Consider the following 144,179-nt stretch of genomic DNA (forward strand, 5'->3'; position numbering starts at 1 on the left):
GTTCCTGCCCTGATCCCCTGACTTCACAGTCTCTTCTTGAGCTCTTCTCTAGTGTCTCCCTGACAAGTCTGGAAATCCATAGAGCCTTTGAGGTATGCCCATCAGTGCCCATGACCTGTTGCCTCCTGTTATACTCCATAAAGCTAGAATCCCAGAATTCTGTGCAGCAACAGCCTCAAGTCACTTTGAAAGACTCTACAGGAAAGTTCAAGGTGTACTCTTGCCCTGGGCTATAAAACTATTAAGAATGGGGATATAAAAGATATTTTTCAGAGTCTATCAAAAACAGAACTTTACTAAATAATTCTAAAGGCAGTGATTTATTTAGAAGAAAAACTAAAAGTGAAATTTTAAAAGTACTCAAATATTTAAAAAAGGAAAAGATACAAAAATAAAAGTAAAACAAGGCCAACCAATTGAAAGCAGAAATTAAAGCTATGAATAAAGAAATACAATTATTAGTAATCAGTTTCAATCTAAATAGTCTAAATGCTCCAGCTATATATGGTTTTCAAGAAACACATGTAAATATAAGACATCAAAATGTTGAACTCCAAAGGAAAAACAATAGGCATAGTATGTGTATTCTACTCAGTAGAAATAGTTGTGGTTCTGTTTATATAAGACAAAAGAGACTTTAGGGAAAAAAGTCATACTGAATCTCTATTTAAAAATTACATTATGATTAAAACTTCAATTTACTAGGAATACGTAACAATTTTTAATTAGCATACCCCTGTGACTATAGCTTTATAATTTGTCTTTGAGTCAGGATTCTCCAATTAAAAGTGACAGAATGAATCTCTAACTTAAGTATATCAGAAAATTTTTGATAATATATGTATTGATTAGCTCGATGTTGAGAGAGAAACAGAACTACTAGAGAATAAATGAGAATTCTAGATGATAAGATCTGAAACTAGGATGCAATCAGGTTATGGTGCCACAGTGGACATAGCTGGTGACCACATTGCTGCTGGACACAGGTGCTGCAGCCGTCAAATGCCCTCAAGACTTTCACTGAATTTGTCTTGTTGAACAAATTATATACTCCAGTTTTTACCTGTGAGTTACTTGTTTAATATAAGAGGTTCAGAGTGGAGCACCTGGTGTCCCAGCTTTTAACCAGTTCGGTGAAGGAGTGTCTACTACCTTGGGCTTCCTTATTGGTAATAATGTAATATTGTGCCTTCCATTTGTGCTTTGTTTTGATTAGGAGTAGCGTGGGAGCTTCAAACCTTTCTGTAAATGCCTCAATTTTCTTAGTAACTATATAATTTTTCAAGTAAGACATGACCACATAGAATAGGGTTTATTATTATTTTTTATCTCTCTCTTTTTTTTCAGACAGAGTCTTGCTCTGTCACTTAGGTTAGGCTGGAGTGCAGTGGTGCAATCTGGGCTCACTGCAACCTCCATCTCCCGGGTTCTTATATGATTCTCCTGCTTCAGCCACCTGAGTAGCTGGGATTACAGTGGTGTGCCACAACACCCAGATAATTTTTGTATTTTTAATAGAGACAGGGTTTGCCATGTTGCCCAGACTGGTCTCAAACTCCTGGCATCAAGTGACCCACCCGCCTCCCAGAGTGCCAAGATTATAGGCATGAGCAACTGCATCCTGCCTTTTATCTTTTTATAGCACTGAAGATAGAGCCAAAGTGTTCTGTCAATTCCTTTCTGTGTCTAGCTACACACACCCACATATGTATCTAGCTGGTTATTTAGTGAAACATAAATTAAATTAGGAACAAGAAATACTAAGATAAAATATTATCCTAGCAAATAATAGAATAATAACTTCCCTTTAAGCTATAGCTGAAGGTTCAAAGACACATTTGTTTTGATGGATATTGTTACTCAGAGAAATTTTTTTTAACATGCCTTTCATGCTTAATTCTCAATGTAATTTCTGGATTATTGATTCAAGTTTCTAAAGACAAACCTAATAATTAAGCATAAAAAATTCAATTTTCCAACAGTGCATGACTTATCTCATCTTTTCTACCCCACTTCTCTCACAAATCATGTAATATTAAGATCTTTGTGTATTGAGCTCTGACTACCAGTAATCTTTTAGCCTAAACCAGTCATGAAGAAGCATCTGGCAATTTGACAGGGAGAGGCAAGTTGGCAGCTTCTCATCAGATAGCAAGCATTATTGTGTTTCTAGTGTCAATCTGGATTTGACAGTTTTTGAAGTATCTTAACACAGACCTACACAAAATAAAACAGGTAGCAGCTACAAAACCGATTTTGTCTTATATAGTGATGAAAAATTCTGTTACCCAGAAGGCAGAATTATTGTTATTATGATTATTAATTATTTCTTTATTTTAAGATGGAGTCTTGCTCTGTCACCAGGCTAGAGTGCAGTAGTGTGATCTTGGCTTACTGCAACCTCCACCTCCTGGGTTAAAGCATTTCTCCTGCCTCAGCCCCCTGAGTAGCTGGGACTACAGGCGCACACCACCACACCGAGCTAATTTTTGTATTTTTAGTAGAGACGGGGTTTCACCATGTTGACCAGGATGGTCTTGATCTCTTGACCTCATGATTTGCCCATCTCAGTGTCCCTAAGTGCTGGGATTATAGGTGTGAGCCACTGCATCCAGCTCAGAATTATTTTAAGAAAGCAACACTGCTTCACCCCTGGGAATATTGTCAGTACTAAAAATAAGACATTTTTACTAGTTAAAAACATTGTATTTGACTCAGGAGGAGAAAATAATGGTATTTCACAAGAAAATTGGATTGCTGTGAATACAGAATTTCTATCCACATGATTAGTTACCAACTTGAATAAAGTATATTTCACGTGTGTGTGTGCACGTGCACACACACACAAACACGTGGTCACTCAGGCATATGCACATACATACCTAAACAATAAATATATCATAAAAGCATTGTTGAATTGTGTGTTATAGATTTTCACGTGTGTGTGTGCACGTGCACACACACACAAACACGTGGTCACTCAGGCGTATGCACATACATACCTAAACAATAAATATATCATAAAAGCATTGTTGAATTGTGTGTTATAGATTATTTCTTTTATTCAAAAGTAAAACTTTATATATATATATAGATACACTTTTTTTTGGATTGCAGAAATTTATTAAAATTGGAGACATTGTTTAATCTTCTTGTGCCATGAGACTCCATCAGGCTGTCTACAAAGTCCACTGGGAGGCTGAGGATTACTTGAGCCCGGGAGTCTGAGGCTGTAGTGAGCCTCAAAGGGCCATTGCACTCCAGCCTGGGTGAGGCAAGACCTTTCAAGGGGTAAACTGCATGCTTGCTTGCTGTGGTCATTAAAAAGCCTAGTTTTTAGGGTTTTTTTTTTTTTTAAGTTTTTTCTTAATCCTTTACCTCTTTAAAACTTGCTCCACACAGTCTAGTCAAGCCAAATCTCCATACCCAAGCAAGCCATTCACAGCTAAAAATGTTACCAGTAGCAGAACCATAAAGCTGGTCCAGACAAGTTGGACTCCACCATTTCAACTTCTAGCTTTCTGTCTAATGCCTCTGCGCCAATGACTTGAGTCAGGCTTGTTTTTTAGGACCTGGGAAGAAACAGCTTCGTGTGAACTTCAGTGCACTCTATTTTCCCCAAATCAACTTGTAAACATAAGTTTGTTTTACCAACTGTGTTGCTTGCAATAATTTTATAAAGAGCTAGCCACTACTCTCATAGGCAAATGCAAGCTACTCATGTATCATTTCCTCTAAGAAATTTTTGTTTCCATTTCAATTGAATTACTCACTCTCCTTCTTGTGACCCCATTTTATATTACAGCAAATTTTATCACAGCCATTTTAACATTGTATTGTACTTACTATTTTTACTGAGCTGTTGTACTCCTGAACTGTATGTGTCTGGAGACATAAAGTAAGAAAATTAAAAATATCAACTAGTTGATATCAACTAGTTTAGTCACTAGGAAATTATTTGTTGAATGAATGAATGAATGAATATTTTCCTAATGAATGGAGAAACTATTTTCCCCCTACTGATAAATATACATATATATATACACACACACATATGTATATACATATATGTACGTATATATACATATATTTGTATATACATACACAAATATGTATATATGTATATGTTTGTATATGTATATACAAATATATGTATATATACATACATATATATATGTATATATATATCAAAAAAGAATAAGAAGCCTTGGATAAAATGTTCATTATTCACATATCAGTCAAGAAGTATAGAAAAGGAGCGACCACAGACGAGGGTAACAAAGAATATTTGGTTTGCTATTTTAGAAGTGCAATAGTAAACTTGTTCCACCTCTGTACAAGCACATGTCAGCTTGTCCACAATATTCTGTTTTATAATGAGTAGTAGAGAAGCCATTTTTGTTTAAGGAAGAGCTGAAGGGAAAAGAGAAATGATAGGAATGATGGTGATGTGTCTATTTCTTTTGTGGTACCAGAGAAGAAATTTGAGCACCTATGACTAAGGGATGAGAACCACACATTCTCAGGATTCCATAAGAAAACTTTGCAAGTCTCTGGCCATCAGCCCAGCTACTTTGGTGTCCAGAAGACCATATATGATAATAAGTTGAAAGGGAACCTTTTTTTTTTTTTTCTGCCTAGTGAACTCTACATAATTGTGACACTATAAGGAAGTGAAGTACCCAGAGCTCTAGGTGACAGCATCCCTGGGAGTGATGCTGGCATTTCAGGTTTGCAATTGGCAGTAGTGAGGCTTCCACAGGCAACTGTGCAAAGCACATAGGGGCAAGTCGTAGCTGAAGTAGGAATAAGAGTAAATAGCTGAAGTAACTGGGAGGACTGCAGTTCATGAACTCACAAGAGGGTTTGTACAAAGGGCTCCTCTGAAATGCCCACAAGTAAGCACAAGATACTGTAGAAGGGAAAGTTGTGCTCACACCATTATGTAGGTCAGGGTTATCAAACCAAAAGTCATTGAGTAAGAGGACTGACAAGCAATTTTGAGAGCCCAGCTAAAATTGAAAACTATAAATCTGTCCCACCTGGCAGAGTTATGTGATTTTTCTCCAGGGAAGCCCAGCAGCCCAGAAGGCGGAAAATGTCTGTGATTAGATAGATCCAGGTTGGAGTTGTGTTTGATGAAAGTAGAAGAAAAGCAGAAGAACGGGGTCCTTGAAAATAAGAATGACAAGAAATGGCCAAACATGATGATGGATTTCATCAGGAAAGTAAAGCCAAGAAGCATGATATGAAAAATGTACCTATGAGGGATTGAAAGACCGAAGTGTTTGTTATTAGAGAGAAGGACTTAGGATGTAGTTCAGTTCACAGGATTATATATCCTGCTAGTGACCTCAGGAGTGATTTACTGAAGAAAAGTGATAAAAAATAAGTCACAGAAAAAATTAAGAAATTTTGAGTGCAATAAAGTCACTCAAAATAGTACAAATAAAGAGAAAAAAATGAGCCATTTGTCACATTCTCCTTGAAATGTAAGACTACACCTGATATTTGGATGATGTATTAATCTAAGCAGATAACAATTGCTATTCTTAAAATACCCAAATCCCATTCATTACAACAAAGAAAGCTCTTTTTCTCTTTTTCATTTACCTCACAGTCCAAAAGAGTATGTAGCAGGTGGTCTTCAAAGTGATTCAGGTATCCTGGATCCTTTCAAGTTTTTGGCTTTTTGCAGGATTTGTTGCATCTGCCTGGAAGATGAGGCAAGAGTGAGAAGAGTCAAGTGAGATGTCCTAGAGGCTAGCCCTGGGAGTAGTACTATTTAGGTTTATATATTTTCCATTGACTGGAACTCGGAAGACCCCACACAATTATCAAAAGGCTATGAAATATAGGTTAGTTATGTGTGTTCAAAGGAGAAGGATGGATATTGGTAAACGCCATCACTCTTTGCCACAGTAGGTGATAGTGAAAATATTTCTGCATGGTATGAACCTTCAAGAAAATGATTTTACAATGAAGTACAAAAATGACTATAATCTGGAAGGATAGTATAGATCTAGAAAAATCGTTGGCCAGACAAGTATTTAGGGCGAAAATAAGTTGCTTTCTGAGAATGTTGTTCCAGGAGCAAGTATTATTCTAACTGAGAGGTCTAAGCCAGTCTTCAAAAACAATAAGAAAACATTACACTTTATGGGTCACAGTATAAAAAATGAGGTTTAGTGTTATGTGATTGAGGACAGTCAGAAGGAGAAAGGCTAGATTAAGACTTGAGATTGAATGAGAGGATGAGTTTTCCTCACAGGTATTATTGGGTGGCATTGAAACAAGAAAGGGCAGGCTGACAGTGAAAGAATAGAGATGCATATACAAAGGATTCCAAATACAACTTCAGTGAAGTAAATTGTGAACATTACTGTTACCAGGTGGTCGCTGATGAATTCATCAACTCTTATGAAAACAGGGAGGTAAATAAATTCCAAAAGGTATCATTGATATTTGTGTGAAGGGATGTATTTCTATGACAGGAGAGTAAAACCATACCTTATATACTTTTATGCAGCAAATATCTAGATATCACATGTATTTTTCTGTTACCATGCTGCTGATAAAGATATACCCAAGACTGTGCAATTTCCAAAAGAAGAGGTTTAATTGGACTTACAGTTCCACATGGTTAAACTGTGGATGGCAGTTCACATGGCAGATGGCAAGAAGAAGCAAGTCTCCTCTTACGTGGATGGCAGCAGGCAAAAAAAAAAAAAAAAAAAAAAGAGCTTGTGCAGAGAAACTCCTGTTTGCTTAAACCATCATATCTCAAGAGACCCATTCACTCTCATGAGAACAGCAGGGGAAATATCCACCCCTATGGGTCAATCATCTCTCACTGGGTCCCACCCACAGCAGGTGGGAATTAAGGGAGCTACAAGATGACATTTTGGATGCTTGGAGAAGTGCAGATAAGTTTCTCAGGAAAGGTAATTTTTAACTTTAGTTTTAAAGAAGAAGAAATTTCTCTAGGAAACTTAGGAAAATAATTCTAGGTGGAGAGAATACTGTACTAAATAACCACTGAAGCAGGTAACATTTTTCTTACAAATAATACATGTGAACTATGTAGAAGACATGAAAATTGATCTAGTTTTAACTATCACAGCAGTTCTGTGTTACCTAAAATATTTAGCTAAACATGGTATTTGGAAATTATTGCGTGAATTGGTGAGACCATTTTATACTTTGGGAGAGGGAACATAGGTTTTAGGTATGTGTCTAAGGAAAGAAAAGAAAAGAAAGAGATCATAACATTAAATTTATAGAAAGAATATGATGAAAATATTTTCCAGAGTTAGTCCTCAGAACATATTCTCCTTATATGACCTATAATAAAGAGAATGTGGACATTATTATTTTATTTAATGTACATTTTCTTGGTTAAAATCTATTTCTTGTAAAAATACATTGGGTTTAATGAACTGCTTAATTAACTGCCAAATGCTCTTGTATAGTTGTATTTCTTTTTATTTCAACTCTTTATATATAAAAAACCTGTACATTTGGAAACTTTTTATCAAATAATCATTTCTATTTGGAGATTAAGAGAATGTTCAAATTAGAGTCTTGGAGAATATGATACACCTCTACACCTATGTCTCTTGTTTTAAATTTGGAAACTCATGACCCAGCAAATAACAACTATAAGAAACATCTATTCCAAACCTATATTTAATTGTAAATCAGCAATTTAAAAATTTAAACTAATTTTTAATAAAATTTATAAAAATTGCTTAGCTTTATAAAATTGAAGCAAGAATTATATCACTTTATCTACATGATTTTAAAATCATGGAATGATTGATGGAATGATTTCTAGCTAAATAAATTAATTTGACCAATAATTCTGCATTGCAGTCATTTTAGAAGGTGCATGCATCTAAGTATCGAATTATTCTGGATTAAAATAGGTTCAATCTCTAAATAATGGTATCTGCCAACATGCTAAAAGCACAATACAGAGTATCACCATGTTGATATGTTAATAAAAAATTAAGTTATCTACCATAGTATGTATTATTTTATAAAATTTACCAATTTTCTCCATTAAATTATTATATATATTTCACCACCCAAAGAAAGTAAATATTTGTTTTTTGAACACCCTTTAGTTTCATACTTTATTATTCCCAATCTAAAAGCTAATTTTCAGTTCTTACTTTGTAAATCTCTGATAGTTATAAATGCCTAATTTGTCCAATGTAATATATGTCAAGCAAAAGATACAACCAAATTGTGTTACATAAATGAAATAAATTCTGTATAGAATTACTCTACTGATAAATATTCTTCTTTATTTTTTGTGGCTCTCTTCAAATAAAAATATTTCCTAATTATGCCCTAATATATTCTACTTTAATTTTTCCATGTTGTTAACATTTGCCTAAAAATGAGAGAGGTTCTTGCAAATCTCTTTACTTTTTATATCATTGAAATTCAATTTCAGAAGATAACTTTTGTGTTTCAGACTGCATCCTTAATTTTATTTCCTTAGCTTATTTTAAATATATAATCACTCATTTGGGGGAATAAATGCTCACAGTTGGAATCTAGCTGATCTTCAACTTTTGGCGTATTTTCACAGTCTGTGGGAAATAGAGTAGAGTAAGGGTCATGTGGGTTTCTTAGAAGATTAATTGAAATATTTAGTGAAGAAGACATTTTACATTAATATTTTGGCAGAGGCAATAAAGCAATATAGTTCTGTGAGTTATAAGCTCTAGTTTAACGTGAATTATTCAGTGTCTATGCATGACAGACAATGTTGTTTTAATCAAGTTGAAAATTGATCATATTAATCAATTGTTAACTTTATGTAGTCACAACTAAGGAGACAGAAACCTTATTTTTCACATCGCTCTCATAAACATTAAAAAAAAAAAAGGGTTCGTCAGTAATTTATTATGTGCCAGGCAATGTGGAAACATTGGGAAATGCTACAGAGATAAATTATTCAGAATGCCTTTACCTTGAGAAAATCACTGAATTATTGCATCTTGGTAATTTTTTCCCATGGGCATTTTTCTATACAGTAAAAGTGCAAGGTGCTATCAAAATAAGGCAATGACTAATTCATGATGGAAGAAAACATACTTCTTATAGAAGCCAACTTTTTATAGCACAGATAATTTAAAATATGTATGTTAAAAATCTCTACTTCATGTATCCACCTATTGGTTTTTATGTTACTGTCAACAAAGCCTGTGGCAATTGAGTGTTCACTTGGACAACAATGGAGAAAAATTAAATTAACAGTAACAACAAAAATATATGGAGTTTCCACAGTGGAACAGATCAATAGTTCATCTAGTTGGGTATATATATGATTGGTACTTATCTCCAAATAAAACTGAGACCAGATATTTTAGAGAAAACCATACCACTAACAACGTAACCTAATCTTTAATACTTTCCTATGGGTAAAATCTTTTCTTTCCTCCTAAAGATTATATAACGTAGAACAACATACTCAATCCATGGGAAAGTGATAATTATTCAATCTGAACAATGAATAAAAATAAATTGTTGTTTAAATATATTTGTTTCTTTCAATTAACTTGTAAAGAATACATTATTAACTGTTTATTTTTGTCATTAAATATGTGAATATACCTAATAAACTTTAAAACGTTGAGAAATAGGAAAATTATTTAATAGCAGATATATATTTTTACTAAAGAATGAAACTAAAGCCTCTAGCCATATGCTCTACAGCCATGTGATAGAATTATTCTGAACATCATTTTGTTCCTTTTTAACTTATTTATGTCTTCTTAATATTTTCTTAGCTAAGCACTTTTAAACCTCATAGTAAAATTTAAGTATAATCTATATACTATATAAAACAGAATGACAATGTGTTATTTTTGTTTTCTCTCTAATAAATTAATAATGTCTAGAAGCTAGCAGAAGTTGTATTCTAAAAAATAAAAATTAAAATTAAAAAACTTTTCAATTATCATACAGTTTTTGAGAGTGGAAATGACATTAGATTTCTAAAGCAAGAGGCATTGCGTATAAATATAATCTACTATGTATGTCTGAACTCCAATATTTTAAGTATGGCCTACCATGTAACAGTGTAAGTTTTGACTTATTAATAATAGCAGACATGTCACCCATGTATCAGGATATATGTTGGGGGATATGTGATAAATCCTAGTGAATTTCATAAGCTTGCGCTCATTGTCTAAATATTGTTGTAAAATGACTTTCTTAATCAGATGTATTTCTTTTTTTTTTTTTAGGAAGTCTTTCTCTGTCACCCAGACCCAGGCTGGAATGCAGTGGCACAATCTCAGCTCACTGCAACCTCTGTCTCCCAGGTTCAAGTGATTCTCCTGCCTCAGCCTTCTAAGTAGCTGGTAAGCCACTGTGCTCTTCACAGTTGTATGTATTTCTTAATCAGAATCAGTGTTGGCTAATATACTGATTTTTTAAAATTTAAGTTTATGGATAGAGATTAGGGAAAGCATTTATTGCAGTAAGGAAAACATGTATTTAAGTGATGTGTCAGCAGCCATATGTAATAGATGTACTCTCTAGCCTTCCTACCTACCTAGGCCTTTGGATTCTTTCTTCTATAGTATAAAAAAGTTTTGTCATATTAATTTTATATGTAGGCCACTTTTGGATTCAGGAATCATTCAATCAAACAATCAAAATAAACAAAAACAAAAATGTATGTGCTAGTTCAAGCCTATTCCCCCTTGTTCATTTGGTTTCATTGATCTGTTCCCTGTGCCAGGTTCACCAGTATAAATAAGCAAAATCTTGTAATCCTTTTGTTATATAATTTATTCCTCAGTTTGAGTTTGAAATGAATTCTCTGATTCTAGTAATTGGATACGTGCCATAAGGAAAGTTGTATTACCTTGCAAAAAGTCTTCCTCATGTGATGTCACAAGAGGATTTCCATGAAAAAGAGGGCCAAACTCACATGACAGGAATACACTGATTCTGCCACCAAGGAGTTTCATACTCTGCCAATTAATGCTCTTACCTTCCCATAATTTCATCATGGCTACGAATTTGAATTTGACCCCCTTCGTAGCATAGCAGCCCAGGACATTAAATCCTATATCTAATTTGGTACGCCAGCTATGTGACTTTAAATGACCTGTTTTAAAGGCAGATATAGTCTCCATGCTCTGAGATAGGCCTTTTAGGTCTTAAGCATATGTTTTATTTTTTCACAGCTCTATGGCAGTTAAAGAAGCCATTTAACCCTACAGTACTTTTACTTTGTGATGGTTGCTACCATTTAGTGTACTTTAGCATGTCATATAAGAGATTTTATTTATAACAAACACAGATAATGATATAAATAACCCTTGCACTATGTGTTATGTACAACCTAATCTCACATTTTAACACTCACTACAGAGCTTCTTCACTTTCAAACACTATATGATTGCATAAACTCTAATTTCTGACAAATGGGCCTAGAAGTTCCGCAGGCTCAAATTGTTTCTAATAGCAGATAGTATAGCAAATAATAATTGGCAGCAGGTAACAAAAAGTTCTAACTATTTTAAAGAGAAATAATTTGTAGAAGATAACTGTTTATTTGGAAAAATCAGGAAGGCACTGGCTTAAGGGCTAACACCAGAAATGCAATAGCTGTGATACAGAGACCAGGGAGTTTCCTTGGAAAACACTGACTCCAATTTTATGAAAGACTCTGATGTTTACAGTTTTGAATAATAGTCTCTGAAAGTCAAAATCATAAATTTATTTTTTTCACCAGCACTTTACAACAGATTTGTAGCTCGTGGAATAAGATTAGAGGAGGTGTACGTATGTGTGTATGTGTATGCATATCCATCTAAAAAGTAATAGAATTTCAAATTTGTAGAAACTCAGACAGAAGTTGTAAAATAAACGCTTGATTATAAATCCATTAATAGCTATGAGGTAAAAATTGAGTAAAAATATATTATTTTATATGTCAGGAAAAATACATCATTGCCCTAACCTAAGGAAAAACACATCTAAACAAAATGACCAGTTCTATAAATATCTAAATTCAAATGAAAAGATATTGTGTCAAAGATACATAGGATGGACATTGATCAAAATATTATAGCAAAAATCATGAAAAACATTTAAATATTGAGACAAGTTTAAATCTCTAATATTATTTTAAAAGTTCTAACTTCTTTTGATGCCAGTAAGATATTATGTAGCAATAATTTGTTCAAAAGGAATCTAATCTCAGAATATTCTAAGGGGAAAGAGAGGAACAAAACCAACTATTAGAATCAGATACTGCTCTTAATTATTATATATAATTAATTATATAATGCTAATCTCAGATTATTTATTGCATTTTGAAAATTAATAAAAGAGAGGCAAATGAGGAAGAGGTGAAAAAGGAGGATGAGAAGCAGGAAGAGAGGGGCAGAAAATTTAGTTTGGGTCCTAAATTAAATGACATGTGTACTGATAAAACAGATTTCAGATATAGAGACACTAAGAGGAGAATCTGATGTGAAGATAAAGATAAAGATTATAGGGATACATCTACAAGCCAAACATTCTTGGGAAGCCACCAGAATCTGAAAGAAAATCAAATCATGGAACAGATTTTGTTTTTTCTCAGAACTTAACAGAAGAAACAAACTGTCAACACCTTGATTTTGGATTTCTGGTCTCCAAAACCATACGAGAATAGGTATCTGTTGTTGTAAGCTGCTAATTTGTGGTACTGTTGTATGACAGTCCTAGGAAACTCATGTAACAGTATTATTTACAATGCTAAATATATATATAAAACAAGATTAAAGCCCAGACATTTCCTCGGTGGCTCCTCCTTTATCCACATGTAAATGAGAAACTGGGGGAGGGACTTGCATGCTGGGAGATAAATTACCTATTGTTAACTGTCCCAGGTGTGCCGGCCTACCAGACAAACGATCATGGAGGACTGCTATTAAAACTCTCACTTTTGCTGTTCTTGGTGCTTCTAAGTCCATTCTTTGGGTTTGGATGGCTGAGCATTTTCTCAAACGTGGGTGAATAAATAAAGAAAATGTGATATGTACATACAATGGAATAGTATTCAGTCTTAAACAACAAATGAAATTCTGCCAGAAGCTACAACATGGAGGCACCTTGAGACTCGTTAAATTTTTAAAAATCCAGTAACAACAAAGACAAATATTGTATGATTCCACTTATAAGAGGTGTGTAAAGTAGTCAAACTCATAGACACAGTAAGTAGAATGGTGGTTGACAGGTGGGGGATGGAAATGAGGCTTGTTGTTCAATAGATGTAGAGTTTCAGTTTTACAAGTTGAGAAAATTCTGGAAATCTGTTGTAAATGTATGTGAATGTAGCTAACATAACTATATGGTACACTTAAAAATGGTTAAGATGGTAAATATTACATATATGTTTTTACCACAATTAATAATCAGTCTCGAAGTCCTATCTAATACAATGCAAGAAAAATAAATTCTGGATACTTTGAATAATATATTAGTTAGTAAATTCCACCTCAAATATGTAATTGGCACATGTCACTAGATATTCTAAATAAAGAAGTGTATAAGGAGTATATAAAAAATGAAATAATATGAAGTAGGTTTATTTGAATATCTTGTATTTCTTTTCTTTATTATTATACTTTAAGTTCTGGGGTACATGTGCAGCTCATGCAGGATTGTTGCACAGATATACATATGCCATGGTGGTTTGCTGCATCCATCCCCACATCATCTACATTAGATATTTCTCCTAATGTTATCCCTTCCCAATCCCCCCACCCCCTGCTATCCCTCCCCTAACACCCCCACCCCCCAACAGATCCCGGTGTGTGATGTTCCCCTCCTTGTGTTTATGTGCTCTCATTGTTCAACACCCATTTATATTTCTTATGTTAGTACCTGGCTCTTCACTGGGTGTAGAGGCAGAAGCCACTTACTCTGCAGCATCTGATGCAATGTTTTATATTACACAGTCTTCCTCTGCTGAATTCAGCCTTCCTCCTTGATGTGTGCCAACATCACCACACCTAGCAAGCTAGCTAGAATTGTGCTTAACCAGCATGCCCCTAAGCCACAGTACTTTGCAGCACAACCAAGCTTATCTTTTATGCACAGTGGTCATTTGTGTTGGGCAGTATGCCTAAAGTATGTCATAGTTTTGTTTCATTTCAAATGTAACACAGAAACCTAGCATATGCTTTTCATTGTAAATATCACTGTTGATACTCTGTCTTTCTTCTCCTTCTACCTTGTAACACTTATCTCCTATAATAATAATAAGCCTCTGATAATATCTCCCTTAGTTCTAATGGTCATGTGTTGTGCCATCTCTGATGCCAGCTTGTATGAGTACTGAGATACTGACTAGAATTCATGCTGTTTTTTAAAATTAAAAATAGAAAGAGTTCAAGGGGGCATTTTACTTGTCAGAGTCTATTGGTATAGATTCTGAACCTATGAACCAGGGAAGCTCTTATCTTTTTCAGGTCAAGGAGAACAGGGATGACCTGATCTTTGAAAGTTCTGGAATGCGAATTTCTTGTGTTTTTCTGGCTTTGCTGGCAAAGTGTCCTGCTAGCATGTGATGCATAGCGTTTATGTTAGAAACCATTTCTTAAATTTCTGTGACAACTAGTGCTTTAGAAGTGATTTTATGGATTGGTATAAAGGTCAGGAAAGTTTTGAGTAAAATACTTTATTATTATCTCAAAAAAGTAACACTACAGCCTATTACTTAGGACATCTCAAATAATACTGTTTTGATAAACAAGCAACATTACAATATAAATATCAACATTGTCATTATCAAGATACGTCTGTTTTTGACATTTATTTATGGTACTGCTGAGAACTTCATAAACCATATGTCCAGTATTTTATTGTCAATGAGAAATCATACTGTATGTGCTTGAGTTCTGTACATGGGCCAGCACATAGCATGTTTATTTTTGCCTACTTTCTATTTTGCCTACTTCAGGCCAGATTGAATGTATGAATCTCAGGAAGAAGGACAACTTACATCAAACTGTTCAATATGCCTCAAGGGAGCCATTTTAAACAACCTTGGTTTCAAAGTTGAGGACATGTTTAATTATTAAACAATAGCTTTTGAGAACTGATTTCTATTTACTAATGCCCAAGTTGGCTTTGATCAGAATCCTAAACTCAACAGCAAAATGTAATACTGGTAGCAGGAAAAAAAGGCCAAGAACCAGCAGAATTGCAACAAAGAATGCTGTCATGGTCACCAGCATGACTTGTGGGGTTCAATGTGAAATTAAAACTTGGAAAATCTAGTTCAAAATGCACAAAACGGCAGCTGTTAAAGGAACTAACATATACAAGTTTTTCCTTTCTTTTTGATTTCTTAGTGTTTTTCGTTTGCTATTTTATGTCAGGCTAAGCAAAGATACATTAATATTTTAAGTTATTAATATGAATGTCGAGGCCAGGTGCAGTGGCACATTACTGTAATCCCAGTACTTTGGAAGGCTGAGGTGTGTAGATCACCTGAGGTCAGGAGTTTGAGACCAGGCTGACCAACATGGTGAAACCTTGTCTCTATTAAAAATACAAAATTAGCCAGGTGTGGTGACACATGCCTGTAATCCTAGCTACTTGGGAGACTGAGGCAGGAGAATCACTTGAACCCAGGAGGTACAGGTTGCAGTGAGCTGAGATCGCGCCATTGTACTCTAGCCTGGCCAACGAGAGTGAAACTCTATCTCAAAAAAAAAAAAAAAATATATATATATATATACACACATATATATCTATGTATATGAATGTCATCGTTTATCATTATATTGTATAATACCAGTTTTAAACACAAATATAAGAACATTTAATTCATACACAGAAATTACACAATTTGTATTTTATAGCTTATAGCAATTTGTATTTTATATATGCATATGTATTTCCTTCTTACCAGAACAGTGGAAATACTATACAAAACTGTGTTTATTTTACTTCTTTATACATGCACAGTCAACCAGCATCCTCTACCTTTGGTTTGCTGTTGGTCGACTGTGCAAGTAAAAGAAGTAAAAGTAAGGAAAAAATGAAAGAAAAAGGAATTATGGGTTGCTCTAGTTTTCTCTTTCCTTTTATGCCATCATTTTTCAGGGTAAGTGCTTGATTAATAAAGGGAAATAATATGAGTAAGATAAGATACCATATGGTTCCTTGGTTGCTGGGGCTTCTTAGAACCTCACTGACTTCTTTATGGATTCAAACAAGTATGTTTCAGATAGAAAGCAGGGCCTCTCATTATTGTCAGTGCTCATGCTTACCTCTTCATAGACCTCACACAGTTACTTTGTACTCTTTTTAAAGTCTTGCTTAATTCTTCTGGATCTCAGTTCCACCAGAATTCTGTGCTCATGAGGCCTCCTAGGAATGCGTATTAGATGACAAGAAATGCCAGACACACATATTGAGTGTATCTCCCTTTTCCACACTTTCTTCATTGTTTCATCAGACATCGGTTACAAGACAGAAGTTCTGAGACAAAATTATTTAGAATTTTAAGAGAGTAAAAGCAAAGCATTAAACCAGGTATGACACCCTTCTCTGTGCAGAGTCCTCTGTCCTTGTATTGGCCATATGCCCATAAATACAGCCCTGCATGCTGTACTTATCCAGAGTGATTCAGGAGTAATTCTATGTTGAAACTGGTGCAGCATATGATTTTGGCAATAAAAATCACTGATTCTCATTGTTAATAATAGCTCATGTATGCAAGTCAGGGAAACTTGAGCAGATCATAAGCAGTTGTTATGAGATAATGTAAATTCAGCCCCTGTTCCTGTTTCTGGAAGCAATGGGCATCAAAAGTTATTTCTTTTAGTACCTGTATTGTTTAATCAAATCATTTCTCGTCATGGATAATTTTCATTCCTTTTAGCTTTATATTACTTTACGTTTTAGAAAATGTCTCCTGTTAAGTAACAAAATGCTAAAGAAATGATACATGGCACAAACATTAACAATCACTCAAAATTTTGTTATAGAAAAAGTTTATAGTATTTCTGACACAATGATAGTTTTTTTTTTTTTCCTTTTGGGTACAGAACACTACTTACTCTCTATTTTTTGAAATGCCAACTTATTTTGTTTTCTTTACTTTTTTCTTCTTTCTGGATGATTCCTGGCTTCAGGGGAAGGTTACAAGGTGTCACTGGAAGAAACCTCTAGAATTATACCATATTCCACATCCTTGTTGGCATCCACGAGGGAGGTAGCAAGTACAAACAAGCCTTTGGGGATGTGTCGATCTCAACTCCTGATGTATATGCTATGAGTCAATGCCCCTTATTCATGAGATCTCAATGTTCTGTGTTCTTCTTGTTCAAAGCCCAGGACTCCTGGGTCCATTGGTGTGTGTAGTTTGTCCAAGTCTTTTTCTCCTGCCGACACATACAAAAACATCTACATTTCCTGCATACCATAACCAGTTAATGAGAAACAAGTGTATTATCCTGGTATTTATCTTTGTCTAACTAAGCCATTCTATCTTTTTACTGTTCTACAAGCACTACACTTTGGCACCGAGTTTTATTTTAAGGTTCCACATAGAAAGCAAGTGCTTTCTGATTGGGAATCTCCTTAAGGCTATCATGTTTCCCTAATCTGGGCCAACACTGTGAGAAGTGGTTGTAAGGAACTCACTTAAGTAGAAGGATCTTACTTGATTTAGAAATCCAACTAGTGGGTAAATATCCAAAGAAAATTAAATCAGAATGTCAAAGGGATATCTACACTCCCATGTTCATGGCAGCATTATTCACAATAACTAAGATAGAGATTAAAGCTAAACATCCATCAATCTTTGAACGACTAAAGAACATTTGTATGCATACAGTGAAATACTATTCAGCCATAAAAAGAACAAAATCCTGTCATTTGTAGCAGCATGGATGAATCTGGATGATATTATGTTAAGTAAAATAAGCCAGGCACAGAAAGACAAAGACCACATGATCTCATGCATATGGAGAATCTAAAACAAGCTGATCTTACAAAAGTAGTCAGGAGAATGGTGGTCACCAGAGACTGGGAAGTAGAGATGAAGAAGGGGAGACGTTAATCATGGGTGCAAAGTTGTAGTAAGGTGGAGTAAATTCTGGTGCTGCATTGCATAGCATAGTTAACAGTACATTGTATATTTCAAAATATCTATAAGACAAGATTTTTAATATTCTCACCAAAAATAAATGATAAGTGTTTCAGGTGATGTATATACTAATTACCCTAATTTGATCATTGCACGTTGTATATGTGTATTGAAACACCACATTGTACCCCAAAGACATAATTCCTATGTGTAAATTAAAAATAAAATAAAACAAACAAAAAAAAAGGAAAATATCTTTTCTCTAGTTTTATTCTAGCTAAATTTCTGAAATTTCACTAATCAAAGATAAATAACTTTATTTCCTTATATAAAAAAACTTCAAGGAATATCAATTATTTACCCAATTGTATGGCATTTAGAAATAAAACTTGGAGTTTAAGAAAAAAACCTTTTTTCACTCAAATGGTTTCAGGTGAATGACTCTTGCAAAGTAAAACCATGCCTTTGTGCCAATTTGTCAAACCATGCTTTGTAAAAGAATCTAATTTGAAAGGCAAATATAAACATCTCTTTTTTTCTGAGTTCTTTCAGTCCTATGAATAATTTAATGTATTTAGTGGAATATTCTAAGAAAAGAAATGTAACTAACTCCACTTTCATATGTAAATTAATTACACCTTTTGAGCCTTTACAAAGATGGCCTTAATATTCCTTCAACTTGACTAAACTTTAGACCGTTTATTTCTAACTATAGTCCCTTGACTGCCCTTTTGTTAGACCATTTGTTTTTTAAAACCTTGAAATTATAAATTCTATCCCTGCCCCTTTAAGGTGTGCACAAATCTTTTTTACTTTTTTTCCTAGTTTTATGACCCGTAAATGTCTTTATCTAAATGAAACATAACATTTGAGAAAATTGCACTTCTATCTACTAATCCTTAGGGGAGGATAGGAAGCTAACTTTAATGGGCATTAATTAATGAATGTGAATGGCTTTGATATGGTTTGGCTTTGCATCCCTATCCAAATCTCATCTGTAATTGTAATTCCCAGGTGTTGAGGGAGGGACCTGGTGGGAAGTGATTGGATCATGGAGGCAGTTTACCCCATACTTTCCTTGTGACAGTGAGTGAATTGTCATGAGATCTGATAGTTTTATAAATGGAAGTTTCCCCTGCTCTTTTTATTCCCCACCACCATGCTTCCCATTCTCCTTCCACCATGGTTGCAAATTTCCTAAATCCTCTCCAGCCATGACGAACTGTGAGTCAATTAAACCTTTTTTGTTTGTAATTACCCAGGCTCAGGCAGTATTCTTTATAGCAGTGTGAGAACAGACTAACACAGGCTTCATCACAGAGAAAACAATTTGCAAATTCAGGGGTAAATCAGTGTCCTCATATTTCATTGATCAACCTCTCCCCTAATGGCCTCCATTACTTTTCTACTAGCCCACTTCACCTTTTTTTGTAGTGGAGTATAGTCTAATCTCTCTTGTATAAAAAAATAGTTTTGAATAAAGTCTTCCTTATTCATTTATTTGGCACAAGTGTTCCAGAAAAGCCTACAGGTCTCTCAAATGAAGAGCATAAGTTCTCAGTTCTCTTTTATGTTCAAAAGCATCAACTATCACCGAATTTCAAAGCTGAAAATAGAAAAGCCCCTGAAGTATTGAAAAGTGCCTACTGTGGAAATACATGATCTTGTTTTCATGCAGCTCTTCTTCCCTACCTCTTTAGATAAAATCAAATTGTTCACCAATGGCTGTTAACCAGAAAAAACAATTCCTCCCTCCTTTGAAAATCATTTAACAATTATTTTAGACACCAGATGTTAATGTGATAAATTACTCTAAGAATTCCCCTTTCCTCTCCCTAGGTAAAACATTCATTTGGAATTACCTCAGTATTCATAATAAAGGTTTCTGCTTAATGATGTTCTGGGTAATTTACTGACAGCTCTGCTATAAGTAGTCTGATAACTTTTCCACCAAAGAAACTGTTGGTAGAGACATAATTCTTATGATTTCCATTTCTTAAAGAAAACAAGAATGCCAGTTGAAATTTGACAACATAAACTTTAAAAATATGTTTTTAGAGGCCATACTTTTTTCATGCTTATTTTAAAACATGATTTGACCTTAAATTATTATTCTAATTCTCTCATATTGTATTACAAATTTACATATGTCTTATAGATAGATTCTCATCTAGGGATGCTTTAGGCCCATCCCCACAGTAGGCATTTGACAATATTTAGAAATATTTGTGATTGTCATGACTAGAAATGGTGGGGCTACTGATACCTATGGACAGAGGCCGAGTATGCTGTTCATTATTCCGCAGTGCACATAAAAATCTCTCAAAACGAAGTATTAGCTAGTGCAAAATGTGAATAGTGCCAAGGTTGAGAAGCCCTGGCCTAGGAAATAGATGGGATTTGATTTTCACCAGTCTGCATACATCTGAATGAAGCCATGGAAATTAGTTCTTTAAAAAAAACAAATTAACTCTTTGAAACCATTGGAAGATTAATGGCTTTCTTTAAAAGACTAACGCATTAATAGGAAAGTTTGAGTCTAACCAGAAGTAGATCAAAATATATATGTTGGACTAGTTCAGGATAATGGAGTTTCTGAGAGCTGTCAAGTGGATTTGACACATGTAAGTGGTAAGGCTAACATAAGCTCTGTGCAAATTATACTCAAATGTTTATATGTTGTCTCCTGTAACAAAATTATTTTACAAGCAGTGGAACTCAGAATCACATAATAAGTATTAAATATATATAATATTCAATTGAAACCTAAACTAATTTCTCTTCTTTTTTATTGATCGATTTTTAGATTGATATAAATCTAAAGTAGACATAAATCTCTCAGGAAAATGTTTTTAAGGTTGAACCTACCCTACACCCCTGAGATTTACCCTGTGATACTGTCATATTTTACATCCTTTCATAATTTGTTTCCTTTTTGTAAAAGAGGCCTTTCTCTGTTTGATATAATAAGAAAGTCGCAGTACTGAATTGTCTCTTAAAAGATATTTTTTTTTACAACAGATTGAGGATTTACAAACAGGTAAGGGTTATAATGGTCCAATGAATAGGGGAACAAGCTAGAATTTAAGAGATAAACAAACATGCTTTGTTAATAACATGGGAACACTTGTCCAAGATTGACCTGCAAAGGAAATTTAAATTCCCTTAAGCTTCCCTTAGTCTGGCTGTAGATTGTTTCAGGATGTCAGTTTGGCTTACTTGAGTAAACGGGCCATTAAAAGGAAGCTCGGCTTTCTATATATTATCTACCTTGAGCAGACAAGCTTCAATGGTTTGGATGATTTAGTCAAAAGTGAAGAAGAATATGTGTGACCTTTATATTTTATAATATGGTGTATTCAGAGTAATATATATTTGAATAAATGATATTTATTTTTGATTAATTCCTAATATTACCATTTCATTTAATGAGTCAAAAATATTAATCGGAATATTATTATTCAAAATGATATTCATATTAATATTTAAAGTAAGACAATTTTCCTAAACCTCTCTAACAATTTAAAGAAAAATTTAACCTTCCCTAAAATTGAATGATTTCTAACATCTGTAATGGAACATTCTAGGAATTGTAGTGTGTCTCTTAATGACAATACTGTTAAGTTGTCTTGTGTATGTCCTGCAATGTACTTTCAGCAATTAGAAGTTGAAAGAATAAAAGGCACATGATATCTAATGGGATCTCTTGCTTTGGCAGCCAGATCTCAACAATAGTGATAATGGATACATGAGTCATAAGTCTGCTTATTGGGATATGAATATGATATATGAATATAATATATAAATATATGTAATATATATTTATAATGTTTAAAGTTTAAATTAAATTATATTCGATGAATAAGATGTCTTTAAATATGCCATTAGTCAAGATTTATTTTTGGGTTTGCTTTATGGTCATATATCAAAAGTTGGCAAGTTTATCTGGAGGAACCATGAACTGTCATTTGGTGTATATTGTGAGTCCTCAAATATTACCAGAATATAAGCAAAACCAATTAAAGTATAAGTATTTAATTACTCTAGGATGAAGAAACATTTTGTTGAAAATACCAATGTATCATGTTAAGCATTGCATTGGAAGTTCTGGCCAAGGAAATCAGGCAAGAGAAAGAAATAATGAATATTCAAATAGGAAAAGAGGGAATCAAATTGCCTCTGTTTGGAGATGCCAATGTTGTATATTTAGAAAACCCCATCGTCTCAGCCCAAAAACTCATTAAGCTAATAGGCAACTTCAGCAAAGTCTCAGGATACAAAATTCATGTGCAAAAATGGCAGGCATTCCTTTACACCATACACAAGCAGAAAGCCAAATCATGAATGAACTCTCATTCTCAATGGCTACAAAGAGAATAAAATACCTAGGGATACAGCTAACCAGTGAATGTGAAACACCTCTTTAAGGAGAACTACAAACCACTGGGTAAGGAAATAAGAGACAAACACATTATAATTATATAATTTATATAATTTATCTAATATTATACATTATCATTAGTGAAAGTTCAATTTCCTCTGGTCAGGGATAAAGAGAATGACCCAAGTGTTCCTTCCTTATATCAGCAGAAGAAATAATTAAACATACATTTATTGAAACATTCCTTGATTTCAAAACATCACTTTTGATCTTAATATTGGATTTTTAAAAAGCAACCCCAAAAACATGTATTAATTTTATGTGAATTACTTCTACACTGCATCATGTAAAGCATATTGTATGGTGACACTTATAAGATATTATATTGGATAGTAAATTAAAATGGACAGATTATGAAGAAATACTAATTTCTCTTGCTAACATATCACTTTGACATAAAGACTTTAAGCTAAGGGAGATTTGCATTTAGATAATCCACATAAAATAACACATTTTCTTCTCCTGTATTGTATTTTCTTACCTTCTTCTTCCCTCCTTCTCTTCTCCTATCACTCCTCTCCTATTTTTTTCTACATTTTCTCCCTCCTCCTCCTCCTCATTCTCCTTTCTGCATTTAAATACATTATATGTTCTAAGAGCATATCTACATAGACAAAGCAAAATATTAGCTATAAGACTGATCTTAATTTCTAAGAATTCACAATTTGTTCTTTCAATATTAACCTTAAAATAACCTTCTTCACTGTCAGTGAACAGTTTCGTGACATCATTTTGATGTTGAAGAAAATAGCATATTTCATTATTTCCTAGTAGAATACATTACCAGGCAATAATATACTCCCTGTTTAGAAAGGAAATGTTCTCCTATTTGAAGAAAAGGTAATATATCTATATATTAGAAAATAAGAACATTAATAAAACCCTGATCTCAAAAAGTTGAGTGTAGTTTCAGATAAGTTTGGTTTTACTCTACAATCTCTTACTAAATTGTTACTTCAAGTATCTCATAATTCAAGTATATAAAATAAAGATGTTGGCAAAAATAACGTAAAAATACAAGAACAGAAGAATAAGGTTTGGTACCATATTTTCTTTTCTTTTGTTTTTATTGTTACACTCATTAAACAGCTTCTTCTGCATTTTTTAAAGAATCATTTTTAAAGTATTCAAAATGATCAAGTCATGGAGATGACCTAGTAAGATTTCAGGATTTTTGTCTTCGACCTTTTTACTTATTTAAGAGAGGCTTTACAGACCAATATCTGACAGAAAGGGTAAGTTCACAGAACGTGTTTGTTTCACAAAGTGTAGGATATTAGCAAGGTAATCCTAAAATTGAGCAAGTAATATCCTAAGATCTGAAAGGACTTAAAGTGTCAAAAGAGTTTCCCAAACAGAATAGGTCCTCTGATGTGAGGTAACAGAAAACACAATGTAAGAAAAGCAAAGTCTCAGGATACAAAATCAATGTGCAAAAATCACAAGCATTCCTATACACCAATAACAGACTTAAAGAGAGCCAAATCAAGAACGAACTGCCATTCACAATTGCTACAAAGAGAATAAAATACCTAGGAATACAACTAACAAGGAACGTAAAGGACCTCTTCAAGGAGAACTACAAATCACTGCTCAACGAAATAAGAGAGGATACAAACAGATGGAGAAACATTCCATGTTCATGGTTAGGAAGAATTAATATCGTGAAAATGGCCATACTGCCCAAAGTAATTTACAGATTCAACGCTATCCCCATCAAGCTACCAATGACCTTCCTCACAGAACTGGAAAAAACCACCTTAAACTTCATATGGAACCAAAAGAGAGCCCGCATAGCCAAGTCAATTCTAAGCAAAAAGAACAAAGCGGGAGGCATCACACTACCGGACATCAAACTCTACTACAAGGCTACGGTAATCAAAACAGCATGGTACTGGTACCAAAACAGAGATATAGACCAATGGAACAGAACAGAGGCATCGGAGGCGACACAACATATCTACAACCACCTGATCTTTGACAAACCTGACAAAAACAAGCAATGGGGAAAGGATTCCCTGTTCAATAAGTGGTGTTGGGAAAACTGGCTAGCCATATGCAGAAAGCAGAAACTGGACCCCTTCCTGACACCTTACACTAAAATTGACTCCAGATGGATTAAAGACTTAAACATAAGACGTAACACCATAAAAACACTAGAAGGAAACCTAGGCAAAACCATTCAGGACATAGGCGTAGGCAAGGACTTTATGACCAAAACACCAAAAGCATTGGCAACAAAAGCCAAAATAGACAAATGGGACCTAATCAAACTCCACAGCTTTTGCACGGCAAAAGAAACAGTCAATAGAGTGAATCGGCAACCAACACAATGGGAAAAAATCTTTGCAGCCTACCCGTCTGACAAAGGGCTGATATCCAGAATTTACAATGAACTAAAAGGATTTACAAGAAAAAAACAAACAAGCCCATTCAAAAATGGGCGAAAGATATGAACAGATACTTTACAAAAGAAGACATACATGAGGCCAACAAACATATGAAAAAATGCTCATCATCACTGGTCATTAGAGAAATGCAAATCAAAACTACATTGAGATACCATCTCACGCCAGTTAGAATGGCGATCATTAAAAAATCTGGAGAAAACAGATGCTGGAGAGGATGTGGAGAAATAGGAACACTTTTACACTGTTGGTGGGAGTGTAAATTAGTTCCACCACTGTGGAAAACAGTGTGGCGATTCCTCAAGGACCTAGAAATAGAAATTCCATTTGACCCAGCAATCCCATTACTGGGCATATATCCAAAGGATTATAAATCGTTCTACTGTAAGGACACATGCACACGAATGTTCATTGCAGCACAGTTTATGACAGCAAAGACCTGGAACCAGCCCAAATGCTCATCGATGATAGACTGGACAGGAAAAATGTGGCACATATACACCATGGAATATTATGCAGCCATTAAAATCGAGGAGTTCACATCCTTCGTAGGGACATGGATGAACCTGGAAAACATCATTCTCAGCAAACTGACACAAGAACACAAAATCAAACACCACATGTTCTCACTCATAGGCGGGTGTTGAACAAGGAGAACACATGGACACAGGGAGGGGAGCACTATACACGGGGGTCTGTTCGGGGGAGGGGGGATAGCAGGGGGGTGGGGAGCTGGGAAGGGATAGCATGGGGAGAAATGCCAGATATAGGTGAAGGGGAGGGAGGCAGCAAATCATACTGCCACGTATGCACCTATGCAACAACCTTGCATGTTTTTCACATGTACCCCAAAACCTAAAATGCAATAAAAAAATAAAAAAATAAAATTAAAAAAAAAAAAAAAGTAATTCTTGAGCTTAGCATCTCAGGGAAAGAGCAAGGCTAAAGCTCAGGCATACTGACTGCTGTTGTCAAATTGGTTACTTTAAAAAGAAAAATTAAATATATATTTTCTTGAAATCTTACTCCTTTTTTATATGCCCAAATTATAACTAGTGTTTAGTAATTAGTGTATTGTTAGATATTATATGACATCCTGTTTCATCTTTCCCATAGCACTTTAAAATTATTAATATTATGCTTTAAACCTATGAACTGATATAGCCTGATTATGCAGTTTTCTTGAAATATATATTTTTCAAATCTAAATTACATTTAAATTTTGAATTTCTCTGAAAAGTTGAAATATATATATTTTATTATTCTTAACATCAGAAATTGATTAAAAATACTAAGGTATAATGTGTTTTGCAACTTGAAAAGACATTAAAAATTTCCTAAGCAACAGCTGAAAACCATTTTGGTCTCTTTTTAAAAAATTTATGCATTAATAATTTATAATCATATCTTTTTATATTCAAATTTTTAAAATTAGGTTGTCCATATAAACTTTACATATTAAATTGTTAAATATTTGTATTGAACAGAACTTTTTATTTTCTAACCATATGAAAAGTTGAAAATTGCCTTATAAACAGTTTTAGGCTCATCATAAATCAGTAATATTGGTGTAATAACCCAATCCTGAATCCAGCAGAGATTATTTCACATCTTTATACCACAGTCTTAAAATCCTCTTCACAGAGGTAGATTTTATAGTAGTGGGCATCCTATATCAATAAACAACTTTTTAGAAAAATAGATCCTCCTACAGGAACCTTTATTCGAAGTGGAGCCATGATTACTATCAAACAATTAATTGAATATGGAGATTTTTTTTCCCTAAGCACTGTCAAGATGATTCTAAGACTGTGATGGAATGGCCTAGACCTCTGTGAGAAACTGCTACAACTTCACAGTCAGTTTTCCTCAAGTTATAATCAATTGGGATCACTAAATATAAAATGATTTAAGTCAGAATGTTTAATATCTTTTTAATTTTCATTTTGAATTACTTTTTTGGTACAAATGCATTTTTAAATGAATTTTGATTAAAACCTATCTTTATATGGAAAGAAAGAGAGAGAAAGAAACAATAAAAATTGATCCACTGACAAGGATTTTTTTGCTGATTAAACCTTAGTCAGGCTCCTAAACCTTCTTCTGGGCCCATTTGTGCCCTTCATTGTAAAATTCAGTCTTAGCAAAGAACTTTGTTGAGTCGAGTCAATTTACCAAGACCCCTACTCTTGCTATCTGGTCATCAATATCTGATCTATAGCTGAGTTCTTATCCTCTACCATTTCCCAGTATTATCTGGTCACCCTGGCCTGCCCTCAACTCGAATCCTGTTAGGTTGCATTAGCCAGAATACTCTATTACCTGTGATGTTTTCTTCTAGTAATTTTACATCCATTGACCACCCCTGACTTCTTCCTTGGCCAGAAATCCCTGTTTGCCAAGTTGATACCAATTTCTCTCACTGATAAATTCTCACTGCAATGGCCCTATACCTTTCATAATAGTCATGATAAAGCCTTTCTTACTATATTTTAACAAGGAAACTTGAGTAATTTTTTTTAATACAAGTCACTTAATTACCTATCCTCCATCCAGAAGAAAAACATGTATTATAGTCATCGTTATATGATCAATGAGAATGTCAGTATACACTGAGAGTGTAATGCATAAAAACTCAAATATGTGACCTAATTATATACATAACATACTATATAATCTATAATGTACACCTATATCAATAATGCAGATATCTGTATTATAGTCAAAATTCATTATGTTTAATTATTTTTTATTAATACATAAACTAGCAGTTCACATAACATTATAATTGTATCTTATTCCTTCAATATATTTTATTTTCCAGCAATTTATTTTTGGCTCATTATCAAAACATGCTGTTTTCTCAACATATTTATTTTTGCTTAATGACTTAAACCAGGCATCACGATAAGAAGGATAAAAATTATTTCAGGAAAGAAAATGTCTTTGAAGGACAAATGCACAAGCAGGGAGCTCAGACAATTAATTCCTTTATCATTTCCAAAAATCCCATTATTCACAACTTTGATTAGAGGGAAATAATGTATATTAAGGCTTTACTCCATGATCATATCACATTATGGAGTGAGAACCAGTTGTTTTCTATTTTCAACAAGATTTTAATTTACATTTGCTGGAAATAGAACCAGTTGTTTTCTATTTTCAACAAGATTTTAATTTACATTTGATGGAAATAAAGTTCATTTTGTTTCATGTAAAGTTCTTTTAATTGAAGAAGAATCCATGCTTCAGATTCCTAAGGTATTACACTAATGTACATGAAATTATTAAAGCAGAGTAATTTTTAATATTTGAAAATTGTCTTATTATTTCAGTACAGATTTAATAGCTTTTATCTTTAGTCAAGAATGAAAATTTTCTGTCAGCAATCTTAGATGAATTTGAAACTATCCCCAAATCTGTAAAACCTTGACAATTATTTAAAGCATATAATACCCCCAGCCTTGCAAAGCAGAGGTCACAAAACAGTTTTCAAACTAAATTCCACATTGCATCATAAATACTTATTGATAATTAAAGAAAAGTCACATTGTACTAGTGCTAGGTTTTAAACAAAAAGAATACAAAATCCCCTTACTTAAATTCAGCAGAGTCTCAAAACATGTACTTTTTAAAACTGTCCTATATTAGAGTTGCAAGAATTGAAAAAAAAACAAATGAAAACCAAAGTTTGATCTGAAATACTTGTATAAACTACAAACCTTCCTTCTACATTATGTTGGAAAATAAAGTTTCAACAAATGACTTTGTTTATTCTTTAATCACATCAGCAATCTACAGACCCTGTGTCTAAATTCAGAGAATGCCTTGGACTTCTCCAGGCAAATAATGTATTGATTTCTGAATCAGGTTCCAAATAGATGGATGAAGGCTGTAGTTCATTATGCCAGAATCAATGCCATTTGGCTTTGTCATTTTCTAAGCAATAAATATAGATTTCTTTCGCAAGTGATAGTTTATCTAGTATATTTTATTATTTCAGTTATAAGTATATGCCAGCCTATTAAACATTTATTTTGCATCTTGCAAAATAGGGTGTTTGAAAGCTAATTAAGAAAAATTAAACTTCTACCAGCAACAATGAGTTCACTTTGTATTTTATTTCATTTAGAAATTATCAAACCCTTCTTTGCTCAGGTTTCATCTAAGAATTCAACCTACATATTCCTGCAGTAAAGATTTATCAAAGTTTGTATATAATGACAACTGGAAATGGTCCAGACAAAAATCTTTTCCAATACGTAATCCACCTGCTACTTTTCTAGAAGGAAAGCTTCAAAGAGAAACAGAATATAGCCCAAATGTTCTCCTGAGTGACATCCAAAGGGATTTGCAAACTCAATTGCTGTATCTTTGCTTGAATGAATCTTTTATTCAAGTTGGGATCTGTTGGCATGAAATTTATTTTCCTTTCTTTTATCAGAGATGTTCTATTTATATATTTTAGCCTATAATACCATTTATTAGTCTGGTAAGTTTTAGTTTCTATTCTTTATGGGACGATCAACACACAAGAGAGAAATCTTTAAGCAAAGAGGAGTTTTTGGAAAAATATTTCAGAGTGTATTTATTTAGAAATAATGAAGTTAACATTTCAGAGCTTCTCTTGCCTCTCCTTTCCTGTCTCCTATTCACCTAAGTGTAAAGTATTACAAGAATGGGATAAAATGATACTGGACAACTTTGTTTCTTTTTTCTGTCCCTTAAAACCATGAAAATATTTCACATGCTTAGAAAAAAATGCAATCAATTTTTCCCCTTACATTCTCCATGTATAATTGTCAACTATATGAAACTTGTATAATTTGGTAGCATAGCCCTAACAATCTAACATCTTAAAAACAACTCAATATCAAAGTGATGAGTCATACCATATGAGCTGCTGACAATCATAGATTGTAAATTCTGAATTTATGTCAGTGGTTGACACCATGTTACCATGTTTATATTTATAAGCATGGGTAAGATATTTCACTTAACAATAATAATAACTCACTTATTGGACACTTATAAGGCAGACATTTTCTAAATTACTTTAATAGATTTTAAAAATTATATTAAAACAATTAGAGGCTAATACTTTTATTCTCAACCTACATATAATGAAATGGAAGCACTAGGGTTTTATAATCAACCAAAATCCATATCCATTTAATCATTAAGTTATTGAATTGTGATCTAATATGTAAAGTGAATAGTCATAAAAACAAACCCAAAGATTAAAAATTTTATCTAAAAATTATTCACATTTATGTAAATTTGTCAATCTGATCATCTGCGAGATGGAAAGGGATTTCATAAAGCATAAGTTTTGTATGCTTAGATGTGAGAATCTCCTCAATAATTATTTTGCATTTGAAAACTATTTCGAGAGTTCATCTTTATATATTCCTCTTCAATCTAAAACTAGTTATCTTTTAAATATTTACACGCGAACAACATTTCAGTTTGAAACTTCTTGATCTTTCCTTTTCTCAGTGAGATCAGGGACAAAGCACTTCAGTCTCTGCTTTACAGCAGCTACGGTTGAAATTATAAATTTTTGTGATCTCAGAGAGCACTTATATATGCAGGAAGAAAATGTCAAGATACTTTTTTATTGTCAAAAGTGTCTGAGATTGTTAAAGGTGAATCTAGAATCTTGACTTATTTAAAAAATGTTAAAGTTAGCCTCATTGTATTTTTATCTTAAAATATAATTATTTTTATATTACATTAAATTTGTATCTTAAACAAAACCCCACAGTGTGAGCTTGTTGCACTGTCCCTTTGACCTGGGACCCCCCTCTATTAACTACTAACTGGGGGGCCCATCTCCCATAGATGCTGTATCTGAGACAAACACAACGAGGAAGTAAGAAGGAAGTTGGGTCATTTCCTGCATAAGGCAGAGAATAGCTGGAGCACCAAGAAATAATCCTTCAGAAATTAACATTGCCTGTAAGAATTATATTTGATGGGCAGTATTAAGAAAGAAAGTAAAAGAAAATTGTGTCCACATTAAAAAGTTTTTCTTTGTTGCCAGGTGTGATGATAAGCACCTATAGTTCCAAGTACTCAGGAAAGTGAAGCAGGAGGATCTCTTGAGCCCAGGAGTTCAAGTCCAGCTTGGGAATCTTAGGGAGACCCTTTATCTAACAATACAAATAAGCAATGCTTACATTAAAAGTTTTCTTTTGTCAATAAGTCAAGTCTCACCTTGGATTAAAGAGATAACTTATTTGACCTAAGAATATGTAAACTCATATGCATCCACACAGGTATTGCTTGTTATACAGGGTATAATTACACTTTATTGTAGGAGTATAGTAAGGGAATTATGCAGGAATAAAATACAACAGACTTCTGGATATATTATCCAATTATCCCTGAGTGAGATACTATCATTGCTAAAATCTAGTTGTATCTAGAGTCTGAAATCTCTGTTCAAAAGAAAAAATAAATAAATTAAATTCCTCTTGGTGGTTTCAGCCTAGTATATAAGTGTTTTTAATAGAAAATTCCTTTTTTGATTTTATCATTTTGTAACTTAGGGCAATTCACCATCAGGTAACTATCTTGAAAGAGATACTGACCTCAACTCTTTTAAGGGCTAGCATATATCTTTGTAACATTAAATAAGTAATAAAATGGATTTGAATGTTTAGTATCTACTGCTTAAGATGATATTTTCAAAGATATTATTTTAACTAGTTTACAACACAATATAGAGTTAGTTTTAATAGGATGATTGTTTTCTTTGAATATTCTTCATTCATTCATTGTTTCCCAGGATGATTTCAAATGAGCATTTACGTTATTTTATTTCTATCCATGTTCTTAAATAGCTGCTTGGAAGACAGTAGAAATTTCTGATACAAACACTTAGTTTTGAAAAGGGAAAAATAAAGCTGGATTAGAAGTAATGATTTTAATAGCTGACACAAAGAATATCTCAGTTTACTCATATTGCTACTCATAGTAGTGAGTCCAAATTTAACAAAGTGCTACGTGGGCATGTTCACACACATACACACACACACTCAAATACACACACATAGAGAAACAAACACGTGCTGACAAAAATTTGGGAATTTTGACATCACATTTAGTGAACACATTCAAAATCTATTATTATGTGGATGTAAATTAAAAAGTTAAAAATAGGCTGTAATGGTAAATGCATATTAATTAGAACAATTCAGATGATGGATAGACTTTCCAGAAAATAAAAACTGGAAAATGTCTGCACTGTTGATATTCAAGTTTACTTCTGGAGATCTCTTTCAGATTGAAGCTTATCAACAGGAATATGTAAGTTTGGGACAAAAAAGTTTTGAAGGATCTGAAACAATGTTCAGACCTAAATTTATCCAGATAAAGATGAAAGATCTGAAAAATGCATGGAAGAATATGAACTCTTAATACCAAAAAGGAAATAATTTAGTTGCTTCATGATATTAGGGAGGCACATTTCTGTTGGGATGAATACTCAAAAAATTATACCTATTCCAATGGGCTTAAAATTGTAATTATAATAATTAAACTTTAATTTTATAGTTACAATGTCTTTTTGCATAAGTTTTCTCATTGTACTCGTACAAGTTCTTGAATGCAATGGAAGACAGGTAATTTTTTGCCATTTCACAGATAAGGAAATTGAGGACAAAAAAATTTTTAAAACGTGATTAGATGGTCAAATCTCAAATACTGATTTTATTATTCTAGTCCATATTTTAATCACAGTGATCTCTAAACTGAGCCAATAACTTATGTAATATGACATGGTTATATAACAGCACACATCCAAGACTACTAGGCAATATCATGGAGTAAATAATAGCACACACTCAGAAGCTGAATCATCTCAATATAAATCCTAGCCTTACTAGTTGTTACCAGTTTTCTCATTTGTAAAATGACGTTAATACATTTGCCTGGTTTAAAAAATTTATTCATGAGAATTAAGCAATTTATGAAAAGAACGTAGCAGAGTGTAAGAACTCTGTGTTCACTAAAATATGAATCATTATCATCTGGCACATAAAAGGTACTCAATGCTTGTTAGTTTCTTTTATAGCTTCTTTATATTTTACAAAACCTTACTTTAGATGACAAATTTATACATTATAGTAGGAATTTTACAAATACAAGGAATAAGGAGATGGTTGGTAAGTGTGAAAATAATAACAACTGGAGTTCCATTTTCACCATGATATTCTGCTATACATTTTTTTATAAAGACAAGTTGAAGTCATGTCCCAAAACAGATAAATTCTTTATTTGTTCTTTGTCCATAAAACTTAATCCCACAGGGTTTTAAATTTTATTGGTATGTAGTAGGTATATATATTTACAGAGATTTATGAAATTTTTTTTTAACTATATGTATGTGTGTGTGTGTGTATATATATATATATATATAAATTGTACTTTAGGTTCTGGGGTACATTTTCAGATCATGCAGGATTGTTGCATAGGTACATACATGGAAATGTGGTTTGCTGCCTCCATTACCCTGTTGCATATATCTGGCATTTCTCCCCATGTTATCCCTCCCCAACATTGCCACTCCCCGCTGTCCCTACCCTAGCCCCCACAAACAGACTCCAGTGTGTAAGGCTCCCCTCCATGTGTCCATGTGTTCTCATTGTTCAACATCTGCCTATTAGTGAGAACCTGTGTCAGTTTGCTGAGAATGATGGTTTCCAGATTCATCCATGTCCCTACAAAGGGCAGGAACTCATCTTTTTTATGGCTGCATAGTATTCCATAGTGTATATGTGACACATTTTCCTTGTCCAATCTACCATCAGTGGGCATTTGGGTTGATTTCAGGTCTTTGCTATTGTAAACAGTGCTATAATGAACATTCGTGTGCATGTGTCTTCATAATAGAATGATTTATAATCCTTTGGGTATATACCCAGTAATTGGATTGCTGGATCAAATGGAATTTCTATTTCTAGGTCCTTAAGGAATCACCACAATGGCTCCCACAATGGTTGGACTAATTTACACTCACACCAACAGTGTAAAACTGTTCCTATTTTCCACATCCTCTCCAGCGTCTGTTGTCTCCAGATTTTTTAATGACCACCATTCTAACTGGTGTGAGATAGTATCTCAATGTGGTTTTGATTTGCATTTCTCTAATGACCAGTGATAATGAGCATTGTTTCATATGTTTGTTGGCCTCACATATATCTTCCTTTGAAAAGTGTCTGTTCATATCCTTTGCCCACTTTTGAATGGGTTTGTTTTTTTCTTGTAAATCTCTTTTAGTTCTTTGTAGATTCTGGATATTAGCCCTTTGTCAGATGAGTAGATTGCAAAAAAATTTCCCATTCTATTGGTTTCTGGTTCACTCTAATGACTGTTTCTTTTGCTGTGCAGAAGCTCTGGAATTTAATTAGATCTCATTTGTCTATTTTGTTTTCTGTTGCCATTGCTTTTGGTGTTTTAGTCATAAAGTCTTTGGTTATGCCTATATCCTGAATGGTATTGCCTATGTTTTCTTCTAGGGGTTTTATGGTGTTAGACCTTATGTTTAAGTATTTAACCCATCTGGAGTTAATTTTAGTATAAGGTGTCAGGAAGGGGTTCAGTTTAAGCTTTCTGCACATAGCTAGCCAGTTTTCCCAACACCAATTATCAACTAGGGAGTCCTTTCCCCATTGCTTGTTTTTGTCAGGTTTGTCAAAGATCAGATAGTTGTAGATGTGTGGTGTTGCCTCCAAGCCCTCTGTTCTGTTCCATCAGTCTATATCTCTGTTTTGGTACCAGTACCATGCTGTTTTGATTACTGTAGCCTTGTAGTATAGTTTGAAGTCAGGTAGTGTGATGCCTCCAGCTTTGTTTTTGTTGTGTTTTTTTGCTTAGGATTGCCTTGGCTATGCAGGCTCTCTTTTTGTTCCATATGAAGTTTGAGGGCTTTTTACAGTTCTGTGTACAGGGTCATTGGTAGCTTGATGGGGATAGCATTGAATCTATAAATTACTTTGGGCAGTATGGCCATTTTCACAATATTGATTCTTCCTACCATGAGCATGGAATGTTTTCCATCTGTTGGTGTCCTCTCTTATTTCCTTGAGCAGTGGTTTGCAGTTCTCCTTGAAGAGGTCTTTCACATCTTTTGTTAGTTGTATTCCTAGGTATTTTTTTCACTTTGTTGCAATTGTGAATCACAGTTTGCTCTTGATTTGGCTCTGTGTTAGTCTGTTATTGGTGTATAGGAAGGCTTGTGATTTCTGCACATAGATTTTGTATCCTGAGACTTTGCTGAAGTTGCTTATCAATTTAAGGAAATTTTGGGCTGAGATGATGAGGTCTTCTAAATATACAATCATGTCATCTATAAATAGAGACAATTTGACTTCCTCCTTTCCTAATTGAATGCCCTTTATTTCTTTTTCTTACTTGATTGTTGTGGCTAGATCTTCCAATACTATGTTGAATAAGAGTGGTGAGAGAGGGCATCTTTGTCTAGTGCCAGGTTTCAAAGGGAATGCTTCCAGTTTTTTTCCCATTCAGTATGATATTGGCTGTAGGTTTGTGGTAAAGAGCTTTTACTATTCCATTGACACCTAGTTTATTGAGAGTTTTAAGCATAAAGGGCTGTTGAATTTTATGGAAGACCTTCTCTGCATCTATTGAGATAATTATGTGGTTTTTGTCTTTGATTCTGTTTATGTGATGGATTACATTTATAGACTTGCGTATGATGAAACAGCCTTGCATCCCCAGGATGAAGCCTACTTGATCAAGATGGATAAGCTTTTTGATATGCTGTTGCAATCGATTTACCAGTATTTTATTGAAGATGTTTGCATCTATGTTTATTACAGATATTGGTCTGAAGTTTTCTTTTTTTGTTGAGTCTCTTCCAGGTTTTGGTATCAAGATGACGTTGGTCTCATGTGCAAAGACATACATGAGATATTTTGATACAGGCATTCAGTGTGTAATAATCACATCAGGATAAATCAACAATCCATCACCTCAAACATTTATTATTTCTTTCTGTTACAGACATTCCACTAACACACTTTTAGTTGTTTGTTTAAAAAGGTACAATAAATTATTGACTGCAATTGTCCCACTGTGCTATCAAATACTAGATCTTATTCATTTTATTGAACTATATTTTGTAGCCATTAACCATTCCCACTCCCCTACAGCACCTCTACCCCAGCCAGTCTCTGGTAACCATAATTCAATTCTCTATCTCTATATGTTTGAGAGTTTTAAATTTTAGCTCCCACAAATAAGAAGTAAAATGGAAAATTTGTCTCTCTTTTCCTGACTGCCTTTACTAAATATAATTTTTTCCAGTTTGATCCATCTTGTTGCAAATGACTGGATCTGGTTCTTTCTTGCGACTTAATTGTTCATATATATATATATATATATATATACACATACATATATATACACACACACATACACACCACATTTTCTTTATCCATTAATCTGTTAATGGACATTTAAGTTGCTTCTTAGCTATTATACAGTGCTGCAACAAACATAGGAGTTGAGATATCTCTTTTATATACTGATTTACTTTCTTTTGGGCATATTCCCAACAGTGGGATTGCTGGATCATGGTTGTTGAAGAATCTCCATACTGTTCTCCATCATGATTTTACTCATTTACATTCCTGCCAATAAGGTTCCTTTTTTCCACATTCTAACCATGAATTTGTTGCCTTCCAGAAAACAGCCATTTTAACTGGGGTGAGATAATATCTCATTGGAGTTTTAATTTACATTTCTCTGATGATCACTTATGCTGAACATCTTTTATATAACCAATTGCCATTTGTGTATATTTTTATGAGCAATGTTTATTCATATCTTTTGTCTATTTTCTATTTTTATTTTTTATTCATTATTTATGTTTGTATTGCTGGGACATTGGGATATGTCTCACTTGTCATGATCTTTTAATGTGTTTTTTAATTTAGTTTGGCAGTATTTTGCTGAGGATTTTTGCTTAAATGTTCCAGGGATATTGGCCTGTAGTTTTATTTATTCATTTATTTTCTTATTTGAGAAATAGCCTTGCTCTGTTGGCCAGGCTGGAGTTCAGTGGCACAAACATGTATGATTACAACCTAGGCTCAGTGAGTTCTGGGCTCAAGCAATTCTGCCTCAGCCTCCTGGGCAGCTGGAACTGCAAATGCACTCCACCCTGCTCAGCTAATTAAAAAAAAAAGTTTGTAGATATGGAGTTTTATCATGTTTCTGGTCTCAAACTCCTGGGCTCAGGTGATTCATCTGACTTAGCCTTCCAAAGGGTTTTCTTTCTTTCTTTCTTTCTTTCTTTCTTTCTTTCTTTCTTTCTTTCTTTCTTTCTTTCTTTCTTTCTTTCTTTCCCTCCCTCCCTCCCTCCCTCCCTCCCTCCCTCCCTCCCTCCCTCCCTTCCTTCTTTCTTTCTTTCTTTCTCTCTCTCTCTTGCTTTCTTTCTCTCTTCTTTTTTTTTTTTAATGTGTCTGTCTGGTTTGGTATCAAGGTAATACTTGCTTCATAGACTGAATTTTGTAGTATTCTATCCTCTATTTTTTTGAACAGTTTCAGTATGTTTGGTATTAGTTTTTCTTTAAACGGGTAAAATTCAGCAATGAATTTATTGAATTCCAGGCTTTTCCTCTCTGGGAGACTTTTTGTTATGGTTTTAATCTCATTACTTGTTATTGGGCTATTCAAGTTTTGGACTTCTTCGTGGTTAAATGTTGAAAGGTTTGTGTGTCTAGGAATTTCTTTATTCTAGGTTTTCCAGTTGATTGTAATATAATTACTCATAGTAGTCTAATGACCCTTTTAGTTTCCACAGTATCAGTTGTAATGTCTGCTTTTTAATCTCTAATTTTATTTATTTGAGTCTTAGTTTTTCTTGGTTAGTCTGACTAAAGATTTTTCAATTTTGGTTTTTCTTTAAAAAATAAATTTTCATTTTATCGATGTTTTTGTTTTTTTGTTTCAATTTTATTTATTTGTGCTTTCATCTTTTTTATTTTTCTTCTACTAATTTTGGGTTGAGTTAGCTCTTGCATTTCTGGTTCTTTAAGAGATATCATTATAGACCAGGCATGGTGGCTTATGTTTATAATCCCAGCACTTTAGGAGTTTGAGGCAAGCAGATGGCTTAAGCCCAGTTGTTTGAGATTAACCTGGGCAACATGGTGAAGTGCTGTCTCTAAAAAATGCAAACATTAGCCAGGCATAGTGGCATGCACCTGCAATTTTAGCTACTCAGGAGGCTGAGATGGGAGTTTGGATTGAGCTTAGGAGGTTAAGGCTACAGAGGCCCATTATCGTGCCACTGCACTCCAGTCTGGGAAACAGAGCAAGACACTGCCTTAGAGAAAAATATTTATCATTAGGTTATGTTAAGTTTCTACTTTTCTGATTTGGGTACTTATTGTTATAAACTGTTCTCTTAGTACTGCTTTTGTTGTATCTTATAGGTTTTGATATGTTGCATTGTCAGTTTCATTTGTTTCAGTAAAACATTTTAATTTTCTTTTTAATGTCTTTATTGACCTGCTGGTCATTCAAGTGTACATTGTTTATATATTTATTAACTCTGTTTGGTTTATAGCACAGATTAAGTCTGATGTTTCTTTATTGATTTTCTGTTTGGATTATCTGTTCAATACTGAAAGTGCGGTGTTGAAATCTCTACCTACCATCGTATTTGAATATTTCTCTCTCTTTAGCTTTATATTTCCTTTATGTATCTGGGTGATCCAGTGTTGGATGCATATATATTTACAATTATTATGTCCTCTTCCTGAATGGAATCCTTTATCATGATATAATTACCTACTTTTTCTCTTCTTACTTCTTTGTCTCTTCTTTTTTTAAAAAAATATATATTTTATTGTGTTTTAGGTTTGGGGGTACATGTGAAGAATATGCAAGATTGTTGCACAGGTATATACATGGCAATGTGGTTTGCTGCCTTCCTCCCCATCACCTATATCTGACATTTCTTCCCATGTTATCCCACCCCAACTCCCCACCCCCTGCTGTCCCTCCCCTAGTTCCCCCCCACAGGCCCCAGTGTGTGATGCTCCCCTCCCTGTGTCCATGTGTTCTCATTGTTCAACACCTGCCTATGAATGAGAACATGCGGTGTTTGATTTTCTGTTCTTGTGACAGTTTGCTGAGAATGATAGTTTCCAGGTTCATCCTGTTCTTTTTAAATAATCTATATGTTTATCCACTATGCCAGGGAAACTGGAAACAGACAGAAGGGAACTGGTTTTTCTTTGTCATGAATGTGGCTTCAGGTTTCAGAATTTCTGTATATGGATGTGCTCCCATTATACACAAAAGAACTACATGCAACTTCAGTGAGAATTCACTTCTATTTAGAGTCAATGATAATATTTAAGATTAACTGCTGTTTTTGCAAGGTGCAAATAGTCTGTGCTCTTAGCATCATATGGAAACAGTAACTTAATAGTAGGAAGAGAATTATGAAACACATTAAAAGTTACACTAGCTCACAACACTTTGACTGTGGGGAAGGTGGGATGTTTGCAAAAACTTCCGTGTATGAAACAATAACCTGTGGTAAGTGGAAACAAACAGGAAATTAATTTTCACAGACCAATAATAGAGAAACTATTAAAAAAGCAATGAATCAGATAGACCCACTGTGGTTTTCTTTATGTAGACCATTATGGCCCTTGTAAAATTAAATGTCATGCTTTCTTTTCTATCTAAAAACTTCAAGAAATTATTATATTTAAGTTTCATTAATAATAAAACATTTATTATTATTATTTAAGTTCTGAGATACATGTGCAGAACAGGCAGGTTTAACATAGGTATACATATGCCATGGTGGTTTGCTGTATCCATTAACATGTCATCTACATTAGGTAGCATTTCTCCTAATTCTATCCTTCCCCTAATCCTCCACCCTTGACAGGCCCCGGTGTCTAATGTTCCCCTCCCTGTGTCCATGTGTACTCATTGTTTAACATCCACTTATGAGTGGGAACATGTGGTATTTGGTTTTCTGTTCCTGTGTTAGTTTCCTGTGTTAGTTTGATGATGGTTTCCAGCTTCATCCATGTCCCTGCAAAGGACATAAACTCATCCTTTTTTATGACTGCATTGTATTCCACAGTGTATATGTGCACATTTTCTTTATCCAGTCTCTCATTGATGGACATTTGGGTTGGTTCCAAGTCTTCGCTATTGTGAACAGTGCCACAATAAATACATATGTGCATGTGTCCTTATATTAGAATGTTTTATAATCCTTTGAGTATACACCCAGTAATGGGATTGCTGAGTCAAATGGTATTTCTATTTCTAGATCCTTGAGGAATTGCCACAGTCTTCCATAATGGCTGAACTAGTTTACACTCCCACCAAGAGTGTAAAAGTGTTCCTATTTCTCTGCATCATTTCCAGCATCTGTAGCTTCCCAACTTTTCAATGATCAATATTCTAACTGGCATGAGATAGTGTCTCATTGTGGTATTGATTTTCATTTCTCTAATGACCAGTGTTGATGAGCTTTTTATCAAGTTTTTCTGGCTGCGTAAATGTCTTCTTTTGAGAAGTGTCTGTTCATATCCTTCATCCATTTTTTGTGGGGTTGTTTGTTTTTTCTTGTAAATTTGTTAAGTTCTTTGTAGATTCTGGATATTAGCCCTTTGTCAGATAGACAGATTGCAAAAATTTTCTCCCATTCTATAGGTTGCCTGTTCACTCTCATGATAGTTTCTTTTGCTGTGCAGAAGCTCTATAGTTTAATTGAATCCCATTTGTCAATTTTGGATGTAAACAGTCTGAAGAATTTTTTAAGCAACCTATTTAAAAGTATTTTATGTAGATATTATTACAAATGTTAAATTGATTATATGATAATCTGCTGTGATGCTTATTATGTCTTTATTCTCTATTGTTTAACTCTTGTTTGCTATTATTTTATTAGTGGTACATTAGGTTTCATTTTATTAAGTTTACTATCATATTTTCTTTACTAAACAACTAGTATCAAAGACCCATCACTAACGTTTTCTCCCAATTTACTATGGGCTGACTTCTTTTTTTTTTAAACTTTTTTTTTTCTTAGTACTTTAAGTTCTGGCATACATGTGCAGCTTGTGCAGGATTGTTACATAGGTATACATATGCCATGGTGGTTTGCTGCATCCATCCCCCTGTCACCTATATTAGGTATTTCTCCTAATGTTATCCCTCCCCAATCCCCCCACCCCCTGCTATCTCTCCCCTACTCTCCCCCACCCCTCAACAGGCCCCAGTGTGTGATGGTCCCCTCCCTGTGTCCATGTGTTCTCATTATTCAACACTACTATGGGCTGAGATTTCTATTTAAAAAAAGTACTTAGGAAAGAGTATTTGACAATATTTCTGAAGTTTTTTTTACATTCATTGAGTTTCTTTTTATGTCAAATCTAAGTTATTGCTGATACAAATTACACCTGTTTTATTGCTGATACAAATTACACCTGTTTCCTGTGAATCACTGGAATTGGGGGGTTGTTATTTTCTTTTACTGACATTAAGGACGAAACTTTTTGCAGTGTCATTTACTTGTGACAAATGGTACAGAATCATAAAGAAAAGATAAAAGTTAATTGGTATTATTCAGCTCAATAACAAATCACTTCAAAGAGATTTACTAAAATTTTCTTGACTGATACTCCCAAACCTCAGTAATTATTACAACTTTTGTTACAAAATAATTGTGGTAAACTTACTCTGTTGACTTCATAGCACTATGTAGTCTCACAGTTTTAATAATTTGCATTTTAGTTTATTCACCTCCCCATTCTTTGATTTATTAATATCATCCCTATATAAATATATCTTGGGAACAAATCACTTAGAATGGAATTTACAATTGTTCTATATTTTTCAACAAATATATTTATTCACAAATATATAAAGCAACTGGGTTAATTGAAACCAATTTTAGTTTATTCACTAAATGTTTATAGAATTTGCCAATTTCTGTGCATAAATTTAATGTTTTAACAAATATTAATCATTGAACTCTCTCCAGAATATTGTGGAGTAGATAGTATCATTGCATCCTTTTATTTTTCAGAAAAATAAAACAGAAGGTCAAGGAATTTGGCTAGGGTTTTCTGCAGATTAGTCCGCTGTATCACTAGGATGCCAACCCAGGTAGATTTTTTTCCAGAGTCAAGTGCTCTTAATCACAACGCAATTCTGTCTACCCATGGTGTGCATATATATATTTATAGTTATATATGTAACCATATTAATGCATATCATATAATACCATCACTTAGACACTAGTAAATCTGTCTCCTAAATATATAATTCTCTCTCTACCTAAATATTTTTCTGTCATATCCCAGATATAACCATTTTTATTCTACCTGTATTCCAAGCCAAAAATCTACAAATGATTCTAAATGTTTTCTTTCTTCACATAACTACTAAGTTCCTAATTCGGCCATTCTGCTGTCTGAAAGGTTCAAACATCTATATATTTCTTGCTCATACATTATCTGTGCCTTTGTTCTGAGCTTTAATACTTCTCTCCAGAATGATAAAGACAGCATCCAGAGGAGTTACGCCAGCTGGGTGCGTTTCTCCTCTAGCACTCCCACAATGATTAGTCTAATTTACACAAAATAATGAGTCAAAGTTTAGTATCCTCAGATCTTTTCAATAAAGGTAAGCCAAGGAAACTAAAAATAGGCACATGTTTTACTTTATCCCTGAAATAAATGGAAATTTATCAATTATTCAATCAGTAATATTTTTCAGGAGTTTATATTTTTGGATTACAAATACAACTGTAAGATTAAGAGAGAAATTAAGGAGAGATTAAAGCAATAGAAATAAATAAAATAACATCTCCTGAGTCAAACAAATTTTCAGCTGTTACAATTACCACACATTTGCCATCTTTGAAGCTGAATATTTATTACTTTGTCCCTGGAATCTTTGAGGTCACATCAAATCTTTATTTGTCAGTTTAGCAGTTAACAAGAAATCCATATAAGTGTAATGGACTTCTTTTCCATTATTCCTCAAGAAGACTTGGAATGTTTTGGAAAAGTGTGTCACTATTATTAAGTCATAGTATGATGTCATTTATCTCAGAAAGGCAATGCAAGGCATTTCTGAGATGGATGACATCAATCTATGACTTAATAAGGTTAAGACTTAATAAGATTAAAATTTAATTATGTTAATCGTACATTAAGATTTCACAGACACAGACGTTTAGGGACAAATTATTTAGGTATTTCCTAAGTTAATTGAGAAATATTAACCAGAGTTAGTGGGGAAATATTAATTGCCTCTTGTCTCTGACCAGAGGACTCACAGGCGAGAGAGAAATAAAGTATTTTGAATGGCAGTCCAGTGTTCTTTCTCCTGTGGTGTAAATTCTCTATAGTCCCAGGGAAATCATTAGCACAAGCATGAGTTTCTGACAGAGACAATAATCACACCATTGTTTTCTGAGAACTTAATGAGAAGATGTGTAAACACAAAGTAGAGGAGATGCCTCACCTAATCCAATTCATAAACCTTAGTGTATGTGGCAAGAGGTTTCTATTACTGAGAAAGAAAATGTTATCAACATGTATATTACTATTATAATAGGAATTGAATTCCACATTTTCTTATAGAATGGATCAATTAATAATTGTCCATAATATGTCTTAAGGAAAAAACAGGGATTTTACAACTTATAATAAAGTATTAATTCTGAACAACCAAGGATAGAAAATAATATAGACAGCAATGACTCTCTAAGGAGACATCTAACTAAAGAAGGATATCCAAGCTAGGTTCTGAACTGTCTCATAGGAAAGAGAAAGGAAGGTAGGATTCCACCTACTTGTTGACATCCAACGTGATATTTGATGGCACAAGAAGTTTATCTTTATGTGGTAAGAATGTGACTGAATTACCAAAATTGTTGCAAATCTAAGTTTACAATTTGAAACTCTGTAAGGTTCTGTTTCTATATTTAGTCTATAAAATCAATATTTATTTTAAACATTTTTCTCTGATTAAGATATTACTATGCAAAGTGAATCAAAAGTATAATTCTTTAGCCTTAGAAAATGTCTGCAGTTTGAATGTTCTAATGTCAATAATTTAATGATTAATAATCATAAATTATTAAATCTTTTTAAACTTAAAATTTATTTTAGATACAAGGGGTACATATGCAGGTTTGTTACAGGGAAATATTGCACCTAGATAGTGAGTGTAGTACCTTATGTAGTTTTTCAACGTATACCTCCCTCCTTCTCTTTCCCGTCTAGCAGTCTGCAGTCTCTTGTTTAGGTTCCGCTTGTAAGTAAAAACATGCAGCATTTGGTTTTCTGTTCCTGTATTATTTTGCTTAGGATTAAGTCCTCCAGTTCCATCCATGTTGCTGCAAAGGACAATGATTTTATTCTTTTAAAATTTCTATATAGTATTCTGTGGTGTACATATACTGCGTTTTCTTCATCTAATCCACCATAAATAGGCACCTAAGTTGATTCCACATCTTTGCTATTGTGAATACCATGGTGATGAATAGATGAGTGCATATGTCTTTTTGGTATAGTGATATACTCAGTAATGGGATTGCTGGGTTGAATGGTAGCTCTGTTTTAAATTTTTGATAAAATTCTAAACTTCTTTCCACAGTAGCTGCACTAATTTGTATTCCCAGAAACAATGTATAAGCATTCCTGTTCTTTTTTTTTTTTTGAACTTTTTAATATGACTGATGTGAGATGGTATCTCATAGTGGTTTTGATTTGCATTTTTCCGATGACTACTGATAATGAGCACTTTTTCACATGTTTGTTGGCCACTTGCGTGTCTTTTTTTTGAGAACCATCTGTTCATGTTCTTTGCTTGTTTTCTAATGGGGTTATTTGTTTTTTGCTTGTTGATTTCATTAAGTTTTTTGTAGATTCTGGATATTAGACCTTTGTTGGATGCATGGTTTGCAAATATTTTCTTTCTTTCTGTGGGTTTTGTGTTTACTCTGTTGATAGTTTCTTTTGAGGTGACACTCTTTAGTTTCATTAGGTCTCACTTGTTAATTTTTATTTCCTTGCAGTTGCTTTTGGGTAGTTAGCCAAAAATTCTTTGACAAGGTCAAAGTTGATAAGGATATTTCCTAGGTTTTCTTTAAAGATTTTTATAGTTTGGGGTCTTATATTTTAATATTTAATCCATCTGGAGTTAATTTTTATATATGCTGAAATGTAAGGGTCCAGTTTTATTTTTCTGCATATGGCAAGCCAGCTATCCCGGCACCATTTATTGAGTAGGGAATACCTTTCCCATTGCTTATTTTTGTTAGACTTGTCAAAGAGCAAATGGTGGTAGTTGTGCAATATTATTTCTGAGTTTTCTGTTCTGTTCCTTTGGTCTATGTGTCTGCTTTTGTGCCAGTACCATGCTGTTTTGGTTGCTGTATCCTTATAGTATAGTTTGAAGTTAGGTAATGTGATGCCTTTGGCTTTTCTGTTTGTGCTTAAAATTGCTTTAAGTATTAAGGCTCTTCTTTGATTCTATATGAATATTGGAATTGGAATAGTGTTTTCCTAATTTTGTGAAAATGACATTGGTAGTTTGGTAGGAATAGCATTGAATCTATAAATTATTTTAGACGGTATTGTAATTTTAATGATATTGATTTTTCCAATCCATGAGTATGAAATTTTTTTCCATTTATTTGTATCATCTCTGATTTCTTTCAGCAGTGTTCTGTATTTCTCCTTTTAGAGGTTTTCACCTCCTTAGTTAACTATATTTCTAGATATTTTGCTTTCTTTGTGGCTATTGTAAATGAGACTGTGTTCTTGATTTGGCTCCTAGCTTGGACATTTGTGACATATAGAAGTGTTATAGATTTTTGTTCATTGATTTTTACATCTTGAAACCTTAGTAGAATTGTTTTTCATTTCTAGGAACCTCTTGACAGAATCGTCAGGATTCTCTAGGTAGAGACAATCATAGCATCAGTGAAGAGAGATAGTTTGACTTCTTCTTTTCCTATTTTGTTGTCTTTTATTTCTTTCCCTTTCCTGATTGATCTGGCTGGGAATTTCAGTACTATGTTAAATAGGAGTGGTGAGAGTGGGCATCCTTGTCTTGTTCTGGTTCTCAAGGGGAATGCTTCCAGCTTTTGCCTATTCAGTATAATGTTGGCTATGGGTTTGTCACAGATGGCTCTTATTATTTTGAGGTGTGTTCCTTCAATGCCTAGTCTGTTGAGGGTTTTTATCATTAAACTATGTTGGATTTTATCAAAAGCTTTTTTGTGTCTACTGAGATAATCACATGGTTTTTGCTTTTACTTCTGTTTATATGGTAATCATATTTATTGAATTGTATATGTTGAACCAGACATGCATCCCAAGAATAAAGCCTACTTGATTGTGGGGTATTAACTTTTTGATGTGCTGCTTGATTTGGTTTGCTAGCATTCCTTGATTTTTCCATCTAGGTTTATCAGATATATTGGCCTGAAATTTTATTTTTTCATTGTGTCTCTGCCAAATTTTTGTATTAACCTATGATGGCTTCATAGAATAAGTTACAGAGAAACCTTGTTCCTGAATTTTTTGAAAACCTGTCAATAGGATTGGTACTAATTTTTCCTTGTATGACTGGTAGAATTTGGCTGTGAATCCATCTGGTCTAGGACTTTTGTTTGGTTGGTAGGTTTTTTTCATTTACTGATTCAATTTCAGAGTTTAATATTGGTTTATTCAAGGTTTCCATCTCTTTCTGATTCAATCTTTGAAGATTGTGTGTTTCCATGAATTTATTCATTTCATCTTTATTTTCTAATTTTAGCGAACAGAGTTGTTCTTTTTATTCTCTGAGGATCTTTTGTATTTCTGTGGGATCAGCTATAATGTCATCTTTGTTATTTGTGAGTGTACTTCTTTGGATTTTTTTTTTCTAACAATTTTATTTTGAATATTAACCCAAGGAGATATTTACCTTTTAACAGAAAATGAATTTAGATTACACACATGGAAAATGTACTCTGTTTTAGAGTTTTTCTTTTCTGAGGAAGATTTTAAGTGTGATGTTAACATACAGTAGAGTGAGGCATCCAGGAATTTTATTTCAGATTTGAAAAAATGAAAGTATTAAGGCAAATATGTATAACTGAAACTGCCTTTGCAAAAATTATATCAGTGAGGGAGATTTGATCTAGTCCACCTTCCTCTTGCTTTTAGCATTCAAGTTGCCAAGCGAGCTTTGAGAGACATTTAGTTTATAGATATTTCAAATGAAAGACAAAAAAAAAAAGAAAAAAAAACCCTAAAATGTTTTTAGTTTTTTAGCATTCAAGCTGCCAAGTGAGCTTTGAGAAACATTTAGTTTATAGAAAGGAAAAACTAAAAACAAAAACAACAACAACAAAAAAACCTAAAAGGAACACATTTAAAAACACACATATACAGCAAGCTGTTGAAAAATGCATTTTAAGATGATGTATTAAATATTATGTCCAACTAGTAGTAGTGCCAACTACTAGCTCAACATGATTTTAACTTGCTTTAAAATAATGAATAAAACTACATTTTCTTCCCTAACATTTATTTTTATCATTTGACATGTAATAGGCTTTAATCTTTATATATTTGGAAAGAAATGTATTGATAACTAACACTTAAATAGCACTTAGTGTCATGAACTATTCTAAACACTTTTAATGTTGTTTATGTGTACCCAAGGAAATTTCATAACACTTCGCAACAATTTCATATATTAAAAAATAATGACTTGAAAAAACCATTGCAATGAGAAGTTAATCTATTCTGATTAGTCTGATGTCAGTAATGTGATTTTCCTGTTGGGACATAATAATTACTGAAGAACAAGGACCAGATTAAAAAAAATGGACATTTTAAATTTTACGAATTAAGATTACTTTATATCACTGACTATGACTGATAGGGTTTGGCTGTGTCCCCACCAAAATCTCACCTTGAATTGTAACTCTCTTAATTCTCACCTGTCATGATAGCGGTCCAGTGGGAAGTAATTGAATTATGAGGGGGGCAGATCTTTCTTGTGCTTTTCTTATGATAGTGAATCAGATCACTTTATAAAGATCCCCTTTATAAAACCATCACAAGATCTGATGGTTTTATAAAGGGGAGTTCCCCTGCACATGTTCTCTTGCCTGCTGCCATGTAACAGGTGACTTTGCTCCTTATTTTCTTTCAGCCATGATTGTGAGGCCTCCCCAGCCATATGGGACTGTTAAGTCAGTTAAACCTCTTCCCTTTATAAATTACTCAGTTGCAGGTATGTCTTTATTAGCAGCCTGAGAATAGACATTCAAAAGAAAATAAATGAGATAAGAATAATCTTGGCCGGGTATGGTGTTGCATGCCTGTAATCCCAGAACTTTGGAGGGCTGAGGTCTGTGGATCACTTCAGGTCAGGAGTTCGAGACCAGTCTGGCCAACATGGTGAAACCCATCTCTACTAAAAATACAAAAATTAGCTGGACATGGTGGTGCATGTCTGCAATCCCAGCTACACAGGAGACTGAGGCAGGAGAATCACTTAAACCCGGGGAGGTAGAGGTTGCAGTGAGCCGAGATCACGCCACTGTACTTCAGCCTGGGTGACAGAGTGAGACTCTGTCTCAAAAAAAACCCAAAAAACAAAAACAAAACAAAACAACAGGAATAATCCTATGACTGTGAAAGACACATATTTTCAAAGATTTTGAATGAAAACATCTTAATAAATTCCTATAAGATCAATGAGAAAAATCTAAAATATAAATATCTCCCTGTAGAAATACCATGCTCAACAAAAATAAATGTTATTAAATTAGTTATGAAAATGGGATGTAGGTGTCTTGGAAAATGCTGCATGGCTAACAAGTGGCATGACTTCTATGAAGGGATGTACAGGATTATGTTATTTTGGCAACTAAGTTTTAGACTTGTAGAGGGATGAGACACAATGTGAGGAATGGTAAATTATTTTAAACAAATAAATTACGAATTTATGTCTTGTACAGATTTTTATCATGTATAATAGTTTTGTCTGTGTGAAAATAATATTAACTCCTGTTATCTAAGCACTGTTATTTATGACTGTGGCAGGTCTCCCAATATGGACAAGTTCAAAGTTTGTTTCTAGAGAAAATCAAGAAACAAACTTGTTCACAATTACTGGTCTTTTTCATAGTAAACACACTTACAAATATAATTAGGATACATTGCATTTCAAATGTAAGGTTTTTGAAAGAAGTGCAAAGTGTTGCTGCCTGCTTCAGACAATTAGCTGTTACCAGAGGTCGAGCTAACCAAGCATTATATGGAAGAAGAGACAGAAGGTCAGCATTTGTGTATGTCTAGTAATGTGTGAAAGACATTTCACTAGTGGAGGCTCCCTGTTCTGTAAAGGTTAAGTGGATTAAATCAAAGTCTTTCACAGACTACATTGAAAGGGAAGATGTTAAAGTGGGGCATGTCTCCGGCAGGCACTGTCAGCCAGGGATCTGAAGAGGGTCTGCCCTGAGGAGCAGACTTGCAGGTGAATGACTCACAAGGAGACCTCCTGTATGATTTACACACATACCCACACAGCACATCTTTATTACCAGAGGACAGGCTCCATTAGGCCAACACGGTGACACATAGAGTCCCTCATAGGGACAAATTATTTCAGAGACCTCACATTCAAAGAAATGTAAAAACTAGCATTTTGATCCTTGCCCTCTTTTCAAAAAACAAAAGTAATATTTCATTTTTTTTCTTTATTTTCTCTGACATGGTTATTAAAATCTCAAAATAGTAATTTTGAGGGACACAAGACACTTTAAATAACATAATTTAAACCCTCTTTCTATTGAGATCTTGAGACAATGTTGAAGCTTTATTATTATTTTTTTATTGAGACGGAGTTTCGCTCTTGTTACCCAGGCTGGAGTGCAATGGCGTGATCTCGGCTCACCGCAACCTCCGCCTCCTGTGTTCAGGCAATTCTCCTGCTTCAGCCTCCTGAGTAGCTGGGATTACAGGCACGCGCCACCTTGCTCAGCTAATTTTTTGTATTTTTAGTAGAGACGGGGTTTCACCATGTTGACCAGGATGGTCTCGATCTCTTGACCTCGTGATCCACCTGCCTAGGCCTCCCAAAGTGCAGGGATTATAGGCGTGAGCCACCACGCCTGGCCCAATGTTGAAGCTTTATATAATAAAGAAGTGGTCATTAAGCCAGGTGTGCTGGCTCATACCTGCAATCTCAATACTTTTAGGGGGCTGACATGGGAAAATTCCTTGAGCTCAGGATTTTGCGACCAGCCTGGACAACAGTGAAATTCTGTCTCTGAAAAATAAAAAGTAAAAATTCAGTGGGATGTGGCTGCGCATACCTGTACTCCCAGCTACTCAGGAGGCTGAAGTAGGAGGATCACTTGAGCCTGAGAGGTTTAGGCTACAGTAAACCAGGATCTTGTGCACTCCAACCTGGGTGACAGAGCGAGACAGTCTCAAAAAAAAAAAAAAATTGTCATCAACATAATTACATCAGTTAATAAAATGCAAGCAAATATATATCATTTGATGCTGTTCCTTTGATTTATATCTCCCATTAAAAGAATTTTATTGATAAGTTCAAATTTTACATGCCTATTTTAATAGAGTAGACACATGACTAGGAACATTATGCTTATTACTTTGGTTGGCACGTTCACCTGGAATATTGCATTAATTCATTTGCTATTCACTAAGTAAAGAAGAAGAAAAAATTATAATGTGAATTATTTCAATTAAAGTTTTAGATTTGGAGCAATGAAGAGATCTAGTTTTCGTCAATCAAATATTGGTCAGGTGAAGTCTATAAATGGCTATGAGAAATTATTTCTTATGCTTAAACACCAACTAGTACTATCGTTAGAATATACTATTATTTTTTGCTTCAAAAAATATTCTAATATATTTTACTTTCCAGAGTAAAATTTGCTAGATAAACTTAAGCAGTTTCATTCAGTATTCTCTACGATTAATAATCCAAAATAATTTGCATAGACCTATAAAAATGATACATGAGAATGATTTATATTTTTTAAGAATAAATGAATCATAAGAAGTATATACTTATTTCTGTTACTCTGCTTTTAATTACCATAATTTTTATTTAATTTCTTGCTATAGTTTTTCATCACTATGCTGAAATATTTATCTTTTTATAACTTCAATTGTATTTTATTTTTATTAAATTTTTCTATAAATTGAGACCAGCATTGGACAACATATTGAGACTCTTCCTGTCTCTACATTTTTTTTTTATTATTATACTTTAAGTTCTGAGGTAAGTGTGCAGATCTTGCAAGATTGTTACATAGGTATACTCATGCCATGGTGGTTTGCTGCCTCTATCCCCCCATCACCTACATTAGATATTTCTCCCAATGTTATCCCTCCTCAATCTACCCATTCCCCAGCTATCCCTCCCCTAGCCCCTACTTCCCCAACAGACCCCAGTATGTGATGTTCCCCTCCCTGTGTCCATGTGTTCTCATTGTTCAACACCCAAATATGAGTGAGAACATGTGGTGTTTGGTTTTCTATTCTTGTGTCAGTTTGCTGAGAATGATGGTTTCCAGATTCATCCACGTTCCCACAAAGGACATGAATGCATTCATTTTTATGGCTGAATAGTATTACATGGTGTATATGTGCCACATTTTCTTTATCCAGTCTATCATTGATAGACATTTGTGTTGGTTCCATGTCTTTGCTCTTGTAAACAGTGCCACAGTGAATATGCATGTGCATGTGTCTTTATAGTAGAAAGATTAATAATCCTTTGGGTACATACCCAATAATGGGATTGCTGGGTCAAATGGTATTTCTATTTCTGGGTCCTTGAGGAATCACCACACTGTCTTCCATAGTGGTTGAAATAATTTACACTCTCATCAATAGTGTAAAACTGTTCCTATTTCTCTACATCCTCTCCAGCATCTGTTGTCTCCAGATCTTTTAATGATCACCATTCTAACTGATGTGAAATGGAATCTCAATGTGGTTTTGATTTGCGTTTCTCTAATGACCAGTGATGATGAATATTTTTTCATGTTTCTTGGCCACATAAATGTCTTCTTTTGAAAAGTATCTGTTCATATCTTTCACTCATTTTTGTATGTGTGGTTTTTTGTTTTTTTTTTCTTTGTGTGTCTGTGTTTTTTTTTTTTTTTTTTTTTTTTTTTTTTTTTTTTTTTTTTTAATCTGCTTTAGTTCTTTGCAGATTCTGGATATTAGCTCTTTGTGAGATGCGTAGATTGCAAAAGTTTTTTCCCATTCTGTTGGTTGCCAGTTCACTCTAATAATTGTTTCTTTTGCTGTGTAGAAGCTCTTAAGTTTAATAAGATCCCATTTGTCTATTTTGGCTTTTGTTGCCATTGCTTTTGGTGCTTTAGTCATGAAGTTCTTGCCTGTGCCTATGTCGTTCATATCCTTTGCCCACCTTTGAATGGGCTTGTTTGTTTTTTTCTTGTAAATCTGTTTTAGTTCTTTGCCTATGTCCTGGATGGTTTTGTCTGTGTTTTCTTCTAGAGTTTTTATGGTGTTAGGTCTTACGTTTAAGTCTTTAATCCACCTGGAGTTAATTTTAGTGTAAGGTGTCAGAGAGGGGTCCAGTTTCTGCTTTCTGCACATGGCTAGCCAGTTTTCCCAACACCATTTATTAAACAGGGAATCCTTTCCCCATTGCTTGTTTTTGTGAGGTTTGTCAAAGATCAAGTGGTTGTAGATGTATGGCATTACTTCTGAGGCCTTTGTTCTGTTCCATTGGTCTATATCTCTGTTTTGGTACCAGTACCGTGCTGTTTTGATTACTGTAGCCTTGTAGTATAGTTTGCAGTAAGGTCGTGTGATGCCTCCAGCTTTGTTCTTTTTGCTTAGGATTGTCTTGGCTATGCAGGCTCTTTTTTGGTTCCATATGATGTTTAAGGTGTTTTTTTCCAGTTCTTTGAAGAAGGTCAATGGTAGCTTGATCAGGATAGCACTGAATCTATAAATTACTTGGGGCAGTATGCCATTTCCATGATATTGATTCTTCCTAGCCATGAGCGAATGTTTCTCCATCTGTTTGTGTCCTCTCTTATTTCCTTGAGCAGTGGTTTGTTTAATTAGCATAGTACTGTAGCAGGAGTTTGAGGCTGCAGTAAACTTATTATTGCCCAACCATACTCCAGCCTGGATAGTAAAGTAAAATCATGCCTCACAAAAAAAAAAAAAAAAAAAAAAGAAGAAGAGGAAAAATTAGTCTTTTCCTAATTTTATTCTATCTTTCTTGTGTCAATTATATTTCAGCCTAAATGAGAAACATCTCTTTTTATAATTTACATTATAAATATAAAATAAATTATGGAAATTAAAAAAATGGGCAATTGTGCTATTCTGGAAAGAATTAACTCAAACAAATTTATCAATGGATAAAATAATCAGATGAAAAAAAATGGCTATTCCATGATAGCAGTATCTGGTGTCATCACTGAACAAACAAAGTATGATTATAAACAAACACAAATCATTCTTTGTTTATAAACAAAGTATGATTATTATAAGGTATATTGCCGAGTCAAAATGAGGAAACTGAGGCCAGTGTGAGAAAATGAGAATCCAATTTATTCAGCTCTTGGGCGAGGTTCTATGGTCTAGGAAGGGGCCAGAGAAGTTGCACTGGGCTTCTCAGGGCGTGGGGTTTTATAGGGAGTGGAGGTAGTTGATTGATCTTTAGGGAAACAAAGAGCAGACAGTTTCATTGGTGAGGAGGGTTGATTGATCATTAGGGAAACAAAGAGCAGACAGTTTCATTGGTGAGTTTCATTGGTGAAGGAGTTTGATTGATCACTATGGAAACAAAGAGCAGACAGTTCCATTGGTGAGGGGAAGTCAAGGTACCGATGGGGTGAACTGCCATTGTTTGCCAGGCGGGACTACTGGTGGGTTGACCGGCTGGGGAGGTCAATGTTAAGCTGCCGTTAGACAAATCTTTGGAGGGCTTTTTAAATTTTGAAGGGGTCCAGTGAGGAATGCAGGAGTGGGTGTGTGGAGCCTGCATAGAGAGGCCAGATAGGAGCGGGTGTGGGGAGCCAGCATGGAGAGGCCTGATAGAAGTGGATGTGGGGGAGCCAGCGTGGAGAGAACTGATAGAAGTGGGTGTGGGGGAGCCAGCATGGAGAGGCCTGATAGAAGTGGGTGTGGGGGCGCCAGCATGGAGAGGCCGTCACGGGGAGAGATAAGTGTGTCCATTTAGCTCCTGGCGAGGCAGCCGGCCTTACAATTATAAAAACTTAAACATTAACTGTTATATAAACTTGCTGAATATTGTATCAAATTTTCATATTTCTGCATCTTTTTACCTTCTTAAACATCTAAACACTAATTTTTTGAGTAAATAAATACAACCTATCTCTGAACTAACAGATTCCATTGACTCAAAATTTAAGGTAGGTTAAACACTGACTATTTAATTGAAGTGAGTAGGAGAAAACACACAACATGTATTTCATTACTCAGGGCCAGCCTTTGTGATCTAATGTACTGTATTTTTTGATATGTTATCCCTTTTATCTTCCTGTCCTAATATATTTCAGTAAAGCACTTTTAATAAAAATAATTGCATCCTCACATACCTATTTATTTCAATTTAATGATTAAAATATGTTCAACCTTAGATAATAAATAAAACAATATAATGTAATATTTTCAGAAATTGCTCCTTTTCATTCCCCATTTATCAAATAAACGTTGTGGAGATTTGAGAACAGGAAGTCCAAATGCCAGCACTGTCAAATATTTTTACCTGTAGTCTCTAAAATGTGGTCAGATTCACTCTGACTTCACAGATAGCCATAGAAAAGACACTTTGAGACACATTTTAATTTTTGCTAAATTCACAAATTTTACATTGATGAGACCTGTCAAGTATTTATGTGCAAATAGTGTCTTCCTTTGAGGTCTCACTTTATGAAGGCAAAAAGAGCATATTTTGCCTTGGAGCACTTCATTTTCATGAAAAACCATATGAACCTAGACACTAATATATTATATTACTTTGAAATAATTCTTTCATTTGGAGTAAGATTATAATTAACCACCTTGCAAGTTTCCTCATGTTTACAGTACTGTGGTGAAAAATATGTGAAAGCATGTATTTAAAAACTTCTTATCAAGAAAACTAATTTGCATTATGTATAGGAGAATTCTTTATAGAAGCAAAATAGTTAAATTTTTGCTTCTATAATTTTTCTTTATAAAAGAATAATAGTTAAAGTTTTGAGAAACATCTGTTTACAAACAAGATATTTAATGTGAAGTGTTTATATCTTTAAAAGTCTACACTAAATGGGTAAGTTTATTTCACACATTAGCAAAAGAAATAGATTTGAAACAATTACCATGATATATTTCTATAAAAATTCACATACATGCATATACACTCATTACCATTTATGGTATGCAAATTGAAATAAAATACTCTTTAATTCTAATTCAATTTCCTCATACAAATTGATTTTTGCTTCCCACAATTTTATATTTATATAAATACACACACACACACACACACACACACACACACACACATACATACACATACACACAGGAAATAAAATGAGTTAATGAAATTAACATGAAAAACTTTATATTCTGGAGGCAGTGTATATAATGATCATATTTATGCGAAATAGTTTATATTAATTCAGTGTCATCACAAATATTTACAGAGTTAGCAAAGAAGAAAACATATTTAAGGAAAATCAAGGATAACAAAGACAATGGAGAAGTCACCTTCAAAAAATGAATAATTTTTGATAAATAACATTTACTATTCATGCTGATGCAGACCAAAAAACAAAAAAACACAGACAGAGGCAAAAGTTGCATGCGTGTATGTGTATAAAAGATAGCAGCTAGAATTAGAGAACCTTTATTATTTTTTCCTTATCATCTCCTTTTCTAATTTGAGTTCATTCTTAAAAGGCTTTTAAATACCTATCTACCTGTATCCCCTAATAATGACCAGGTACATTTCCACAATAGGATGCTGGAAATACTCTACTGTTTCAAAACAAAAGCCACAAATAGTTGAGAGGTGGGAAAAAAATGAGGAATATCATTAGGATAAGAAATTAGTAACAATATTCATTCAAATAGTTAAATGACTGCTGAAACCAACATAAACTTGGGGCCATCCATCTATTCTAGTGTGCTGGATTTAGCATTTATTGGACAATTCATGTGCTTATACATCTTGGCAATAGGAGACAAAAACACAAATGAAAAACACTGTTTAACACTCATGAGTGGGAACATGCAGGGTTTGATTTTCAGCCACCATGGCATGTGTATATCTATGTAACAGTCCTGCAGGCTCTGCACATGTGCCCCAGAACTTAAAGTATAATTAAAAAATAATAATAATAATAATAAAGCATTTATTGGGAGTCTTAAAATGTGCCTCAGAACACTCTAAGCATATCCTCAGACACCTAGCAAAAACTAGTCAAAAACAACAATTCTGGATGAATGTGCTCTAAATATAGCCCTCAAATAATTCTCAGAGATAAATTTCCAAAGATTATTAGCCCACACAAAAAACATAGGAGAACAAATCTACCATGAACAAATATAACAGTTTAAAAAAAAAGGCCCCCTAAAAATTGTAGCAGTTTTAAATTTTTGATTTACAGTAACTATAATATCTATATTTTATTTGTTTGAAATTAAAGGCTTATAAAACACATGATTAAGGAGCATGAGATTCTCAAAATTGACTAATTTTGAAAAGTACTAAATAGGGCTTCTAGAAATTAGATATGTAAACATAAATATTTTAAACATTTAAAAATCTAAGAAATATTAGAAGATATTTACAGCAATTATATTCAGATAAAGAAAGGATTGGATGGGCGAGGTGGCTCACGCCTGTCATCCCAGCACTTTGGGAGGCTGAGGTGGGTGGATCATGAGGTCAGGAGTTCAAGACAAGCCTGACCAACATAATGAAACTCCTTCTCTACTAAAAATACAAAAATTAGCCAGGCGTGGTGGCACATGCCTGTAATCCCAGCTACTCGGGAGGCTTAGGCAGGAGAATCACTTGAACCTGGGAGGTGGAGGTTGCAGGGAGTTATCACACCACTGCACTCCAGCCTGGGCTACAGAGCAACACCCTGTCTTAAAAAAAAGAAGAAAAATCTGCTCTTATTCTCTTAGCATGCCCACATCCACATCAAACTTTCCTCCCCACCTGTAATTATCAGAAAAGAAAATATTGAGCTTTACCATGTTAAAGTGAAACTTTAATAATTAATGTCTCCAATTTTCCTAAACTGAGACCAAGAGGAAAAGCAAATGGCCAAAATCATAGAACAAGTGAGGGGTAGAGTCATATTTAGAATTCAGGTCTCCTATGATGATGTTTTTATAATGTACTCATTCTAACAACAAATTTAACTTTTAAACTCCATCCTTTCTCTCTCTCTCTCTCTCTCTCTTCATGTTGCTCTCCCTGTTGTTCTCTATTTTCCTCTCTCTGAAGTTGTTTTTATCATATATTCTCATTAATATTATCCTCTGCATTTCTGAAGGTTCCTTCAGTCAATAACAGATCTGGTCACCCATACTTGTTGTGCTTTCCCTTTTATTCTGAGTTCCTTGAAGAGTGTTAGCATTTGTCTGTGCAGTTGTATACACATATATATGTACACTTGTGTATATGTCTTTGTTTGATTGTCCCATTTGGATTATAAAACTCTCATTTATGAATTTTCCCTACACGTTTTACATACCTAGTAACTTGTGATTAATGAAGTAACATCTCAATTTATGAGGTGTTACTTCACTTATTCAATTTAATTCAAATATGTATATCAGATGCCTACTGTCTACTGAGAATTGTGCTACATGCCAAGAAAGCAGGTGTGGCTGGAACCTATGAGCAAGAGTAAAGAGGGAAAGAAGACCCTCGAAGCAGCTGCAAGGCTGGGCCAGTGTAAGATACCAAAGGGCTATGAAAAGCCCAGTCAGGCATTTGAATCTTATTACAGGATTAAGTGAAGTGACAGAATGACCTGATCTACATTTCAAAAGATCATTATGACTTCTGTGTCGATGGAGCGTATTTTAGGGTTATAAGTAGAAACCAGAAACCTGTTCAGAAACGTTTCTACTAGTCATGGTACTGGAAATAAGGCAGGGACAGTGAAGTGAAATTACAGAGAGAGAGAAAGACAGAGGTAACGATAGACAGATGAAGAGAGAAAGAAGTGGTGTGTGGTTTGAGATTAATTGTGGGATGAGAGACATGGATGTGAATGAGGACTTTTGCACAGACTGACATGGACACTGACTGAAAATGAAGATTTCTAGGAATCTGGCCTTGACAACCTGTATGATACTTCACTGTGTGTTAAATAATACTTCCGATTTTAGTAGCATTTTAGAGTTTATGTAATACATGTATTCCTTGTATATACAAGTTGTCGTTGATGTGTATGTTAATTTTTCTATGCAGATAAACAAACTAAAGTTCTGAAAAATACTATATTGGCCAATTTCACAAGCATAGTAAACAGCAAAATCAAACCCTAAAGAAAGTTCAATATACTTTCCATAGCCCTACCCCTAGAGAGTTACCCTAATAACTGGTTTTCATCCATAACAACAAAATAGCCCTCAAGCTGATCAAATGAGGAAGTTGAGTAGGGAGTGAAAAAATAAACAGTTGCTTACATAGTTTAATAAATAACAAGGACAGGAAGACAGGACACTAAGTTGGTTGAGTTGCAAAACTTTTTAAGTTATGTACTGACCTTATTTTCTGTAAAAGTACAGTGCCTAAGGCACAAATCGGTCTTATAAACAATTTCAGAATATACCAAGTCTACTAGAAAACAGTTTAGTTGTCAAGACCCATTTTTGTGTCCTCCTTGACTTAATCTTCTGTAAGCAATTTAGGACTCCTTGCTGGCGCAATAATAGAGCTAAATAATGTAGCTAAATATGCATGTTATTGGAACGTTTTACAAGAAGTGAATTTTTTTACATGCCAAAATTTATTCTTTTAACACAAAATGGAATACATTACTAAATACAAAAACATTCAAAATCATGCATTCAATGAAATGATTGAAAGAACTCAGAATAATTAGCAAGAAAATATCCTTGATTTTTAAAATCTTAACAGAGAGAAAAGTAAACTATCTCTTGAACGTGCTAGAACTTATATTTGGCTTTACACTATCAAGATGATGGGATTTAGAGAAAGCAAATATTCTAAATCTTTATTTGGAAGAGATAGATTTCCACAATTTTATCTTAATGCCATAGGACTAATTTTATGCTCATAAAATATTTACTGTCTTTGGAGAAAATAAACAGTATATATAGAAACAGCAATGATGTCATTTTAGACACTTTATTAGAAAAATTATTAAAGAATATGAATACAAACATTAAGATACTTAAATGAAATTATTGGAGTTTAAAAAATTATAATGAATAAGAATGTTTTAAATATGTGTATGCCTAAATACATATATCATACTTTTGCTCATGCAGATTATATAGTATACCCCAGTGCCTCAGAATTGAAAAACAGGGAGAGGATAATGACAAAATATTTATAAAAGATTGGTGAACACTATTATAAATTACCCATTTTTCTGTATTTCAGATTTTTCCTACTTAAAAAATATTTATACACAGCATTTGTTTTTTTCAGTCTCATTTGGTCTATTCCATGTCTAATTCTACAATAATTTATATAATTACCTGTGGTTAAAGACAATGAATAATTTCATCTTTAAGGCACATATAAACTACTTGGAATCACTTACAAATTGAGATTTCTAAATTCTATTTAGAATGAAGAAAGCAAGTGTCAAATTTAGTAAATCTAAAAGTTATTCTGATGATGATTTTTTGGTCCCAAACGTATTTTTAGGATATATCTTGTTAGAAAGACAGCGTGTGAATTTCTGTTTCTACAGATTGTCTCCAAATTTGGTGTTATCCAACTTTGAAACTTTGCCTAACTGTTGAAAAACCACTATCTCACTGTTGTTTTAATTAGTATCTCTAATATAAGTGATGAATACATATTTAAATATATCTTCTCATTCTTCTTAGCCATCAGGGTTTCCTTTGCCAATTGCAAATTACTTATGCTTTGATAATTTTTCTCTTGTGCTTTCATTATTTTTCTCCTTGATTTGCAATATTTCTTTTGTTAGTGTACTTGTTTATTCTTTGTCATATTTAAAAGATACAATTTTAGGGCTTTTTTCAATTTTATAACTTGAAGAAAAAAAAAAAACTATAGAAATTCTACTGCTAAACATAGCTAGAACTTTTGTGGTTTCCCCAAGTGCGTCATAGGATATATCATGATTGTGTTTATCATCTGTCTCCTCTATTAAAGTATATATTCTATGTGGACAGCATTCAAATTTGATTTATTTCTGGAATCAGCAATGTGTCAAAAGGACGTCAGCCCATATTCATCGTAACACATTTAATATTTTGACATGAATAAATTATTTTGGCATATCTATGAAACTATGCTATTGAGTAGGCTGTGACCTATGGGGTACAAAGTGGTTATTGCTCTCTTTCTTAAGTCACTATTTCAGGTATCCTTTGTTGGATATTCCATTCCCATTATTTAGCAGTATTTGTGATATAGCTTATAGTATGTTTTTTTCTTTGAGGTATTGAAATAGGCTAGTTCACAGCTATTAAAGTGTTTTGTGTACAGACTCTAGATCACCAGGCCTTTTCATACCCCTTTCAATGCCTCTCTGATCCCTAAAGCTTAGGCTTCCATGTTGCCTCAGTGGGAATGGGGTGCATTTAAATTTTTGCTCCGAAAGCTTTAGTTTTCCCACCCCATTTTATCTGCATTCTGGCTTCTCAGTAGTCAAGGAATGAATTAAGGCAGGGGGAAAGGTGTTAAAGGAAAATGACAAATTATTTAAAAAATAATGTTGTTGAGTATGACTTCCTGTCGTCTATGGGTTGCAGATGCCTGGAGCTTTATTATGTAGGATTTTAAACTGTCCTGCTGAGTATAGTTTATCTACTTCTGCCAAACTGATTGGGATTTGTCTCCCTTGACAAGGACATTACAAAACAAATCAATATTCTGTTTCTGCTGAGATCAACTTGTCTCATAAGAAAGCATCTCATGAAGGAAACTGAAACATGACTTAAGTTTTGCTTTCCTCTGCAAGATTTCCTTGATTAAGAGGAAAAACAATGCATCCTTGCTCCACCAAATCATGGAAATTCAACTTTCCAACCGTTTCCCTTTCTTCTTGCTCCGTTGTTACAGATATCTCTAGCCCGTTGTTTTTCAAAGTGAAGGATAGATTATCCTGGAGAGTATTGAAGAATTTTTAAGGACTCATGAATTCTAATCATTTTAATGTCTTCATCTTTAACTTCTAAAGATACTAGTTCCAATGCCATGCATGAGAAAAAGTCTCAACAAACTGAAAAACAGAGAAGAACTTCCTTAATGTGATAAAACCTACAGGTGACATCATACTTAACTGTGGGAAACTTGAAGCTTTACTGTTAAGATCAGGGCAAGACAAGGTATCATCAAATTTTACCACTTGTTTTTACATCTCACTAGAAGTCCTAACTGATACAATAAGAAAAGGGACTAAAGTGAAAAGTGCATACATTGGAACGGTAGAAATAGAACTGTCTCTGTTTGCAGAGGGCATGATTTTCTATGCAGAAAATCTCCAAACATTGACAAAAACAAATCTCTTGGTATTAACAAGCAATTATAGCAAGTTTCAGTATATAAGATTAATATGCAAAAGTCAACCAGTTTTCTATGTAACAGCAGCAAAAAAGTAGTATCTGAAATTAGAAATACAACAGCTTTTATAACCCTCAAATGAAACACTTAGGCATAAATCTGAATAAAATATGTACGATATCAGTATAAGGAAAGCTAAAAGTCTAATCAAAGTAATAAAAGAAGAACTAAATAAATAGATATTTCATGTTCATGGATAAAAGACTCAATATTGTCAAGGTGTCAGTTCTTACCAAATTAAAATATAGATCTAATGCATTCTAATCAAGAGCCCAGAAAGTTATTTTGTGGTTATCGCCAAACTGATTCTAAAGTTTATATGAAAAGTGAAAGACCCAGAATAGCCAATTCAAGATGGCAGGGAAAGAACAAATTCAGACTACTGACACTGCCTGACTTCAATACTTACTATAAAGCTACAGTAATCCCGACAATGTTGTATTAAAGAAAAAATAGATAAATAAATCAACACAACAGCCCAGAAATAGACTCACATAACCACACTGCCATTGTATTACCTTTGCTGTTTAGTCAAAGATCAGTTGACTGATCAATGGAGCAAAATAGCCTTTTCAACAATTGATCCAGGAACCGTAGTTACTTCACATGCCCCCATCCACCAAAAGAAAATCCAAACACAAACTTTACACCCTTCACAGAAATTGCCTCAAAATGAGTTATAGACCTAATATAAAGTACAAAATTATAATGTTTCTGCAAGAAAACAGAGACAAAACCTTGGGTTTGGGCTTGGATATGGTAATGGCTTTTTAGATAAAACACCAAAGACATGATCCATGAAAGAATTGGTAAACTGAACTTTATAAAAATTAAAAATTACTTCTCTGAGAGACACTGTCAAAAGAATGAGAAGACAAGAAACAGACTAGAAGAAAATATTTGTAAAAATACAAGTAATAAAGGACTATTGTAAAAAATATACGAAAGAACTTTTACAATGCAGCAATGATCAAATGAGCAACCCAATTTACAATTGGACGAAAGACCTAAAACCACACCTATGAGATGGCCAAAATACAAAGCACTGACAACACCCAATGCTGATAAGGATATGGAACATTAGGAACTCTCATTTATTGCTGGTGAAATTACAATATGGTATCAACTTTGATAGTTTCTTCTAAAATCAAGTATATTCTTCCTTTTTTTTAAAATTCATCTTCCTAACTGAAAAAAAAATCAAGTATATTCTTATCATATGATCCAGCAATTGTATTCTTTGTTATTTACCCAAATGAATTGAAAACTTCTGTCCACACACAAATCTGCACACAGATGTTTTTAATATCTTCATTTATAATTGCCAAAATTTGGAAGTAACCAAGATGTCCTTAAGTAGGTGAATAGATGAGTCAACAGTGGTATATCTAGACAATTGAATGTTATTCAAGACTAAAAAGAAATGAGCCATTGAGCCATTCATTAAAAAAAAATTGGAAAGACAAAGTAAAAGAAACCAGTCTGGAAAGGCTTAATGTGGTAAGATTCTAACTATATGAAAGTGTGGAAAAGATAAAACTGTGGAGACAGTGAAAAGATTAGTGGTTGCCAGGGGTAAAGGGGAAAGGAGAGATGAGTAAGCAGAGCACAGAGGACTTTTAGGGCTTTGAAAATACTCTGTTTGATACTACAATGGTGGATACACATCATTATTCACTTTCCCACATCCGTAGAATATACAAGGACAAGAGTGAACCTAATGCAAACTGTGGACCTTGAGTGATCCTGTTGTGTCAATGTAGGTTTATTTATTTTAACAAACGTAACACTCTGGTGTTGAATTTTGTTAGTGGGGAAGGCTATGCATATGTGGTATATGGAGTATATAGGATATATCACTTCCTTCTGCTCAGTTCAAAGAAAGAGATCGGTTCAAAGAAAGAGATAGTTAAGTGATGAGCCACAAATAATAAGCTTATTGAGTTATTATATTTCATAGCTACATGGCTTTGGAAGACATAACCATTTCCTATGTGATGCTTTATAAGGTGGAAATTTGCCAAATGATAAAGGTTTTATAGAAATTTTAATTTATGAAATTTAAACTCTGAATTTCTTTTGGTATATAAATCATAACATTTTCTTGAGGGTAAAAACATTTTTAAAATAGAGAAATCTGCCACACATCCTACAATCTATATATATCTGCATATAATTCAACTGTAATGTAAATCATATGATCACAATTTTTATGAGTGAATATTAATTAAAAAGTTTAAATGAGTTCAAAAGTTTTTTAGTGCCATCCATATTTCTGCAGAAATGATTCATTAACTCTTAAAGAGAATTAACAATGAATTATCAAAGTTAGCTATTTTGTCAAATAAAATAAAACCTATAAAAATTCAATGTCATAATGTTAATTAAAGAAATTGTTTTACATAATATAGATAATAGGAATTTTTATTCTATTTTATTTATATGATTTCAATAATTGATTCACACTCCTTTCAAAATCAATCATTGTAGAATATTATCATCCTGAATATGTAATATGCATCTTTCCATAATTCTCTTAACACTATTTTGTTGTGCTTCTCCTAAAGTTCTGATATATATATATATATATATATATCAGAACTTGTTAAATGATGAATTTTCATTTGATTGGCTGGCATTAGTCTGGAAATGAGATGTGTAATGAACCTATATAAGTAAATAATAGCTGATGTGATTTGGAAATTCTATAGATTCAGCACTGCTAAGTTGTCTTAGAAGTCTTGAAGCTAACCTATTTTTTTAAAAAAGGTGTATTGATTACATAGAGATGGGGCAGATTTTAATATTCTTATATCACTGTATTTCCTGAGATATCAAAATCCACTAAATGAGGATTATAAACTTAATTTTAAATTGGATTCTAAATTGATTCTTTATGTGTCAACAGAAGCTCTGTAAGATCAATCAGAATGACTAAGCCATATTAAAATTAACTCATTTATTTTTAATTGTTCATATCATGGCTCTCTGAAATGTTGTTGTTTATAAATCTAAATTACTTTTCTCTCAGATAAAGTTTCTCTTTATTTTATGTTGCAGTAATTTTTGCTCTAGGGCCACTTATCTGCTCTATCCTTTATATTTTTTCTTACATTAATATTCCTGCCTTGTTGCCCAAATTTACTAAAGACTACAAATGCTTATTCTATTCTTTCTATAACCTTACCAGTTAATACCATTTTTAAATAAACTATTATAATTGAAACTTTCCTTGTGAAAACACAGAGAACACATACATACACGTCACACACATTTTGTGTAAGTGTATACTTGCAGAATTTTAGTTAGTTTATGTGAATGTATATACAGGGAAAATAATACGTGCATTTTGTTCCTCTTATTTTATGTTAATTTTATTTTTAAATTGACAAGTAAAAATCATAAATATTTATGTTGTACAACATGATGTTTAATAGATGTATACATTGTGGAATGGCTAAATGAAACTATTTAATATAGGCATTAAGGTACAAATCAGTTTTTGGTTTAGAGAACATAAAATCTATTCTCTTAGCAATTTTCAAGTATGCAGTATATTGTTATTAACTGCAGTCACCATGATGTACAACAGACCTCTTGAATTTATTCTTTCTAACTGAAATTTGGTGTATTTTGCTCAGCATCTTCCCAATCCCTCCAACCTCCAGCATCTGATAAATACCATTTTACTCTCTCTATGTGATTAACTTTTTAAGATTCCACATGTGAGATCATGTGGTATTTGTTTTTCTGTAGCTAGTCTATTTTACTTAATATAATGTCCCCAGGCTCATTCATACTGTCACATATGATATGATTTCCTTCTTTATTAAGGTTGAATAGTATATTGTGTATATAAAACTGCATCTTGTTTATCTGTTGATATATTGATGGCTACTTAGGTTGAGTCCCTATCGTGGCTGTTGCAAATAATACTGCAATGAACACAGGAGTGCAGATATCTCTTTGACACACTAATTTACTATCCTTTGGATCTATAGCCAGTAATGTGATTGCTGAATCATGTAGTAGTTCTATTTTTAATATTTTAAAGAATAGCCACCTCATATTGAGGGAAGCTACACATTCTGTGCAATTTGATACTTAAATTTGTAAGAGGAATCAACCAAGTGAAAACTTGACCCACGTTGTCACTGTAACATGACTTCCCGTCAGTAACTATCACTCTAAATGGAATACATATCCCTCTACATAGAATAATTTAACTGTTCTATATACATATACTGTATATATACAGTTCAGATTTTGCAAAAACTTCAGCTTTTGTCCAGTAATTTTCTGGTATTTGTTGCAGGACAGTCTCTAAAATAAAATTGAGTTTGAGGAAAACTTTAGTCATCATGGAAACCTGGCAGAAATTCACATGATCTTCGATGAGCTGAGGTCAGACACATTTACCTAAATTGATAAAGTCCAAAAATTAGTTATTCTATTATATGCCCATAATAAGACCTGAATTCAAAATGCTGAATAAATACATAATAAACATGTTGCATGATTCAGCATGTAATTGACTAAGCATTACATTTAAATTATGCAACCTTCTTAGTAAAAATAGAAAGAAAATCAAATATCTCCTCTCTGTCTCTCTCCTCCTCTCTTTCTGTAATACACACACACACACACACACACACACACATAATGCACGAGTGTATACGTATTATATATATTACATTGGTAAGTACAAAATTCAAGAAGCATTAAAAGTGTAAGATACTGAAAATTAGGGAGTTTGAATTTTAGCTTTGTGAAGTATAATTCATTTTAATTTCTCATTATGCATCTATTTGAACATAGGGAGGCAATGACCATGACATATTTACAAGACTTTTAAATGCTATTAGAGCAAAAAATACACTTAAGTTTATTTAATAATTAATTAATTGGTTATGAAGCATCTGTTGTTTAGATGGCACTGTACTATATGTTGGCTGTTGGACAATGTAGACATTTTTCCTGCCTTCATGAGACTGACAATAGAAAATGTGAATATTTAAAATCTAAATATAAGAAGGAGGCCTAAGGAGGGGACAGAGTGGCTTATACATTTATTATTACTCTGTTTTAATCATATATTGCAGTTCACTTTGTGCATGTGTTTATGTAGTTCACTAAAGGTATCAGCATATTAGTTAGAAGAATGGCACTCCAGAATTTTAGACAGAAACTATAAATAATTTTTGTTATCAGATATGAGGAGTTGTGGCAGTCAGTGCAATCAAAGAAAGGAAATCTCAAATGAGGTGATTTGGGAGAAAAAGAAATCAAGTTCAGTTTTAACAAATCTTGATTATCAGGTAAAGTATGCACATTTTAGTGAAAATAATCACAGATAATCAGTGGGAGTGAGAATGGAGGAGTACGGACAAAGCAGGAGGGGATGACAGTACTGATGAGCATTTAAAAAATATCTACTAATAGATAACTGCTAATGTCCTGGGTAAATCAAAAAAAGAAGAGAAAAATTTAATGCAGTAAAGATACCTCATATAAACATTAAAAAAGAAAGGGGTGCTAGAATTCAACATAAAGTATTCCATTAAAAATATATAATAATGATGGGTTCCAACCTAAAAATTTCATAATTTTAGTATTAACACCTATAGACTCAGCTATTAGAGTTAGAAACCTGATTTGTTACAAATTATATGTAGAATTCTTTTAAAAGAATTCTAAAATTTTAAGCATATGTTCTAACATGTGACAAGGTAAAATTATAGATATTTATTCTTGTAAAATAATGAAATCTAAAAGTAATACACAGGAAAGTTATGACTCAAAGGATTGGTAATGTGGAAGGAAAAGAGTAAAACATACTTATAGCCAAGTAAATATATTTAAGTGGTTTTCAGAAACCTTAGTAAAAATGTATAGATATTACATGAAAAATATTTTTAGAAATCAAAATGCAAATCTAAACCTAAATGTGAATCTAAATCTAAAAATGTGAATCTATTATATGTACAAAATTGGGAAATGAATGGAATTAAAAAAAATAATTAAAACATAGCTCATCTCAGCTTACAGTATATTGTAATTGTGTAGAATTATTTTTATTTCTTATTTATAATAAAGTAAAAATTTTAAATCTAATAATAAAAATCCAAATAATAGAGGATAAGATAGCAAATACATATACCAAACACCTGAAAAAAAAGCAAATAAAAAACTGTGACAAAAGATTAAAGAAGATCAATATAGTTATCGTGATGATAGGAGTGCATTGAATTATCACATCTTGTCATTATAGAGCGTTACATATTTATATCATAGGGAAGAAAACACAAACATTAAGTATATTTCATACAGAAATATAATTGCAAAAATTTTAAATTACTAAATTTACTTTAAATTGCTAAAGTTTTAAAATGTCTAGTTCCTCTAGAAATTAAATATTAGTCCAAGAAATCAGTACAACAAAGGAAAACTGAAAAAAAATTGACTACTGACATAATGGCAATGACTGAGTACATTATATAAAAATCAGTTTCTACAAAAGTTGTCTTTTTGGGTTTCTGGTTTCCAATATTAGTCATGAAAGAGTTAAATAAATGTTCAAATTAAAGAATTATAAAGAAAATATTAAATATATTTCAAGGAAACAGAGGAAAATTATAGATACTAAAGCTGAAATTAACAGTAGTTTAAAGAACAATAAAATATGATCAGTAAGTCTAGAATTGTTCCAGTAGTTGGGACAGAATAGATTAAAGCAAGACCACTTGAGTCTTATGGTATGGATTTCTGTCTTGTCTTTATCATTTAACAGAGATGCGATTTCTTTTTGTGAAGGTTTATGCACATTTCCCTCCTCCATGAAAGAGAGTTAATACTAATATCTACTTCTGTACAGTTGACACCTATTTAACTTTTAACAGAGTGAAAAGTGCAGGTTATTGTTGGAATGCACCTGGTTTGTCTATTCATTTATTTGCTCATTTTTCTTTCACTTATTCCTTCCTGTACTTAGTTCTTTTAATTTTTTTTAAGTACTCGACATATGATAATTGTACATACTATGGAGTACAGTGTGCTGTTTTGATACATGGATACAATGTATAATGTATAAATAATCAATTCAGGGTATTTTGTATATCCATTGCCTCTAACATTTATCGTTCTGTGTGTGTGATGAGAACTTCACTTCTTTCTTAAAAATGTTAAGAAATATTTTCTGAGACTCTACTACCTATGTAGCATTGTTTCAAGTACTTGAGGTACAGTTGTAAGCAGACAAAACTGCCTGGCCTCCTGCAACTTATGTTCTATTGTGTACGTAATAATGGCATAAACATTCTAAGTGAATCAAAAGAAAACACAAAGAACAGAAGTTAGAAAATGTCAATGATACTCATTTTTGTGCAGTATCGAAATGGTTCTATAATTCCAAAATTAGTAATTTTTTGTAATTGATCTAAGGGTTGGTCTTTTCAAATTATTAATTTTCTTATTTCTATGTTAGGAATCTTTAAAAAAAATGTATTTTCTTTGTATGAATTAGTTTTTTGTCCATATCTTTGATTACATTATCATGTTTTCTATTCTTACTTATTCTGGGGAGCAATTAATCATGATTAGTGTCAATTTATAGAATCGTTATTGTTTTGAAGATTATTTTGCCAAACTTCACTTGGGAAAATTTGCTTCTGTTTCTTCTAAACAAATTCAACCACATATCATTTGTATTTTTCTTAAAATTCGTTATAATTTGGGCTACATTTTTAGTGAAAGGAAAATGAACTAATATCTGTTAAGTCTGTGTATCTATTTAATGAATTACTGCCGTGAAATTCTCAGTAATTATGGGATTTAATTATTATTAGCCCCATTTAAAGACAAGCAAATAAACTTTCTGGGTATATGGTAGAATAAAGGTTTGAATCTCGCTTTATCTGGCTCCCATAGTCCATTAATTTTCTTACTACAAGTTAACCAACAATGGATACATTAGTTTGTGAAATCAATGTCTTATCTTTATGCATGAGATCTAGAAAATGAGAAGGAAGACGAAGCAAAAAGATACCGTAATACAAGTAGCTGTGGCTTACATGAAAGTAAATCTAACTTTGTAGTATAAATGGAAAACCTAGTTCATTAACATTGATCCTTGAAGAGACTTTTGTTCATGTGATCTTTGAATGTCTCATAAACGATTCAGTTATCACCCATTATGCAACACTTAGACCTAGACCAATTCAAAACAATTTTTTTCTGCTAAAAATTACTTTTGAATAACACTTTGCTTAATAATTTCTTTATATAATTACTAGCCTTTCTGACCCACCGGAAGTGTAGTTTAGTCACGTTCACAAGGCTTTCCATTGCCCTTTGCCACAAACCTGAGGACCCAAGCTTCTAAATATTTCCTAAGCAGCAGCTTCATCAATCGTTTTGACAGCCATTGTGATAGATCAGAGACCCATAAAGGGTTGCAGTGTGGATGAAAAAGCAATGCAATAGAAGAGTGTTATGGATGAAGAATTTTCATCATCCCTATATAACCAACCTACTTGAATTTTCATGCTTTAGTGGTAAAGAAAGGATGAAATCAGCAAGTACTATACACTACAAATAGTGATGGAAAATATAATATTTTTTAAAAATTAAAACCTAGAAATCTGTCATTGTGAAATATGTCTTTCAATAAAATTTAATTGTTCATTATTACTTGAATTTTTATATAATTTTTTCCAAATTAAAGGAGCTATTACTTAATGGTTTATTTAAAATATATTACTTCAGTAATTATCCTTACATAAAGCAAGGCAAGGAAGAAATATATCTCATAGTAATAATTGAAATGTGAATACCTTTAAGTGCCTGTATCCTTGACAATTTCATAGATAATAGACTTAATACTTGTTTACGGATTAAACACAATTTCTTAACTCTATCTCACAGTTATTACTTGTGGGATTTATCTGTTAATGGAGACACTTCAGTTACTTTCATTATGTCTTTCCAGCTTTGACTCTGCCAGAAAATAATCAATTGGCAAATGGGCTGCCCAAGGAAAATGGCACCCTCAATTGCTAAGTGATCTGCAAACAATTAGAGACCTTCTTACTCTGTACAAATGGAAGGTCAGAACTGTCAGCCTGATCAGATAGGGTTATAGAATCCTCAGAAATATACCCTACATCTTTTTCTTTTCAACTTCTCATCATAAACACAAATCATGCTTTGTATTTCTACAGTGATTTTTTTTCTAGGAAGTATTTCTTAAAGCTTCTTGTTATGTACATGAGAGCAAGAATAATATTGGCTCACAACAGTTCTTTAGCAAGTGCTCAGTGAAAATTCAGGCTCAGGGTAAATACAAGCAAAACAAATAAAGAAATTAAAAAACAAAAACCCGTGAGCCTGAGAGAGGAGTTAACCACATATATAAGTTAAAATACATTGCAGCAAAAAATACATATTATTAAAAATTCTTAAAAATACATATTTCAAATTCTACATATTATTTCCAATATTAAAATGTAATATTATTTAAAATTCTTGCTTGTGTGTCATCTGCATCTCTAATATCTGAACAAAAGTGAATTTATGTTCTAGATACCTCTCAAAACATCAGTTCTCATCTTGGCAAAAAAGTGAGGCTTCTAAAACTAAAAATGTGTTTGTATCCCAGAACTTAAAGTATGTATATCTGTGTGTGTGTGTGTATATATATATATGTGATTTAATATATACATGATTTAAATGATTAATTGTGAACCATTTTCATATTCTACCTCTATAATTAAGAGAAACAAATGTGGCTTTTTTAACTTAAGTGCTAGCCATAGTAATAATTCTTATCTGTAAAATGGATTAAAGTGCTCAAAAATATAAACAGCAAATGATCTATTTTATGTACAAAATTTAAAATTTTATTTGGAGTTCAGATTTTTGAGCGCACCATCAATTATTAGGTCTTTCCCTGAAGCTGGAATAGCTTAATTTTTTTTTAACAAATTATTACAAACTAGCTAAATAATACTTATGTATTATAATTTTATTTCACTTTTAAGTTCATATTATTATTATCTTATGAAGAAAACAATAGAATCACAGAGGAATGGTGTTTTATGTGTATTAACATATACAACAACGAATTATCCCAACAAAGCCTAGTAAAATACATACATCTGGCTCATCGTGTATTCAATCATCCAAGAAATATTTATTGTTCACTGACTTAAGGCCCAGGGCTATCCAAACTGTAAAATCAATAGTGACAAACAAACAGCAACAACAAAAAAATGAGCCCCGACATCACAGGTCCAATTCCTTTGGAAAAATGCACATACATAGCTATTCAGTATTAGGACAGATTTTTCTTCGGCCCATTTCAAGTTGCTTTTCTGGAAAAATAGTGTGGCAGACAGTGTACCACACAAAAGGGAACAAAGACCCATAATTTGGGAAATCTGGATTTAGAAAACTTCTATTCTTATCCTTGACACTAGTGAATTACTTTAATATGGGAAAGTCACTTAAACTGCACCTTTGTTTCCTTAATATTTAATTAATTTTTAATTTATAATTGACATAATAGTTGTACATACTATGGGGTACTTTCTGATTTTTCAGTGCATATATACATTTATATAATGATCAAATCAGGATAATTACCATATCTATTACTTTAACAATCATCACTTTAACAATCAATCATTATTTTTTGTGTTTTTAAAAATCTCTTCCTCTCCCTGATTATCTTCCCCATCACCCTAAATCCTAAGGTTCTTGAAGTGGGTAGGCCCAGACTGTGTTGTGTTTGCTTTTAGTATCTAAACCGAAGCTTAGCTCAGTATCTAGGGAATAGCAATAGTTGAAATACAGTCTATTAACTTAACTGAATTTATAGAAAAAACAAAACAAAACCTAAATCATATATTCTCTTTGATTCTTAAAGACAATAAATGAAGCTACAGTTAGTATTTATTTTAGCCACTATTCAAGAAAGTAATTTTAATAGCAAATAATACATATGAAGTTTTTATACATAGTGATCACAACACTATACATTTAACAACTATTCTCACTTAATACCTTTGCATTATGTTCTCAAAGAATGTACAACTCTTTGCAGATGAGAAAATTAAAGTAGATAGAAGAGAACTTGCCCAAGAATTTTCAGTAGGAGAATGAAGACTATGCTTAAGAGCACAGGACAAACCTGAAGGTCACCCTGAGTCTTCCCATTAATGTAAAGTTCTCCTTTTTATATAGACATTCACTATTGTAATAATGTATTTTCTTTGCTTCTTCATTATTTATTTAATTTATGATTGAAATACATAAACATAAGCAAGCATAATTATAAACATTCCAATAATCTTATGTCATCTATACTTCCAACCCACTGTATTACTTTAAGTCCCAAATATTATGTTATTTCATCTGTAAGGGCATATCACTAAAATATAACTATCACATTTACAAAAAAACTTTTCTTAATATAATCAACATAGAGATGTTCAATTCTAAATTTTTTTATATGTAATTATTTTTTAGTGTTGGTTTGTTCAAATCATTAACTAAACAACATATTTTTTTTTCTTATTTTAAAATCCTTCTTTTAATAGCCTTACATGTCTACTCTCTTTAGTTCTTCTATTCTCCTACCTTGATTAAAACATTATTTATGGCTTTTAATGTTTCTCTTTTACTTTTCAATCCCTATTTTTTAACACTCCATTTATTCTAACCAAATATTGATGAATTCTCATTTGATGATCTGACTACATTACTGTATACGTGTGATCCAATGTACTCAGGATTGGATTCTATGATGTGACTGCAATAGGAAATGACATTAAGGGAAAGGCAATATGGAATTTGGTAACTATTTTTAACTATCATTAAATGAAATATGGAATCTTGTGATTTTCATTCATAGTAGTGAAACATTTAATTTCCTAAATCAGTTCCAATATTGTATTCAATAAAATTTATGATAATTTACTTACTTTAAAAAATATTGTAGAAAATATTTTAAATGTGCAAAGGATAAATAGAAAAATAAAGATTAACTTAAACACTCAAGCCAGAACAGAGATAACAATTTTATTTTGATGTATTCTATTTCCTTTTTATAATTATATATATAGAAAGATATGCACATTCAGAGATGTGCAGCAACTGAGATCTGATTACCTGTAGCTAAAGCCACTAGGGCCACAAACATTTAAGTAACAATTTTGATGAATTACTGAAGTCTAAGTATGGACTAATACAAGACAGAAACTCCTGAGGGTCTCAGTGTTCAAATAGTCACACAACTTTCTTGGGCTTCTTCTTCAGGAACTCTGCAAGGTTCTCACTGTGAGGACACAGTAATTTCTCTCATGGCCTTGATGGGAGTACAATCACTACAGATATTTTGTGTGTATGTGTTTTGTTTTGTTTTTTTCCCCTGGGAAGACAAACAGTATTCTCGTTATTCCATCTTCCATCTTATCTGAAATTGAAAGCTTCATTGCATTTTAATGAACAATAGTTTAAAAGTATACATTATTTTTTTCACCATGGAGTATATGTTGCAGAATACATAATTTGGAAAGCAATCTCTTTTATGTAATTCAGTGTGATGGATGTTTGTTATGATTAACACCTATGAGGAAAGGGAGAAAGCAGGATTCGACAAAGGGAGAATTTGGGCTGCAATGCAGTCTCAACAAAGAACTCATGTGTGAACCCACAGACAGCTATGAATTTGGAATGTTTCTACGAAGTTGTCTGTAATTCCAGAGAGAGGCCAGGGTTTTGTATTCAAGAATTGATCAATCATTAGAATCAAGCTGACTCTTGGGGGTGTGAGCTTCGGAAAAAAAAAAAAAAGGTTTTATTTGTCCAAGGACAGTCTCAGGATTAGTTTGGTAGATCCCTGTTACCAGTTGCATCGCCCATAATAATAGTGATTGTGTCACTCATAATCTGAATGGCATAACAGAGCAATCACTTCAGTGTAGTAGATTATAATTCGTTGAGAATTAAACAATGATTTTGGTGACTTTAAAAATATATAAATAAACAAATTATCACAGTTGTATTGCAGATTAATACTACAAATAATATGAAAAACATATAGCTTAATAATTGTAAGGTTAGAAATGAAAATTGCCCATGTTCTTATTTGAAATACGGCTCTTGAATCCTACTTAAAATATTTTGTAGTAACAATAATTAACATTCTAAATAAAGTATCTCCAAAGAAGATTCAGCCTAAAGTGTCTTTTAATAATAAAAAATATTAGCAATCTTTCAAAACATGGTGTTAATAATAGGTTGATTGCAGTAATGTAAAATTCATAGGAGCTGGCAAATATCTAACTAAAAATTATTCAAAATTATTGGATAATTTGAAATTTAAAATGATTTGTTGATTGCTTTGGTTTGAATATAGTCTGTCCCATCTAAAACTCATATTCAAACTCGATCCCCAATGTGGCAATATCGGGAGTGGGCCCTAGTAGAAGGTGTTTATGTCATAAGAGTGAATCCCTCATAAATAAATAAACACCCTTCCAAGGGGTTGAAATGAGTTCTTGCTCTTGGAAAAATGGATTAGTTTCCATGACAGAGGGTTGTTAAAAAGAGTCTGACTTCCCTGGTTCCCATCCCTTGTTTCCTCTCTTGCCATATGATCTCTGTTCACATGCCCATTCTCCTTCTGCTTTCTGCCATGAGAGGGAACAACCTAAGGTCCTCACTAGAAGCAGCTGCCAAATCTTGTTCTTTCCAGTCAGCAGGATCATGAGCCAAATAAACCTTTATAAATTATGTAGCCTCGGGGATAGTGTTATAGCAACACAAAATGGACTAAGACAACCGGCATCATATTTTCTGAATTTCTTTTTATCCCAAGAAAGAGGATAATGGTCCAATTTAAGCAGCATGAAAAATATCCATTTCTATCATCTGTTGTGCACTTGAAAGAAGTGTCTGATAGAAGAAACAGAAAACATTCCATTACTATTCAACGTAAACTTATTTTTATCCTCACTGGAAACAGAAGCTGTATCATTTATTAGCGTGCACGCTACAGCTTTTGGTACCATATGCTCTGTTAGATTTAGATTTACTTAATTGCTTATAGTTAAACTAAGATGACAGTCGTTAATAGCATCCTGTCAATTAATACAGAGGAAATGTAGAGGCAGAAAAGAGTCATTTGTCATCATTTTTATCCCAGAAACCTTCAAATTAATATTTTAATAATTTTTACTTTTGTCTTCTAAATTATATCTCTTTATAGGGTATATTTATATATACATCTTCTATAAAGAAAACAGGTATCAAAATATTAAAATACTACTGCAAATATGAGCTTACTATGATTATGACTCAGCAAATTTCTTTGACATGATAAATAGTAAATATTGATTAAAACTTACAGAAATTACTTTTTGTAGACTAAATGCTAAGCAATGCTTTCTTAATAACAAGATGTATTTATCTCATGCCATCCTAGAAACTCAATCTCTTGGTAAAACAGCATTTCTTATTATTTCTTTCCCTAATAAACTTCAGTTCAGTCATTCTCTCTTTCTCTGGGTAGAAAATATTTTGTAGATTGTGTAAGAAAATTTCCAAAAATTTTGTCAGGTTTCTTCCAGAAACATTTCCAGTTGAGTTGATTTTTGTAGTATATTTGAGGTGAAAGTGAGTACAGTTAAAGTTAAGGCCATCATAGCAAAGTCACGTCCTTCAAATTTAACTGCCAATGGATATTTCCATATAAACAGAGGTTTTGCAATCACTAGTAATTTTCATATTTTTCTGTGTGGAAATGACCATGAATAAGATGGCATCATGTAGTACAACATATACAATCCAATTTTACATTTTATTGTTATTTTCTTTGACAGAAGGTGCTCAGATTATATGTGGCAATAATTACTGAGGCTTCAAAAGCAAAAGCACTAGCTATATAGTTTATATAATAAGGTGATACATCTCAGTAGAGTCCTTTCCTGTGGGCTGGGGAGTGTAAAAATTGGAGAAACTTTTTACAAGTCAGATGTTGTTCAGGAACACTTAAAATGTTAGTCTATCTTTATTTGCCTGGAGTCCAGAAAGTCTGTGGGAAAACAATTTAAAGTTAGTTCATGGTCTAGGGACTGTGGCTCAAGTCTGTAATCCTAACACTTTGGAAGGATGAAGTGGGTGGATCACTTGAAACCAGGAGTTTGAGACCAGCCTGGCCAACATGGTGAAACCCCATCTCTACTAAAAATACAAAAAGTTAGTCATGCATGGTGGTGTGCACCTGTAGTCCCAGCTGCCTGAGAGTCTGAGGCATGAGAATTTGAGAATCCCTTGAACTTGGGAGACGGAGGTTACAGTGAGCCAAGATCCTCCTGCTACTCTCCAGCTTGGGTGACAGAGAGAGATTCCCTCTCAATCAATGAATCAAATAGTAAAGTTAGTCTCAACTGGTTCAAACATATACCTGTTTGATAGCTGTGGGTGGGAGTGGGGATTGGGAGGATTGAAAGAAATCTGCCCTGGAAGGAAGAGTAATAAAGCCCTTGAGAAATTATCACGAGTGGAGAAATAAATTATATAGGAAAGATCTACTTAAGAAGCTGCAATGACAAAATGGGTATTTGTTCCCTGTACGGAGTGATACTGAGGAGCAGAGGGCTGAATTTGAAGGAAACAGTCATGTAGGTGACACTACATGGCAAGAGGATACAGTAACCTGAGACATGTGCTTTAGATGTTCTTAATCTCTCTTATATTTTCTTGTATATTACCTTGTCAAAATAATATTGATTAGTAATAAAAAAGAACCTATCTTAGTTGTAACTTGATCTCTCTCTCTCTCTCTCTATCTCTCTCTCTCTCACACACACACACACACACACACACACACACACACACACACACAGATCCTGTAACCTGAAACTGGTGCTTTAGATGGTTTCTCTCTCTCTCTCTCTCTCTCTCACACATACACACACACACAAATACACACACACACACACACATATACATAATCTAGGACTTTAGAACTTTCCAGTATTTCTCAGGATCTAGCCTTCAAGTTTGGCACAGTAAAGCCAATAACCATAAATACTTTAGATATTAATGCATTCCAGATGAAGAAGATAATTTCTCCTTATCGTTTCTGTTTTGATATCAAAATGGAATGCAGTTATTTTAAATATGAAGAACACTGTCGTTTAGGATAATACCAGCATCAAAAATAGATACTGTGTTCAGGAACTGGTGCGTGGCAGGATTTGAGCAGGGAGGTGTTTAGGTAAGAAGAAGGACAGATTATTAACATAACAAATTCTTATTCTTAGGTCACATTAAAGCCAGAGATTCTTGCATGATAAAACATCTTTTCTAGATAGTACCAATGGCCTCTTTTGTTGTTTTTTGTACCCCAATACATGATTCCAGCGATAATCATAAAGTAACAAAATATTTCCAACAGCTGCATGTGGCGGTTGAGGATTACAGTGCATTGTTTACATTGTGACCTATTTATTTCCCTTGAAGGCATATTTTTTTTAACTAGGGTAGAGCATGTGCTTATTTATGTATGATCATTTGCTTATTTGTGATTTTAAATGTTTAAGTATGCATATGTGATCCTCCATTTGTATCCATGTGCTGCAAATATAAGTGGTAGGTCTGGACTGTTGATCCAACAACTTATCCATAAGAAAACCATCTGATAATGAGTGTAAGCTGTTTTCCTATTAACTCAAAGCATGTAAGAAGACAATTTCAGACAGCAATGGTCAACACAAGTGTCACAATTGCAAAGGACTCATTACTGAGGTAGCCAGGGTAAATATATATGAAATAAACCTCTCCACTAGAATCTCATGAAAAAGGAAGTGACTTTATCAAGGATTTAAAAACTGTTAAAGACTAGAAGACTTTGGTGTAAGGCATATAGGCATTTTTAGAATTTCCTGTTTGGTTTGCTTGTTAGGTTTTTTTTTTTGTTTTTTTGTTTTTTTCTTTTTGAGACTGCCTCTTGCTCTGTCACCCAGGTGGGAGTGAAGTGGTATAATCAAGCTCACTTCAGAATTAATCTTCTAGACTCAAGCAATCCTTTTACTTCAAACTTCCAAGTAGCACCACAGGTGCACGCCACCCTGCCTAGATAATTTTTTATTTTTATTTTCTTTATAGAGATAGGGTCTCGTCATGTTTCCCAGGCTAGTCCCAAACTCCTGGGCTCATGCAATCCTCCCATGTCAACCTACCAAAATGCTAAGAGGTGTGAGCCACCACGCCCAGATTTCTTAATAGTATATAACCCAGAGATACTGAGGACTATCTAGAAATTCTGCCAATGCAACATGTGAACATGTAAAACATTCATATAAGTGTTTCATTTATGATTCATAAATAATTAAGAAATACTACAGAAAATAACCATAGGAAAGCTATCCAAATATAACATAATAGAAAAACCAAGAGGACCCAATTGCTTAGTTATTTTTTTATTTCAACCAATTTTGTTCCCATTAAACCATGCTGTACTACTTATTTCAGTCAATGGATTATCAAACTTTTTATATTTTATTCCTTCTAACAACTAAATTGTGGCAAATCATATCTATTAAAAAGCCTTAAAATCCCTAGATGTTCTATAATTGCAAAGTATCGTATTATTATTTACACTTAATTTGTAAACAGTATGCCATTTCCTGCCTAGTGATGCTAATATTGTGTTTTATTTTTATTTGTGAATAACTAAATTTATTATTGTAGAAGACTAAAATTGCATTGCCAACATTTGTTACTGTTTGTCTGATTCACTATTGCTCCAAACCAAAGTAACCTGGAAACTATTAGGTGAAAGAAAGTTGCAACTGAGATAGATTCTTCTTTTATTATTTATCAATATTATTTTGACAAAGTAATATACAAAGAGAAAATAAACTGTAAAAATATTTTTTGATATGGAATTTACACCTGGGGAAAATAAGAACTCATTTTACACTGAGCATGGTATGACAAAATTAAGCAGAATAGAGAAGGAACTTTTTTATTTTGAGGCATTTTTTGCAGGAAATACTCATCATACCACTACTGTATAGTTACTGACCAACTTCAAACAATTACTAGTTTCCACGAAATCTTCATAGAATATGTTTGCAAATTCAGAATTAAAATCTAAAATCTTCATGTAACAAGCAATACATCTTTTTGCCTGTGTGAAAAGTGGGGTTTGAAATTTATTCAGAAAAGAAAGAGTAAAGGCTTTCTTGGGTTCATTTATCTTGGTAGAGTATATTAACGAATACCTAAAAATTCACACATAGTCTCCATCATTAAATTTTAATTTTCATTAGAAATAATATGTTGATAGTTGCTTATATCAAGAGTTAGCCAACTAGCAAAGTTTTGTTTTGTTTTGCTTTATTAATTCTAATCATTTACATTCTAGGTCTCTCAAAAGGGATAACCACTAATTGCTTTGCAGAAGTCTAAAATTCACATTTGGAACAGCAGAAATCCATAAGATGTGTGGTTTTAAAAAAAATCCAAAATTACATTTAACAACAGTGTCTGGTACAGGTCCAGCCGACTACTAGCTTAAATGACACTGGCACCTTTCTCCATATGGAATTTAATTACTTTTATATGCTAGCAGTGTCTAATGCCATTTCTTATCAACAGAGTTGTCAGAATTTGTCACTGAACATGGTGAGAGGCATTCTGAAATGTACCATGGGAAAAGAAAAAGTATGCCACCTCTCAGCACCACCTCAATACTAGAAGACCTTATTCTCTGCTGCCAGTAGGTCTAAAGTTAATTAGGTGTTTAAATCTTATCCATTTACATATGAGAATGACCTTTTCATTTCCTGAAGCAAAGAAGAAAGTATTTGTTAAAACTTATGAAATTCAGAAATAAAAATGCAAACGACAGCAGGAGCTCTTATAAAATTATGCCCATCAGTGTTACCTAAATGTGACATCACAAGGATTAATACACAGGCCTAGTATATTTCATCTTCAAGATTTCCACCCTTAACAAGCCACTTCCTTACATTCCACAAAAGATGAACACAATGCCAGCAGGAAATAATTTCGTTGCTTTTCTATTCACTGCTTAATCCCAGTAACTGGAACAGTAGTCAACTATATATAATAAGCTTTAGATAATAACTGAATGAATGGATGAACATGATCACAATCAGAATGTAAAGTGTGAAAGAGGCCCTAACTGAGTAACAACTAAATGCTAAAAAAAAAAAAAAAACCTAAGTGAATTTAATATAAATCATCATTTAAAACATCACAAGCATATTTTAATCCTATCTTTTCTTCTCCATTCCCCCTAGTTTCTTTACAAGTTCATTATTTGTCACCCCAGAGACCCTACAATGCTCTTTCTGTACCCTCGTGATTCATATTGCAACTCCAGTTACATATTACAACTACAATTATATTTTTAAAATGCATATGTGATGATACCTTTCCCCTGCCATGTAGCCCTATTAACAAAATAATGAAGAGGAAATTCTTTATCAAGATGTGAAAAGCTTCAATGATCTGGCCCCTGTTTAACTTTCAAGTTCATATTAGCCATAGGGTCATTCAAAAAATTTAGTTCTCTTTCACATTTTCATCTTTTTGTATGTGTTACATTTTTCCCTGAGCATATCTTCTCCCTTTTGTCAAAATAGCTAACATACCCATCATTTTAGTTCAACTCATATAATTTTCCCTTTGGGAAATAATTTCTGGTACCATTTCCCTCCCAAGAAAATTAGCATTTTCCACTCTCTTGTGCAAAAGTAATTTATAAAGATACATGCACACATATGTTCATTGCAGCCCTGTGTACAATAGCAAAGACCTGGAACCAACACAAATGCCCATCTATGATAGACTGAACAAAAAAATGTGGCACATATATACCATGGAATACTATGAAGCCATAACAAATGACAAATTCATGTCCTTTGTAGGGACTTGGTTGTATCTGGAAACCATCATTCTCAGCAAACTGACACAAGAACGGAATACCAAACACCTCGTGTTCTCACTCATAGGCAGGTGTTGAACAATGAGAACACGTGGACTCAGGGAGAGGAGCATCACACACTGGGGACAGTTGGGGGAAGCTAGGGGAGGGACAGTGGGGGTTGGGGAGGGTGGGGAGGGATAAAATGGGGAGAAATGCCGGATATAGACAAAGGGGGAATAGAGGCAGCAAACCACCTGGTTATGTGTGTACCTATGCAACAATCCTGCATGACCTGCACATGTACTCCAGAACCTAAAGTAAAATAAAAAAATGTAATTTATATTTAAAAACATTCACTACATGGTACACTACTTAGTGAAGGAAGATATATTTCTCTGCCAGCATAATACAATATGATATACTAGAAGCTTTAAAGAGAGTTTATTCATCTATCTATCCCCAGGAACCTATGTAGAAAACAATATAGCTGTGGAAAAAAACTATTAAAATATATAAAAATTTATACATTTATACAATATTTAAAATATTTATACTCTTACACATTTCTTGCTAAATGCTCCAGATATAAAAGGTAAATGACACATTCCCTATTCTCAAAGACTTTAGAATACAGTAGAAAGATATAATACTACATTATATTTCCAGATACACAGAGAAGAAGTATGTTCAGTAAAAAATAAGGTAAATGTTCTTTTAAACCTGTCTTGGGGAGAGGAGAGAAGCTTCACGTTGATGACAGCATTGAAATTTAAAGAATAGGTGAACGTAACTATTGGGCAAGAAAAAAATTCTAAACAGAAGCAGCAGCACCCAAAAACCTCCACCCAAGGAGGAACTTCTAATTAATCAAATTCTAGTTAAATTAGAGATTATCTTCTATGCCTCTTCTAAACCAGGATTAACAAATTAAATGCTCTGGAGGAAGATCAATAGGAGTCTCAAAATATCACTAACATTTTTCATGGACGGCATCCAGAATGCAATAAATAATGACATGGTGATATGTTTAAGCTTTGCATCCCCACCCAAATCTCCTCTTCAACCGTAATCCCCATAATCTCCATAATCTCCCATTCCGAGAGAGATCTGGAGGTAATTGAACCGTGGGGGCCATTTCCCCGTGCTGTTCTTGTGATAGTGGGTTTTCATGAGATCTGATGATTTTATAGGGTACTCCTCTTCCTTTGCTCAGCGCTTCTCCTTTCTGCTGCCTTGTGAAGAAGGTGCTTTGCTTCCCCTTCACCTTCTTCCATGACTGCAAGTTTCCTGAGGCCTCCTAGCCATCCTGAACTGTGAGTAAATTAAACCCCTTTCCTTTATAAATTGCCATGTCTGGACATTTCTTTATAGCATATGAAAATGGGCTAATACACATGGAGTTCCAAACAAGAAAAAAAATGTAGAAACATATACTGAAAATCTATGTATTACAGTTATTAACTATGATTTATAGCCCCTCAAATTCTAACATTTTAAGCTAGAACTACAAATCATAAAATATCAAATTACAATTATAGATATGAGATTAAAAATAATTAAAAGTAGCACCTCTGAATAATTTTACAAGCTAATTAAGCAGAAGAAAAGGTTAACGAATTAGATAATAGGTCAATAGAAAATAACCAAACAAGATATTACATAAAAATAAAAAGAAAAGTTGGCAACTGTAGAAAAACTGCTACAACCATAAATAGGAGAAATTTTAAAAAGATACAGTAGAAAGTTTTACTGTATAGTCACAGGAACAACAATAAAATTAACAGATAATTCATCAATATAAACAATCATAATCAGAAAACAATGGAAATATATTTCAGAAGTGCTGAAATAAAGGGTTGAAAAGGCAGAATACTCTATAAAAGCACCATTCAAAATTGATACCAAACTATAAAATCTTTGGAAGAAAATAGAAGAAAAATCTTCATATATAAAAATACTTGTAGCTAGGACACAAAAAATAGCAAAAATTAAATACATATGGTAAAAACTCTTTTTCCAAAGACCCAACAACATTAAATAAGCAAATAATATATGTAAATAAATATATAAAGACCAGGTAAAGCCCAGGAGAATATACAACGCATTTGTCTTACAGAAGACTTTCATTCAAAATAAATAAGGACAGTTATACCTGAACAAGAAGGAAAAAAATGAATTCAATAAAATTACCATAAAAAATTTAAACAACTTTACAAAAAGGTAGTACATGAATGTCCAACAATCACATAAAAAGACATTAAACAATATTAATCATCAGGAAGATGTTAATTATAACCACAAAGAAAACCAGTAGACACTAAGGAAAAAAATGAAAATCTGATCATATCAATTTCTATATGTAATGGACATATTTGCTTCATACATAAAATGTATCTAAGTATTAATTATCGTACTTCTATAATAATAATAGAAATCTGAACTGACGTTTTTATTTACTATAAATTTTAACATGCAGTTCATATACTAAAAGACATTTTATTATTTAAATAATCATAGCTCAGGCATAATTTTTCTTTAACTTAAATTTTATAAAATGAAAAGGATTTACTATGTTTTATACTCTGTTTCTTCTTATTTATTTATTCATTTATTTTTTTATTTTTGAGATGGAGTCTCACCCTGTTGCCCAGGCTGGAGTGCAGCAACACGATCTTGGCTCCACTACAACCTCCATCTCCCATGTTCAAGCAATTCTTCTGTCTCAGTCTCCCTAGTAGCTGGGATTACAGGTGCATGCTACCACACCTGGCTAATTTTTCAGATTTTTAGTACAGACAGGGTTTCATCATGTTGGCCAGTCTGGGCATCTTTTAAAATTGTTAGTTTGATGTCCAGTAAAAATGCTATGTTGAAAAATTCCTCTATTTTCCAATAAAGGTACAGCCTGACATATTCTTCATGTATTTTCCATAACTATTTTCCTATGTGCTGCAATTCTTATTTCTATGTAAGTGGACTGAAAATATACCTGAGATGCATGCTTTTATTATGTTGTCATTACTGTTCAAATAATTTGAGAATGTACATAATCATCACTTACGATACAATAGGTTTAAAGGTTTAAACACTACTGCGTACCATGTAAATTGTTAAATGTATTAGTCCATTTTCATGCTGCCAATAAAGACATACACAAGACTGGATAATTGATAAAGAAAAAGAGGTTTAATGGACTCACAGTTCCAAGTGGCTAGGGAGGCCTCACAATCATGACTGAAGGCAAAGGGAAAGGCACATCTTACATGGTGGTAGACAAGAGATTGAGAGCCAACCAAAAGGGGAAACCCCTTATCACAAGATCACATCAGATCTCATGAAACCAATTTCCTACCACAAGAACAATATGGGAGAAACTGCCCCCATGATTTAATTATCTCCCACTGGGTCTCTCCCATGACACATGGGAATTATGGAAGCTACTATTCAATATGAGGTTTGGTCAGGGACACAGCCAAACCATATCAGTAAACAAAACATGAAAATATTGGAACTGTACTACTCTCTTGAGTTTTATATTTCATTTGTTTGCTACAAAATAATTTGCTTTCTTTTAAGTACTGATTATCTTATAGGTACTAGGTTATGATTATTAATTTGACATGTGTGATTAGGAATGTTAAAATGTAAGTGCATTGTATATTTGTTATCTATCAGACAGCCATACATTGTGAACATAAATTACTTTTCAATTCAGATGTGATATCTTAATTTAGTACTCATTCCTTCAGTGACAATGAAAGGATTCAAAAATACATTTTAAAGCAAATATCTTAAAAAGTATTTATTCTATGACATATTTATTAGGCCATTTTTGTGGTTGACAGAAAATCCAAGTTTTTCATAATTTTTCAAACTACATATAGTCACATTACCAATCTTGTAATATTTTAATAATCTAGATTTACTTATTGCTAGCTTGGACATTTAGAAATTATTCTTTTTTTTTTGAGATAAAAAGGGAAAGCACTCTTTCTGTCTTTCATTCATTTTTAAGCTTAGCTCTTGCTGAAATAGTCAGTTTTGTGTACATCAACCTTAAGTGTAAGAGATAGCTTCTTGGAATCAAAAAAACAAGAGAATCTTGAAAGAATTGTCATGTAGGTTTCCTTCACATTTTATCTGACAAAGCCTAGGCACAATACATATAGAGTGAGACCTCTCTCTTCTTTACAGAACTGAGTTGTGAATAAAGAGTAGCAATGCCAAGTTGTCATGCAGTTATATGAAAAAAAATCATAAAAACACTGGGAAAATATGCTAAAGTCTCCTCATTCTTGCTCTGTCAATAAAAATAAAAGAAGCACTCAAAGAAAACTGGGGTAAGTAGACCCCGTTATCCATGGTTTCACTTTCCATAGTTGCAGTTCCCTGTGTTCATTGGTGGAGTACTGAATGATAAGGTACTTTGAGAGAGAGATACCATACTGACAAAGCTTTTATTATGGTATTTTGTTATAATTGTTTTATTTTATTATTATAGTTATTAATCTCTTACTATGCCGATTTTTAAATCAATATTTATGTAAGTATGTATGTATGTATAGGAAAAAATGTAGTGTATACAAGTTTCAGTACTGTTTTTGGTTTTAGTCATTCACTGGATATCTTGGAACATATCACCCACAGATATGGAAGGAACACTGGCTAAGACTTTAGAAATCATGTTAAGACTGCGTGAGGTGGCTCACACCTGTAATCACAGCACTTTGGGAGGCTGAGGCGGGTAGATCTCCTGAAGTCAGGAATTCAACACCAACCTGGCCACACAGTGAAACCTTGTCTCTACTAAAAATACAAAAATTAGCTGGTTGTGGTGGCAGGTGCCTGTAATCCCAGCAACTTGGGAGGCTGAGGCAGGAGAATTGCTTGAACCTGGAAGGAGGAGGTCTCAGTGAGCAGAGATCAAATCATTGCACTCCAGCCTGGGCTACAAGAGTGAGAACTCATCTCAAAAAAAGAAAAAAATGAATCAAAATGGAAATTTGAAGAAAGCTTAACTAACAGAGTTATAAAACATATGAGGAATAAAAAGTCCCAGTAAAGAAATGAATACTTAGCAAAAGCAGTACAATAAAACAAAAAGATTATTAGGGGTGATTGTTAGATTTGACCACTGGTAATCTCTGTGTGGGAAATTAAGGAAAAAATGGAAATTTGCTAAGGTGAAAGTGAAGATTGGAAAATTGAACACATATGTTACTCTTTCTTTCAGGATCTAAAATGATAGTAGTGGTGGATGTGGGGGGTGTGTGTGTGTGTGTGTGTGCATGAAAACAGAAAAGTAGAAAGGAGGTGACAGAAAAGTAGGGAAAGGGTAAGTTGTCAACATATTTTTGTCAAGTGAGGAGCACATAGATAAACAGGAAATAACTTGTAAGTACAGAAAACGCTGAAAGTTAAGTGCCTGTAGAGGATAAAACAAGCTATCTTGGCTTCAGCTAGAACCCATGGAGAAATTTCTGATTTGGAGACTGCAGGCAGAGTGATGAATGAATGTAGGTAACAGTCAAGGGAAAGCTAAAAGGCCCAGATTCGTCTTTACCCTACCACACACAGAGACAGGTGAATATGTCTTCAAGAACCAAAAGAAATTAATCATCTGTCCTCTGGAAAAAAAGTTAGTGAGTGTAAGTCAATATTCAGGAAGGCCAAGGATAGTTGAAGGTGAGGGAGAAAAACTGTCTGATAGGAAAGGAATTAAGTGAAATACTAAAAGTTAAACCCTATGATTGCTATATCCAACTATAGTTCGCCCAAGTACAAAATGGATGTAAACTTGGGGGTCCACTTAGACATGGATTTTCTTCTTCCTCTGAAACTTCTAGACAGCAAGGCCAACTCGTGCTCTTCCCCCTTCTCGTCAGCCTTCTGAATGTAAATACAACAAAGATAAAGACCTTTATGATAATTGATATGGTTTGGCTGTGTCCCTATCCAAATGTCATCTTGAATTGTAGCTGTCATAATCCACACATGTCATGGAAGGGATCCAGTGGGAAGTAACTGAATCATGGTGGTGAGTTTTTCCCATGCTGTTCTCATGACAGGGAATAATTCTTACAAGATCTGACAGTTTTATAAAGGGCAGTTCCCCTGCACATGCTTTCTTGCCTGCTGCCATGTAAGACATGACTTTGCTCCTTCTTCACCTTCCACCATGATTTTGAGGCCTCCCCAACCTTGCAGAACTGTGAATTCATGAAACTTCTTTTCCTCGTGGAATGGACTAATACAGTGTTCCACTTCCAATTATGTAGAGCAAATATGTTTTCCTTATAATATTCTTAAGAACATTTTATTTCTCTAGCTTACTTTATTGTAAGAATACAATATATAATACATATAACATACAAAATATGTGTTTATTGACTCTTTTATTGGCAAGGCTTCCAGTCAACAGTAAGCTATTGGCAGTTACATTTTGCGGAAGTCAGAAGTTATACATGGATTTCTGACTGTACAGAGGACTCAGCACTCTTAACCCTTCAGTTGTCCAGGTGCAACTTTATTATTATAGGACATTCAAATTATAGCTCCAAGAAAAGGATTTGAAAGTTTATGTTGGCAGAAACTGACCTGAAGAAGAAAAATCCACACAGCCTACAGACATGGACAGTCTGGGGCCCAATTATAACCACTAAAGTGAAGCCATTATTAAATACTCTCTGTATTAGCTCATTTTCACACTGCTATAAAGAACTATCTGAGACTGGGTAATTTATCAAGAAAAAAAAGCTTAATTGATTCCTGGTTCTGCATGGCTGGAGGGGCCTTAGGAAACTTACAATCATGGTGGTAGAAGCAGCAAGGCACATCTTACACGCTGGCAGAAGAGGAGACAGTGAGGGAGAAAGTGCCAACTCTAACACCATCATATCTTGTGGGAACCCACTCACTATCATGAGAAGAGAAAGGGAGAAATCACCCACATGATCCAATCACCTCCCACCAGGGATCTCCTTCAACACATGGGGATTACAACAAATTTGAGATGGTATTTGAGTGGGGACAAAGAGCCAAAATATATCATTTTGCCTCTGGCCCCTCCCAAATCATATGTCATTTACAAATTTCAAAACCAATCATGCCTTCCCAATAGTCTCCCAAATCTTACAGGTAGTTAGACAGGCATGAACAGGGCAGGAAAGGGCTTCCTTTCCATGAATGCCAGGTGATGTTTCGACAATTACCACATTGCCTTTCTAAAAGTGATAAATTGGCAGACAGCCCCAGGGAAGGGCCATTTCCTGATGGTCTACATCTATTGCACTAGAGTGTTAATTGAATGCCCGCTCTAGAAAGAAGCAAATTCCTGGGTGGGCATTAAGAGACAAAATGGAGGAATGTGATTTTCCAGGGGCACAACACTGGAAAAGGGAATAAAGCTTCAGATGGGCATGCATACAACTTCTTAACTACACCACACATGTTCACTTCCCAAGGGTAAGGAGGTCACTGCACATGCAGGCAGCCCACCCTGAAGGAAGAATCCTGGAAAAGATGCAAGCTTATACAGTTCAGTATGTTGGTACCACAGAGAGTGGGGTGCTACCATAGAGATACCTGAAAATGTGGAGTCAACTTGGAACTCAGTAAGAAGCAGTGGTTGGAACAATTTGGAGGGTTCAGAAGAAGACAGGAAGATGTGGGAAAGTTTGGAATTTCCTAGAGACTTGATAAATGATTTTGACCAAGATGCTAATAGTATTGACAGTGAAGTTCAGGCTGAGGTGGTCCGGATGGAGATGAAGAACTTCTTGGAAACTGGAGCAAACATGACTCTTGGTATGCTTTAGCAGAAAGACTGGTGGTATTTTGCCCCTGCCCTAGAGATCTGTGAAACTTCGGAATTGAGAGTAATGATTTAGGGTATCTGGGGGAAGAAATTTGTCAGTGGCAAAGTGTTTAAGAGGAAAGTTTGTTAAATTTGCAGCCTGAAGATGTGATAGAAAATAAAAACCCATTTTCTGGGGAACATTTTGCATAAGTAATGAGGAGCTGAATTTTAATCACTAAGACAATGGGGAAAATGTCAGAAATCTTCATGGCAGCCCCTCTCATCACAGACCTGTAGGCCTAGGAGTTAAAAATGATTTTCCCTGGGCTGGGCCTAGGCGCCCCCTGCTCTGTGCAGCCTCAAGACATGATACTCTGTGTCCCAGATGCTTCAATTCCAGCTGTGGCTAACAGGAACCAAGGTACAGCTCAAGCCATTGCTTCAGAATGTGCAAGTCCTAAGGTTTGGTGGTTCCCATGTGGTGCTGAACCACAGAAGTCAGGAAATGAGGTTTGGGAACCTCTGCCCAGATTTCAGAGAAAGTATAGAAATACGTGGATATCCAGGCAGAGGTCTGCTGTAGGGGCAAATCCGTCATGGAGAACCTCTGCTAGGGCAGTACAGAAGGGAAATGTGGAGTTGGAGCCCTCACAGAGTCCCCACTGGGGCACTGCCTAGTGGAGGTGTGAGAAGAGAGCCACCATCCTCCAGACCCCAAAATATAGCATGCACTCTGGATCTGGAAAAACTGTAGGTACTCAATGCCAGCCTGTAAAAGCAGTTGGGAGGGGGGCTATACCCTCCCAAGGCCATGGGAGTCCACCTCTTGCATCAGAATGACCTGGATGTGAAATAAGGAATCAAAGGAGATTGTTTTGGAACTTGAAGTTTTAATGACTGCCCTCTTGAATTTTGGACTTGCATGGGCCAGTAGCTCCTCTATTTTGGTCAATTTCTCCCATTGGGACTGGCATATTTACCCAATGCCTGTACTCCCATCGTATCTAAAAAGTAACTAACTTGCTTTTAATTTACAGGCTCATAAGTGGAAGGGAATTATGTAGTCTTAGATAAGACTTTAGACTTAGACTTTTGAGTTAATTCTGGAATGAGTTAAGGCTTCCAGGGACTATTGAAACAACATGATTGTGTTTTGAAATGTGAAGACATGAGATTCGGGAGGGGCCAGTAGTGAAATGATATGGTTTGGCTCTGTGTTGCCACTCAAATCTCACCTTGAATTGTAATAATCCCCATGTGTCAAGGGTGGGTCTAGGTGGAGATAATTGAATCATGAGTGTGGTTTTCCATGCTGTTCTTATGATAGTAACTGAATTCTCATGAGATCTGATGGTTTTATAAGGGACTTCCCCCTTCACTAGGCACTCATTCTCTCTCCTACTGCTCTGTGAAGAGGTGCCTTCTACCATTATTCTAAGTTTCCTGAGGCCTCCTCAGCCATGCAAACTGTGTCACTTGAATCTGTTTTTTTTATAAATCACCGGGTCTTGGGTATGTCTTCATGGTTGCCTGGGAATGGACCTATATAATAGTTGAATACAGAAAAACTTAAATGCTTAACTCTGCACCTGTTATTATAATATGATAATATGTGATATGTAAACATCTATTTCAACCATGTGTCATTCATCTGATATACCATCTTCAACACTTCTGAAATCATACCATTGCTACTCTTTCCATTTCCAATATATGTATTCAACTGTCATTTACCTCTAACGTTTCTTATCAGCTTTCAATTTATCAATGTAGTAAATAATAAACCTACACAACCCACTAAAAAGCAAAGCAATGAAATGAATTACTAATAAGCTACTTGATGACCACAATCAGCTGCTTCAACTCTTAACTTATTTAGTATGCAGATTGGATTTACCTACTATTGATGAATTAGCAGCATTTACAAATTCATGGGTAGACACAAGATGCCAAATTAAAAATATTAGGCTGCAAAAATTAAAACAAGCAAAGCTGAAACTATTTTGTTCAGCTAATAAATTTTTATTTAATCAGAAAGAAAACAAACTATATTAGTTACTTTAATAAAGTACAATGTTAATTATGGCCCTAAGAGTCCTTTTAAATATTTATGAACAATTTCTTTCCAATGCCTCGTCAGCTCTATTCAAATAAAAAGTGTGCTATCAGTTTTGCCTTTCAAAAATGACTTTGATATTTTTATTATACTTTGACTCATGCCACTAAAAAATTGTACCTAGGAGTCATAGGCCTATGAAGATTGGTTGATTTAGGAGCTCAGATGCTGGCTGTTTCTGAGGCCCAGATGGTGACTCTTGGAGATGAAGCATTTCATAAACAAAACTTAAAATATATGTATAAATCATTTGGTTCAATAATATTTGTGTGTGGGTATTAAGAGTTGCTCTTCTATGTACTCAGCTGAAGATTATTTATTAAGCTGATATCTTTGGTCTATCTCAAAATAGAATGTCAGTAAATTAATGAAGTTAGAACCAAGATATCATTGTGCTTCCTAAGAAAGGGATGTTGAGCAAATATAACCAGCAGTTATAACAGATTTTCACCTTAAAAAATAAAACATTATTCCTCTTCTTTCATACTCTTGGAAGAAAATGCGAAGATGTTGGCTCTCAGATATTGGAGAGTTATTTCTTTCATTTATCAAGATATATTATATTCACTTATTTTTGCCAATTTGAAATGACCTATAGTATAAGCAATCCCATAAGATCAGTATCCTAATGGTCAGATTTTGTCATTAATAGTATCTCACAGCAACACTTCTCCATGTGTGCATGTCTGTATATGCTATTTTATTTACTGTCTTTAAAGATTCACTTCCAAAATTCACAAGAAAAAAAGTTCCATTCATTCTACAAAACAGTAAACAAAGTTTGGTTGGGTGACTACTCATTCTGTATTTTGTTCAATAGTCATTATTCACTGTCTTGAATTCACAAATACAGAAGAGGTAAATGCTCTTATCATAATAAGAAAAAAAAGTTGTAAATATCTACTTGCCATAAGGTCAAAAGAAGTATATAGGCAGGTATTTAAAAGCAAAATTTTAAAAGTTATATATATTTTTAAAGTAATCCAATTGAATGAGAAAGCATACTGAATATCTATCAAATCCACATCTTCAAAATTGAATTTCAGTTATGTTAAATGTATAGCTAGTTGTAATCCTAAAATCCCAAGGTACTTTGAATACTCTTTTTGATATCAAATTTTTTCTGTAGGCAACAAAGTTGTGCAATCAAATCTGTGTTCATTAAATGAAATATATACTACCTAGTTTACTGAGAGGCTGATGGTTAGTCATTGTTTAGATGTTACCATTGTTGTAGAGAATTGCTATCAGTCTCCAACTTGGAGGTCTTCTGGTGAACCAGTAATATGATCTTAATATGGATGTAATCGTGCCCATTCTTGACTGCCAGGATCTAAAACAACACATGGCCTATAACTGTAGTTACTGAAAGATTTTTGAATCAAACTGAATTAACGTATGTAGTAAAACATTAGAAAAAGGTTGATTCTTGGCCAGGCACAGTGGCTCACCCCTGTAATAACAGCACTTTGGGAGGCTGAAGCGGGCAAATTGCCTGAACTTAGGAGTTTGAGACCAGTCTGGGCAATACGGTGAAACCCTGTCTCTACTAAAAATAAAAAAATTTGTCTGGCATTGTGGCAGGAACCTGTAGTTCCAGATACTCGGGAGGCTGAGGCAAGAGAATCACTGGAACCCAGAAGGTGGAGATTGCAGTGAGCTGAGATCGTGCCACTGCACTCCAGCCTGGGCAACAGAGTGAGACTTTGTTTCAACAACAACAACAACAACAAAAAGGTTGATTCTCTGCTTTTCAAGGAAGAACATACATTAATGAATATAACCTAGGCACTTTAGAAGTCACAAATCCTAGGAATTTGCAAAATCATAAAATAATGAGGAGAGAGAAAGAAATGTGCCACTTTTGTTTAAATCATTGATTTTTTTTGAAATTAAAATTGTTCTATCCTGAGAGGGTAGAAGATAATGTCACATTTTTGTGAATATTACCTCTAGGAACCCCAGCAAGTTATCAAGTGAATATCTGAAACAGATACCCTCATGACCCTTGCAGGTATGAATAGAAGATTAACCAATGTAGAAATGAATGGGAACTGTAACACTAAAGCATGAGGACATGTACATAAGCACTAAACACTAGTTGATAAAGTGGTTTGCCATAGGTGAACAAATTAAAAAATCTGAAAAAACTAAAATTGTATACTGGAGTTGAGCAAGGAAATAAACAAATGGTGGATAATGGAAATGTCTCCCAGTGGAGGAGATAGTTGCAGACACATAGGGCAGGATTTTACGATAATTGATATGGTAACAGATTGAAGTTGAAGAATTGTATGAAGTTACATTTGTTTAACAGAGATGCAAATATATAAATATTTATGGAAATGTGCATATACATGGTTTAGTATATACACATATTTCCTTGCTTTGCCAGATGAGAGGGCTCAATGACTTACAGGACTGAAAAACCTGTTGAACTTATGGTTACAGAGTATTGCAAAGAGAAGATACAGATTAAAACTAGTAAAGAGAAAATGTACAAGAGGTGAATTCCATGAGTAATCCATTATTCTCTTGTCTGTTGAGTTCAAACATGTCAACCATTAGACTAATTCTCATTTTATCCGTGGCTTCACTGGCATAACACATGGCAAGTGGCCAAGTGGAAGTTGCAACTTGAACATCACTGAATTCATTTTTGTGTTCCTGGTAGAATCCTTCCCCTCAAACCAATAATGTTGTTGTGAGATAAGAAAAACAATTCTTGAATGGCTTATTAGGCACAATAATGAGAAGATTTACTGCATTTTCACATTTTTGTTTTTGGACCATGTATTCTGCATATGGAAAATAAAAGTATATATCTTCTGTAATACAAACATGGTGTGGTCTTCCAATTGAAGCTATCTTCAATAAGCCAATCTACCATTCCCTTATTCCAGCCACTGGGGGATGAGTATACTGTACAGCCAGTTAATTCTTGGATGTAAGCCCATTGTTGCAGTTATTTTAGTGTAAAATAATTTGGAGTAATGCTTTTCAGAATACCATAATGGTGGGTAAGGCATCCTGAAAGTTAACCTAAATTGATAGATAGGTAATTAGATAGATGATAGACAGATAGATAAAACAAAATAAATTTTTGTGAGAACTATTGGATTCTTAAGGTATGTTGAACTCAGAAGGAACCATAAATAAAGATATTGACAAAAGAGTCCTGAAGGATTGCTTACAGAATTATGAAACTTTGTGAATTCATTCCTTCTAAAAATAGTTATTGGTTATTTAGCATTTTTAAAGTATATTACCAGGCCTTAAAATAGATTGAAGATGACTGAAAAATACAATAATTTCTAAAAATCTTATAATATTAGACACTTAGATTTGTGTTTATCAGTATAATTTTATATTTCTAGAATAAACATATATAAATATATTGTTAAATTCCCTATAATCAATGGTGGCTAATACATCAAGTGTTTTCTTTTCTTTCTTTCTTTTTTTTTTTTTTTTTTTTTGGAGACGGAGTTTCGCCCTTGTTACCGAGGCTGGAGTGCAATGGCGTGATCTTGGCTCACCGCAACCTCTGCCTCCTGGGTTCAGGCAATTCTCCTGCCTCAGCCTCCTGAGTAGCTAGGACTACAGGCGTGCACCACAACGCCCAGCTAATTTTTTGTATTTTTAGTAGACGGGGTTTCACCATGTTGACCAGGATGGTCTCGATCTCTTGACCTCGTGATCCATCTGCCTCGGCCTCCCAAAGTGCTGGGATTATAGGCGTGAGCCACCGCGCCCGGCCCCAAGTGTTTTCTTATATAAACATGTTAGTCAGTCCCCACTTCTATGAAGGAGGCAGTTTAAAAAGTAGTAGTCTTAATCAGTGTCCTCTAAAGTGTAGAATCTGAGGCAAGGATTAGAGATCTAGTATTTTATTTGGGAGGTGCAAGTTCAAGGTGCAAATGATGTGAGGTAAATAAAGATGCAAAGCAATGTGATGTGGTAGGTTATTGTGTGGCTACCATTTCACAGTAAGCTGGAAAGAGATTGAGGGTCAGTTAGTCTCTGCTCTAAGTGACTTAGGGACTTAATCTGCATTACGATTTCTCTACAAAGCTTCACCTCATTGGGAACATACTTCCTCACATTTACAAGTTGTGTAATTTCCTCTCATTTACAAGTTGTGTAATTCAGCTTATTGACTGGTCAGGAAGCCTAATATCAATAACCACAGTGTGATATTTCTCCAAACCCAGAAGTGCAACATGAATGGATAGGATATTAAAAATATTTTTAAATAAATAACAATTGCAAGCATTGCTGTGGAGCAGCTGAAATTCTTGTGAATATCGGGCAGGAGTATATATGCACATAACCACTTCCACAAAAAGTGGTGACATCTACTGAACTAAATTTTCTTAGAGTTTATGATCTTGTGTCTTAATTCCTGGGCTTTAATCCAAAATAAATGAGTGATTGTGACCCGTAAAACCTACCATAATGTTCAAAGGTTATTTATTAATGCTATTTTAAGAATTCTTTTAAAAAAAGATATTAAAAGGAATGATTAAACCTATAGTGGGAACGTAATCCTGCTTTACACCAATTAAGAAACAACAAAATATTGATACATCCAAAATTGTTTATATTTTACAAATGATGATAATCAAAATAATCCATGCTCAAAAACAGTACATATCAAATAATTGCATTGTTATTAATTAATATTTTAAGTTTAATATTCATATAATAATACTTGATTTGAACATTGGAATTACGAATTACTAGTATGAAAAATTATGAATGACTAGTATGTTTCATTTAAAGTAAAACATAAATTTCCACAACAAATCTTAATTAAATAAATAATAGAGTGTCACACATGCATATGAACAGGTGACCTTTGAAGAATGCTGGAGTTACAGACGCCATTCCCCACACAATTGGAAATCTGTGTATAACATGAATTTCCAAAGACATAACTACTAATAGCTTTCTGTTGACTGGAAGTCTTATTTATAATATAAACAGTCAATTAACACATATTTTAGGTTATATACAGTATACCTTGTCTTATTATAATAAAATAAGCTAGAGTAAAAATGTTGTTATGAAAATCGTAAGACGACGGAATATATTTACTGTTCATTAAGTGGAAGTGGATCATCGTAAAGGTCTTCATCTTTGTCTTATTTATGTTCCGTCAGATGTGGAGGAAGAGGGAAAGAAGGGGTTGGTTTTTTCATGGAGGTGGAGTAGGTGCAGGAGGTGGAAGGGGAGGAAGGGAAGGAAGGCATGTAGGTAAAATGGTTATTGGAAAGAAATCCACATGTAAATTGACCTGTGCAGTTTCAAATCCATGATGTTCAAAGGTCAACTATATTTCTCTGTTTGTTTTTAATTAGCATATATTATCAACCCAGATTTTAAACATTTAAATTTGAATACTCCATTTTCCATCCATATACATTTTGATTGATGGGAGTTAATGAGGACTTTTCTGTTGCTGTCTTACTAGTAAACACATCTAGAAAACGTTTTTCTACAACGAAATAAAGCAGACACTGTTTTAAGAGAATACATTGAATTAGGCTCTGTAGCATATTTAATATCTACTTTGAGAAAATCTACATAGTATAAGTTTCTCTAGTTATAATATGTTTTCTATATTTTGAAAAAGTATTATTTCTCAAAAAGTTTAAATATGCTAAGTGAATTATCTGTAAAATCCATAATAGTGTGACATATTATTGCCATCTGAATAATTTTACAAATTATTTCCATGATATCTGGGATATTATGTACAGGTCATAAGGAAACTATTTATAGCTTCAGCTTACCAACAGGTAACTGTAAGAGGAGTCCTGCCTAAATTATGCAATCAGTCCTGTCTTTACTGTAAAAGATGTACTTTATCTGCCTTGGAGATAAGCAGCTTATCATCAGATGTTCCAAGTGGGCTGAAGTTATCATAATAAGAAAGATATTCCTGTTCTACTTCTAGGCTCAGTTTCTCTTATATGAGCTACAGAACCGTATCTCACAAAATGATTTTATTCTTTATAAAGTATCATTGTTGTACTACTTTTTACTTTGCCAAGAAACAAAGAAAAATTACAGGTATAAACATTAGACTGCTAATGAATTAGATACCCTAAACACAAATTTTAAAGAGTTGATTTCATTAACAGAAAATGGCATGTCAAGTTCATAAATCTGTTCTTGATACCCAATGTCTGCAAGGTTTTTCCAGGAATATTTATAAATATTACATGTAAACCAACAATGCAGGTGTACAAAGATAGAGAAAGATTTTTTAATGTACTTTTCTATGGACAAATACACATTGAAAAATACTTTACTTGCAGAATGAAAAGAACAAGACCACACTCTTGCAATATTTAATATACTTTTCTTATTTTTCAAAATAAAATCATATTTCTAACAAGTAGCATGACCTATTAATTATCAAAGCAGCATCACTGTTGCAGTATACTGCATTAATTAATTCTGATTGTCTAGAAAGAAGATGTTTATTAGGCAAGTCACAAAGGCTTGCTTTTTTAGTCTCCACATTCCCAATAAATCAAAATGAATATATGTATAAGTATAACTCAAAGTCCATAACATAGTAGGCTCATAATATCTCATCATATTTACAGTCTTTGGTTTTTGTGTAGAAAATCTTGAAGAACCATTTTATAATTCTGAAAAGCACAGAACCCCCAAATTAAAATGAACCCAGCTGAATGCACATATCTGATGAGATTAGACAGTTTATCAAAAGAGCATAAATTAAACACAAATTTGTAATTGCATTCTCAAATGAGTAAAAGATCTCAGAGTGGAGCTGAGTATTTCAGATTCTACTTTGAATAATGCATTAATATTCTTCAGTATAAACTTATTATTTGATTAGAGTTTCTCTTAAAATTAGCATTTTCATTTGTTCAAGTAGGTCGATTGATGAAGGAAATAATGAGACAATGGATATAATAGCTTCATTAGAATATTTTCTGAGACTGTGACACAGCTTGTGTAACAACTCTCTAAGACTCAATGAAAATACTTCTGTTACATCACTTGGTTTTGTGACATGTTTAATCGTATCCCCAACAGTACTCTATAGCCAACAGTTTTACATTTTTGCCAATCATATTGCCTTTATCACAATATTTCCCACATAACTATTTTAATAAAAATGGAGAACACAAGGAATAGACAAAGAGGGAGGAAAAGAAAGAAGAGTGGAAGAAAAGAGAGAGAATACAAAAGGGCAAGAAATAAAAAAAGAAGGAAAGAAAATGAAATAACCACAAAAGAAGAAAGAAAAGAAGTATGCCTATGGAAGGAAGAAAGAAGAAACCATGGAAGGAAGAAGGGAAGAGAGGCAGAAGACAAAGAAAGAGAAATCGGAGTATGGAAAAAAAGGAGGAACTAAACAACATTTAGATATTGAGATGTTGAATTCATGCTATTCGCTGACATTTTCACTCCTGCATGGGGTAATCTAAAACTTCCTGGGGACAACAAGAATACACAGGTTAATGCCACTCAACTTCTATGTCTTCTAACCTCATTTAAATCTTCTTTATCCTTTATTCTTCCATCTGTCTTTCATTAATTTCAATGTCTATTTCTAAACTTTACTTTTCTTAAGCCAAGTACCTAATTCCTACTCTCAATAGCTGAATTGACTGCATTGAGAATGTTTAGAACCTTGCATGAGCGTTCCTTTAACTTTAGACATTTTTTTCTATAAATTAATCTCCTTCCAGTTAGTACTTAAATTTAAGCCCAGAAATTTATATTTTTTTTACTAATCAAGTTCACTTGTACTTTAATTGTTTTAACCCTATCACATCTGGATTTCTTCTAGACAATATTTAATTGTATTTTGCTTTTTTGAGAGATCTAATCAGAAAGTCTCTACCTTTTATTGATGTGTTCAGACACCATTTACATTTTGCATGATTATTGATTTGATTTGGTTCTATTTAGGTCTGTCATCTAGCTGTTTGGTTTTTATTTGTTCCTTCTCATGTTTATTCTACCTTCCTTTTCATTGAATTTTCATAATCTCATTTTATCTCCTCTGTTGACTTCAATTTATTTTTTTATTTAAGAATTACTTTAGAATTTTATAGTATATATATATGTGTGTGTTATATATATGTGTGTATGTGTGTGTGTGTGTGTTAACCTTATTACTGTCTAATTTTAATGATATTATATTATTTTGGGTATATTATGAAAATTTTTCAGTATCATACCTTTGTTTCTTCCCTGTCTGCTTCTATGCTGTTTCTCATGAAATTTACTTGCTATGCACCCCGTAATATGTTATTTTTCTTTAAAGTCAATATATTTTAAAGAAATGTAATGGTAAGCAAAGCAGCTTGTGTATTTGCCCATGTCATTACCATTTTATTTTATTTCTGCATTCAATTTATGTTTGTCAATACATGATTGTACCTGGTAATCATAAGCCTTCACCGTAAAAGTCTTTCTTTACTATTTCCTATAGTGCAGATCTGCCGGTGATAAAGTGTTTCAGCTTTTGCATACCTGAGAAAGTATTTATTTTTCCTTCACTATTAAAGTACAGTTTGATGAGTAGGGGATTGTAGTTTTCATTTCCTATTTTAAGGTTATGTTTTCACTATCAGCTAGCTCCTGTTGTTTCTTAAAAAACTGTGCCATCATTCTTACCCTTGTTCCACAGTACATAGTGTCTTATTTTCTGTCTCCTCTTGTGATTTTCTATTCATCACTGGTCATGAGAAATTTAATTATGATGTTATGAAGTGCATTGTTGAAGTTTTGCTCATCTATATAGTGCTTGAGGATCTTGGATCTATGGGATTATATATTTGACAAATTTTTAAAAACATTGTCATTATTTTTTCAAATATTTTCCCTCTACCCCAGCTTTTTCCATGTATATTAGAATGTTTAAAGTTTATCAGTAACCTAATAACATGCTTTTTCATTATTTAAATTTTTTTATTCTTTTTTGATTTCTATTTTTTGTATTAAAATTTACTTTTTTCTACAATTTTTTATCATCGAGTACATTTATTTATCTAGTATATATTTTTAAAATCTCACATATTGTAAATTTTATTTCTTAAAGTTTGAATTTGTCCTCTTATATATCTTCCATATTTTCACTTATCTTCTTGAGCTTATAGCATGCAGCCTCATAATAACATATGAGACTTTTGTCTATTTATTCAAACGTATGTATCCATTTGTTTATACTGACTGATTGTATTGCTTTTACTTCTTACTATAGGTATTATTTGCCAGTGTTATGTATGTCTAATAATCTTTACTGGATTTCAGACTTTGTAAATTATACCCTACGTGGTACTGATTTTTTTTTTTTTTATAAATACCCTTTTTCTGGAATACACTTATGTTACCTGGAAATTACTTGATACTTTTGGGTCTGGTTTTAATATATATATTTGTTAGGATCAATATGTTTAAAGATTTTCAGTTCTTTCAGACCAATATTCAAGGTAGTTTCCATAATTATTTTACTAGGATTGGTGCCGATCCTGAGAGTTTATGTATGTTAATGTGCATTTAATTCATAATAAACTCTAGTAACTTAATTTATTTTACCTCAAGTGACTTTCTATTTGACTCCATAAAACTCTAATTAACTTACTTGAAAAGAATCACATAGAATTCTGGAATGGTAATGTGAGAAGATCTGAAGTCTCACTCTCCTGGAAAATAATAATAATTGGTTAAAATTATAAACAAAAATAGAAGAAATACAAAAACATTTTAAGTCTCTGCAGGTATCACAATACTTGACTTTAAATTGTACTGCAAAGCTATAGTAAGCAAAACAGAATGGAACTGGCACAAAAATAGACACATAGATCAATGTGGTAGAATATAGAACCCAGAAATAAAACCACATATTTACAATCAATTGACTTTTGACAAAGTCGACAGGAAAATACACTGGGAAAAGCACATCCTTTTCAATAAATGATGCTGGCATTGTCATATGAAGAAGAATGAAGCTGGACCTCTATCTCTCATTATATACTAAAATCAACTCAGGATTGATTAAATATTTTAAATGTAAGAACTTAAACTATAAAAATACTAGAAGAAATCTACCTAGGAAGACTCTTCTGAACATTGGTATAGGCAAGATATTTATGACTAAGACTTCAAAAGCTAAACTAGACTAAAATAGAAAAATTAGACATAATTAAACTGATAAGCTTCTGTACAGAAAAAGAAATAACCAACAGATGGAACAGACAACATATGGAACGAAAGAAAACATTTGCAAAATATGTAACCAGCAAGGGACTACTATCTGAAATATACAAGAACTCAAACAAGTCAACAACGATAAAATAATCTTATTAAAATATGGGGAAAGGGTATGAATAGACATTTTTAAAAGTAAGACATACAAATGGTCAATAGATATACGCAAATATTTAATATTACTAATCATCAGAGAAATGTAAATTAAAACATGACATATCCTCTTACCGAAGTCAGAATGGCAATTATTAAAAGTTTTAAAATAGCAGATGTTAGTGAGGATGCACAGAGAAGAGAACTCATATACTGTTGATGGAATGTACATTGATACATCCTCTATGGAAAACAGTAGGAAGATATCCTCAAGGAACTAAAACTATAACATTTTAAGAATTAATTGATTAAAATATCACAAATGTGATAAAAACATCAACCTCACATGAACAGATTCAATAAACTACAATCAAGAAAAGGACAAAGAGATCCACACCCAGACACATTAACACAAAAATATTGAAAGAAAAAGACAAAGAAAATTTTGAAAGCTGCAAGAAAAAGCAACTCGTGTACAGGGTAATTCCAATAATATTTTCAGCTGATTTACAAGAAACAATGGAAGCCAGAAGGTAAGGACGCTACATATTCAAATTGCTGAAAGAACTCTTAAATCCAGAAGAGCAATAATAAATTTCATTATCTTGCTTATAAAGAAAACAAAATAGGCATGTATATTTAGATTTCAAGTCATACGATTCAGTGTTCACAGAAAAGAATGCTTTCTATAATTTTAGCTTCTTTTTAATGAGTATGTAAACCATACTGTCATCTAGAAAGGTAAAGGACTTGAACAAAGAAACATGTTTTATGAACACTTTTAATTGGTAATGCCTGTCTATGGAGAAGTAAAATGGTTTGTAATGAGACATAATGTCGTGAGAAAAGACATCACAGACAGTTTCCTGACAGAAAAACTGAGATTTAATCACCCAAAGCTGCTTTTACAGCTACTGCCAAAGCATGTTAGCATTGCCATCAGGGAGCAGGATGCCTGTCAAGACCGCAGTAAAGCAAGCGGAATTGCTGCCAATGCATTGCCTGCGGACAACAGATGATCTTCATACACCATTTATTTTATTTCTGCACATTTTCATCTTACGTTGTGTTATCTATAGAACATATTGAGCCTGTACATCACTACAAAAGGACTTGTGGTGAAAGAAAAAGATTGCTGTTAAGTTAGGAAAACAGAAAAGAAAATGCTTTCTCAGAGTTAATTGAATCTTTTCGTCAGAATCTTGCTGCTGAATAAAGCAGATATTTATTTCAATCATAATATCAAAATCTGCTAAGCTTTAGACAAACATAAAATGCTTTAATTGAAAATAGGAAAGTAGAAATAATATGTTTCCAGGGTCTATATTCAATCCTATATGGTTTATCAACTGCTAGTGCATAATCCTCATATTTATTTAATAATCATTTGGTATTTTTAAATTTTATTAGATAAATTTATGGATGATCATGTGTTCCAGTGCTACTCCATGCTGTGAGAATGTGATGCTAGAGACAGAGTTGACAAAAGAAGACAAAGGAGGGTATTCTTTTCTCAGTATTAGGAAAATGGCTGTTTAAAATTGGGGTTTTCTAAGGAATTCATCTCAATATTTCATTGTGCCAACAGTAGTGAAACTATGTGAATTTTTTTGGCCATTCAAGTAATAACTGTAGAAGTTACCTTTTCATCCATTAGTTATAAAATATCAATTATAATAATATCACCTAGTGTTATCAGTTAAAAAATGTTTATTGTAATAGGCACTTTGAAATGCTATCTTAATTATATAGTGACCAAAATAAGTAGATATTATTATTTTATTTTCTATATTAAGAAATTCTGACTCTGAAAAATTAGTAATTTATTCAAGATGAAACTGCCAGTAAGAAACTGAGCCAAGATTTATGCACATATCTCTTCATTTTTAAGCTCATACATTTTCCTTTATACACTTCACTTTATCCTAATTCCTATGGCAGAGGCTATCTCTTTTTGACTATTTTCTTAAACTTTTTCACCAGTTTTTAAAGAAAAAGTGAATAACTTCATGGGATCTGTACATAATATACATCAAGTTTTAACTCATATTTGTGTGTGCATGTGTGTGTGTGCCAAGAAGCCACTGAAGTAGGTTGAGGGGAAAATAAACATTGAGAAACCTATGTAGTTAAGGAAGAAAGCACCAAGGGGTCATTCTTTTTTTTAAAAAAAAAATTGAAGAGCAGGTTGTTCTGAAATGGTTTATTTACCTTTTTGATGGGGACATCTACTATTTGTAGGCTCTTTTTTTTAAATATTTCATTGCATTTTGGTTTTGGGGTACATGTGAAGAACATGCAGGATTGTTGCATAGGTACATACATGGCATTGTGGTTTGCTGCCTTCCTCCCCATCACCTATATCTGGCATTTTTCCCCATGGTATCCCTCCTCAACTCCCCCTTCCCGTCCCTCCCCTAGTTTCCCCCCACAGACCCCAGTGTGTGATGCTCCCCTCCCTGTGTCCATGTGTTCTCATTGTTCAACACCCACCTATGAGTGAGAACATGTAGTGTTTGATTTTCTGTTCTTGTGTCAGTTTGCTGAGAATGATGGTTTCCAGGTTCATCCATGTCCCTACAAGGGACACAAACTCATCATTTTTTATGGCTGCATAGTATTCCATGGTGTATATGTGCCACATTTTCCCTGTCCAGTCTATCATCGATGGGCATTTGGGTTGGTTCCAGGTCTTTGCTATTGTAAACAGTGCTGCAATGAACATTCACGTGCATGTATCTTTATGATAGAATAATTTATAATCCTTTGGATATATACCCAGTAATGGGATTGCTGGGTCAAATGGAATTGTAATTTCTAGGTCCTTGAGGAATTGCCACACTGTCTTCCACAATGGTTGAATGAATTTACACCCCCACCAACAGTGTAAAACTGTTCCTCTTTCTCCACATCCTCTCCAGCATCTATTGTCTCCAGATTTTTTAATGATCGGCATTCTAACTGGCGTGAGATGGTATCTCAATGTAGTTTTGATTTGCATTTCTCTAATGGAGGTCATTCTTAATGTTTGCTTGGCTTCTCAGAGTCTATGGAGATACTGCTGTCTGACTTGGTATTGTGAGAACTAAACCTTAGCCGTAGTATTAAACCTCCTACTTCTTTGGTTTTTTTTTTTTTCATACAACAAACTATTATTTGTGTTCCTAATTAATAGTTTCTAAGAATCAGGGAGTTGCCAGATCATCTTTGAGACGATTCTGATTGGCCCCACAAAGAGCAAGCTGCTATGTAAAATAGCAACAGCTGGAAGATATTCCCAAGTCAAAGTCGGAGCTGCCAATCAGCTCTAGCTCTGGGCATCCACTCCGCTTCCACAAGGTCAACTGTCACAGATTATTTACAAAAATGAGTCTGGAAAAGTCTCTGTTTTTTTTCCAATTATCCCTTCTTTATCTTTACCTTTACCTTATTTAATTTTGTAATGATTTTTCATTCTATTTAAGTTTTCTTTCTCTTCTTTCTTCTGTTGGTTTTTTAATGCCTTTCATTCTTTTTCCTACTCAAAATAGTCTAGACCTAAAGACAAGTAGTCCAGGGAATGGTCAGATAAAAAAGAATTTTCCATAAATTCCATTATGAGATACTTATTTTAAAATATTCATCAAATTTGATAAGAAAAACAAATAATCCAAAGAGCAACATTTCTACATGCATGTAATGTAGAATATTAGTGTTATACTTTTATTTAAAGCATATGTGCTATGACTGAATCATTATATTTATCAATAATTTTTTTCAAGGAAATCATATACCAAAATCACACAGGATCCTTGTTTAAAGTTTTACCTGAAGGACAAATGAGTGTTTGATGAGTCAATAATTGTAGTATTTTCCAGCAGACAGGAAAAGTAATATCTTCAGAGGACTCAATGTAAAAGTGTGCACTGTTCTTTAATTTATCAAATATTCACCACATCATTACACCAACTGAAATTAGATAATTGGTTTGCAGCCTCAGAAAACTGGAGACTAGCAAATATATCTACTGGTAGATAGAAATAAAATGGTCATGTAAGATACTGACTGAATCATATTGTAGCTTAATCCATTCAAATAACTATTTGAGAAAGCTATTGGAATCAATATTAAAGGTTACTTAAATTTTCCAAAGAACATTTAATGTCTAGTGGTGGTACTAGCTTTCACAAGTTTTGGTGCTGTATTTTAGAAACAGTATATTTTTTTTAAGCCCAATTGTTTTGATTCAAATCCGGACTTCAGCATTTGCATCCTGTAGAAATCAGGCTATATACATACATACATACATATATATATATATATAATATATATATATTAATTTTCTAAGCCTTAATACTTTCTCTGTAAAATGTAGAAAGCAAGAATTAAAGAAAATTCTATTTAGTTGTGAATAGCATATGTCTCTTAGGTGTAAATAGCATATGTGTAAAAAGCACATGGTATGTGCTTCACATATATTACTTTCTTGCTGCTTTCAGTTGACATACATACAAATAAATACATTCATACAAATAAATATTTGTTGATATGGTACACTGCTTTCAATTGACATTCATACAAATAAATATTTATTGATATCGTACCCTATACAAATATGATAATTTATAAGAACTAATTATTAAAATATATGTGCATTATGCAAAATGTTATTATACAACAGAAGCATAAGATCATATTTCTTACTTTATATATGTATAAAATCTAAGAATTATCTGACATGAGGTAATGAGAGAAATTCTATAAAACTTGCTAGTATGTTAAACCTTACTCTAATAATCACACACACACTTGAGGTTATACAAATTTAACTAGCAGAATCTATCACAAGATAAAAAAAGAAACAAATCTATGTATGATAGTCAGGATTAAGGTTCCCAAAGATGTTCACTTGTCAATCTGTGGAATTTGCAAAAATGCCTACCCTACATGATGAAAGGTACTTTGAATATATGATTCTATTAAAGATCACATGATTACAGGATTATCTTTGGTTAGGAACCAACCTAATCACATAGGTCCTTAAAAGTGAAGAACATTTCACAAATGTTTTCAGAGATAGAGAGAAATCTGGGTCAGAGAATGTCGTAGTATCTTCTCCTCATGAATGTACTGACTGTGCCTAAATGCTGCCATTCCTGGTTGCACCTACCATTTGAGGTCACCAAGGATGCTGGCTCCCAAAGGTTTCAAAGGGAGAATCCCCAAGGGTCAGAGAAGTGCAACAGTAAGAGTGACCTCTTTCAATTTTTAATGGATTTTTTTTACTTCAGCATTCTAGATAGTACTATTGTTCCTCATCCTCCACTATTTGTGGAAGTGTTCTTCATAAAACAGTGCCTTTAGTCTCTGCTGCAATGCACAAGGAATAAGATGCTAAGAAAAATAAATAGTCCAGAGAAATAGGGAAAGTTTGGACTCTATTACTCTATTTTCTTACCTTGTAGAGACTTTGTTGACTGCCTTACTTTCCTAGGAGTGCTGTAATAAAGTGCTATCTACTGGGTGTCTTAAAACAACAGAGGCATATATTCTTAGAGATTTGGAAGCCAGAAGATCGAAATCAAAGTGCTGGCAAGAACATACTTCCCCTCAAGGCACTAAAGAATGAATCTGTTTCAAGCTTTCTCTCCTAACTTCTGGTAGCCTCAGACATTCCTTGACTTGTAGATGCTTCATTCTAATGCTCCTTTTTTTGCATGGCATTCTCACTGTGTATGTCTGCAGATTGTCTTCCTTCTGTGTTTGTCTGTGTCCAAATACCTCCCTTTTTATAAGGACACCAGTCACATTAGGTTAGGACTCACTCCAATGACCTCATCTTAACTCAGATAAATTACAAAGATCCTACTTCCATATGAAGTTTCATTCTGAGGTACTGGGGATTAAGACTTCAGTAGTTTTCCTTGGGAGAACACAATTCAACTTATAACGTGTACCAATACTGCTCCCTTTCCTTAAAATCACAAAAAACCATACGTCTGTAGATGACAGAGGGCCCATAATCAACAGTCCCGGTCTCTGCCAAACACAAAGTAATCTTACTCTATTACACATTCTGTGTTATAGAAATAAACTAGTGTAATAAACTAGCAATGTGTACATTCTAGTTGTGTCAGACGACCTTTGCATATCACTTAAGAGGAAAAAATTCTTAAAACGAGAATGTGAGGAAGCTGGGCCATTCAGAATGAGAATACTTACAAAAGACTAAAGCTCACAAGGTGCCATGGAGAGTTTAGAACTACCCTTAAATTATGTATGGTATTTGATGTAATTTCATCCTATGAAGAATATATTATTTTACCCATATTTTACTGTTTCTGAATTATTTGTATTAATTAACCTTTTGGAAATACCACTTTTATATCACTTGCTTTATTCTAGTCTTTCATGGTTAAAAATTGTAAATGTAAATATTCAATTCATCTGGAATTGATTTGGAGTTAACAGAGCTACTCATTTTCCCAGCAACAATTGTTCAATAATCTATATTTTTGTCACTGATTTCAAATGCCATTAGAAATATATTTTAATATATTTGAAGATGTTTTTCAGGACATTATTTTATCTAATGTTGATATTATATTTAAATCAGTATTATATATATTTATATAATATGTATTTATATAAATATATGTGTTATATATACTATATTATATATAATATATAACTATATTATATTATATATTCATATAAATATATTTAATATTTAGTAATGATGTCTAATTTAATATATCATTATTAAAAGATCTATGATCGTTTTTGTCAAGGACTGCATTAATAGTAATGTTTTATTTGCTGTACAACACTATGACTTTCCTAATTTTCCATTCTTTGTGTACATCTTTCTATATAAATGTTAAAATCAATTAGTTAAAACACACACACTCGCTCTCTTTTTCTCTGTGTATGTATGTATATAGATGCAGAGAGTAAAATACACAGGAGTAAAATTTCTCTCCATTCAAGTCATACTTTCTTTCACACTTGATGATTAAAAGTCATCAATACAAAGTCAGGCAGTGTCTTTCTACCAAACAGCAGCACTACGCACCACAATTCTTTGTGTCACGCACATTCCCCTTTTGTCAAAAAAATGCTCACTGAATAACCACGGATCCTTTTTAAGTACCCTAAAAAATATAATCATTAAATTTGAAAGTCAGATACAGAAATGGGAAGCTTTTCCAGAACAGCAATGTATTTTTTAGTTCCACAAACAACTTTTGAGTCACACAGAAAAAACATAAATGATTGACTAACAAGAATAGTAGCTACATAAAAATTGGAATCCAAAAGTCAATCATCTCATCACTATTTTAAAATCAACATCAAACCATTTGTGTTTAAGAAATATCTATTTTTTGTGTGTGTTCTAATACATTTAAGCTTATATACCAGTGGGAATAATGTTCTATCACCACCTTTTTGTTGTATATGGTAATACTTTTAGTCATTCTCATACAGTAGTGTCTCCTATTATTTCTCTTATTTCTCACGTATTATCAGGGCTCCTACCATTTGTAAAATTTGTTTTATTAGGTTTTACTAATGTTGTGTACTTTGTGCAATTTTTTTAACTATTTGCCTCAAGTTAATTACAAAGCAGACAACCAACCATATAAACTTCCAGGTAGAGACTCAAAACTGCGTAAAATAGAGCTGTCTTGTTTAAGATTATTTTAAAATAAGTAGAAATTTTAATTGTGCTTCTTTCTAACTACAGTAAGAAAACATCACTTAGACACCTATCTCCCCTTCATCTTCATAACTACAGGGTAGCAGCAGCAGACTCATGTTTCTGATTGTTCTCGGCTCACAGGCCTGCAGTAGGGAGAGGTGGAACCTGTGGAAAAACTCTGTAACCTTCACAGGAAATGTACAGGAACAATGGTAGTTTCACCTGAAAACTTGTAAACCCAGCTGATTTAGTAAGTTTTACATGGTCCTGGACTAAAACAAGATAAAGCAGGAGGAAAGAATACACTGTTGATTTTCATTGTTTATCAATCTTAAGACAAACAGAAAGTATAAAAGTTTATCATCTGGGAAGTTGTTTCCTTTCATTGAAGTATTAGCCCAGCTCTACATGATATTGTGTTCTGAGCCACTGGCTCCAAAATGATTGAAATTAAAGGAAATGTAGTGAAAGGCACAAGACTTCCCATATGGCACAACCTATGAGTTTTGACTGCTTTGCCTTTGACAAGAGCCACCCTCAAGTGGCTGGCAATGCTTAACTAAGCACAGTCTAAGAACATCTGTAACTTCCATCTTAATGCTGCCTATGACAGAGTCAAACGAAGTTGCATCTGTAAGAACAGTGTCTAAAAACAAGAAATCTGGCTTTTAAAATTCTAGGCATGGACAAGTCCAAAGCTGAATTAAAATCACACTAGCTATAATTAGCTGTTTCATTTTCTTTTCCATTCGTAATGACAGAATCACATGGATTCATAGGCATGTGGAATACAACTTCAGAAAAATTTTGTCAACATTTGGAATTCATTCTGTCATTTAATAAACATTTTTAAAGTGTGCCATGAAATAAAGCATAATGTTTTATGTTGTGGGATGCTATGCTGGTGAAGTGCTCTGTGGAATGGAGGACTGAGCTAGCTAGTGAGCTTAAAGATGAATCACTGTTATTGCTGTCAAACATAATCTGAGTATGGTTAAAGTGAAAATACAGTAACAGCAGTAGTAGCAGTATCGGTAATGGTAATAATAATAGTAATAACTGCTACCACTCAATAAGCAACCATTATAATCCAAATATTGGGCTACTGTATGTATGTGTGTGAGTGTGTCTGTGTGTGTTCACACAACATATATATGTGTCCCCAGTTCTCAAAGCTTTGCGTAAAATCGATGTCACTTCACAGTAGTACCCCAAATCCCGTATTGCCAAGATTAGCATCCAGACAAGTGTCTCATGGTTTTATCCTCTACTGTGGTATAGGGTATCTCTTGGCATGCAATCAGGCATGCATGTAAGTCCTTTTTATCCTCCTAGCTCCCCAAGGAAACAGGAACTCACAAAATGCCAGAAGATTTCTCACCCTTGTATTGGAGGACACAGAACCAACAGATGGGTACTACAGCATCACCTCCCACATAATTGAAGCAGGAATTAGCAAGTTTGTGAATATTTTGACAAGAAGTCGCAGGTGTCTCAAGAAGGGGATTGTGTCAAGTTGGGTCTTGAACTACAGCAGGGTAGTTGAACTACCTATGGGTAGCTACCTATGGGTCTTGAACTACCTATGGGTAACTAACACTGGATTTGATTTCACTGACATTGTTTGGATTTCTGCCCCCACCCAAATCTCATGTTGAACTATAATCCCCAGGGTTGGAGATGGGGCCTGATGGGAGGTGATTGGACCAAGGGGACTGGAGTTCTCATGAATGGTTTAGCATCATGCCTTTTGTGTTGTTATTGTGATAGTGAGTGAATTATCACAAGATCCGGTTGCATAAAAGTATGTAGCAGTTCCCCCAACACTTTATTCCTCCTGCGCCAGCCATGTGAATATGCCTGCTCCCACTTTGCTTCTGTCATGATTGTAAGTTTCCTGAGGCCTCCCCAAATGCAGAAGCCACTATGCTTCCTGTAGAGCCTGCAGAATTATGAGTCAGTTAAGTCTGTTTTCTTTATAAATTCGCCAGTCTCAGGTATTTCTTTATAGCAGTGTGAGAATGAACTAATACACTTGTCCAGCTATATACTGTGATAATCCCTCAGAGATGGGCTTCAATGGAATAATTCTTTTCTTTATTGATCCTTGTGCCTGATTAATACAAAGGTCATAATCTCAGGGTTGACTCTGTTGTTTCCACAACCTCTGGTCTCCAAACATGGTTGTCATCACTAATTCCTGGGCACATATCCCAGCTGTAAGGAGAGGGAGATGTAGGAAATATTTATTTAGTGAAGTGTCTTGTATGTGGTAGGAGAAAACAAAAGAGATCTTCAGATGAGGGTACTGCTTAGACTCATAAATCAACTGTATCTCAGGTTAATATTTATGTCAAGTGTACTACAATACAATTTATTTAGGAAACTAAAACATATGCTATTTTTAAAATTGTATTCTGTCAATTAAAAATAGCATATATAATAACAACCAAAATCTGATAAGAAATAGGTATCAAATAGGCATGATAACAAAGCTAAAACATACTGATTTCTAATATGAGTCATACATTATTAATAACACAGTGTTTTCAGATGTTCCTGGAAATTTTGTAGCATGTATCTTTCAAATAATTTTCAGTCAGTCATTGTGATACCAGACCCAAACAGGCCATAAGAGGCAGAGTCTATAGTCACTTGCTACTTATATTTTGAAAAGTGTCACAAAGAGCATAACAACTTTAGCCCCATCTAGAAATATCTTGCTCATTAAGCTACACTCTTTTGTTGCCAGAACCAGAAATTCAACATGGATTGAGTAGGAAGTGTGTCACAGTAATTGGGAAATTCAAGGTTGCATTGGCCTTAACAATGTAACAATATCCAGATTCAGAAAAAGGTCAGGAATTTCTCTTTCTCGCTCTCATTCTCACAAATCAGCATATACACACATACCTTAATGCCTTTGAACTGTTTCTGCTGTACTCTTCTTTTTTCTATTATCCTTCAGACAGGCTTCCTTGACACAGCCAGGAAAGGTGGTTCAGGCAGTTTTAGAATCACATCCTCCCAAGGTTATAAATCTCTTTGAAGGAAAAATAATCCTTTAAATGTCTGTTCAAACTTCTTACAAGATGCTGAAGTTAAACAGTCTCTCTCCCACATGTTCTACCACTGAGGGAATTATAGAGAACCAATTTTAAAAAGCTGTGAGACTGCCCTAAGTTAAAATAGCTCTTTGAATTGTTGCATGTTTGACTATGTGGGTTACTACAGTCTGGAGCAGGGGTTTCCTTAAAACAACAATAATAAGGCAGTTGGAACTCAGCTCTTAGTTCTCTTGATTTTTGCCTTAGGATAGGCAGTACCTGACCATACCAGAGGGTCTTTGTGCCAACACTCAGACTGCTGTATAGGGCATTTAGGAGATAATACAATGAGAAAAGCAGAGAAAACTTGGTTCAAAGAAGTTTAAGATGTACCTTTTTCAGAGAGCCCTTCTCCTATCCTTGCTCTCTAACCATAAAGGAGGATGGAGAATTTTAATAAAAGGTGGCCTTCTTTTTAGTATTATTTCTTCCTAACTATTCTAGATAGTTTTTTGTAAAATTGTTAATTAATTTATCAATTTCTACGGAATGCCTAACTGGGATTTTGATTGGAATTGCATTGATTGTATAGATCAATTTGGAGGGAATAACAATGGACAATAGTGGGTTCTCAGACCCATAAATAAGGTATATCTCTTTTTTCAGGTCTTTATTTTTTCTCAGTAATGTTTTAAAGTTTTTAGTGTATAGGTCTTGGGCAATTTGTCAGATTTTGTATTTATCTTAGTCTGTTTGTGTTGCTATAAAAGAACACCTTATGCTGGATAATTTATAAAGAGAAGAGATTTATTTGGCTTATGATCCTGATAGCTGGAAAGTTTGAGATTGGGCCTCTGCATCTGGTGAGGACCTCAGGCTGCTTCTACTTATAGTGAAAGGTGAATGGGACTCAGCATGTGGAGAGATCACATGGTGACAGTAAAAGCAAGAGAGAGAGTGAGAGTGGGGAGGTACCAGCCTCTTTATAATAATTAGCTCTCATAGGAAGTAACTGAATAGGAACTCACTTTTATCTGAGGGGAGGCATTAATCTGTTCATAAGGATCCATCCCCATGACCCAGACACCTCCTATGAAGTCCTGCCTCCAACACTGGGGACTGAATTTTAACATGAGGTTTGGAGGGGACAAATATCTAAACCAGAGTAGTATTTCTCATTTTTAGTTATTTTAGACAGGACTATGTTGACTTTTAAATTTTTGATCATTAATATCTACTATACATAAATTCAAAATAATTTCACATATTGATCTTGTATCCTACAAACTATTAACACTCACTTGCTAGTTGTACTAGGTTTTTGTAGATTCCATCAAGTTTTCTACATATGAAATTGCAGTCTACAAATAAAGACAGATGTGATTTTTCTTTTCAATTTAAAGGCCTTTTAATTCTTGTTCTTGCCTTATTGCACTGGCTAGAAACCCAAAAATGATGATAAATAGAAATGTGTAATGGAGATATCTTTGACTTGTTTCTACTTTTAGGGTAAATCATTCATTTTTCATCATTCTGAGTGATGTTATTTATTGGTGTTGCAGATTTACATTTATCAGGTTTAAGAATTTCCTTTCTATTACAAGATTTCAGAAAATTTTTTCTTCTGAAATGGATGAGGGATTTTGTTAAATAACTTATCTGAAGTTTTTGAGATGAGAGGATTTTTTTTTTTTTGCTTAAGTTTATTCACATGATGAAGTATACTGATTCATTTAGGAATATAAAACCATTGTGCATGGTATAATATGCTTTTTACATATTAGTAGATTTCTTCCTTTCTTTTATTCTGTGTTTCTTCCTGGTACAATTATCAGTCGGACATAGAATTTTTTTGATCAGTATTTTAATTAGTATTCTTATTAATTTCTGGTAATTTAAATATCTTTTTGTTTTTTATTTTTTGGGAGAATGTGCCAATGTAGATTCCAAACATAAAATTGAGTCATTTTTTAATCTATTTTCTTTTTAATTTTTAACAAACCTTTCGTTATTACCCTTGAGAGAACAATATATTATCTTTTAAAATTTTATTCTGTTCCCCGCCTTGTCACTACTTTGTGTTTCCATTTAGTTTGTTGAGTTGATTTTGTCACAATATTTCATAGCAGAGAGTTTCTCAAGTGTTTAAGAATTATTTTCCACCTACTTACATTTAATAATGAAGTAATGATAAGTTAGATGTTTTGTGTGCATTGGTGCTCTTGGATTGGTTTACTTGACCAGGAATGCAGGCACTATGTTGCAATACCATTAAATGTCTGTAACTATATATATTTCCTCCTGAGTTGTTCAATTATTTCAGGAAAAACAATCTGTAATTTTATGGTAAAAAGTAAATTCCCGTCAATGGCATTCTTTGGGCCAAATGGTACAGGCAGGAGGACACATTGGCAAAATAATCTCATTATTCAATATGTAAACTCATATAGTCATCTTGTTGAGACAGGTGTCTGTAGTTTTTATTTTTGTGCTTCATTTTCCCTGAACTGCAGCATCTCTCACTCAATATCTCAGAAAATAAACGTTTATACTCCTGCCAAAATTAGGAAGGAACATATGCCTAGAATGATAGACTATGGGCAGAGACCACAGTGCCTAACTGATCTATCATTCTTGAGCTTTGGAGTAATTCCTTTTGCAGCCCTAACCTTTTACCTTTGGGAAATTTTATTGTAATTATTATGACTACATTTTATAACTAAAACAATGATGTCAAAATTATCGATGGCAATTGTTTTTTTCTACTTCCTTTATTCTGAGACTGAAGGTAGGTGTATTTGTGATTAATAGTCATCTATTGGAATTATTTTTCCTTTTCCATAAATCACTAACTCTACTTCCAAAATCATTTCAAAATTTTCCCTGGATACTTCTTTGTTGCCAGTGTAGATTATATATATGTTTTCATGTTTATTAAACTCAGGACTTTAACCTTCATGTCCATCTCTCCGAACTGATAGTTTATTTTACTTCGTACTAGTTCCAGATAATTGATAAAAAGCAGGACAACTTTTCTTTGTATAAGTCTAGAAAAATAATAAAGTTATATTATGTTTTATATATCACAAAACATTTTAAGGGCATTTTTCATATGATCACCATAATAAACCCTGTCATATTGTAAGTTAAATTTTAGGTATTTTTCTCATTTTCCTAGATGGCAACATAAAGAATTTTTAATGATTCCAAAAGCATTAAATGGCAGCACTAGAATTCTGTAATTATTCCTTATTTTATGCAGCCTTATATACTAGAAAAACTCTAAAAGATAAGTACATATTCTTATAAACAGGTAGGTCTTGTGGTTTATGAAAATGTCCTCTTTCAGTAGGAATATGTGCTAAAATATAGTGGTCTAGTATCTCACAATGGGTTTTAAGCAGGATAGAACTTTTATGCTGTCATCTATAAAATAATGGCTTATCTCACACTCACAATTTTTAAAACCTTTTATTTCTCTGGCTGGTCTTCAAATACCAGAGCTCTGAGTTTCGTTTTCTCCTTTGGAACTTGTCTTAGCGTGGAATGGACACTAATTCCCCTGTGACACAGGGCACCTCACTAGACCTAGGGATTGTTTGACTATTTCTCCTGGCACTGGTGATATTCTGTTCCTACATTTATAAGGAATCTGTAAGATAATAGTAATTGTTCCCCAGATTTATTCCAATAGGCTTTAGGTTCACATAGATAATATCCTGGGACTGTTCACATTTAAATGGCAGACTTGCCATCTTCATTTCAAGTAGGTGTGACATCTGCCCACACAAATACAGCTTTCACTACTTGCAGTTATGAATCATTTGAGAATAATTTTCTCCTAAGAAACTTAAGTTGTTTATAACAAACCAATGTGTTTTGACCCATATTTTACCAAGGCAAGCAATAATTTTAAAATGTACTGTTACACCTCATGTCCTGTGTAAATAGTTCACATTAACCAAGAGCCTTGAAAAAATATATCTATTTTCAGTCATATTTTCCATAGTTAAATAGTGTCTAGTTCATAAAATGATAAGGTGAATAATTTAAATCTTATTCTCTGAAATCAACTTTTGTGAACTCTGCATAAATAATTTTTAAAAGTTGAAAGTAAAAAAGTCACTTAGATGTAAAAGGCATTTATTTGTGTACATAACTGAAAATCTGGAAATATGGCTGATTCCAGACAAAGCTTGATACAGTGGCACGAATAATGTCACTAAAGACTTAACATTTTTACAGGTCTCCACTACCTCTTCTAAAGTGAAAGTTTGACCCTTAAGTTCAAAACAAATAAAAAGTCTCTGGTCTATATGCTCATGCCCTAGTAAAAGTTTTCTTTCATCTCCTGAGATGTGACCGAGTTACATGCTCTAGTGACAAAGCCTTGAATTTATCCTTACCACCAGTAGCTTAAGCCATCCCTAAAGTCAAATCCTACTTACTTTAAGAGCATTTTAAAGTGAAAATTGTATCCCATTAGTCAGTTGTAAAATCAATAAGTACATTTATTATTTTCAAAAGAATATATGAGAATAGAATTTAAAAAATCACAGTACATCACACTTTGATAGCAGTGGCTATTTTCTAACACAATGTTTTAATGCATGTGTGTGTGAATGTATATATGTAAATGTCAAGATAGTTTGAACATATGACTGAGAGAAAGAAAGATCAAGTGCTTTCCAATAGCCCAAACAACTACATATCTACTATGTATTTCTTTATCACCACTTGTTTTAAAATCTTTGCTAAAAAAATTAAGTGACAGTTTGACAAATATTTACTCTTCTGAAATTAAGAATTTTACCATTTGTATTAAACAAATTATTCTGAAAGAAATTCAACAATTTCCCTTGTGTTGAATAAGATGCTATGTATAATACATCCAGCATATTATTTTGGTAAGCAATAAACCTAAAGAACCAGACAGAACAACCAGAGTCCTCAAGGGCATGGCAGTTCTTAGGACAAGACAAAAATCTAATTATCTGCCTTGGGCTAAAGCCAGCCTGACAGAAAGAACATCTGCATACTGAACTAAGTGCATGATTTATCTCAGAACTTCAGGCATTGTTCAACATAAAAGCAGTGATTTAAAGGGCCGACCTATATAGATTGGGCATCTAGGAGCAGGAATTAAGGGACAATGTTATACCACAGAAATCAATAGAACATGCAGAACTTGACTTGTATTTTCAATTTGTGAGAGAAGCGTAGTGCTATGTTTTAAAAATACCCGTAAAGTTTAATAAAAATTATTTTTTTTCTGTTTTGAATTCCACTCAGCTGCAATATGATCTAAAATGTATTCACTAAGAAACTTAACCAAGCAGAGTAGAACATTCCCATAAAAACATCAACTGAGCTCCAGAGCATTTGTGTTTATCAGATGTGTGTAAAACAGTTCATATTGATTCAGAGCTTGTCATGACATATGTTTAATAAAACAAGCAAAATTATAAAATTCCAAAATAATATGGGTAAATAACACTTCTCAGGAAGCAATTCTGGTGCATCTGAGAGGCCAAAAGAAATAGAAACTTGCATGTTTATTGCCAAGCGTTCATTGAAATCATAAAGACTATTTGCAGGTTCAACATTTTCTTATAAAATATTCCCTTGTGAGCAATTATTTTAAAAATGTATTTTCAGATATCAAAAAATGATGAAAATATAAACCATAAAAAAATGAAATACAAACATAGAGAAAGGGGATGACTTAGGGTGGGAGTATTTTTGATGCATTTTAGATTAAAGACTTATTTTGAATTTAGTCTTGGAGAATGAGATTTTTGTGTGTGTATGTGATACCTTATTCTTTCTAACTGGATGTGAAGAAAATGTAAAACTTCTTCTATTCAGATTATATTTGTCCAAAACTGTGTAGTCCCTTGAATATAGCCAACTACTATTTCCATGCCATATTGAACAGGAGAAGAGAAGAAAGACAGTCAAGAGAATCCAGATTAAAGTGTATATTTTACTGTATATTCTTCTTATAATAATTATTTGGTACATGTGGAAATGTACTGTCGATGAATACTCCATTGAGTTAACTGACATGCTTAGAAATGCTAAGAAGAGGGTTATGAAAAAAGATGACTTTAAGAAGGAGGTAAAAATACAAGCAATGATTTAGAGTTAAGTTGAGGATATGATCACATATATGTAGAGAATTTTAAAGTGTAAATACAATTGTATATCATTTATTACTTTGATAACTTTAAAATATCAGAGATCAAATTCTGAAATCCCGTTGTTTAAAATATACATTTGATAAGTAAATTAAGCAGCACAGAATAACCTCCCTGTAAATAATTGTCCTCAAATGCCAATGCCATTTGGAATATAGAAAGGTAGATAATTTTTCACTCTACTGTGATTTCTGCTTTTAAGAGAGTAATTTACTTTAATGCTGGTAGAATGCTTCATACTAAAAATTATTACTTTGTCCTATGAGAAGGTTTAGCAGATTCCATTTAAGAGAAGCATTAGAATTTTCAGATTACAGAATTATGAGAATATTCAGATAGTAAAGTGGTCTCTAAATTCTGTAGCTTCAAATGTCCTGAAATATTAACAGATATTTTGTTATGCCCATGAAACAATTAAAATATACTGCTTTGCAAAATGAGGCCTAATAATTTTTTTCAAATGTGTGTGTGTGTGTGTGTGTGTGTGTGTGTGTGTGTGTGTGTATTATTAAAGAGAAACAAAGGGTAGGCTAGAGAATAATCGATGAATCCTCGGTGCTTTTTCCTGTTCCATGGCATATTAGCTGCAACCTAAGACTCCTTGTTTCACTTTATAGGAATTACATATTTTCTAAAATAAAAGGATTGGAACTGAGCCAGAATTCACAAACTAGCCAACATCAAATATAATTTGCAGATAAGTTTTGCTTGACTCATAGGGTTATTTGTTTTACACAAATTTGAAATATTTTTAAAAAATCAGGAGACTTCACATAACAGGGTCGACATCTTGCCTTTTGAACACAGTGACTCTGCTCTCACACAGTAGTCAGCAAGAGCGGAGTCACTGCTCCTCTCTTTGGTCTTCTTAGGTTGGGTGACACTTTGTAAATGGAACGTAAAGAGATTTATCTATTCATTTTACTGCCCTGACTATGTAAACATTCGAATATACCATCCCTGAACCAAGGTGATACTAATCCCCCTAAAATGTTTAAGCATTCTGATTGTACACTGTAAAAAGAATGGGATATGTTTAGCTATCTAAGTTTATATATGTGTTGATTTATATGATACTACTATTAATTCATTTTATTTCATTCATTGTATATATCTGTTTACTCAAGAATGTACCTTCCCTCTGCTAAACACTCTAGGTGTTAGCTTCATTTGTGATTATGTGTTATGTTTTTATTGTAAAAAAATAACATATCTGAAAATATAAGTGTATAGATACATAGATACATATTAATTGAAATGTTTTATCAAATAGCTAGATGAAATGATCAACATGTACCTTTATACTAAATTGATATTACAAAAATAATCCAATGATGAAGCTACTATATACACAGTGGATATTTATTACTATTTTCTGTAATAGTAAATATAAAGTGAACAAGATACAATAGAGTAAAAGGAGGAAAGACATTTTAATGAAGTATTGAAATAATCTATTAAATAAAATATGATCTTACTAATTGATAAAATGCAATGTTCATATGAAAACATTTAGATATCTTTAAATTTTGTAGTTTTTGAAATTTTACACCATTTTTTAACTGTGAGTATGTGTGTTTCTAGGACATGTACATTCACATTAGGATTTATACATGTTTGAAATTATAACTTACATAAAATTTTTCTTCTCACTTTTGCCATTTAACATTACATATAAACACTTGTGTGTGTCTCAACCCTTTTAATAATTATCACTTAAATGACAGCATAAAATATCCATCAAATAACTGTTCTTATGTCTACCTAATTATTCCCATAAGAATTTCGTTAACTTTACTCCATTTTTATTGTAAATATTATTGCATTAAACTTCTTTATGCTTATAGCTTTTATTTTCAAATTTCTTCTTTTGAAATATTTCCACAGGTATTCCCAAGAGTTAAATTACTGAGTCAAAGGGCATAAGCTTTTATGTGGTTTATAATACAGATTACCATGTGGCTTTCCAAAAAAGACATGGTACTTAACACTGCTACAATTTAATGTACCAATTTTGTTAGAACCCTACCAGTATTTGCATATTGTAAGTTTATATTTCAAGTTAATTTCAAACAAATAAAATATGTAATCATTATTTCAATATGGATTTATCTTATTTGACACAAACTTCTTATATTTAAAAAAACTAGGATGATCAGTTCTATATTCCTACATACAAAGTATATGTGAGAAATCCTGTAAACAAGTCATATATACATGCAATGATGTTGAAGACAAGAGTGGGTGAGATAAAAAACTCAGATTATCCTAACATAAAATTGCTATTAACATAATTACTTCTCATAAAATCATCCACCCACGAAGAATTGTTTTCCTATTTTTATAATAAACTCTAATATTTTAAGATCTCCAAACATCAGATAACTCTTTGCTGCACAGAACTTTAAATTGCTTCTAAAATAATGTGTTATTTTATCAATTTAAATCATAGAAAACAAGTTGCTTTTATAGTTTTGCCCATGATGCTTCAAAAATCAACTCATCTCTTAGGTCAATGGAAAACCTAAAATGTTAACACTGCCAACTTTACAAAAAAAGAAATTAAGCACTCATTCAAAGAAAGCTATTTGAAACAAAATATAGTGTAAAATATAATCCTTGTTTATAATGATACACTATGTATATGTGTGTATATATACATGCATATGTATGTGTGTGTATATATATGCATGTATATATACATATATATACACATATACATGTGAACCATTATAAATGGGTGTGTGTGTGGGTGTGGGTGTGTGTATAGAAACCATTCTAAATGGTTTATTGTATTTTTATATATGGAAACAATTTAGGATGGTTTGTGTATCCACACACCCACACCCACACACACACACACACACACTCATACTGAGGAGCTCGCTCATGGAAATATACAAGAAGATTAATGTTGTTTTCCTGCCTGCTAACACAACATGCATTCTGCCATTCTGCAACCTGCAGATCAAGGAGTATAAGACTAATTAATAAAACTTGACTTTCAAGTCTTATTATTTAGTAAATATATTTTGTAAGGCTATATCTACCTCATTTATAATGATTATGTATATGTGTGTGTGTGCATATACATATATGTACATATCAACCATTAATCTATCAGGTATATCTCATTTTATTTTGTTTTACTTTATTGCACTTTATAAATATTGTGTGGTTTTAACAAATTGAAGGTTTGTAGCAACCCTGTGTTGGGGCAAGACTATTAACAAATTGAAGGTTTGTAGCAACCCTGTGTTGGGGCAAGACTATTGGTCCCATTTTCCAACATGTTCACTTCATGTCTCGGTGTTACATTTTAGTAATACTTGAAAGATTGTACATTTTTAATTATAATTATATCTGTTATGATATCTGCAATCAGAGATATTTGATATTACTATTATAATTGTTTTGAAATGTTACAACTGCTCCCATATAAGACAGGGAAATTAATCAATAAATGTTGTGCGTGTTCTGACTTCTCCACCGATAAGCCTCTTTTCTCTCTCTCTGTCTCTCTCTTTCTGTCTCTCTCAGCCTCCTTATTCCCTGAGACACAACAATATTGAAATATGGCCACTTAATAAACCTACAATGTTTTCTAAGTGTTCAAATGAAAGAAAGAGTCACATCTCTCACTTTAAATCAAAAGCTAGAAATAATTATACTTAGTGAGGAAGGTGTGTCAAAAGCTGAGACAGACTGACAGAAAAGCATCTTATACCAAGCAGTTCAGCCACATAGTGAATGTAAAACAAAAGTTATTGAAAGAAAATAAAAGGGCTATTCTACTGAACACACAAAGGTCAAGAAAGCCAATCAGCCTTACTGCTGATAGGGAGAAAGTTGAGCAGTCTGGATAGAAGATCAAACCAGACCCAACATTCCCTTAAGCCGAAGCCTAATTCAGAACAAGCCTCTAACTCTCATCAGTTCTATGAAGATTTAGGTGAAGAAGCTAAAGAAGAAAAATTTGAAACTAGCAGAGTTTAGTTCATGTAGTTTAAGGGTAGAAGCCCTCTCCATAACATAGGAGAAGCAGCAAGGACTGATGTAGAATCTGCAGCAAGTTATCTGGAAGAATTAGCTGAGATAACTAATGAAGGTGGCTGCAATAAACAACAGATACCCAATGTAGATTTAACAGTCTTTTATTTGAAGAAGAGGTTATCCAAAACTCATAGCAAAAAATAAAAAGTCCACGTCTGCAAAGCTTCCAAGAACAGGCTGGCTTTCTTGTTAGGAGCCAGTGCTAATGCCTTTAAATTAAAGTCAATGCTTATTTACCATTCCAAAAATCTTAGCACCCTTAAGTGTTTGGCTAAATCTACTCTGCCTGTGCTCTATAAATGAAACGATAAGCTTGATTGACAATACATCTGTTTTGAATGGTTTACTGAAAATTTTAAGCCCAACTTTTGAGATATATTGCCTGTGAAAAAGAGTGATTCATTTCAAAATATTACTGCTCAATATCAGTGCATCTTATCACCCAAGAGCTCTCATGAAGATATACAAGAAGATTAATGTTGTTTTCATGCCTGTTAATGCAACATTTATTCGGCAGCCTAAGGATCAAAAAGAAATTTTGACTTCCAAGTCTTACTATTTAGTAAATATATTTTGTAAGGCTGTAACTGCCAGAGAGTGTGATTCCTCTGATGGACTGGGTAAAGTAAATTGAATACCTGGAAAGGATTCACCATTCTAGATGACCAGTGAATTGTGGTCAAAGATGCAGGTGGGGACTCTGATCAGTGAATTGTGGTCAAAGATGCAGGTGGGGACTCAAAACATGATGATTGATGTGGAGCATAGAATTACAAGGAACACCTCCAGCAGGATGTGTGGCAGCATTTAATCTGCCATCATGAAAGCAGCTCAAGTAAAAGATAGAATAGTGTTCCTTTCTATTTTTAAATTATGGACTTATTCTTAAAATGGCAAATTGTTGAGATATCTAACCTCGTATGGAATCGTAGAGTGTAAAATATTTCAAAACAGGGTCTAGAGTTTATATTAAAATAATAAGTGATTTGCTAATGAAAGGGAAAAACATAATTGAGACTTTTTATGTACACCTTTTTATTTTAACACATGTAAGCAAAACTGTCAGCTTATTATCTCGCCTTCAAGCAAAAATAATTTATTCTAAAATTTTGTCAAAGACAAATAGCAAATTTATTATTTGTTTCTTTTCAGAAAGAAAGAAAAAAAGGAGAGCTTACACAAATTTTTGTTGTGCTATGGAAGACAGTTCTTGCTTTTAGAAATTTAAATGATCACAGAGATTTTATTATTGAATTATCTGAGATAGTTATTGTAATACCTTATCACCTCAATACAAGTAGCTTCGCAGCAGTAGAATCGTTTATCAAAAAGGGAATGAGAATTTTGCATCAAAAGACTTGAGTTGAGGCTTCTCTCCATCACTGGGGTACAAACTGAACAAGTAAGTGTATCTCCTAAGCCCATAGGTGTGTCACCTATAAAAGGAGGTATATAATAGTGCAAACAAAAATCTTAGAGTTTAATGAGATGATAATAGTTATATATTTTGCAAATTAAATCACCTTGTTTATTTCTTCTGTTTTAGTTTTCACATCAGAAAATTTGAGTTAGTTCCAAATACAATTTATTAATGTGAAGTCAGCAAATAAAAACATTTTGCAACTATTTTATTAAGTACTCTACATGTGCATTTTAGATCTTTGTTCCTATAGTCTTATAATATTAAATACTAGATATACGTGCTATGAAAATTTCCAAAAAGGAGCACTTTAATTTTATTATTTTTACTTTTCGTGAAATACTTGTTAAACATAAGAGCTTCTAAATACATATCAATGTTTTCACCTTTAATTCAAGAGTGATGTTTTATAGTAATACAAATAGATTTCGGATCCAATAGATTCAGAATTTCTAAGTGATGTTTTATAGGGGAACCCTTAGCAGTTGGGAGTCCCCATTCCTTCCAGATGGCAGCATGAGTATAAAGTTCCAGAAAGGCATACTTAGAGTCAGTGTAAGTGTTAATTCTTAAGTCCTTTCCCAATTGCAGGGCTCTAATAAGAGCTATTAATTCTGCTTTTTGAGCCAAGGTAGAAGCTGGTAAGGCCTGAGATTCAATTACCTCGTGTTGACTAACAACAGCATAGCCAGCTTTTCTGTTTCCCTGGTACACAAAGCTACTTCCATCTGTAAACCATCATACCTCAGGATTATCTAGAGGCTCATCCTTTAAAGCCAGCTGGCTGGAGTAAACTCTTCCATAATTGTATACAAGAATGATCTAGATTGCCTGTGGGTTCAGGCAAAGAGGTAGCTGGATTCAAATCTGGCATACTTTAAGACTTACATCAGGAGTGTCTAGCAACAAAACCTGATAATTATTCACAGGAAAAAAGGAGTAATTTTTCACCTGCCTGTGATTTCCAAGAGATTCTACTCTTTGCAGCTGAGTCAACAAATCCCTCCCCGACAAGGGAGTGTGGTAAACAGGAGAAAACCATAGTCCCTGAAGGGCAGCTTGGAGGATAGGGAAAATGACATCTACAAGCTTGTCGGTCTATGCCCGTGACCATACAGCTTTGGGGTAACAAAGGCCCATTAGAATGGGTCTAAACAGAGTAAGCAGTCCAGCAGGAAGTCAATATTCTCACTCCCCAGTTAACCCATGTCAAGGGCTACCTGAGGCTCCTCAGGAGATATGGCTAGTTGTCGCTGGAGAGCTGTGACAGAAGGTCTCGGGCCCCATCTCTCTTGAGCTTGCCTGACTGTTTCAGCCATCAGGCCATCATTGTGATATGCAAGGAGGGCAGGGAAGTGCTGGGAGAAGGGCAGGTCCCTGGCTAGGGCTCCACCCCCAGGTCTGTGCCAGGAAATGCCTTATTTTCTTATTTCACAATGTAGTACTCACACGTTTTCATGAGTGTGTTTGTATTTCCTGAAGAAATACACTACAATTATATGGAGCGGATTGCTTCAGTTGAGAACAATGTATACTAAAGACAAAAATAATCAAACATATCATTTTATTACAAATTTTTATCAGATACATTTTTAAATAATTCTGAAACAGGTTTGCATTTGTTTCTTTTATATATTGTTTTTGAGTCTTTTCTCCATGAATAAAATAGATTTAAAAATTGTACACTGAAAATAATCTATGTTTTTAATTAGTGAAAAATATTAATTATAATAAGTTTTAAGCTGTTCAGTAGCCTGTGTTGATCAACTAACTGTTGAGCAAAACATATGATAAATCTACGCACTTGCAAACCAGTAAATAACCTATGGAACAGAAAAGTCCATTTGCTAATTGAGATTCTCTGTTTTAGGTACATCAAAAATTTAAGGAAATAGCTGATGTGTTATGCCCTCTGAGAAGTGTAGACCACTAATTCTCCAGCCTAAGAATTTTTACTTCATAAATTGAACTTTATTGGTTCTACTTCTCATTAAAAGCACCAGGAGTGTTAAAAAAAAAAATGCTGATGTCTAGGTTTTATCCCAGAAATTCTGATTTAATTGGTGTGGAAAGTGACTTTGGAAGCAGGCTATTTAAAATATCCCTTGATAATTCCACTGTGTCACAACATTTGAGAACCACTGGTATAGACAGAACAGTGAGTAGAAAGAGTGAGAGAGCAATCACAGAGGGCTAGTTTTACCCAGGGGACAGTCCCTAGAGAAGCTGAGAGTTGAATGAACTGTGAAATGATTAGATTTCATATGAGTTTCAATTAGATATCTATGAATCAGGTAATCAGACTGTGGGACTTTTCAGCCTCCATAATCATGTAAGCCAATTTAATTCTTCCTAAAATCTTCCTCTGTGTGTGTGTGTGTGTGTGTGTGTGTGTGTGTATAATCAATACACACTTTATTGGTTTAAACTCTATTTATACTTCATAAATTGAACTTTATTGGTTCTATTTCTCTGGAGAACCCTGACTAATATAATTGAAAACATTAGGCTAAGTGAAAGAAGCCAGTCACACACACAAAAAAGCAAATACTATATTATTCCACTTATGCAGTGTATCTAAAGAAATAAGATTCATAGATGCAGAAACTAGAATTGTTACTAGGGGCTGGGGTGAAGGAGAAAAGAGGAGTTGATTAATGGGGATAGAATTTCAGATTTGAAAGGTGAAAATGATCTGGAGATCAACTTCATAGCAATGTGATTATTTCTTTTTTTTTTTTATTTTTTTTATTTTTATTTTTTTATTTTTTTATTTATTGCATTTTAGGTTTTGGGGTACATGTGAAAAACATGCAAGGTTGTTGCATAGGTGCATACGTGGCAGTGTGGTTTGCTGCCTTCCTCCCCTTCACCCATATCTGGCATTTCTCCCCATGCTATCCCTCCCCAATTCCCCACCCCCCCGCTGTCCCCCCCACTCCCCCACAACAGACCCCCATGTATAGTGCTCCCCTCCCTGTGTCCATATGTTCTCCTTGTTCAACACCCGCCTATGAGTGAGAACATGTGGTGTTTGATTTTGTGTTCTTGTGTCAGTTTGCTGAGAATGATGGTTTCCAGGTTCATCCATGTCCCTACAAAGGACGCGAACTCCTCGTTTTTAATGGCTGCATAATATTCCATGGTGTATATGTGCCACATTTTTCCTGTCCAGTCTATCATCAATGGGCATTTGGGTTGGTTCCAGGTCTTTGCTATTGTAAACTGTGCTGCTATGAACATTCGTGTGCATGTGTCCTTATAGTAGAACGATTTATAATCCTTTGGATATATGCCCAGTAATGGGATTGCTGGGTCAAATGGAATTTCTATTTCTAGGTCCTTGAGGAATCGCCACACTGTTTTCCATAATGGTTGAACTAATTTACACTCCCACCAACAGTGTAAAAGTGTTCCTATTTCTCCACATCCTCTCCAGCATCTGTTGTCTCCAGATTTTTTAATGATTGCCATTCTAACTGGTGTGAGATGGTATCTCAATGTAGTTTTGATTTGCATTTCTCTAATGGCCAGTGATGATGAGCATTTTTTCATATGCTTGTTGGCCTCATGTATGTCTTCTTTTGTAAAGTATCTGTTCATGTCCTTCGCCCACTTTTGAATGGGCTTGTTTGTTTTTTTCTTGTAAATCTTTTTTAGCTCGTTGTAAATTCTGGATATCAGCCCTTTGTCAGATGGGTAGGCTGCAAAAATTTTTTCCCATTCTGTTGGTTGCCGATTCACTCTATTGACTGTTTCTTTTGCTGTGCAGAAGCTGTGGAGTTTGATTAGGTCCCATTTGTCTATTTTGGCTTTTGTTGCCAATGCTTTTGGTGTTTTGGTCATGAAGTCCTTGCCTACGCCTATGTCCTGAATGGTTTTGCCTAGGTTTCCTTCTAGTGTTTTTATGGTGTTAGGTCTTATGTTTAAGTCTTTAATCCATCTGGAGTCAATTTTAGTGTAAGGTGTCAGGAAGGGGTCCAGTTTCTGCTTTCTGCATATGGCTAGCCAGTTTTCCCAACACCACTTATTGAACAGGGAATCCTTTATCTCAGCCCAAAAGCTCCTGAAACTGATAAGCAACTTCAGCAAAGTCTCAGGATACAAAATCAATGTGCAAAAATCACAAGCGTTCCTATACACCAATAACAGACTTAAAGAGAGCCAAATCAAGAACGAACTGCCATTCACAATTGCTACAAAGAGAATAAAATACCTAGGAATACAACTAACAAGGAATGTAAAGGACCTCTTCAAGGAGAACTACAAATCACTGCTCAACGAAATAAGAGAGGATACAAACAGATGGAGAAACATTCCATGTTCATGGTTAGGAAGAATTAATATCGTGAAAATGGCCATACAGCCCAAAGTAATATACAGATTCAATGCTATCCCCATCAAGCTACCAATGACCTTCTTCACAGAACTGGAAAAAACCACCTTAAACTTCATATGGAACCAAAAGAGAGCCCGCATAGCCAAGTCAATTCTAAGCAAAAAGAACAAAGCAGGAGGCATCACACTACCAGACATCAAACTCTACTACAAGGCTACAGTAATCAAAACAGCATGGTACTGGTACCAAAACAGAGATATAGACCAATGGAACAGAACAGAGGCGTCAGAGGCAACACAACATATCTACAACCACCCGATCTTTGACAAACCTGATTTCTTTTTTTTTTAAATTGTACTTTAGATTCTGGGGTACATGTGCAGATCATGCAAGATTGTTGCATAGGTACATACATGGCAAGGTGGTTCCTTGCACCATCACCCCATCACCTATACTTGACATTTTTCCCCACGTTATCCCTCTCCCACACTCCCTCCTGCTATCCCACCTGTAGCCCCCCCAATGGACCCCAGTGTGTGATGCTCCCCTCTTTGTGTCCAAGTGTTCTCATTGTTCAACACCCACCTATGAGTGAGAACATTCGGTGTTTGATTTTCTGTTCTCGTGTCAGTTTGCTGACAATGATGGTTTTCTAACCATCCACTTAAAAGTGATTAAGATGGTAAATCTTTATGTTACATGTTTTTTTTTTGCCACAATTAAAAAATTTGAAAAACATTTTTAAAACTTTAACATAAATATCAAGAGCCTGTGGCTTACATAAACTCCACATGGTATCTAATTACATTGATGTTTGCCATGATCAAACATCAGGGCTGTTTGAACTGCAGCCCAAAGGTACTGCAGTATCTTTTCTTGCTCTAGTTCTCACATAGTTGATAGTCTTTAGTGTTACCTAGTTTATGAATCAAAGCAGTATTCCCCAGCATAGAATATAGCGCTTCCAGAATCTGTAAAGAGATACCACATATTACACTTCCTTATTAACATTGAGAGGTGCAACGTGTAATCATATGTCCTTTACTTTGGAAGGGATGTCCTGGCGTGTTACAGACCACCAGATCCAACAGTGTTTTTGTGATATGTATCTCTGTGAGATTTATCTGTCACCTTCCAGAATCCATGTGTTCAACCAGGGCATCATGACACTAGTTACTTCTTGTACATTCAGATTGGTCTACAAGGCTTTCTTACAAGGATTATTGTGATATTCAGCTGAGTGTTAAGCGGTTTAGATTATTTTAGAATGTATTATAACAGGCAAGGGGGGAGTTAACAGAGGCTCAATAGTTAACACAGATATAAATTGTAAATGTATATTTTTGTTCATTTCACGTGAATGGAAACTGTTTTGATGGGGATGGTTGTGTTTGTCTTCAGTGGGTTTCACCTATCTCTACTTATTACACTTATCCATGCAACAATAGCTATCATTAGGAGATTCGATAACTCCAATGATCACCTGTGGTCAGGGCAGGAATCTGTATCACCTGAAGCACAGGGGCTTAAAGTAGAGGATGATTAGTTCTTCTGTGCTCTGTCTTAACAGAACCAAAACGAAAGGAAAAGAAAGACTGAACTCTCCTCCCACACTGCCAGTTATATAAATTATATACTAGGACTGGAGAACAAAACAACAAAACTGTTACTTGAGTAGTTGCTCTTGCACTTGCCTTCTAGAGCCTGAGGAAATGCCCAGCTTGCTCTTTCCATAATATTCTTCTGCTCATTCAACAAAACCATGTGGTGTGTGCCTAGCCTGCGCCGAGGACTTAGAAGCAACACCTCAGTCATTTTCCCTGGGGAGCTCTCAGTCTATTGGCTGTGGTGTCAGGAACAAGCATCCCATAAGACAGATGGGGAAGGGAGCACCGCAAGTCCATGAAGAAATGTGATCTGGAGTAATTTACTGCCAGGACAAGTGACAGTCATCCTGTTTTGCTATTTTTTTATTACCATTTTGAATTAATAATGTGTCTCTTCCCACGCATCACCTTAGGAGTGGAGAATAAACGCCTTTGTGTGTGGCTGTCCCAGACTTTGAAGCTCCCAAATCAGCAGCCCTCCCGCCTTGCCTTCTCCCCAGGCAATGTGACCAGGGCCCATCCTTGCTTTCGGCCACCAACCCCGCCCGGAGCGGCTGTCTGAACTGGCCCGCCTGGGTCTCCACCGAGGCCGGGATCGCGAAGAAGGCGATGGAGGCACCTCCATCCTCTGCTTCGTTCGTCCCAGGGCGAGTGGGGCCGCGCGTGGGGCAGCGCGGGTGGCCGGGCGGGTCCCGGGGCCGCGGGTGGCATCCGAGTTCCCGCAACGCTCGCCCCGCAGCCGCCGCCCGGGCGGTCGGAGTCGCCACCAGCTGTGTCCGCGGGGATCCCGGGCGCGGAGGGGAGGGGTCGCCCCCGCCGGACCCCGGGCACAGTGCAGTCCCCGAGCGCCGCCCAGACGCGGGGCCGCCCTGGGGAGCGGCTGAGGCCGAGGACCCAGGAGAAGGAGGAGCCCGCGTTGGCTGCAGCCCCAGGTAATCTCCGTGGAGGACGGGCCGGTCTCCTCGCCCAGAAACCCGAGCCGGGCGCCTTGGAAGGCGGACTCCAGAGGCGGCACCGCGACCACACTAGTTTATCGCGGCCTGAAATGAGGGAGTCGTGAAACCGACGCTCCTTTTAATCAACCTTTTATTTATTTATTTATTTTATTTTTATTGCATTTTAGGATTTGGGGTACATGTGAAGAATATGCAAGATTGTTGCATAGGTGCACACATGGCAGTGTGATTTGCTGCCTTCCTCCCCATCACCTATATCTGGCATTTCTCCCCATGCTATCTGTCCCCAACTCCCCACCCCCTGCTGTCAGCCTGTCTTTTCGTATTTAAAATGATTTTATTTAGGCCACAAAAGGGTAGTCTCTGGGTGTCTGTAGTTTTCTAAATATAATCCTGAAAGTTTTCACTTGCTGTGTTCCTTTACATCGTGTATATTTGTTAACCTGTTGACGTTTGGTCAGTCAGAAAACAGACATTTAATCTATTCTTAAAGGAACGTTGCAAGTTTGCTTTTAGGTTTGGGAGTACAGTTTTTCCACTTCTCTTAGCCTCTGTCTTCGCATAGTAACACCGGAATGGGTCCCTAGGTAATAGTTTTTGCAGGTGACAGTTCTACTTCTGGGATCCTCACCAGGTTAACCACCTTTGGCTTGCTAAGATTGATAAGGTATGAAATAACAAGAGGTGCTGCACTAGGGCTGGTACTGCGACCACTTGTGAAGCCCTGTGCTAAGTTGATGGGAGTGAATACTGCGATCCTTGTCTGACATGTAGTATTTCTTCAAACCATCTCAAGCTCTTTGGCCTTTATTCTAACTAATCATTTGCACTATACACTATTAATGTCTCATCTGTAAATGTATGAACTTTTAAAAGACAAAGCTCAACTATGATTTTTCTTATATTTAGTTATTCTGAGAAATTTAGCATGGAGATAGTGTTTCATTCTATTCTAATTAGGTACAATAAAGCCTTTAGTTAAATCATTTTTTTAAAAACACACAACTTCTTTTTACTCTCATGTATTTTTAAAGCCTTACTTTTATAACAAGATCCTCCCCTAAAATTGTCTAAGATTGCAGCCAACTTGTTATGATAATTTTGCTTGACTGGCTTAAAAGCATAACATAAAACGTTTCATATCTTCCTAATTTCTAAATACAAATCAGCAGAGTGCATTGAAATGAAAACATATTCTATTTAATGTAGGAAACCAACATAATGTTTCAGAGTGCATCTTTCCTCCCTTATTTCCTGAATTATCCCAGTTCTAGAAGTGGGAGTTTTCTTGGCTGTATTCCATGCCAACTCTCTTCCTACTTGCCTACAAGAGCAGAGTCAATTAGAATGTAAAAAATTCACACATTTCTTCTCAGAAAAATATATTCTGTGTTGGTATCTGATATTGTTAAGTTACTTTTAGCAATTTTAGGATATGTATTTGAGAAATCAAAATCCAAATATTTTGTAATCATTATAGCTATTTGTATGAAATAATTACTAGTTATTATTTTAAATAACTTGGTATTCTCTAGTTACAAATTAACATATTCTAGATGGCATTTTTTTTCCTCAATGGAATGCCAACTTGTGGATGATTTTATTTATAAAATAAATTCATTTTATGTCTGGGCAATTTCTGGTATTGGAGGAATGAAATAGATAGGTTATATCGACAAATGGATGCTTCCTTTTGCTGAGTTTTCAAACTGTGAGGTACTTTCCAAAACTCTGCAAAACTTTACAGAACATAGTTTTTGTATAAATTTTGTTTTATTATGATATATATAATATGGCTAATGATTCCAGAAAATAATTAGGGACTCTAGATTTTGTTAAACACCTTGACAAAATACAGTGGCAACATTTCTTGGTAAAGTCTTGAGGAGGAACATTTATAAATATATATACATGAATATTAAAATAAAGTTACATATAATATAATTATATATAATTAATTAATATAAATATATTTAATTCATATATATTTACAAATATGTAGTAACAAGATCCTACCCTAAAATTATATGTATAGTGAGTATAGATATATAGTGTGTGTGTGTATATATATATATATATGTATATTTAAGTGAGGTGTCACACACTTTCAAACAATCTTCCTGTCTTCTGATCCCTCCATACTGTTCCAACTTCTGCCTATTACCCGGTTCCAAAGTCACTTCTATATTTTTAGGTATCTTTATAGCAATGCCTCACTTCTCTGGTGCCAACTTTCTGTATTAGTTCATTCTCACACCGCTATAAAGACATACCTGTGACTGGGTAATTTATGAAGAAAAGTAGTTTAATTGACTCATGGTTCTGTGGGCTGTAAAGGCTTCTGCTTTTGAGAAGACCTCAGGAAACTCACAATTACGGGGGAGTTTGTAGGGGAAGCACACATGGTTTTCATATGGCCAGAGCAAGAGAGAGACGGGTGAAGTGTTACACACTTTCGAACAACCAGGTCTTGTGACAACTCTATCACAGGAACAGCAAGGAGGAAGTTTGCCCCCATGATACAATCACCCCCCTGCCAGGCTCCTCCTTCAACACAGGGAATTACAACTCAACATGAGATTTGGGTGGTGACACAGAGCCAAACTACCTTACATGAAAGTTAAACAATATAAACACTGAATGACCAGTGGGTTAATGATTAAGTTAGTATGGAATTGAAAATTTTCTCGAAACAAATGATAATGGAAACACGACATATTTAAACATCTGGGATAAAGCAAAAGCAGTACTAAGGGAAACTTTATAGCTATGAGTGTGTACATCAAAAAAGAAGAAAAATTCAAATAAACAACCTAATAATACATCTTAAATAACAGGAAAAGCAAGAGCAAATCAAAACCAAATTTAGTAGAAAAAAAGAAATAATAAAGATCGGAGCAGAAATAAATGAAATTGAAATGAAGAAAACAATGCAAAATACCAATGTAATCAAAAGTTGAATTTTTGAAAAGTTAAAATTGACAAACCCAGACTAATTAACAACAAAAGAGTATCCAATAAATAAAATCAAAGATGAAAACTAAAGGAAGTGTTGGCGGGTCCAGTGGCTCAGGCTGGTAATCCCAGCACTTTGGGAGGCTGAAGCAGGTGGACCATGTGAGTCCAGGAATTCGAGATCAGCATGGCCAACATGGCAAAACCCTGTCTTTCCCAAAAATACAAAAGTTAGCCGGGTGTGGTGGCAGGTGCCTGTAATCCCAGATGCTCAGGAGCCTGAGGTACAGAGAATCACTGGAACCTGAGGGACAGAGGATGCAATGAGCCAAGATAGCGCCACTGTACCACTCCAGCCTGAGTGACAGAGCAAGACTTCCTCTCAAAAAAAAAAAGGAGGCATTACAACTGATACTGCAGAAATTCAAATGATCACTAGTGGCTTCTTAAAAGAAACTACATGTCAATAAATTGAAAAATCTAGAGGAAATGAGTGAATTAATAGACACATAAAACCTACCAAGATTGAAACGGGAAGAAATACAAAATCTGAAGAGACCAAGCAAGCAATGAGATTGAAGCCATAATAGTCTTCCAATAAATAAAAGCCTGGGACTTGATGACATCACTGCTGAATTCTACCAGATATTTAAAGAATAACTAATACCAGTCTTATCAAACTATTTTGAAAAATAGAGGAGGAGGGAATAGTTCCAAACTCATTCCATGAAGCCAATATTGTCCTGATACCAAAACCAGACAAAGACACATACATTCAAACAAGAAAACTACAGTCTCATATCTCTGATGAATATAGATGCAAAAATTCTCAAGAAAATACTAGCAAGCCAAATTCAAGAACACATTAAAAATATTTATCTTCTCACTTATAAGTGAGAACATGTGGTGTTTGGTTTTCTGTTCTTGTGTTACTTTGGTGAGAATGATGGTTTCCAGCTTCATCCATGTCCCTGCAAAGGACATAAACTCATCCTTTTTTATGGCTGCATAGTAGTCCATGGTGTATATGTGCCCCATTTTCTGTATCTAGTCTATCTTTGATGGGCATTTGTGTTGGTTCCAAGTCTTTGTTGTTGTGAACAGTATGTAACAAACCTGAACATTCTGCACACATACCCTAGAACTTAAAGTAAAATAAAAATAGTATCCATCCTGACTAAGTAGGATTTGTTTCAGGCATGCAACTGTGGTTCCACATACACAAATCATTCAATATGATACATCATATCAACAGAATGAAGGACAAAACATATATAATCATTTCAATTGGTGCTGAAAAAAACTATGATAAATTTCAACATCCCTCCATAACAAATACCCTCAGAAAACTGAATACAGAAGGAGCATATGTTAACATAATAAAACACATATATGATAGATCTACAGCTATCATCATACTGAATGAAGATAAACTGTGAAACATTTTTCTCTAATATCTGGAAGAAGAAAAGGATGCCTGCTTTCCTCATGGTTATTCAACATACTGCTGTAAGTCCTAGCCACAACAGTCAAAATGAGAAAGATATAAGGACATCCAAATTGTAAAGGAAAAAAATCAAATTATTTTTATTTGCAGAGTATATGGGCTTATATTTGGAAAAACCTGAAGATTCCATCCAAAAAGTATTGTAACTGATAAACAAATTCAGTAAAGTTGCAGGATTCAAAATATGCCATCAGTGAACACTCTGAAAAAGAAATTTTAAAAGTAGTTTTACTTAAACAGTCAGAAATAAAGTTAAACACCTACCAATGCCACTATCCACATGAATAGAAATAAAATAAAATGTATGTGGAACCACAAAAACCCAGAATAACCAAAGCCCTCTTGAGCAAAAGCAGAAAACTGGAGGAATCACATTACCTGCCTTCAAATTATCCTACAGATTTATAGTAACAAATATAGCATAGTAGTGTCATAACAACAGACACGTGGAGCAATGTAACAGAATAGCAAACCCAGAAACAAATCCATACATCTATAGTGAATCAATTTTTGACAAGTTGCCAAGAACATACATTGGGAAGAAGACAATTTCTTCAGTAGCTGGTACTGGGAAAATGATGTTCATATGCAGAATTATGTTACTAAATAATTATTTCTCTCCATACACAAAAGTCAAATAAAAATGGATTTGAGACAAAGGAGGAGTTTGTGTCCAAAGGTTGGCTTTATAGTTTGATGACCTTAAATTACTGCAGTGACAAATATAAAACTCTATGTGACCTATAAACCTAGGCAAAAATGTACACAGACAATTTTGAAAACATTTTTGTTTTTATTTTAACAAATTTAACCAGCTTATTTATCAAAGATTTACTTAAATCACATAATTAAAAGGCATTTGAGTTAATTCCTAGTTTATATAACCGTTCATTTATGTAAGCCAATCTAAATATAGTTTCTTTAGGTATTTATGGCCAACTACACCAGATTATACTATGTAAACAAAACATACTTATATAAAGACATAAACACTTATACAAACACACAAATAAATATCTCATAGCTTTCATTTCAGAATTTAAGTCACAAGACAATAAAACATAGTAATATAAGCTCACTGGTATATAAAAGACTGTTGTATCCAAATTATATTTCTACCAAAATAAGACCTGTTCAGATGGCTAAATTTTGTTTCCTCCTATAGATAATCTAATGAAAACTGCAGATCACAATTTTTGGGTAAAGCAGTTTTGTTTTTAAAAATTCTCTTTTGTCCCTTTTCTGTCCCTTTTTTCATTTTTCAATGAATTTGAGGTTAAATTTTCAAATATTTACATTTTAGCTAGGACTGGCTGAAATGTATAAGAAAAATATCTCCAAGTGACTTTGAATTTTTTTAGCAATGAATCTTTCTTTTGTTTACCATCTGTTTTGTTAGACTAGTCAGTGCCAGTAGGGGAAGCATTTTAGCAGTGCTTTTATTTTTAAAAAGAAGAGTGTATCCAAAGGCTTTTAGCTTTATTTTTTTTGGCGTTTTCTGGCCCCTGCATTGCAGACAAAGCAATTCTTATGCCAGACAGAAATACCTCATAGTCTTTATTTCAGACCAGGAGTTTGATCTGTTGGGTCTGAAAGCCTACTTGTTTCTTTCTTTTTTTTTTTTTTTCCTTTTTTTAAAAATACGAATTCTCTTTTTTCTCTTTTATTTTACTTATTTTTAATATATATATTTTTATTTTACTTTAGGTTCTGGGGTACATGTTCAGATCATGCAGGATTGTTGCATAGGTACATATATGGCAAGCTGGTTTGCTGCCTCCCTCCCCATGTCACCTATATCTGGCATCTCTCCCCGTGTTATCCCTCCCCAACCCCCCCCACCCCCACTGTCCTTCCCCTAGTCTCCCCCAACAGACCCGAGTGTGTGATGCTTCCCTCCCTGTGTCCATGTGTTCTCATTGTTCAACACTCGCCTATGAGTGAGAACATGCGGTGTTTGATTTTCTGTTCTTGTGTCAGTTTGCTGAGAATGTTGGTTTCCAGATTTATCCATGTGCCTACAAAGGACATGAACTCATCGTTTTTTATGGCTGTGTAGTATTTCATGGTGTGTATGTACCACATTTTCCTTGTCCAGTCTATCACAGATGGGCATTTGGGTTGGTTCCAGGTCTTTGCTATTGTAAACAGTGCCACAATGAACATACGTGTGCATATGTCTTTATAATAGAACAATTTATAATCCTTTGGATATATATCCAGTAATGGGATTGCTGGGTCAAATGGAAGTTCTATTTCTAGGTCCTTTGGAAATCGCCACACTGTCTTCCACAATGGTTGAATAAGTTTACACTCCCACCAACAGTGTAAAAGTGTTCCTCTTTCTCCACATTCTCTCCAGCATCTGTTTACTAATTCTTTAGTTAACTATTCTATCACTCTAAGCAATTATCACTCAGACAAACCTAAATTTACTTCTCTAAATGTGTCTGGGTTGTTGGTTGTCATGGAGCTGTTATAATTTGTAAAGTCATTAATTTGAAAGCTCCTTAAGACAGTTTGTTTTTCTTAGTTTGGTTGAAATACCCTAAGAAAGACTCCTAAGTGATTTCTGAAATTAGCAATAGTATATTATCTTAATAAAAGCAAAAAAAAAAAAAAAAGCCAACGAATTGCGAGTAGGCAGGAAAAATAATATAGAAATATAAAGAGAATTTAAAAGATGCTCCATGTTAACGCTATAGTTGGTTGCAGTTTCTAATTCAGATACAAGAAAAACAAGCTTGGAAAGTTCTAGTAATCCCCGTGTTGGCCACAAATTTTAAAACCTGCACCAGAAAAAGCTATGTAGCTGACTGGTGTCCCAGAAAGCTTTGCATGCCTTATTGTTTAAGAATCCCATTTTGTTTCTTCTTCTTCTTTTTTTTTTTTTTTTTTTTTTTTGAGACGGAGTCTTGCTCTGTCACCAGGCTGGAGCACAGTGGCGCAGTCTCGGCTCACTGCAACCCTCGCCTCACGAGTTCCAGAATTCTTCCGCCTCAGCCTCCCGAGTAGGTGGGAGTACAGGCGCGTGCCAAACGCCCAGCTAATTTTTGTATTATTAGTAGAGACCGGATTTCACCATGTTGGCCAGGATGGTCTTGAACTCTTGACCTCGAGATCCACCCGCCTCTGTCTCCCAAAGTGCCGGGATTACAGACGTGAGCCACTGCACCCGGCCTTGTTTCTTCTTAATCTCTCAAGAGCAAAGAAAATCTTATAACAGTAAATACTGTCGGGGAGTTTGAAACAGGGTCTTAGCGGGATTAATTGCCCTATTGGCTTTTAATTGTCCATGTCACATTCACTATTTGTAATGTGTATTTTTGCTCTCAGTAGAGAGCAAAATTTTGCTTTGCTTTGCTTGTTTGTTCAGAAACAAGCAAAGAAAAAAAGAAGAGCTAAATTATTTACAAATGCACATAACCAAACCAAAATGAAACCAAAAACCGAATGCTCACACATGTTAATGCAGACATGTAGATCAAACAAAATGTTAAACCAAGCATACAGACACGCTTCAGAGACAGAATGTAAATGCTCTGAAATCCAGGATACTCAAACCAGGAAGACACTTGTCTTTATACTAAGAGTTTGGTACTCCCAAAAAACATTTGAAGTTCCAGAAGAGATGCCACATCTTTCACTTTAAATGGCCTTATGACAAAATCAGATGTCAAATAAAATCCAAAAGAACTTGAGAAAACTAAGGGAGGGAGTACAAGATTCTAAGGAGATTCACCAGGACAGTAAAGGTAATCCACAGTAATAGAAAACACAAAAAGCTTAGGAAGTACCAACATAATTCAGGGGCCACCAAATCCAACTGAGGTGAACTAATTTCACTTCCATTTCTGGCAACAGAAAAAGATAGGGCAGCTTTCTACAAACAATGACATTTAATTGTGAATAGGCATTGCGATTGGGACATGAGTGCCATAGTAAACTATCTGAATATTTAAGGAGGCAAAGGAAGACAAAGGTTTTTTAAAGAAAAAATGAGGAGGATTACATAATTACTAGAGATAATTATCTTGGCTACAAAGACCAGTGTCAGAGGTGGCACCAGTCAGAGGGTTGGATAGACAATTGCTGGTCAAGTGTCCTCATGGAAATTGTGTGTGTGTGTGTGTGTGTGTGTGTGTGTGATATTGTGATGGCCTTCGTCCAAATTTGTGGAATTCAGCATAGTCTTATGTGATAGTTCTTGCTCTCAAGCATTTGTGCATGAGAACCCTTTCTTTATGGCCTTCCTCAGCTTTATTTGTCAGGGTTTTTAACTCAAGTGACTCCATTTCGATTCTGACAACTTTCACTGTATGTGTAGTGATTTGATTTTTAGACAAGCCGAAATAGAAATGGGATTAAATTGTTTAGGAAACTCATTAGAGAGACAGTTGAGGAAGGAGAATAAGAAAGGATGAGAGAGCCATCAAATTGCCATGCATGTCTAACCCAGAGTGGAGAGGGAAGGAAGGAAAGACAGTTTGGTGGAAGGACCCGCAGTATAATCATAAGAAAAGGTCATCAAGATTTTGAGAATCCACAAGGAGACTGTATTAGTCTGTTTTCACACTTTTATAAAGAAATATCCAAGACTGACTAATTTATAAAAAAAGAGGTTTAATTGACCTACAGTTCCACATGACTGAGAGGCCTCAGGAAACACTATCATGGGGAAACGCAAAGGGGAAGTAAGGCACATCTTACATGGCAGCAGGCAAGAGAAGAGGGGAAACAACCACTTGTAAAACCATCAGATCTCCTGAGAACTCACTATCATGAGAACAGCATAGGGAAAACTGGCCTCACGATCCAATCACCTCCCACCAGGTCCCTCCCATGACACCTGGGGATTACAATTCTGATTAAAACTCAAGTCACTCTTTTCTCTCTCTCTTTTTTTTTTTTTTTTTTTTTTTTGCCTGTAACATTGTTTTATTTATTTATTTATTATACTTTAAGTTCTGGGTACATGTTTGGAACATTAAGGTTTGTTACATAGGTATACACGTGCCATGGAGGTTTCCTGCATCCATTAACCCATCATCTACATTAGGTGTTTCCCCTAATGCTATCCCTCCCCTAGATCCCCACACCCCTGACAGGCCCTGATGTGTGTTGTTCCCCTCCCTGTGACCATGTGTTCTCATTGTTCAAACCCCATTTATGAGTGAGAATGTGTGGTGTTTGGGTTTCTGTTCTTGTGTTAGTTTGCTGAGAATGATGGTTTCCAGCTTCATCCATGTCCCTGTAAAGGACATGAACACATTCTTTTTTATGGCTGCATAGTTTTCTATGGTGTATACGTACCACTTTTTTTTACTCAGTCTATCATTAATGGGTATTTCTGTTGGTTCCAAGTCTTTGCTATTGTGAACAGTGCCACAATAAATATACATGTGCACATGTCTTTATAGTAGAATGATTTATAATCCTTTGGGTATATACCCAGTAATGGGATTTCCGGTCAAATGGTATTTCTAGTTCTAGATCCTTGAAGAATAGCCACAGTGTCTTCCACATTTGTTGAACTAATTTACACTCCCACAAACAGTGTAAAAGCGTTTCTATTTCTCCACACCCTTTCCAGCATCTGTTGTTTCCTGGCTTTTTAATGTTCACCATTCTAACTGGCATGAGATGGTATCTCAATGTGGTTTTGACAAGTCAGACTCTTTTCAAAAGAATTCTGAATCTCTCAGAAATACCAAGCATTCATTTCCCTGCCATGTTTACTCATTGGCTGGCAGAAGCCTATGACTGCTGCAAATATGGTGATGCATTTTAGAGCTCAGCAGCTGGGACTGTCAGTCAATCATATTCCCTACAATTAGAGATTTGAGACATATATTCTCATGGCCATCACAGAAGATGATTAAGAAATAATTGACGACATTGGGATTTGTTAATATGTGAAATGCAAGATTCTAATATATTTCACTTTAAAAAGTTCCAAATTTCTTAGCTGTTAGAAACTTCTGCTAATTTTTAAAAGTCATGAAACTTGAAAGAGATTCTATATTATAGCATAAAGAGATATTCCATAAAATTTTAACTATTTCTGGTAATTAAAAAACATTTAAATTACTCTTTTACATAATACTGTACTCTCACTCAAAAAAAAAACCACACCCCATATCTAAAAACATATTATTTGCTGTTATTACACATCAGGATTTATGATGAACTTCCATGAATTATTTTTGATGGAAACTTAATTTTTAGTTGAAAATGATGCATCTTCATAAATGCTCTTCTTTCTCTGAGGTAAGAACCTAACATTGTTCACAGGTTTATTGCTGTGGACCTCAGTGATTTTTGAAGGGAAGGAGAAAGCAATGGAGATCACCACTGATAATATGTAGTAATTTGTACATTATTAAAAACTAAGTAGTATAACAGCATGGAGCATATTATAATTCTAAAATTCTTCTCAATGTGGATACATAATTTCAACAGGAATGCTATTTATTAAAGGTCTATTTGATGAAATTATCTTTAAAGCATATTACTTATCTAGTAAGGTTAAATATGAAATAAAGGTGATGATTTTAATGACAATTATATTTTAATTACAATAGTTATTTAATCCATTTCTGAGGAATTAAAATTACCTACATAGTAAAGTTAGATATTTTGGAGCCAAATAAATATACCATTTATTTTATATTTTTTGAACTCTAAAACGAGCTTAAGTAAAGAGACGTATACACATGCATACACACGTAAATCCCACATTTGTAAACGTACATATGTGAATATTGAAAATGACTTTCCAAATTTGTGAAACCCACTATGGCAACATATATGAAGACCATAGTGCTGTGTGTAAATTACATTGTATTTCTCATCATGTAAAACTGTTGAATGTAAATAAATAAAATAATTATTTGAAGGTATTTAAAACTTTGAATGGATCATTTGGCAAAACAACTGGTGTTCTATTATAAGTAAAATATAAATTAAAAGTTACCTACAATTATCTTAGTTTTTAATTCAAATTACTGGCTAACATTTTCTCTTTAACGTTCATACTGCTTACTCTCAAATGAAAGTAACAATTTTTGATTCCTAATCCTTGTTCTGGACAGATTATCCATTTGGCAGAGTATCAAGGACCAAATCAGAGAGAAAAATTACATCTTGTTAATGATGCACTTTCTTTTTATTTAGTTATTACATATCTTCCAAATATTGGTGATGTTAATGTTAAATAAGTTTGTTAAATAAACTAAGGATACATTTCAGTTACCAGATTTGTATGTAAACACTGAATAAAACACTCATATTCTCAATATTTTAGTTTCTCTTCTTTAACATCATAGAAATTAATTAATAAAGAAGTTATATTTGTTTTCTTTGAAGTCCATTATTGTATATGCAGTTGAACTAAAGGTTTAAAAGCCTGAAAAATACAAAATAGGTAAAATTTTCTGTCCAATATTTTCATTTCAAAATTTTCTTGGTAACTTTTAACATTTTTATACATATGGTAGTATTTGCTACAGTTTTAGATATGATAACTTCTGCATTAGTGAGTTTTTATGCAAACTCAGCTATGAGTTTGTTATCATTCAAGGGGACAATGCTTTTGGGCTCCGGAAGTGAAGCAATTTCCTAAGAATGTGTAATGTGAAAAACCTACTACATATATATTTAGGAGGAATTGAACATGTGTAAAATGCTTTAACACCTGCTCATCATTCTCTAAAAATATGTTTTCTAAATAACATAAAGACTGAAAAATCACGTTCTACATTATTTGACGATTAAATCTAATTCTAAATTGCACTTTTGATTGTATCTCAGAAAACTAGTTCTTTTTTATATATACTTTAAGTTCTGGGGTACATGTGCAGACAGTGCAGGATTGTTACATAGGTATACACATGCCATGGTGGTTTGCTGCATTCATTCCCTCGTCATCTACATTCGGTGTTTCTCCTAATGTTATTCCTCCCCAATTCCCCCACCCCCTGCTCTCCCTCCCCTAGCAACCCCACCTTCGATGGGCCCCAGTGTGTGATGTTCCCTTCCCTGTGTCCATGTGTTCTCCTTGTTCAACATCCACTTACGAGTGACAACATGCGGTGTTTGGTTTTCTGTTCCTTTGTTAGTTTGCTGAGAATGATGGTTTCCAGCTTCATCCATGTCCCTGCAAAGGATCTGACTCATCCCTTTTTATGACTGCATAGTATTCCATGGTGTATATTTTCTACATTTTCTTTATCCTGTCTATCATTGATAAGCATTTGGGTTGGTTCCAAGAAAATTTTGACAACACAAAAATAAAATGTATCTGAATATCATAATT

The sequence above is a fragment of the Aotus nancymaae genome, unplaced genomic scaffold (genome assembly GCF_030222135.1).
Source record: "Aotus nancymaae isolate 86718 unplaced genomic scaffold, 86718_ANA_hifiasm-v0.15.2.pri h1tg000033l, whole genome shotgun sequence".
Classification (NCBI taxonomy): domain Eukaryota; kingdom Metazoa; phylum Chordata; class Mammalia; order Primates; family Aotidae; genus Aotus; species Aotus nancymaae.